Genomic DNA, 126,963 nt, shown 5'->3' with positions numbered 1-126,963 from the left:
AATCACGGGACCCCCACCCAGGAACAGACCATCCACAGGAAATTCCTGGCATTCCAACCACTGCACATAGAAACACCTACCAGCACACAGTCACCAGGAAACCCTATACAAATGTCAGCCAATCAGGGGTCTTAAAACCTCAAAAAAAGCTCACCCCCACCTTTATTACTATAAAACCCTATTCTAATTGAACTCGGGGCTCTCACATTATTCCAATAGGTTAGACATGCAGAGAGACCGAGTTTGCAAACTTGGATTAAAATAAAGGCTCTTTGCTTTTACATATGGGACTCTTGGTTTCCTTGTGGGCTTGCGGGGATTGAGGGAGTAAGGAGTCATAAAGAGGCATGGAATAGGATTAAGGGGGAAAGACTGAGTATATGAATAAAAATGGTGTGAACCAGTTTTTAAAAGAAATACTTGAAGCCAGGAGGTGGTGGCCTGCACCTTTAATCCCACCAGAGGCAGAGGCAGGTGGATTTCTGTGAGTTCGAGGCCAGCCTGGTCTACAGAGTGAGTTCCAGGACAGCCAAGGCTACATAGACAAACCTTGTCTAGAGAAACCAAAAATAAATGAATAAATATATAAAATATCTTTAAGCAAATGTCTACTAGATATAACTTACCTTGCTGTCCATCTTGCATAGTTACAATAAAGGGCTGGCCAATGCCTCCAGTAGGGAGTGAGGTTTGGATATTACCCAGAGGCCCTCCATCAGTCACTATGGTGATGACCCTCTGGCCGCCACTCCCCACCACTTGCTGGATTGATGAGTCAAGTGAATTTCCTTCTTCGATTTCCTCTAAATTAGCTAGGGATAACAAAAGTGAATTTAAATTTTATATATATATATATATATATATATATATATATATATATATATACATATATGAATACAAGTTTCATCATCCTCTTTTTGGAAAATAAAATTTTTGGTTGACTTTTTTTTTTTTAATAGGGTCTTCTGTACCCAAGCAACTCAGCCAGTCTCAGCCTTCTAAGTCCAGGACGACAGGACTGAGCACAAATAATCTTCCAGAAAAGCTTTCATGAGTAACAAGTCAGGAGAGAAGAACACAGGGACTTTGCTAGAACAGTATTTTCTAAAAACGTCCTCACCTAGATGTTAGCAGTGTTCAATAAAGAGGTCTTTGGTGCTGTTGGTAGCGTACACTGCAATCACAGCACTGAGGATCCTGAGGCAGGAGAACTGCCTTGACTTCCAGGCCAGCCTGGGCTATGTAGTGAGATTCCTTCTCAAGAAACAGAAAAACAAAATAACAAAAACAAACAAAGATCCAACTCCCAAATAAAAAGAGATCGGTGCTACGAATAAATACATTTTGAAAGGCTAGTTTAATGCACTTAAACGTTCCAGGTGTGACGGGGGCATGATAAATCCTATTTGGGAGACAAAGGCAGGAGGATGTCAAGTTCCAAGCTGCATATAGAGTCTGAGGCCAGCCTGGGCTACGTGAGACCCCTTGTTGAAGAAAACCAAGCTATATACTTACTTTTTAGGGTAGTGGGGTAGAGGACAGGGTCTCATTGTGTAGTCCTGCCTTACTTGGAACTGTGTAAACCTGACTGGCTTCAAAGAGATACACCAGACTCTGCCTCCTGAGTAATGGAATTTACCAAGAGCTTCAGCGTGAATGGCTGTTTATGGTCTTACCTTTCCAGTTTTCTGTTAGATAATTTAACAGTTTCAGAGCAAGATTGTTGAATCCCACCAGCCATTGAGGCTAAATCTTCGGGATGGACATGCTGAAGGCCAGCCTTGGTGGTAAAATAGGGACTCGAGAGTAGTGAAAACAGAGGCCCGGGAGATGGCTCCGAGGTTAGGAACACTGGCTGCTCTTCCAGAGGTCCAGAGTTTAAATCCCAACTAGTATCATGGGGGCATATGATGCTCTTCTTTAGTAAGAGACACGTAAACTAGATTAGGGACTTTAGGATGAGCAAATACTTAGTATAAATATTGTGGGGCGGTGGTGGTGCATACCTTTAATCCCCCCACTTGGGAGGCAGAGATAGTCAAATCTTTGAGTTCAAGGCCTACAGAGTGAGCTCCAGGACAGGACAGGCTCCAAAAATACAGAGGAAACACTATCTCAAAAAACCAAGGTAAATAAATATGCCTTTGTATGGCTGTTAGGGGTTCAGTTCATCAGAGCCTGGACCTTCCCTCTGCCATATAGGGCTTAAAATTCCATCTTGGAGTGCTTTCGCACCCTCACACCTTGTTCTCCTCCCACCCTCCTGCCAACTCCACACATCATCTTTCAGACCTGAACCCCTCCATTCCCCCCCAAGCAGGTCTTTGGCAGAAATCACTGGTATATGTGTGTGGGTGAGGGGTTTGTGCATGTCCCAGTCCACCTGTGGAAGTCAGAGGACAACTTGCAGCTTTTCTCTTTGTGGGGGCTAAACACATTATTGATTAACTCCAAGTTACCAATAATGTATTGGTTTTGCATTAAGAGATCAAAGCACTTCCCACTTGGGGTCATCTAACCAAGAGTAAGTCCAGATTTGAATCCTCTACTTCATGTTTCCTGTGTCTTCCATCCTGTCTGCCTGTTGAATGAGTCTGAATCTGTGGGCTGTTTTGTCACTCTGACTCTTGGCTTTGCTGTCTTTACTGAACAGCTTGAAAAGTGTCACATGGGGAAGGACTATCGGGTACTTACCAGAAACCTTTAACAGAGTTTAACGAGATGTCATTGACTGCAAAGACCCCAGCCAACCCAGAAAACATTACGATAAACATCACTGTTTTACCATTCAATGTCCAAATGTGTTACATTTATGATGGACATTCATTTTAGAAGATTGCTTTCAGCCTCCTTTTTTTTAAAATATTTATTTATTATTATGTATACAATATTCTGTCTGTGTATGTCTGCAGGCCAAAAGAGGGCACCAGACCTCATTACAGATGGTTGTGAGCCACCATGTGGTTGCCGGGAATTGAACTCAGGACCTTTGGAAGAGCAGGCAATGCTCTTAACCACTGAGCCATCTCTCCAGCCCCCCCTTTTTTTTTTTTGGTTTTTTGAGACAGGGTTTCTCTGTGGTTTTGGAGCCTGCCCTGGAACTAGCTCTTGTAGAACAGGTTGGTCTCGAACTCACAGAGATCCGCCTGCCTCTGCCTCCCGAGTGCTGGGATTAAAGGTGTGCGCCACCACTGCCCGGCTCAGCCTCCATTTTTGCTGCTTTCAGCAACTGATATACATGCACTATGGATGGTGACTTGGAAGAGCACCCAATTTGAGCTTCCAGCTGTATATTAGCTTAGGATGTAAAAGCTGGTCATGGCAAAAACCTAAGACAAGTAAGGTTGTGTGTTACATTCTCATAAAGGCACGTTAAGGAGTCTGAGTAGCTTATCGGTCTTAAGTGACCTCAAGGTGTATTATTAACTCTGGCTGTGAGGTCCAGCCATATTCCAGTCTCCTAGAATTAAGAGGTATTTTCATAACATTGCATCAGCATACTCTCCTTCTACCATGTGAGTCCTGGGAATTGAACTCAGACTATCAGGCTGGGCAGTAGCCCATTTTGTTCTCTTAAAAACAAAACAAGGCGGCGCTGGAGAGATGGCTCAGTGGTTAAGGGCATTGCCTGCTCTTCCAAAGGTCCTGAGTTCAGTTCCCAGCAACCACATGGTGGCTCACAACCATCACAAAGATCTGTAATGGGGTCTGGTGCTCTCTTCTGGCCTGCAGACATACAGACAGAACATTGTATACATAATAAATAAATAAAAAAAAAACAAGGCTAGGCAGTAGTGGCTAAAGCCTTTAATCCCAGCACTCAGGAGGCAGAGGCAAGAGGATCTTTGCAAGTTAAAGGCCTGCCTGGTCTACAGAGTGATGTCCAGGACAGTCAAAGTTACACAGAGAATATCCTGTCTCAGAAAACAAAACAAAACCAAATCCAGGGGCTCTATGTAACCCAGGTTGGGTTCAAACTCATGATCTTGTTGCTTCAGCCTAAAGTTAAGATTACAGATGTAGGGCCGGGCGGTGGTGGCGCACGCCTTTAATCCCAGCACTTGGGAGGCAGAGGCAGGCGGATCTCTGTGAGTTCGAGACCAGCCTGGTCTACAAGAGCTAGTTCCAGGACAGGCCCAAAGCCACAGAGAAACCCTGTCTCGAAAAACCAAAAAAAAAAAAAAAAAAAAGATTACAGATGTGTACCACCTTTTATGACTATTCTGTTTGGACAAATGTATTATATGTATCCTCTTAGCTCTTCACAATTATTAATCTTTGCAATTGTAATTTGTATTTTAGTTTATCATTCCACGTGCAACAGTGTTTGCCTACATATTTGTCGACTACCCACATTCAGTGCCCATGGAGGTCAGAAGAGGGCACTGGATCCCCTGGAAATGGAATTAAATATGGTTGTGATCCATGCTATGGGTATTGGGAATTGAATCCAGGTCCTCTGCAAGGGCAACAAGTGCTTAGTCACTGAGCCAACTTCTATTTTAGAGTCCATTCATTGTACAAAGCAGTGGGTTTCATTTAGATGCATTCCATGCTGTCCATGATGGTGTCCAGCTGTAGTCCTTGCTCTCAGGAGGCAGAAGCCCAGGCTGGTCTTGAACTCAAGACATCGACCTTATTCTGCTTCTCAAATCCTGGGTTCAAAGTTGTGTGCCACACCAGGCTTTTCCCCTTCTAGAGACAGAGTTCTCATACATCATAGGTTAGACTTGAATTACATAGCTCAAGGATCATTCTGAACTTCTGATGCACCTGTCTCCACCTTCAGTGTTGAGATTATAGGTGTTCACCACTTTTATGGGGTTCTAGACATAAGCCTGTACATTCAACATGAGTATTTGCTGACCTACATTCCAAGTCCACATATTATCTTTTAGAAAAGGATTTGGTTGGATTTAAGAATATGGCCACATCCACTATGGAGGAAAGATTTTGTACTAATAAGACGGGCAAAATTGGACTTTTTCGCCCTACACGGGGCCTTATCATGGACTTCAATTACCCTCAAATTCTGCCACTCTTGCCACTTGCTACCCAAGGGCTGGACATACAGAGGCTTGTGTGCATCACAATGCATGGCAAAAATGGGCTAAGGGTTTCTTCTGTTGTTTTGACTCAAATGAGAAATGTCTTCATGGGTTTATGTATTTGAACACTTGGCCCTTGGTGGTAGAGTACTATTTGGGAAGCTTCAGGGCTTGGAGGAAGAATATGACTGGGGTCCACAGCCTTGAGGGTTTTGCCAATTTCCCTGCTTCCTGTGTACAGGTGAAAAGTGATCAGCCAGTTTCCTGTTGCCTGGCTTTCCTCAATACTCCTTTGAAAGCATAAACCAAAATAACCATTGGTCATAGTGTTCCATCACAGCAACAAAAAGGAGCTAGTAGGGGGTGTTTGAGATAGGATCTCAGCCTGTAGCCCAGGCTGTTCTGGAATCACACACATCTCAGCTTGGCCTTGAATCTGCAGGGGTCCACTTGATGTAGCCTCCTTAGTGCAGATTATAGACCTAAGCAAGCCACTGTGCCTGGCTTTTTGTTTTCTTTTAAAAGACAAAATGTTAAGTTAGGGACTGTGGATGGAACTCAGCAGGTACAGTGCTTGCCTAGTACGCACAAAACCCTGAAATCGATATCCACAACAACATATAATCCTGGGCTTGGTAGTAAAGGCTGTAATCCCAGTATGTGGGAAGTGAAGTAGGGTAAGAAGTTCACGGTATCCTTGAACATAGCAAGTTTGAGGCTCGTCTAGGTTATATGAGATCCCTAACTTTTCTTGTCTTTTTGAGAGGGTTTTACTGTGTAGCCCTGGCTGTCCTGGAACTCACTCTGTGGACCAGGCTAGCCTTGAACTCACAGAGATCTGCCTGCCTCTGTCTCCTGAGGACTAGGATTTGCTAGGATTAAAGGCTTGCACCACCACTGCCTGGCTCAGCAAAAAAAATTTAAGGTTATATTGAGCATACCGCCAAAAAAGGAGTCACATGCATTCACAGATCCACCTGTGAGAACTGATCTAATTTCCTGAGTCATCAGTCATCTCATAACCGCTTACCATCACCTTCTGATTTACTTGCTCCGGAAAACTACTTATCATTTGTGCTTCCTGATGAGGTCAGGTATTTACAGACTTCAACTGCTGGGATCCTAGGTAAAAGATAAATCACACACAGAAGCAAACCCTAATACCTATGGCTACATGAAAAACATGACACTAAGTTTAAAAATAACTCTTTAATCATATGCACATACAGGATGAAGGGGAGCACCAGGCTGCCTGGCACAGTTCTGAGATCACACACGGTGGGGAAGGTGGGGAAGCAGAGTGAGAAGACGGAAGAGACGAAGGCAAAGGAGACACAGGGCTAGCAGTAGTCTCAGTCAGTGGACTCCAACACAGATTCACTCAGTGCAAGGTCCCAGTAGTGTTCGGCCCCATGCTTTTTGAAATGCTCACGAGCCATGTTCTCTGTCGGGCACTGTTTAAACTTCATCTCTCCAAAGCTCCGGTCTTTGGCTGTACCCTAGGTGAGCAGCAAAAATTTAATCTGTTTACTCATTTGAAGAGAATAACTTGCTATTAGTCTACACTACGCTTGAATTAGAAATCCTACCTCAGCATCCTAATATACCATCATGCCTAAGAGAGACAGGAATTTTAATAAGCTTTTTTAAAAAATTTATTATACATATACATGCCAGAAGAGGGCACCAGATCTCCTTACGGATGGGTGTGAGCAAACATGTGGTTGCTGGGAATTGAACTCAGGACCTCTGGAAAATGAACCAGTACTCTTAACCTCTGAGTCATCTCTCCAGCCCTTAAATAAGCTTTCTAATTTACCCCCTTCCCAGCGTGGGAATTGAGCTCAGAGCCATCTCTCCAGCCCCTGGAACTAGTTTTGTAGACCAGGCTGGCCTTGAACTCACAAAGACTGGCCTGCCTCGGCCTCCCCAGTACTGGGATTCAAGGCATATGTACCATGATCTGGCAAAAATAAAATTAAATTAAATTATGAGCTGGAGAGATGGCTCAGTCAGGAGTTAAGAGCAATTGCTATTCTCGCAGAGGATCCAGGTTCTGTTCCAAGCACCCATATTGTGGTCACAGCCATCTGTAACTCCAGTTTCAGGGGCTCTGACACCCTCTTCTGGCTTCTATGTGTATTAAGGCAAGCATGTGATGTAAATACATTCAAATATACATGTAGGCAAAGCACGCATAAACACACAAAAAAATCAAATTTGTTTTTTAAAAAAGAAAAATGTGTTTATGTGAGTGTAGATACCTTGTCAAGAACAAGGGGTCAGATCCCCCTAGGGCTGGAGTTACAGGAGGCTGTAAGCACACCCAATGTGAGTGAAGGGAGTTGAATTTGGGCCTGCTTTCCATTTATTCTCAACTACACCAACAAGTCAGGGAGATCAAATCACACTCGTATTTCATAGATAAGGCAATGAAATTGGACACTGAGACAGCTGAGTCAGATGCTGACTCTGCCAGCAACCTATTTGTTTTGCTGCAGAGCTGAGGATCAAACTCAGGATTCTAATAAAATGTTAGACAAGCACTCTGTCACTGGGCTACACTCCTAGGTCTCACCCATCTATCATTAGATTCTTAGATCTAGGGCATGTCTTTTTTTTGGGGGGGGGGGGTTCAAGACAGGGTTTGTCTGTGGTTTTGGAGCCTGTCCTGGAACTAGCTCTTGTAGACCAGGCTGGTCTCGAACTCACAGAGATCCGCCTGCCTCTGCCTCCCTCCCAAGTGCTGGGATTAAAGGTGAGCGCCACCACCGCCCGGCTAGTGCATGTTCTACTACACCCAGAGGGGGAAAACATAATTTACTCCCTTTACATTCAAGCTTAGAATTATCTAATTTCCAATTTGTATTCCTAATGCCAGCATTTCCCGTACACTTTTCAGTTGGCATATACTAAAGTTGCTCTACCAGTCCAGGTAACTCTCTACGTCAGCATTGACAAAGGCACCAACCTCCCACACCAGCACACATTTGTTGGTTTTCTTCACAGCTTCTTCATCAGACTCCTCATCATCTGGAAAAGATAAAAGGGCTCAATCTTTGTTCTGTTTGTTGAGACAAGGGTCTCACTATCTAGACCAGGCTGGCCTCCAAAGGACAGAGATCGTCTACCTCCCAAGTGCTGAGATTAAGGGACAGTGCCATCACCACCTGGCCTTTGCCTTTTTCTTTTCTTTCTTTTTTTTTTAATATTTATTTATTTATTATGTATACAGTATTCTGCCTGCATGTGTACCCCAGAAGAGAGCACCAGATCTCATTACAGATGGTTGTGAGCCACCATGTGGTTGCTGGAATTGAACTCAGGACCTCTGGAATAAGAGTCAGTGCACTTAACCACTGAGCTATCTCTCCAGCCCCCTCCTTTCTTTTTTTTTTAAGATAAGGTTTTACCCTGTAGCTTGAACTGGCCTTCAATTTGAGGCCATCCTCCTGACTCAGTCTTTTGAGTGCTGGGATTACAAGATTCAGCAACCAGGCCTCACTAAGTATCTTTCTTTCTTCATCCCTACCACCCCCACACAGCTCAATGTCCAGGGCTTTGAACAGGTAAACAAATGCTTCACCCCTGAACTCCAGGCCTAACTCCAGAGAATCTGTTCTGTGGCAGCGAATGACGGCCTATGCATTTAATCTTAGCACCTGGGAGGCAGAGGAAGATGGATCTCTGTTGGGTATGAGGCCAGCTAGGTCAATACACAAAGTTTCAGACCAGCCAGGGCTACACCATTGAGATCCTGTCTCAAAACAACAAAACACAGGGTATCTTTTCCTGACTAAAGTAGAAAGCTGTTCAACAACTTTCTGAAAATCTGTTTTTATATACCCAATACTTTAAATATTTTTTAGGGGTGGGGAAAACAGGGTCTCCGCATGTAGTCCTTATCTGCTTTAAACTGGGACGTGTCCTCAGTGGTTTCAAACCCAAGCTCTTCCTACCTCCATATTCTCAGTGCTGGGTTATGGGTATATACCACTAGGTCTAGAGCAATTAAAAACAAACACCAACTTTTTTTTTTTCCCTAGATGGGAACTCATGTAGCCTAGGCTGCTTTAAAATTGCCACATAGCTCAGGATGGCCTTAAGCTTCTAGGAGATCCTCTTAAATAGTGAGATTTCAGGTTGTGAACCACCATGCTATAGCTAACAAGAAATTTTTGACTAAATAATACAGGATAGACACTGTATATACGAACACATAGTTTGCTGACTTTAAATAGACTCTCACAACCAGAACTTACAACCAAAACAGAGAGGGAAGCCAGTTGGGAGAAAACCCTTAAAGGATATGCAAAAGAATAATTTTAAGGGGCTCAGTGGTTAAGAGCACCGGCTGCTCTTCCAGAGGACCTGGATTCAATTCCCAGCACCCACATGGCAGCTCACAACTGTTTATAACTCTAGTTTCAGGGGATCTGACAACCATGGCAAAATACCAATGTACATAAGACAGAAACAAATTTAAAAAAGAGTAATTTTAATAGCAGTTTATATGATAATGCAATAAATATTACATAACCATCTAGCAGTACTGTCTAAGTAAGTCAGCCTAGCTGGGCAGGGTGGCACACACCTTTAATCCCAGTGCTTAGAAAGCAGAGGCAGGTAGATCTTATGAGTTCAGGGCCAGTCAGAGCTATTCACTGAGATCCTGTCTCTCACACACAAAAAAATAGTAATAAAAAAAATAAATAAAATTGAGTAAGTCGGTCTGAACTTCTTGAACACTAAAGCATTTCAGGAAGGGTGAAAAGGAATAGAAAGAACTATTATTCCCACCTCCCCCTGCTCTCCCATCTAATCCCTTCTAACCCAATTCACCATCTCCCTTCGTGTTGGATGTCTGCTCATCCCACTTTATCCGATGTAGCATGAGACGCTTAAATTTCTTCTGGGCCTTGGGGCCTGGAACGAGAATTTTGAGAGAGTTGCAAAGACTAGATAGAAAGGTCCTCTGAGCTTGTCTAATGCTCAGACAGTACTGGTAGGAAAACAAACCCCAGAAACCAAAGTGCAGCCTTCTACTCCAGCACACACAGAGACAGACATACATCAGATCCACTGACATCTCAAAATACATTTCTCTCCCTTCTTCCCACAATGCCAATCACCTGAGGGTCAGGGCTGTACAGGGACAGTTTCTCTCAATTCTTTGCACACTCACCCCCTTCCACTACCACCACGTTGACATCCTTGTGCAGTACCACCACCCCTGTCAGGTACAGCTGCCCAGCATTGGCCTCAATCTTGAACTTCTTGGCTGGGTTGCTCAAATTTCGAACTCTAGAGGAGGGAAATTTTAGTTACGTCTCAAGTTTATCATCAAAGCTGCCTGAATGGAATGGCAAATAAAGAAGGATCTAAAATGTTCACCTTTCTAAAATCAACACCTTGAACACAGAATTGTATTTCTACTCTCTTCTAAGTACATTTCCTTCTTTTTCTTTTTTAAAGACAGGGTCTCATTATGTAGGTCTGGTTGGCCTGGAACTCACAATGTAGACCAAGCTAGTCTTGAACTCAAGAGATTTGCCTGCATCTGTTTCCCAAGTACTAGTCCTATATTTCCTCATAGTATGTAGTTAGAATTTACTCTATGAATGAAGAGGTACTTACTATCATCCAAAAGTTTTTATAAGTTCATTGTTCCAGAAGGTATAAAAAGCTTTAAATCCTGTCTCTTCTAGATGCTATAATGTAAATAACATATATGCATGAGATTTTTTTAAACAGAGACATCAAGAACTGTAAGCAGTAATTACCTATAGACAGTGGTCCAAAGAGAGAAGGGAAGGGGGGACAGAGGACTCTTTCATAAGTGCTCCTCTCTATTACTACAATTTGTTTTGTTGTTCTCCAGCCTGGGTTAGCCAAAAACTTGCTAGCACAGGTTAGCCTTAAGCTTAAAACTGTCCTGCTTCTCCTAAGTGCTAGAATTTATAGGTATGCTTCATCCTATCTGATAGAAAAATTTTAATCTGAATAAACATTAGTTTTGTAATAATGTACCACTTCTGATAAAGAACTAGTTAATAGAAATAAGCCCATCTACACTTGGGAAGCAGAGGCAGGCGGATCTCTGTGAGTTCGAGGCCAGCCTGGTCTACAAGAGTTTGTTCCAGGACAGACTCTAAAATTACAGAGAAACCCTGTCTCAAAAAAAAAAAAAAAAAAAAAAAAAAAAAACCCAAAAAACCAAAAAAAACAAAACAAAACGAAACAAAACAAAACAAAAAAACAACAAAAAGTCAAAATACATTTCCAGGCTACAAATATATTCTGGAGTGAGGATGAAAGGCTTACTACGGTACATCAGGAAAAAAACCAATATACTTAATAAAAAAAAAAGTTAAAGCTCAGGACAGCCAGAGTTGTTATACAGACAAACCCTGTCTTGAAGAACAAAAAACAACAAACCAAACCAAAGTTAATGTTTTCTAGAGAAATGAGGTATTTTAGATTTCACAAAGGATGAATAACCTGTAGATATGCTTTAAGGTCACAGTGATTCTGCCCTAAGCATTGGAAAGATATTGAGAATTCAGGGGCAAAGATGGTGTGATGGAGTACACCTTTAATATCAGGACAGGGGAGGCAGGGGCAGGTAGATCCCTGAGTTTTAGGCCAGCCTTGTCTACATAGTAGGTTCCAGGACACCTGGGACTATGTGCAGAGACCCTGTCTCAAAAAAGAAACAAAAAATGTATGGACAATTGCCTATGTGGACACCTACCTATACACAGATATGTGCACCCCCTGTGAAATGTCTTCTTTAAGCTTTTTAATTTTCTTGACCTTTCTCTGTTCTGCTGTAAGTTTTCTGGCAGCGTTGGCCTCTTCGTGCGCTCTGTCGTGACAGGAAGGACATCCACAAGTGAGAAAGGCATTGCAGGTCAGAGGCAGGGCTAAGGAAAGAGAGAGCAACAGAGGACTCTCCCCTCCCTCCAATGTGGACCCCAGGAGGGTCTGGAAAGGCAGTGTCCTGGGCCCCTCCCAACCCACCACACTTACTTCTGTCTCTTTGCCATCTGAGCTCTGACGTGGGCTTCTACCTTTGTAGGGTCTTGGACTGCTTCTGTTCCTAATACTCGCATTAAATTTGAGATTCTCACTACAATGGAAAGAGAACAGCAATCAATCTCCTAATCTCCTAAATTATTTCTCTAGTGAGGACAATCTGATTTGTTGTTGTTTGTTCTGCTCATAAACATGGCTTATTTCAAATCTCTACTCAAAATTCACTTTCTACAATATCTTGAAAATCCCACTCAGTTAACTCAGATTTTGTAGAAGACCAAGCTATCTTAAAAAATTCAGTTTTTTTTTAATCATAAAAAACATTTATTGGGGGCTGGAGAGATGGCTCAGAGGTTAAGAGCACTGACTGCTCTTCCAGAGGTCCTGAGTTCATTTCCCAGCAACCACATGGTGACTCACAACCATCTATAATAAGATCTGGTATCCTCTTTGGGCCAGCAAATATACAGACAGAACACTGTATACATAATAAATAATCTTTAAAAAAAAAAACAAAAAAAACCATTTATTTCACATTTGTCAGCACAAAAAAAAAATTTATAATCCAGGTAGTGGTGGCATATGCCTTTAATCCCAGCACTTGAGGAGGCAGAGGCAGGTGAGCTATCTCTCTACAGAGCAAGTTCAGGACATTTAGGGATACAAAGAAACCGTCTTCAACCCTCTTCCGCAAAGACTTAAGTTTTATTTCATGTACATGGATGTTTGCTTGTGTGCATATAAGTGCACCATGTGTGAACAGTGCTTATGGAGTCTAGACGGCTTCGGTTCCTCTGGAACTGGAGTTAGAGATGGTTCCAAGTTGCCATCTGGATGCTGGGAACTGACCCTAGGTTCTCTCTACGAGCAGTCAGTGCTCTTAACCACTGAGCCATCTCTCTGGCCTCTTTTTGTGTTCTTGAGACAGGGTCTCCCTGTACACCTTGGCTGGCATCAAGGACTCTCAAGTACTGGAAATATAGGTGTCATCATGCTCAGCTCTGTACTTTTGTTTTTGAGAGTCCATCTTTTTTTTGGGGGGGGGGGAATGACAGGATCTTTTCTATGACTGTCCCAGAACTCTCTATGTAGGCCAGGCCAGGCCAATCTCTGTCTGGGATTAAAAGTGTTTACAACCATGCCCACTTTTTTTTTTTTCTTTTTGAGATAGGGTCTCACTATGCAGGAACTTCCTGTGTAATCCAGGTTAGTCTGGATCATGAGATCCTCCTGACTCACCACCCCAAGACCTAGGATTAACAGCTAGTGCCATCATACCTGTCTATATACTAAAAATTATGTATAAAATTCCACAAATACTACAACCATTGTCTTCATGATTTTTTCTCTTTATTTTTTTCTAGACAAGAGTTTTTCTGTGGAGCCCTGGCTGTTCTAGAACTCACTCTATAGATCAGGCTGGTCCCAACCTCAGAGATCTGCCTGCCTCTGCCTATGCTAGGATTAAAGGCATATGTCACCACCACCTGAGTGTCTTCATGAATTTTAAGACTAGCATCCTTTTAGTAAATTCTGGGGAGTCAATTCAGCAAATAATGCTTTAAAAAAAAAAAAAGGCAAGGAGCTGGAGAGATGGCTCAGCAGCTAAGAGCACTGGCTGGTCTTCCAGAAGACCCAGGTTCAAATCCCAGCACCCACATGGCAGCTCACAACTGTCTGTAACTCCAGTTCCAGGGGGTCTAATACCTTCATACCAATGCACATAAAATAAAGTTAAATAAATTATACATATAAAAAAAAGGCAAGCCCTAAATGACTTCTATAATAGAATGTGCTGATCTGTTAGAAGGAAACACAGCATAGATTAAAATAAAATAAATAAGAAAAACCTGTAAATGATTCAGAGAAACAAACAAACAAAAACTCCCAAAACAGTTAAAATGCCTCTAGGTGAAAAAAAGTCAGACAGACTGATTGACTTTGTGGCAGCAGGGCCAGCTAGACACATACCTTTGGGTTCTGGAGGAGGCATCAGACCTAACCTGACTTTCTCCTGTAGCTCCTTCTGTGCTTCTCTCCTTGTTTGCCTCCGAAGTTTCTTCTGTTCCTTTTTTGTAAGATATACGCCAAGGGTAACTGGTGTATCATTGTCGACTGTGAGAAAGAGAAACGAGTTACCAAAGCCTGAGAGTACAGATTTAGGTGAGCACCCAAGACTTAGAAGAACCATTAACTGGAAACAGTGGAGGGAGGAGGTGGACACAGTCTTGCTGCGTAGCCCAGGCTGGCCTTGAACTCAAGAGTCTTACTGTTTCCATTCAAACTGCTGGAATGACAGGCATCCACTAGCTATTTCTACGTGGTGAGGGATAATATGGTTATGTTTTACTAAGTAAAAGTATTAATCTCAAACTGGACGGTGGTAGCGCAAGCCTTTAATCCCAACACTTGGGAGGCAGAGGCAGGCAGATCTTTGTGAGTTCGAAGCCAGCCTGCTCTACAAGAGCTAGTTCCAGGACAGGTTCCAAAGCTACAAAGAAACCCTGTCTCAAAAAAAAAAAAAAAAAAAAAGAAAGAAAGGAAAAAAAGTATTAATCTCTCAAAAATAATGTTTTAAGTTGTTTTTCTTCAAGAGGATGAACACTTTTATCCAATGTAATGTATAAACAGAGCTGGGTAAGACTTTGGAGGAGTATGTAGAATTCCACTCAAGTCCTACTTTCTGAACTTTGCTGTTTCCATGGAATACGATTTAAAAACCATTACCTACACAATAAGTTTGTTTGGGGAATGAAGCGATGCTAAGCACTATACAAACAACACCTTAATTTTAGCACTAGGAAATGGGGGAGGGGATGCTGTGGTAGGGGTTGCCTAGAGAGTGGTTAAGAGCATACACACACACACACCAACATGCCACCCCCATAGGCTCCACCATGCCTAAATAAAAATAAATTTCCTTTAAAAAAAAAAGTGTGCCATACTGGGCATGGTGGTGCACACCTTTAATCCCACCACTCTGTAGGCAGGGTAGATCTGAGTTAGAGGCCAGTCTGGTCTACAATGTGAGTACCAGGATAGCTAGGGCTGTTTAACATAGCAACCCTATCTTGAAAAACAAACAAAGCACATCTTTAATCCTAGCACTCAGGAGGCTGACGCAGGTGGATATGTGAATTTGATGCCAGCCTGGTCTACAGAGTGAGTTCCAGGACAGACAGGGCTACACAGGGAAACCCTGTCTCCAAAAACAAACAAACAAAAAAAGTGTATAATGCTCTTACAGAGGACCCAAGTTTGGTTTACAGACCTACAGTGGGTGGCTGACCCACCTCCAGACCATTCACTCTTAATGAAAGATAAATCTTTAACACCACAGTCTAACCAACTGAACCAATGGGCTCAATGGTAAAATGAATTTAAACTAAAATCCCACATTCCTCTGACACACACTCATGACAGTTAAATAAAACCTGAAGGAGCTGAGCCCTGATTTTAACTTGTATTAGAGGCTGAATGTCCCTAACCTAAACACTTAAAATTTTCAATACTCCAAAATCGAAAATGATTTTTTTGGACAGGGTTTTGTGTATCCTAGGCTGGCTTGAAATTCAGCACGTTTCTGAGGATGACCTTGAACTTTTTTGTTGTTGTTGTTTTGTTTGTTTGTTTTAGAGGTTTCTCTGTATAACAGTCCTGGCTGTCCTGGAACTTGCTCTGTAGACCGGGATGTGCTTGAACTCACTGATGTTCTCCTGTCTCAGTCTCCAAGTGTTGGTATTATAGGCGTGTGCCACCACCACCCAGCCGACCTCTCTCTACTCTGAGTGCTGGAATTAAAGTGTATTATGGCAACACACTTTATGCAGGGCTGGGGACCCAATCTACAGGTCCAATCTGCATGCAAAGCAAAAACTCCATCAACTGAGTTATATTTCCAGTTTCAGAAATCCAGGAAGCTTTACAAATTTAATTTCTGTGTACATGTGGTGTGCAGGCACACATGTGTATCCATGTGTATGCCTGTGTGTAAGTACATTGGTATCTTCTTTGATTGTTCTCTACTTTAAATACTGAGACTCTTTACCCCCTGGGGGACCATAGGCCACCACCCCCGCTGGGTATTATGCAGGCACTGAGGATGCAAACTCCATCTTCACACTTGTGCAGCAAATGCTTTATCTGATGAGCCACCTCCTGGCCCTTGAAATTAAGAACTTTTGACTATTACTGATATATTTCAAGTTTCCACATTAGAAAAGCTCAAAAGTTATGCAAATCCCAAAGTATGAAAAATTAGCATCTGAAACTTTTGTTCCAAGCATTTTAGACAAGGGATGTCTTACCTTTATCTTATTGTTTCAATGTATTTTTGTAAACTTATTGGAACTATCGCCAAGTGAATTTGCTACTATGGTGTTATCTAAATTCATCCTGACAGAAAGTATTAAAATCCTTTAGGATCTACAGAACTCTCTTTTGATTTTTTTCACTTGTTTGAGACAGGGTTTTTCTATGCACCCCAGGCTGGCCTCAAACTTTGAAGTGATTCAAATGAATCACATCAGCCTCCTGAATTAGGATTAGAAGAGTATGTGCCATTAGCCCCAGCTAGTAAAACACCACCAGTGCCAGGTGTTGATAGGCACATAACTTTTTTTTGTTTTTGTTTTTTTTTGTGACAGGGTTCACTGTAGTTTCAGAGCCTGTCCTGGAACTAGCTCTTGTAGACCAGGCTGGTCTTGAACTCAGAGATCTGTCTGCCTCTGTCACCCCAGTGCTGGGATTAAAGGCGTGCGCCACCATTGCCTGGCATGGCACATAACTTTTAAAGGAGGTTTACTAGTTGTTCTATGAGAAAATTCTCAATGCTCTAAGTGACTTAATGAACACATTCAACTATGGAAAACAGCCACAACTACAACCTCTTTTGTCTCTGTCGCAAAGTACACGTTACTCAAGTAAATGAAAAAAAAAATTCCCCCTTTTGAGATAGGATCTTCATATGTATGTATCCCTTGCTTGCATGGAGTCATTAAGTCTCCACAGTGGTAGGTTTACAGGCATATACTAACACACCCAGATAAACCGCCTATCCCTTTTGACTCAACTAATGAACATTTACTACCAAAACAAAACAAAAATGCAAAAAACAGACAAAAAGACTGAATAAAGCCAAAGATCACAAACGGGAACCAGGAACATGTAACTCACAAGTTGTGCACTGACTTCCACATGAGAGCTGTGGCACTTGTATGTCTATGTGTACACACACGTGGTGGTCATTGCTAGGAAAACTGTCCAAAGAAATCCCAGATGATGTAGGCAAGTGAGTGAATTAGCGTGCATCTCCCAGTTTCAGTTTCCCAGCCAAGAGACCTTTGGGTCTCCAGCAGACTTTTCACCACTCCGCCCAGGCACAGGAACAGACAAATAGGCTTACTACTTTTCTTGTTTTCTTTTTCTTTTCTTTCCTTTTTTTTTTTTGGCTTTTCGAGACAGAGTTTCTTTGTATAACAAACAGCCCTAACTATCATGGAACTAGCTCTGTAGACCAGGCTGGCCTCAAACTCATAGATCTGCCTCTGCCTCCTGAGGCTTACGTTTATTAACAAAAATGTAAGTAATGGAATGGCAGTTTGCTAACCATGCTAAAGGAAGCCGCCTATGAAAACAACCGAAATACACAGCAAGAAAAGAGTGTCGGCCTGGTGGTGCACACCTTTAATCCCAGCACTCCAGAAGCAGAGGCAAGAGAATCTCTACAATTACCAGGCCAGCATGGTCTACATAGTGAGCTCCAGGCCAGCAAGGCTACACAGTGAGGCCTTTCTTTCTTTCTTTCTTTCTTTCTTTCTCTCTTTCTTTCTTTTTTATTTTTTTATTTTTTTAGAGGCCTTTCTTTAAAAAAAATAAACTAACAAAACACCAAAATAATAAAAAATAATAAACACAAAATGACAACAGATGGACAGTTTTGAGTGGCTATGGAATTGCATAACGACAGAAGTCCAACTTGTGGTATCCATCAGCGAGGCCACCTGCAGATGGCACTGACTTGGTAACTGCGAGGCTCTGAGCGTCACCAATGCAATTCAGTCTTCAAGTGCACAATAATCACATGTGGGTAGAGGCTTTAGGTTGGAAAGCACAGCAGAGAACTCATTGACTCTGCGTAACTTCTATTGGCTAATGTTGTACTAAATCATAGTCCAAAATATTGGGTAATCACAATCTATTGGATAATATATACATTACCTGGAGGGTTAAGCTGGGCTGGATGTTCAACAAGATTTGTGATTCCAAAATAATCTTCTCTCTTGGGATTTTGCTCTGTACTAAAATTGGAGGAAGAAGAGAAAACAAGATATGTGGGTAGAGATGACATCAAGAGTAGCCTAGAGACACAATAAAAAAATATCTGTTCTCTGTGTTCTACTGTATTTATTACACACTACCTATACCAGGTTCTTAGGTTACACATTATTTTCAAACTGAGAAAAAAGGGTCTCAAAAAAGTTGGACATGTTCTCCATACTAGCCGTTCCTAATCTCAGTATCAACCCTAATATCCCTGATAGGCAGAATATTTGCCTTTTCTGATTTATTTTTATTTCATGTGCATTGGTATTTTGCCTGCATGTATGTCTGTGTATGTGCGCCAGACTCCTAAGAACTAGAGTTATAAACAAGTGTGAGCTACCATGCAGGTGCTGGGAATTGAATCTGGGTTCTCTGGAAGAGCAGACACTGCTATTAAACTAAAGAGCCATCTCTCCAGTCCCAAGTATATTTTCTTATTAGTAACAATGAGTCACTAAAAAGCAGGCTGACAAAAAAATGTTTGTATATGTACATGTTCATGTGTAAGTTGTGTGTGTGTACAGGAGTGGCTGACACTGAGGACCTTCTTCAGTTGTTCTAAGACTTTTTTTTTTTTGAGGCAATTCCATTCTCACTGAACCTAGACATTCCTTATCTGATTAGACAAGGATCCTCCTGTCCCTGTCCTCCCAAGTGCTGGGATTACATGCAAGCACTATTATACCACGCCTAGCACACGAGTGTGCACTCTCATGCTAGCTGTCCTGGAACTAGCGCTGTAGACCAGGCTGGCCTTGAACTGACAGAGATCCGCTCGCCTCTGCCTCCCAAGAGCTGGGATCAAAGGGGTGTGCCACCACACTGCCTGGCTTTTAGTTTTTACTTAATGTGTTTTGTGTTCTTCATGCATTTATGTATGTATACCACTATATGTGCTGGTACCTACAAAAGTCAGAAGAGAGAGTTGGATATTCTAGAGCTGAAATTGCAGGATGTTGTAAACCATCGTGGATGCTGGGAACTGAACCTAGATTCTCTGGGAGAGCAACAAGTGCTCTTAATTTCTGAGTCTCCATACCTGATTTTTTAACTATTGAATTCTGGTCCTGATGCCTGAACAGTAAGTAGTATTTTACCAATGGAGTAAGCTCCCCAGTCTATGCTAATAAGGCTTTATTATCGTTACTTCAATTAGGACTCTTGCCTTAGAGGTAGGGATATAGCTGTGATCGAGCACTTACTTAAACTACGTAAGTTTCTGGCTTCAATTACTAATACTTCAAAAAGAAGTCAACAGTGGTGGCACACACCTTTAATCCTAGCACCCAGGAGACAGAGGCAGGTTCAAGGCTAGCCATGGCTACATAGTGAGACCCTATCCCAAATCCCTTCACGAAGTGGAGGATGGGGAACCTGCAAAAAGAAAAGGAATAAAGCCAGGCATGGTGGTGCACTTCTTTAATTCCCACACTTGAGAGGCAGAGGCAGCTGAAGCTCTGTGAGTTCAAGGTCAGCATGGTCTATAAAGTGAGGTCCAGGATATCCAGAGCTGTTATACATTCTCACTGAAAAACCAAAATCAAACCAAACAACCAAACAAAAACAAAATCAACCAAACAAAAAAAGGAACGAAAAGAAATCAGCTGTAAAATAAAACGAGAGGACTAACAAGAGAAGGCTCAGAGGCTAAGAGCATTTCTGTTTCCAGAGGACCTGGCTTCACAGTTCCTAGCACTCACACAATGACTTGTAAACAGCAGTAACTCCAGGTCCAGGACACCTGACACTTTTCTGGCCTCTACTAGGCAAACATGAGGTGTATATACATACACCTGCAAGCTATTCAGGCAAAACACTCATATACATAGAATAAAGATAAATCTTAAACAACAAAAACTGGTTGATTGCGGTGGTACACACCTGAAATCCCAACACTGCTATGAGACGGGAAGTAGAAGAAAATGGGCTGGCAAAATCTTATGTGTGATACAATGGAAGTAACAAGAGAGAATCTCCTCAACAATGTGGAAGGAAAAACTGACTCCAAAAATTGTCCTCTGACCTCTACACATGTGCAGTGGAATGTGCACACCTGCACACAAATTTAAAAGAAAAAAGTCCATGATCTTTTTTTCCCCCTTCTTTTTCTTTTTTTGAAGTTCTGGGGAACAAACCCAAGTGCCTTCTACATACTAGCTGTATGTTCAACCACTATGAATCTTACAAACATGTAAAATATATAGAATACACAGTAAGAAGAAAATGTAAAACTCTAAAAGAAGTCAAAAGAAAACAGGTCCAGGGTTCATCTCCCAGCCCTGGAAAAATAAATAAGTAGACAGATGATCTACAGACTCACTCTTCTATTATTTGTCTGATTCTGGTACACTAACCATAAATGCTAAAAATAACAAGAAAGTTTGTGAATACATGTCTGTGCAGTTATCTATTGCCTTTGGACTTAAAGTGTGATCTGATGCATATGCACCATCTTTCCAGTATGAACTAACAAACTCACAGGTCAAAGCCATTGGGTATGATGTAGGAGTCCCACCACTCAATTTCAGGGATATCGCCTTCCTTTAGCTCCTTCTTAGGAGCAATAAGGGCAAGCCTAGTAGAAGTGTGAATGCCTGTTTTTCTAGCAGCCTGTGAAATCTCTGCTTGCAGCTTCTCCAATTGAGCCTAAAAGCAAGAAAAAACAAAACAGGAAAGTGAGTTGAAACAATAGAAGGTGATAGAGTCACAAATTTTAAAACACCCCTAGTTAAAATCTTTATACCTAATGCAAGGAATTCACAACTTCTGAAAGGTAAGAAAGGAATTATGTTTTATTTCTTTACTCATTTATTTACATGTTCACTCTCCCTCTCTCCCTTCACTCCATATGCATTAGTGGAATTCTATGGAAATCTCACTCTGAGAAGACAAAAAGGTCTATTTCGCTGTCTATACGGTCAATTCAACTTTCCTAATTACATGGATTTTCTGTAGTAAATTTTAATGCCAAGCTATCATTCATTAAAAGAGGTCAAGACAATGGTTCTGAATTGTCTTCCTTAACTGACAGTCTATGGGGAAAATTTCTACACAGGCAGAAAGTAGTCAGGAAGAGAAATATGCTAAACATCAAATGTTCTAGGAATACAGACTTAAACCATACACTTATTGCTTTAAACTATGTACCTAATTCCCAAAAATGTGGAAGCTAACAGCATCTTAACTTCTGAATTACCTTTGTCCGTAATCGTTGAGCAATCTTTTCAAATTTGCCCTTGTCATGGAATTTAAAAGTGCGTCTTTGGCGCTGGGAAGGGGCAATTGAAACTCGGGGGTCAAAAAAGGTATTAGATTCCATGTCCTCTGATGGCTTTTCTTTCAGCTGCTGCTTGAATTGTTCCCTTTTCACAGCTCGAATATTTGCCTTTAGGGTGGGCATCCGATGTGTCAGCTCGATCTCCTTGCCTGTCGCATCTACAGTGCGACCTTGCTCGTCTAGGATCAGCGGTGTGGGTTTAGTCTGATCTTTTAACTCTACTTTCCTGAAAAGTTCACAAAGAAATAAATTCTACGGGTTACAACATTAAAGCAAGCAAAATCCACTGGAAACAAAGGAAACAGCCTAACAAAGTCAACCGTGTAAAGTACTTTTAGGGAAGGCAGTCCCATTAGTGCTCAATAAAATCTGATTTAAAAACACCAAAGGAGGGGACTGAAGAGATGGCTCAGCGGTTCAGAGCACTTGCTGCTCTAGCAGTGGGCCTGAGGTTTTTTTCCAGCATCCTCTTGGGGCTCACAACTATCTGTAACTTAAGTTCCAGGGAATCTAATGCTCTCTTCTGACCCCTCAATGTACCAGGTACCCATGTACTACACAGATACACATGCAGGCAAAACACACACGTAAAATAAGTAAATCTCAAAACAAAACAATACAACAAAAACAAAGTAAATTAGTTCAGTTTTTTAGTTAAAACACAAACCAGGCTAGAGCTGTATTTCACTATTAGAGCACTTGCCCAGCACAAGTCCCTGGGCTCTAACCCCGGCACTGAAGGAAAAAGGCCACAAAAAATTTATCTGAGTATCTAAATACAGGGCATAATCAAATGACATCAATTCTAAAAACCATGGTGAGAAGAATTTGTTATCTAATCTTATTTTATTCCTAAATTCTTTTTAAAATTATTTTTAGATCCTCTGGAACTGGACTTACAGATGGCCGTTAGTCAACCTGTGGGTGCTGGGAACCAAACCCTGGTCCCCTGGAATAGCAGCAAGTACTCTTAACTACTAAGTCACTATCTGCCCACTCCACTCCTGATATTTATTTAATACACATTGGTGTTTTGCCTGCATGTATGTCTGTGTGAGGGGATCAAATCCACTGGGGTTGGAATTACAGACAATAGTGAGCTGCCAGGTAGATGCTGGGAATTGTACCTGGGTCCTCTGGAAGAGCAGCCAGTGCTTTTGATCACTGACTCATCTCTCCAGCCCCAGCCCCCTACTTTTTTGTGTGGTAGTAGTGGTGGTGGTACTGTGGATTGAGAACCCAGGGCCTCCTGCATACTAGCCAAATGTTCTACTACAGGGATACACCTCTTTACATCTATCTGCTCCTAAATTCTTGAAGCAGTCTTAGGATGCCAAACCAGTAACAAACGAGACAGGGTCTTGCTATGCAGTACTGGCTGGCCTAGAGCTTTTTATGTTAGACTAGGCTAGATTCATATTTACCTCACTCTTCTGGCCTCTACCCCCTGAGGAACAGAATTGCAGATATGTGCCACCACATCTCACCAAGTCTAACATCTGATCTCATTCACTACTGTTCAATGGCTAAAGCTCTTGAGTCCAGGTCCAGAAACCTGACTCTATTCTTACCTCCAATAATAGCTAAAAAATTATTTTTGTTCTACCAATTATAAACACACAACAAACTCTACAACAAAGCCAAAAACAAATGTAATTGGTATTTAGAACACATATTAAAAGTATGAAATGGTAAGAAATTATTAAATGCTCTTTGGGGGAGAAAAAAATCAGTAAGGTTCAAGAAAATTACCTTTAATTTCCTACTCCTAAAATTTCACAAGTGATAAGCGAGTCTGTGAAAGATACTCACGGTGGAGCTATGCCCATGGCATGGAGATTAGCCAGGCCCACCATGTTGGCATTGCCAATCAGCCCTGGTTTCAAAGCCAGCTGGGCTTGGATTCGTGCTTGCAGCTCAGCTGCTTTCCTTGCCTTCTCGATGGCATCATTCATAAACGTAGCGGCCTGGGAGGGCTGAATAGTGTTGCCAATCGGAAGTCGCTCTGGTTGGGAAGAAGAAGGTGTCTTTGGCTATAAGATAGAGATTAAAAGAAATCCAAGGGTTTGAGATAGATAGGCATACAGATACATACATACCATAGTAGTTATAGTAGGTGACTGTGGACTGTCTGGACTTCATGTGAATGAATGACAACAAATTCCAGAGTAATGTGGACACAATACCTGAGGTGTAGGGGGGCTAATGAAGCTCAGTTGTTTTTTCCGTTCCTCAATTTGCCGTGTTGCTGCCTCCATCATCTGTTTGATCTGTTCTCCAGAGGGAAAAATTGGAAAAGATTGGTTTCTTCCATAAATGCTCCCAAATGAAAAGCATTCAGTTCTAGAAACCTAAAAGCTCATGTCTCTACACAAATGTGTATGTGCACACAGACACACACACACACACACAAAACCTGCATCATAAACTAGAAACTTTAGTAAGCCTTTGCGATCAAGCACTAGAATTTTTCAATCTTCTCTCCCCCACGGTAGGACTGGTGTATTAGATAGTATACATTATGGTGACTGAGACTCCAACAATGAGTTTAGAGCTGTGCCACTTCCTGCTTGTATCACGTGGATAAGGCATGAACATCTTAACCTCCCAAGAATCTAAAAGGGGGAAAGTAGTGCATGCACACTTCTTACCAAATTATTACACTAAAGAGGGACAGGGTTGGCAAGATGGTTAAGAGCTAAAGCACCAGCTGCTCTTTACAGAAGACCCGTGTTCAGTTCCCAGTACCCACACGGTGGTTCACAACCATCTCTCACTAGTTCTAGGGGTGTGACACCTCTAATTTCCACAGGCTCCTGCATCCACATGGTGCACATATACATACTTAAGCACAGAGACATAAAATAAAATAACTATGTGTTATTTTTTTAAAATTATGCTTTGCCAACCAGGCATGTTGGCACAGACCTTTATCTTAGCATTTGGGAGGCAGAGGTAGGTATATCGATCTCTGAGTCTGAGGCCAGTCTGTTCTATACACAGTGAATCACAGGCCAGTCAGGGCTAAATAGTAAGACCTTGTCCCAAAAAATAATCATGCTATCAACCCCTGAATTTCTACTGTAGGAAACCCTGGGCAATAGTGCCGGCCTCTTTAGAGATGTTTCTATAAGCCCCCTAGCATGTCCTAATGAAGCTCAGAAAGAAGCTCTAAGGATATAGTCAAGCCTACTGCTATCATTTCATTTAATTTTCCCAATGATGATCAAGTAGACAATTGGTCAAACAATGACATAACATACTAGGTACTTAATAAATACAATTTCAATAATCCTTAGCTGGACTATTTCTGATTAAACTAAGGACTGCTAAAACATAAAGCAAAAAATGAAACTTTCCCCAATGGTTAATACCAAGTCAAATCAAGATCGCAGTAAATAGGGACCTGAGTGCCTTTTGTTTCAGCTCACAAAATTGCTTTGCTTCTTTTAACTAACCTGGAGCTTTGTCAGCATGCCAGGGCTTTCTGATGGAGGCCCAGGGATCACCTCTGGCTCCTCTTCTACTTCCTCAAAACGGGGTATTCGCCGCTTCTTTACCCCTGATGATTCTTTTGAGATCTCAGAGTCATCGCCAAACACCTCCTAAAGGAACCAAAGATGAAAGAAGAATTGTATCCCTCCCCAGGGGAAAAATGGAAGAACCATCCCAACCCTACCAGCATCCTGTGCTTTTCCCAGGGGAATGACACAATCTTTCAAACTACTTTGGAAGGGTCTTCTAGACTCTCCACCAAGTGGACCATTTCACCCAGCTTCATTATTCTTCTATCCCATTCAAGCAAATTTCATCCCCACATTCTCATAAATGTTCCCATCTCAAGATCTTCACCAATGCTACTGCCTACATTGTTCTCCTCCTCCACACTCTTTCCCACAAGTCCTGTCTCAAACTCACCTCCTCAGGAAGCTTTCCTCACCATCTCATCCCACTCTGATCAACTGTTCTTTCATTCTCTTGAGCACTTACAGCTTGGTTCATATTAGATAACATTAGATTGCTGACACTGTTTGCCGTGTTAGGTAGTACTTTCTCCCAATTAAAATCTAAGTTCTTCCAGAAAAGAGGCTTGTTCTTTTTAGTATTCCCCAATAACATTTTCTTCTTATCATACAATGGGAACTCAAATATGTCGACTAATTTGCAAAATGAATTTAATAGGACCAAGAGTGGCCAACTGGCAGGGACAATGGGAAAAAGCAAATGTACACACCGGTGGTAGGCTTTGGGTGACATCCCCTCTTCACTAGGAGGGCTCGTGTTTTGCAAGGACATATCCTCAGCCAGGGGCGAGCGCTTCCTGGAACTCCTACAGTTCAAGAAAAAGGACTCTCCCATAATATATTGTGTGGAGTGGGGACTTGAATGGACCAAAAATGGGACCCGTATTCCATGCTATCTAGATATCTCCCTCAAGAAACCATTTCTACTCTCCCACCCAATGTAGTCAATTCATTCAGAGTGTGAGCTTGGCACTTACAGTAGCATGTACTATCATAACATAATCTCCACTGTGGTCTGTACAGCATGTGGACTAGCCATCCCTCTTAAGTTTAACCAGAGTCTGAAATTCTATAATCATTTATACAAAACTGCTACTCAGATTTCATAACCTGTAGCTGATTTATTGCAACTCCTCACTTCTACATTGCAGACTGATTTAAGGAGAGACTATGTTTGATTTCTCTGATTACCCTATAATGCTATAAAAACAAAAAGGAAAGGAATTTCTATATTTCTTGGTCCTGTAACATGGTCCAGACCGCAGGCAGACACTGCTCATCTTTTTGTGTCTCAGAGCAAGAACTGATATCCAAGGCACCAAATGCACCTTCACGTGACTATCATGGCATGTGCTTAGAATCTTGGCACTTGGGAGGCTGGGCCAGAATCTCTGAGTTTGAGGTCGGTCTAGCCTTGGGGGCAAGATCTTGTCTCAAAAATCCAAAACAAGGGCTGGAGAGATGATTCAGAGGTTAAGAGTGAGTTTGTTCTTCCAGGGACTAGTTTGGTTCCTAGCACCTACATAGCGGCTCACAACCACCTGTAACTCAAGCCCCAAGGGATTTGACACCCTCTTCTGACATTTATGGGCACCTGTGTGCATACACATACATAAAAATTTTTAAATGAATCTTTAAAAAAAATCCATAAACAAAAGAAAACATTAAATATAAAGACAAGTGGATCATGGTGATACACCCCTGTAACCCTAGCACTCGGAGCATCACAGCTCCAGGGACAGGCTAATCTAGCTATACAGTAAGACAAAAACCCGAGAGAGGCAAAGGGAAGTCAGACAGAAATTGACTTCATTAGGGAACTGAGATAAGAGATCAGCTACTTGACAGTGCTCATATATAAAAGGGCCATAACTACAGAGCAACCATAGTATAAGCACTACGTAGAAAAGGGAGGAGTATTTCTAACTCTTACACATCCTACTCATGGAGCCAGTGACTCTCAATAGGGTACACACAAATGTGGGCTATATGGTAGTTGGTTTCAGGCCTTTTATCTACAAGCACATTAAACAGAAATCTCTTTATTGAGCAAGAATGAGGTTTACAGTCAGGGAGCAATGGAGACATGATGAAGCAACTCTTTAGACTTTAAGGAGTCCAAGATTCTTGGAGCAATCAATTTATAGGACGTAGTAAAGAGGTAACGGTGAAAATAAAATGATGTATAAAAAAGGACAAAGCTATCAATTACTTCTTGGGACTATTTTAATGAACTTTGCTCATAATCGAAAGATGGTGATAATACAAATCCTACCCCTCTACTTTACTGTCTGATGATCCCTCTTGAACACTGGGGGCTCTACTTTGTTGTGTTGTGTTTACTCTTTTTTTGTTGCAATACAGGACTGAGCCCAGGGCCTCATGCATGCCAGGCAAGCACTCTATTCCTGAGCTATAACCCTAGCCCCAACAATAGGCATTCTAATAGTAGATGTTAAAGTGTAAACAGGTAAGCTGAGCACGTTTCTTATTCCAAACACTCCTGGGCTTATTAGATAGTGACTGCAACCTACCTTTAACTCTCGCTTTCTGCTTCTGTCACTGCTAGACTTGGAATGTCTGGAGCTTCGGCCTTCCTCCACAGCCTCAAACAGCTTATCCACAAATCGGAGAGTAGAGTCATCAAGAAAAGGTTTCAGGTGATCTGACAGGAAAAACGAGGCCATAGTTTGAAAAGGTAAAAGTACACAGCCCAATACCAAACATGTAATAAACAGCAGACAAGTAGAGGAGAAAGAATGCTTTCAGCTTTTATTTCTTTAAGGTAATTTTATATTTTGACTGCACGTGTCACTACATGCTGCATCCCCAAGGAGGCCAGAAGACGTTCCCTAGGAACTGGAGTTAGACAATGTTAGCTGACATGTGGGTGCTGGGAACTGAACCTGGGTCTGACACAAGAGCAGCCAGCGCTTTTAACTGCCAAGCCATCTCTCCAGCTCAGGAAAAAAAACATTTTAAAAACTTCTTTGAGCTGGGCGGTGGTGGCGCACACCTTTAATCCTAGCACTCGGGAGGCAGAGGCAGGCGGATCTCTGTGAGTTCGATGCCAGCCTGGTCTACAAGAGCTAGTTCCAGGACAGGAACCAAAAGCTACGGAGAACCCCTGTCTCGAAAAATCAGAAAGCAAACAAACAAACAAACAACAAAAAAAAAACTTCTTTGTAGGGAACTAGAAAAATGGCTAAGAGCACATACTGCTCTTGTAGAGGACCCAAGTTTGGTACCCAGAATTCACAATGAGCTGCTGATAACTGCCTATGACCTAACCCCTCTGAGGGCATCTTCCCTCACATACCCATACCCACACACACAATTTATGCACATGTGCACACGTGCGCGCGCGCGCGCACACACACACACACATTTAAAACCATAAACAACAAGGGCTCAACAGGTGGCTTATCAGTTAAGAGCACTGGCTGCTTTTCCAGAGGACCTAGGTTTGATTCCCAGCACCCAAATAAAGGCTCACAACTGTCTGTTTAAACTCCAGTTTTAAGAGATCTGACTCTTTCTAGCTACCTTCATACTTCTGGGGTATATACAAAAATGTAAACAAATGTAAACACTCATACACATAAAAAATAAAATAAGAAATAAGAACAGCTTCAGGCATGAGAACATTGTAATCCCAGTACTCAGAAGACTAAGGGCTAAATAGTGAAATCTTGTCTTCATAGTAACTTAAGCAAACAACTTTCTTTTCAGAATTCCCAATTTCTGCTATACTTAATGACCCTTTTATATGAGATAAAAGGTTCTAATTTTTTTGAAGCAGAAAGTATAGCCAGAGAAATTTGCTTAAATTGAGCATCAAAGTTTCAGATGAGGGTTGGGAATGTAGCTCTGTGGAGGAGTACTTTGCTTGGCAGACACAGGGCTTGGGTCCAACTCTCAGCACCCAATAAACGGTTTAAGACAATTATCATCTTAAACTTCCTACACAACAAATCATGGAAGACTACCACCGAACCCACCACCCTGTACCTTTTCCTGTCTCTTACTAGACTTCCACACTCTGAGGTGTCAATCAGATCAGGCTCTTTGACTGCAGAGTATTTCCTAAGCAGACTTGACCTAGGTGACTTGGTATGGTGGCCAAAGACTGTGATTCATAATGTTCCATAAATAATAAAGAGAGAGAGAAAGATTGGTTGTTTAAGCTCTTCCCATTGTAAAAGAAGGGAAAATAAGGAGAGAGGGGTGGCTGAGGTGGTGGAGTGCTTGCCTAGATCTGGTTTCTTCCATCTCCAGTGCTGCATAAGTCAGGTGCAGTGCATGCATAATCCCAGAACTCAGGATGTAGAGCAGTGCTTCTCAAGCCTCCTAATGCTGCGACCCTTTAATACACGTCCCTCATGTTGTAGTGGCCGCACCATAAAATTATTTCATTGCTACTTCACAACTGTAATTTTGCTACTGTTATGAATTATAACATTAATATCTTATCAGAATAAGCAGGATATTCGATATGTGACTCTTGTAGGGTCAAAATCCACAGGCTGAGAACTGCTGATGTAGAGGACTGAGTACCATAAGTCTTAGGCCATCCTCAGCTACAACATAATGAGTTGGAAGCCAGGCTGGGCTCCATGAGACCCTGTCTTTAAAAAAAAAAAAAAAAGTGGGTGGGGGGAAGAGAATAGTATACACCTTTTTAATCCCAGCACTCAAGAGGCAAGGCAGGTGGATCTCTCTGAGTTCAAGGCCAGCCTGGTCTATATAGCAAGTTCCAGGCCAGACAAGGTTTCACAAAAGACCTTGTTCCCCAAAACAAACTAAAATAAAAGGGGTAGGATGGAGAAAGGCTCACGATTCTGACCTTTTCTTTGATTTGTTGCTAATAGAGACAGTCTGGGGAAGTTCAAATCAATGTTTGAGATGAAGTTACGCCTGGAGTCAGAAGAATCAGAATGGTACATACCTGCTGCCTTCTTCTTGTCCATGCCCTTCCCCACACAGTTCAGTGCCGCGGTGACCACCGTGGGCTCGGAGAAGCCCAGCACTCTCTTCACCGTCTTCTCTATCCATGGTTTCAGTTCGTCTAGCTCCCGCTTAGACAGCGCCATTTTGGGGGAAAGGAGATGAGATACTATACCTAAAACAAACCAAGCAAGAGTCAGAGAAGTCAGGATAACAGTAGACTAGGAAGAGTGCTCCCCCTCCTCCTCCCCACTCCGAGGCATGTACGTCCACTTCATATGAGCGGGAATGCTCGCCTCAAAGGAAGGAAGGGTCCCACTAGCTGTTCTGGTTTTTGAGACAGGAGCTCACTGTGTAGCTCAAGCAGAACTTAACATTGGCAATCCTCCTGCCTCCTCTTGCCCAGTCAGGGGTTCTGGGAGTACACCACCATGCCCCAGTCATTAGATGTTTTAATTCTAATTCAGTATCAGTCATCAATGCTATCTGAAAAATAAACAAACTGGGAATAACCCATCTGAGGAATGAGTGCTAACTTCTGACCCTGTCATGCAAAGGACAGACAGACAGAACATTAAAGAGTCAATCAAGAAGACAACTTTACTATCCCTTCTACTTCTGAAGGCGCTCTCTAACCCAGCTCTGACCTAAACCGAGGATTTATGGCAGTCAGTCCTCCTGTGGTAAAGTCTCATAATGCAATCCTTAAGAGCACAGTTACATTTCTCTGTAGTTCTATTCACAGCGGTGAACATGCTATACACCAGTAATCCAACACACACTCTATAGGACTTGTCAGCTGACTTACGCAAATAAACCTAAGCTCAGAAAAAGGCTATTCATGTTTTCAATTCTCTCCTTCTCACTTCTGTTATTAGCTCCAAACTCTCCACAACAAACTTCTATTATGTAAAGCAAGTTTTATAAAACTTCAACAGTACTCATGCTTACATATGTACATCTTAAATCTCAAACATCCTCACAAGCATAGTGAAAACCTCACTTCTGACTTTGTCCCAAATTGCTGGATAGCAATCAATGAACTGCTCTGATCCCAACTTCCCAGATGACCTCCCCAAGCACTGCCATGTATCATGGTATAATTTGGGAATTACTCTTCCAAAAAAAATGTTTTTAATGTGTACCCCAGGCTGGCCTCGAACTCGTAATCCTCCTGCCTCCACCTCCTTCAGCAAATCCTACTGGTGTGTGCCACAACAAACGGCTCAAAATGTTTTAAGACATCTAGATCATACAAGCCTGTAATTTCAGCACAAGGGAGGTAAAGACAGGAAAATCAGGAGTTCAGGTCTAGCCTTGACTACAGAGCTCAAAGTCACCCTTGGCTACATGGACCTTGTCTTAAAACACAAAGATGCACCCTGGGTAGTGGTGGCGCACGCCTTTAATCCCAGCACTGGGGAGGCAGAGGCAGGTGGATCTCTGTGAGTTCGGGGCTAGCCTGATCTACAAGAGTGAGTTCCAGGACAGGCTCCAAAGCTACAGAGAAACCTTGTCTCGAAAAACCAAAAAAGCAGAAAGATGCAATCTAATTAGCTCCTACAGTCTTGACAGATTCCCTTCTCATAGGATCTGCCACCAAGCAGTAGTAACTCTGATATGTCTGAATGAAGCTGGAAGGCTGTGCCTCAGTGACAAGTTGTATGAACTAACCCGGGGGAGCGATTTGTGCCATCACGAGATAGCAGTATACTTACAGTCTATCAAAAAGAAAGCAAACACAAGCACTAACAAGAGCGGAGCCAAGAGCTCACTGAACAGACGGTAAATATACTAAGCCGTTGGGCAAATAAGTTCATTCGCCAGAGCCTCAGTTTACTCATCTTAGAAAATGGGAACATTTGACACCGCACTCCATTCAATAACTATCGAGCAGAACACTTACTGCATGTTCAGACACACAGAGCAGTGACCAAGATAGTCAAGGACCCTCATGTTACTGGGGCTCACAACCCACTACAATCCTGTAATAGGCTAGAACGTGCAAGCAATTTCAAAATCCAAAGTATTAGGAGAAGCATATTAGCAGATTGGATGTGAGCCCAAGCACTATACCAACAAACGGATGTCTTCAAATTCGACCCGATTCTTCCTAAATGTGCAAACGAGACAGTCAACGGGTAACAAAGTTTCAGCTACCAGAGTTGCCACTAACCAAATGTTCACCCCTAACAGCGAGGAGGCGGCAGCGTCGGTGTGGGGACCGGAGGGAGCAGATGAAGGCGGAATCTCTCTTATGAATGAGCAGGAGCAGAAAATGCCAGCTTCCAAGGAATCCCTCGCTCTTCTTCGCTGCAAGCCCCTGGTCCCCGGTGCCCCCATCTTCAGTCTTTCCAGCCGGCGCCCGCCCTACGAGTCCCACCTAACTCCTCACCTCGGAGCAGGTCTGCCCACCCTGATCCTTCCCGCCCCCGCCCTGTTCCTCCAGTAAGCCCATTCTGACTCGTTCCCCCCAAAGAACCGGGCGCTCCTCTTCCCCGCTTCCCGCCGAGGACTCCAGCCCGGTCCTCCCGCCGGACTCAGCCCTGTCCGGCCGCTCGGACCGAAGGCTACCCTCTCGGGGCGCGGGGCCACTACTCACCTCACAAACTTCAGCCCCTGAGACGGAGCCCGAACGTTACACCGGAACCGGAAACCTCCCGGTCGCCCTACGGCCCGCCGTCGCTACCGCCACAGCCGCCGCCACGCTGCGGTCCCCACAGCACGTGACCAGGGAAGGCGGGGCCGCGGCCGCGCAGCCGCGGTAGCCTGGGGCCGGCGGCGAGGCGCATGCGCAGCGGAGTCCTAGAGGTTAAGCGGCTGACTGCCCGTGGAGCGAGTCCCACATTAGCTCTGTCATTCTTGCCCGGAGCAGAAACGGGTTGGCAGCAGTGTCCCTCGCGTCAAGGGTTAGTGCGCTAAGATTACTGCTAGAACTAAAGGCGGGGAGTTCGTGCTCAAAATGGCCTTTCTTATTAAAAAAAAATAGTGTTATAATCACTAACATTAGCCATCCCTCCTTAACTTTTTCTTCCTAATCTAACAGCGGTGCCAGAAACCACGCAACAGAAAAGAATACACACTCAGAGCTATCCCCTGGCTTTCCATTCTCCAGTGAAACACTGACAAGACCTGTCTCGCTTTCTAACCTGTGGGATCACACTTAGTGTTCCCATCGCTTACTCAGAATCTGGACCACTTCCTGGCATGGCGCTTTCCGCCTGGCGTTACTCTTTACTCAGAATTCTATAAGATTTGCACACTACTCTCCTTGGCGTTTCTGTTCATATTGGCCCCAGGGAAACCTTTCTGACACTCTTGATTGCTAGTTCCCTTTTCTTACTGTACGTGTGTAGCATCATCTATCATATTCATACAAGTTTACTTCAGCTTAGTACCTACCCTCTGACTCCGTAGTTCACTGATATATCTTAAATACGTAACACTCGCACAATTAAGTACTTAATAAAAATTTGTCTACCATGGCATGTCCCCCACTACACCCCCAAAAATGCAATAGGAAAACAATTTTTTTAAAGAATGGAAGTTCCTCTGGGAAAGGTGGGAGGAGTGGATATCAGATAAAAATGCAGTCAGGTGAATTACTTCTGGTCTACAGCACGTGCCACCACGCCCAGCTTCAACAGCAGTTTTATTCCTATGAATACCCAGTTTTCCAAATACCATTATTTGTCTTGTTTTGAGATGGTCTCGTGTCACCTAGGCTGACTCCAAACTCCACCTCCAGTGGAGGATGACCTTGAACTCCTTATGTTCCTACCTCCATTTCTTTTCTCGTTGTTTATTTCTTTCTTTCTTTGAGACAGGGTTTCTCTGTGTCACCCTGACTGTCCTGGAACACACTATGTAGACCAGGCTGGCCTCAAACTCAGATCTATTTGCCTTTACCTCCTAAGTGCTGGAACTAAAAGTGTATACCACCACCACCTGGGCCATCTTCATTTCTTAAAAACTGAGATTACAGGCCTGAACCACCAAACCCAGCTCTCAGGCTGTCCTTTCCCCCTTGGAATAGCTTTGATAGCCTTGTCAAAAATCAGATGAGGGCAGAGAGGGACAGAAAGAGGTGGGGTTTTTTTTTTTGCATACACACATGCACATATGTTCAAGCACGCACATAAATAAAAATAAAATTTTAAAAATATCAGCTGAAGGCCAGCTCTGTGAGCAGCGGTATCTGATAATGGCCTGACTTTCATTCCAGGATCCCAGGAGGCAGGAGAAAACAGACTCCTAGGAGTTGTCTTCACACCGCCACATGCACATATACACAGATTTTATTTTTCTTTCTTTTCTTAATATTTATTTATTATTATACAATGTTCTGTCTGTGTGTATGCCTGCAGGCCAGAAGAGGGCACCAGACCTCTTTACGGATGGTTGTGAGCCACCATGTGGTTGCTGGGAATTGAACTCAGGACCTTTGGAAGAGCAGGCAATGCTCTTAACCGCTGAGCCATCTCTCCAGGCCCCCATACCCAGATTTTAAAGGAAACATTTAAGTCAGCAAACCAGACTTGGGCTGCAGCTCAGTGGTCATTGCACTTGCCTAGCTTGGCTCAGACCCTGGGTGTGATGCCCACGCTACAATGATATCAACAATCTGACCATGTATGAGCTTATTCTGTACTCTGTTCTACTCATCCACACCTGTTCCTTATCCCAGGCCCCAGGCTAGTGTGTGTTAATACATTATTTAACCCGCCTGGTACCCTATTGAAGAGGGGATTCCTGTTTCCCCCTTCTCCATTTAAGGGCTGTTTTCTCCAGACTGGTGAGTTCCTGGGTGTAAGTGGTCCTCGTTCTTCAGTTTGAGTAGTTGGGACTATCTGTGTGTGTCACGGCGCCTGTCTCCTTTTGTGGTTTCCTAATGGAAGAAACAATTCAGAAAAACTATATGGAGGAATCACAGCCCGGAACTGAGAGACTAATATTTATTTTAAACTCACCTGATTAAATACAGAAAATAAAATCAGTTCTACTAAAAACATTCCCCATAGAAAATTGAACCCAGTTTGTTAAAAAGCATTGAAAGAAGGCAGGGCGTGTTGGCTCAGGCTTTTAATCCCAGCCCCTGAGTGGCAGAGGCAGTCAGATCTCTGTGAGGTGAAGACCACACAGTGAGACCCTGTTTCAAAACACTGCAAGAAATTTACAAATAACTGAAAAATTGGAATACATTAATCAAAACACATTTTGGCCGGAAAACCCACTTTATTCTTGAGAAATTTCCAGCACTGTTACCAAGTACTTTTTTTTTCTTTTTTTGGTTTTTCGAGACAGGGTTTTCTCTGTTGCTTTGGAGCCTATCCTGGAACTGCTCTGTAGAGCAGGCTGGTCTCGAACTCACAGAGATCCGCCTGCCTCTGCCTCCCAAGTGCTGGGATTAAAGGCGTGTGCCACCATTGCCCGGCCCCAAGTACTTTTTTTTTTTTAACTTAAATTAACCCATTTATTTAGTTGGCTGTTGAGTAGGCTTGGGTCTCTTCTGCTGGGCTTTCAGTTCCTTCAGTCTTCTGATGGCAGACTTCACTGTGACGGCAGAGTGTTGAGGTCCAGGCCCCACCAGCCACTGTTTTCATGCAGGAACCACAGCGCCAGATGCCGACAGTTGTCTCTTCATTTTGGTCTTGCCACAGAAGGAGCACGTGTAGTTGGAGTGCTGGCTGATTTCAATTTTCTTCACCATTTTCCGGAGGGAGGCAACATAGTGGGTCCCATATTTCCCAACAATCCCGACCTTCTGGATGCGTTTAGCTAGGTCACCGGAACCTCCCAAGGTCTTTTTTTTTGTCTGATTCTTGTGAGAACTAAGATTGGAAGCTAGCCAAGAACAGGTGTATTGTCTGAAAACTGCACGCTGCAGGCAGCAGCCTCACACTTGAAAACTTGCGCTCGGTCTCCCACTTTACTCACGTGCAGTGAACAACGGGCACAGACGCTGAGCTGAGGCCGAAGTGAGAAGGACCCCACCCACATAGTAAGCGGCTCCTTTGGGTTGGGCCGCATAGGGAGTAGTCTGTACAGCTAACCCGTGCTGATCGGCGTTCCCGAATGAAGTTGCTCTATCAACAGCCTGTGTTTTGTGATGTGCTGGGACTAGGAGCTGTAGATGGGAGGCTGTGCGGTGTGATCCTGCTCCCCCCACCATGTCACTCAAAAAGGCAGGTTTCCTTCTGTTCTGTCATGTTACCCTGGCAGGGAAAGTGTGTTTAAGTTTGTATTTTTCTTTCTTTTTTTTTAAATAAATATTTATTTATTTATTATGTATACAATATTCTGTCTGTCTGTATGCCTGAAGGCCAGAAGAGGGCACCAGACCTCATTATAGATGGTTGTGAGCCACCATGTGGTTGCTGGGAATTGAACTCAGGACCTTTGGAAGAGCAGGCAATGCTCTTAACCTCTGATTGTACCTAGCTTTTAGCTGGGCACGGTGCCCCGTGCCTGTACTAAGGGCTGGGATCTACTACACAGGAGACTGAGGTCGGCATATTACTTGAGCCCAGGAGTCTAGGCCAGCCTGAACAATACAGCAAGAACCTCCCTCTTTAGTCAGTCAACAAACTTTCCTTTAAATTTTATTTATATGCATTGGTGTTTTGACTGCATGAGAGTATAGGGCCCCCTGGAACTGGACTTACAGACAGGTGTGGGCTGTCATATGGGTGCTGGGAATTGAACCTGGGCCCTCTGGAAGAGCAGCTCATGCTCTAATTGCTGAACCAACTCTCCGGCCCCTAATAAACTTTTATATCGTGGAGGGGGTAGGAACTCCAAAAACACCTCATGCTACTGGAAAATTCTAATTCCCATCTTTCTAGGAAATCTCTGCATTTTCTGATGAGTTTACCACCAAGAAGAGAACTTGTAATTTTAGTTCATGTAGGGGTTGGTAAGATCACCACTAATTCTGGCAACCTGCATTTGATCCTCAGGACCCATAAGGTGGAAGGAGAGAACCAAGTCCTGAACCCTGTCCTTTGACTTCCGACTGTGTGCTGTACCATGATCGCACAGAGTAAATAAATAAATGTCACTTTTAAAAGTTAATTTTGGGGCAGGCGGTGGTGATATATGCCTTCAGTCTCGGCACTCACAGAAGCAGGCAGATTTCCAGGTTCCAGGCCAGTATGTTCTACAAAGTATGTTCCAGGGACAGCCAAGGCTTTACAATGAGGCCCTGTCTCAATTTTTTTTTTAAGTTTTTGTTTGCAAACATGGAGTTGGATGCAGGAAGATTAGGTATGTAAAACCAATCTCAATTACATATTGGGATTGAGGTCAGTCTGGGCTACAAGGGATATTGAAACCCAACACCCCACTAATGTAGTTAAATTCTCATTTATTTGAATGGCTCAAAGACCTACATTTTAAAAACTACACTAAAATTAAGAGCAGAAATTTATAAAACTCTTAGAAGACAGCAGGGTTAGTCTTCATTACACTCGACTTGGCAATGAATTCTTGGCTATGACATCAAAGGCAACAAAGCAAACTGTACTTCATGGATATGGAAAACTGTGCATTTGCCTGGGCATGGTAGCAGATGCCAGTAATCCCTGTCCTTGGGAGGCTGGGACAGGAGGATGGCAAGTTCCAAGCCAGTGGAGGCCATGTCACAACAAACATACAAGCATCAAAGGAAATGATCAACAGAATAAAAAGGCAGCCCACAGAGTGGGCGGCAACATCCGCATGCCAGGCATCTGATGAGAGACCTTCTCAAGAGAATGAAAGAAACTCCAACTCAGAGGCCAAAAATTACTTTTAGAGGTGGCTAAGGACTTGAACACTTCAAGGGAGGAATAAACTCATGAAAGGGCTCAGCAGCATCAGCCACTAGAGAAGGGACAAACCTGTAGCATCAGCTGGAGAGGAAAAGGCAGGCAGACTGCAAGTCTGGGGCCAGCTTGGGTTACCCTAAAACCCTAACTCAAAAATAAAGTGAAGGCTAGAAATCTAAAACAATGCCTTTCACCACAAGGGAGCAATGTCTACACACTAGTCCTGAATTCTATCCCTTAAGTCCATGCCGAGAAGGCAGTGTCCCGGGAGAGAGGCAGCTAGACTTCCCGCCTCTTCTTTGCCTTCTTCCAGAGGCTGGGGTCAACTCCCAGACCACTGAAGGTGCTCCAGTCAGGAGACGGCAGCAGAGGGAACAGAAGGCGTGCTGTGGGAAGGTGCTGACAGTGGGACCCTCCAACCAGAGGCCCAGTGCACACAGGACAAAGGTTCAGCTCTAGCAGGAATTAGAATTATCCACAAGCCCAGTAACAGTTTGCTGGACTTGACCTTCCAGTTCGGCCCTACACGCACTGCACACTCCGGTCCTGCCACTGCACCTCTCCCTGAGCACGTCTACTCTCTCCTTACTGTGCGTTACTGCACTATCACACTAGTGTGCACGCGCACACACACACACACACACACACACACGCCTGCGCGCGCGCACACACACACACACACACACACGCGCCTGCGCGCGCGCACACACACACTCACACCTCAGGAAAGCTCAAGGACAGAATCAGGAGTTAGCCTTCTTAGGTTTGTTCTTGGGATTCTTTCGCACTAGTTTAGTAGTTCTGTATTCTAGAATTTAGTGAGAATATCTACATACTTCTCCACTCAAAGGTGAAGGGTAGCTTACTAGGTAGTCTCTTCTGCATTCCCAGTGAGACTTGCTTTGGGCTCTTAAAAATTGGGTAGGAAATGCAGTATATTTTTTATAGCTGGAACTTTTCCTTGCCTCCCCTAGACGCTGAAAAGGGGCTTTAAAATTCTAAAAGCATACAAATGTAGCTGGGTGTGGTGGTGCACATCATCAATCCCAGCACTGAGGAGGCAGAGGCAGATGGATCTGTGAGTCTGAGGTCACTCTGGTCTACACAGTAAAATTCTGTGTCAAGAAGTCAAAAAACAACAAAACCAAAACCACAATTTAACCAAGTATACCACTTGGTAATATTAAGTACATTCACTTACTTAATCTGAAGAGTATTTGGCTTATGTATCTATCTATGTACTGTGGGGGTCAGAAAAGAAACTCCCCAGACTTTGTTGACTCCCCATGGGAGCCCTATGGTGGGTGAGAGGAGAGATGGGAGGGATAACTGTGGTTGGAATGTAAAATGAAATTTAAAAGAAAGAGAAACTCCCTTGGAACTGGCGTTACAGTTGTGAGCCATTAGGCAGGTGTCAGGCACTGAAGCCAGGGCCTCTGAAAGAGCAGCCAGTACTCTTAAAGAGCCAAGCCAGCTCTCCAGCCCCACAGCCACTAAAATTTTATTTATATTCCCTGTGTATAAAGTCTTTTACACAGAAACCCTGCCTTGAAAGACCAAAAAAAAAAAAAAAAAAGGTTCCAAGTATGTGTACTACATCCACATGGCCAGAAGGTGGCGAGAGAGCCCCTGGAACTGGAGGTGCAGTGAGAAGCACCCAGAGAAGGTATTGGAACCAAAACAAGGTCCTCTTTGAAAAAAGCAGCAAACTCTAAACTGCTGAGTCATCTTTCCAACCCTAATATACATTTTTTAAAACAAATCTTTATAAACAGAAACTGTACCCATTACCTATAACTCCTGATCGGCCCCTCTCCTAGACTAGCAACCAACATTACTGCACCTATTCCATTTTTTTATTAGCTTTTCTTCCTTTCAATAAAAGGGTCCATTGTGGACTAGTGAGATAGCTTCTATATGTTCGCCTTCTTGTTCACGTGTGATCGAGTTTATTGTAGAGAAAGGTAACAGAGATTGTGGTTGTGTAAGAACAGTCAGACACAGAACTAACGTGGGCTTAGCAGCCCAGCCATGGGTCTGCCCGGTTCTTCCGCATCAAGAAGTTAATCTTTCGAGCCATTTCCATGTTGTAGATCCTCCGGCATGTTTCATAGCTCTCCCGCTGGCGGCGGCGGCAGGGCTTCTCATAGAAACGCCGCTGCTTTATGACCTCAGTAAGCCCATCGGTAGTGAGGATTCTGTACAAAGACAGCAATGAAGTTAGTTAGATCTGAGGCTCATCACTGTCCTTTGCCAGTACACAGCCCAACAGAAGTCAACAGACAAGGAAAACTTGTGTGTGAAAAATTACAGTGGGAAGTGGTAACATAGTCCCGATGTCTTGCCAGAGGCTACAGTAAGCACATGCGAGATCAATTTAAAAAGTTCTTCCTCTTGGGAGCTTACAGTCCGTCATGCTCCCGGACTTTTGACTAGCACAACACCCCTGAGCTACCTGGCAGCGTCCCACGGGAACAGTGGCCCCCTCTGCACAGGGCCTTTCAGAAACTACACACAAAGCCGTGTATATGGAAGCAGAAGCAGGCAGATCTCTGTGAGCTGGAGGCCAATTAGGGCGACACAGGAAGGCCTGTCTCAAAAACCAAAACCAAAACATACCACAAATAGGTAAGTCATTCGTAATTAAAGAAGTGTTTGCTTTGGCAGGACATATACTATAACTGGAATGATACAGAGAAGATCAGCATGGCCCGGCGCAAGGATGACCCACAAAGTCGTGAGGCGTTCTAGATTAAAACAAAACATCAAAGTAACTCCTATCCATCTTAGTGAGAAATGCGGCTCCTTCCTCTCTGAATTAAGAATGTGGTGGTGGTGCATCTGTCAGCCCAGGACTTGGGAAGCTCATGCAAGAGGATCTCAAGTTTCATCAGCCTGGTCTACTTAGATCCTGCTTTAAAGTAAAAATCAGTAAATAAATAAAAGGCACATAGCTCAGTAGTTTAGAGCACTTGCTAAACAAGTACGAAATAAACCCAGGCAAAAAAAAATTTTTTTTTTTTGGTTTTTCGAGACAGGGTTTCTCTGTGGCTTTGGAGCCTGTCCTGGAACTAGCTCTGTAGACCAGGCTGGTCTTGAACTCACAGAGATCCGCCTGCCTCTGCCTCCCGAGTGCTGGGATTAAAGGCGTGCGCCACTGTCTGGGTGAGGCTTCTTAACCAGGGGAAAGAGAAAATGGAAGCCAAGAAGATGAGGTGCACAGAAGAAAGGAATCATCTCAGTATCCAGGCATTTCTCTTTGCCTTAGTGCTGGAGACGAAACCAAGAGTATGGTAGTATGGTGGCGTACACCTTAATCCCGCACACCTTAATCCTGCACAGCACTCGGGAGGCAAAGCAAGTGGATCGCTCTGAGTTCAAGGCCAGGCTGACTTATGCAGTGAGCTGAAAACTAGCCAGGACTACACAGTGAGACCTTGTCTCAAACAACCAAACAAAAAAGAAAAAAATTTAAAAGCACAGATTAGGCCGGGAAGATAGCTGAGTTGACACAGGACCTGAGTTCCATTCCCAGAATCCATGTAAAAAGAATGGGCACAGTGGTAACCACTTGTAGGTACCCACTTGTAATCCCCGCACTGAAGGAGGCAGACAGCTCAGCCTACTGAGACAGACCCAATTTCAAACGAGCAACAAGAGGTGAATGGGGCTGGAGGAAGGTCTCCGATCTGTCTTCTGGCCTCCAAACACACCTACATGAGACTCACAGGAACACACACATACGCACGCACGCACGCTATAGAAGCACTTATTCAACTTTTCTAATAGGCAAGGACGTAGACCAAGCTTTGTAGTAGAACTCAAGAAGTATGGGGCTTGCGATGTAGCTAGGTGGGTAGAATGCCTGCCTAGTGTGAAAGGAGCCCTGGGTTTGATCCCCAGTACCACGTAGCCCAGAGTGGTGTTGCACACCTGAAGGGCAGGTGTTCAAAGTTACACACAGCCAGCCTAGGATACATGAGACCTTGTCTCAAAAAACCCTAAAACCAACCACATAAAACAAAAACCCAAAGAATTCAAGTAATAGCAATAGGGCTGTTGGTGTAGTTTAGTGGTAGAGGGCCCCTGGCTCTAGTTCCCAGTTCAGAGGGCGAGGATGTAGCTCCATGGTAGCACTCTGGGGAAGGTGTTACTAGTGCCTCTTCTGTTTGCAAAGGCAGTTCAAGGGCTAGCACACCAAGAGCTTAGTGTAAACAGATCAGCTTGGAGTTCTGGTGCCTGGCAACCTTACATGAAGGGGAAACCAGCTGCCAGTTTTAGTAAAATTCAACTGATTATGTAAAGGAGCTGTGCTGCTCACAAGGGGAAGCTGGGGGTGGCGGATTCACATGTCAGTGTAACCAGCCTACGTCAACCGGCGTGTAGACAGGAGCCCAGAAGCGGGCCCATCAGGAGGAAAAGGGGTCAACCGGGCACGCTTCCAGTGTGCTTGTCTTTCCTAGTTTGGGGGCCAGCCAATCACACAAGGCTTCCTAGCAACCCCCACTCTCCATAGCCTCATCTCAGGGCTCTGATGAGCCCATTATATAACAGGCATTTTGCGGCAGTCTCCCAGGCCAGCCACGCTTTTCCTTTGTAAGGCTGGTTCCCTGTGCTCCCAACACAGCCTCTCTCCTCACTGGCGACTACTGTAATCAGATCACAGAATGAGTGACTTATTTTTAAACCACAACCGTCAGAAAGCTGAGAAGACTGGAGTGAGACAGGTGTATAGAACGGTGACCCAAAGGGAAGACAGCAGAGAAGAGCCGAGGAGAGGAAAGGAAGCGTGAAGGTAGCTGAGTCAGGAAACTGCACTGGGCTGGCAGGGAGGACCGGGCCCTCCAGGCCTCCACTCGCAGGTGTGAGCTCACAAGTTCTTGCCTAGAAAAGTTCACTAAGACCAAAGTATTTGCCCACTTTGCCCCCCAGACTAAAATACAACTTATAAGACATTTCTGTAACATTCCAAGACTTAAAAAAAAAAAATAGAAACGCAGCTTTCTTCCACTTTGCAAATATATTTTTATACTAAAAGTGCAGCTTTTTTGTTGTTTTTGAGACAGCGTCTTAAATACCTCAGGCTGGCCTCTGCTGTAACACACAGCCAAGGACAACCTTGAACTCCTTACTGTCCTGCCCGCTCTCTTGTGCAGGCTGGGATTACAAACAAGCACCACCCTAACCAGTCTTCTAACAGTCCCGGCTGGCCGAGAGCTCACTCAGTAGACCAGGCTGGCCTGAAACTCTGCCTCCCGAGTGCTGGGATTAAAGTCCTGTGTCACTTTGCCTGGCACCAGTGCAGCTTTCTGAAGTGATGGTGAACTGCCAATCCGTCCCTACACTGTTTCCCAAGTCACAGTTTTAAGTTTGTAAGGAAGCCTAAAGAGCTCAAACCGCAGGTTCTGAGTCCAGGGCCTGTATCTATTCTTCTGAACACCTCTATCTAACTCAAGTCTTCCTCCTTCCCTCAACTCTCTCCTTCTCTCCCTCCTTCCTTGGAGCCCAGCTCGGCCTCAGGCTTGCTGTGTCACTAAGGATAACCTGATCCTCCTGTTTCCACTCTGAATGCCAGGGTCACAGACACAGGCCACCATGCGGCATTTTCTACGTTATTGCTAGCCAAATGCCTTCGTACCAAGTAAGCTATATCCCTAGATACTTTATTTCTCTTCTTAGGTAATATAAATTGTCCCCCACCAACTTATAACTTCCTTTGGTTTTTAATAACTGAAGCAAAAAAACAGTATTTCATGTCCTTTTTATTTTATGAGACAGGGTTTGTGCAGCTCTCGCTTGAGATCCTCCTGCCTCCCGCTTTCCAGAGCTGGAACTGAGAGTATAAGTCCCACTCCCCTGCTCTGTACTTACTTATTTTCTAAAGGAAACAGGTTTTTAGGCTGGGAAAGTGGTTTAAAACCGGCAGCATGCTTTCCTGGCATGTACGGATGGAGCCCCGGGTTCCACTCCCAGAGCTGTAGAGGCAGAACGGGGAGAGCACACAGCTGTAATCCCAGACTTAGGAGACGGTGGCAAGAGGATCAGGAACTTAAGGTTATTCTTGGTTAAATGATAAATTTGAAAGCCAACCTTGGCTACATAAGAGTGCCCCCCAAAAAGAAAGAGAACAGAGTTCTCAGAACAAGATCTGAAATAACACCAGGCCAGATGGTAGAAGGTACCTACACATATATTTTATGTATGAGGGCTTTGCATGTACACCTGCAGGCCAGAAGAGGGCGCTATATCTCAATATAGATGATTGTGAGCCATCATGTTGTTGCTAGGTATTGACCTCTGAAACAGCAGCCAGTGCTCTTAACCACTGAGCCATCTCTCCAGCCCCCACAGCATCTACTTTAAGATGTTTATTTTATTATTTTATGTGTGTAAGGGTTTGCCTTCATTTATGTGTATGCAAGTGGTGTGTGCCCGGCACTGACAGAGGTTGAAAGGTGGGGTCAGATCCCTAGGAGCCACTAGATGGGTGCTGAGAATTGAACCTGGGTTCTCTAGGAGAGTACCCAGAACCAGGAAGGATGGCATTTTATCGTATTTATTTAGTGTGTGTTATGCACATGCTAGAGGATTAGTGGAGATTAGAAGGTAGCTTCCAAGATTCAGTTCTCCCGTTCCATTATCCACATAGTGGGGATCAAATTCATGTTCAGGTCATCCCAGGAAGGCCTCAAATTTGCAATACAGTAAGGCCAACCTTGAACTTCTGAGCCTTTCTAAGTGCTGGAATTCTCAGGGTGTGTCGACACACCCAGTTTAGAGAGTACCGAGGAGGAAACCTGGAGCCGCCAGCGTGCCAGGCAAGCGTCATGCCAACTCAGTAGTCCCAAGATTATAATCCAGCTCACGGGGAGTCCACACCTCCTCTGGGGGCACCCGAACACACATGGCATAGGTATACATACACATGATTAAAAATAAAATAAAATTGGTTTTTGTTTTATTTTTTGAGACACAGCCCTGGTTGTCCTGGAACTCACCACGCTGGTCTTGAACTCAGAGATCAAGTGCTGAGATTAAAGAAAAATAAATCTTAAACAAGCAAACCCCTAGTAATGATTAAATAAGGCTGTGACCTGATGCCAATGAAGAGATCATCACCTTCAGGCAGGGGATGATAAGAATTTTATTTCTCATGTTTGCTTTATAATTTGAAAGTAGAAACGAGGAACACACTCCATTACACAGAATGGACAGAGGCAGCAAATGCTGCTGGAAATGAGCAGCAGGTGAAACGGAGCAGGACTTGGTCGCAGGGTCCTGCCAGCTACACAAAACTCTCTTCAAAGCCATCTTCATGTTAAAACGAAGACAAGCATGGCGGCACCCACCCAGCACTGGAGGCAGAGTGGGTGGGTCCCGGGGAGCTCAAGGCCAGCCTGATCTACTTGGCAGTTCCAGACCAGGCAGAGACACAAAAAAAACCCCAACATTCCACTCACCCCCCCCCAAAATCAAACTATAACACAACAAAGAAACAGCTGGAAAGATGGCTCACTGGCACCTTTGTCGGTGCTCACGACTTCCTGATCTCTAGCTCCAGGGGGGACTAATGCTTCTGGCCTCCAACAATGCTGCACTCAAGTGCACATACCCACACACATACACACAATTAAGAATAAATAAAAACTGTAAATAAGGCATGCAGACGCGGGAAGCCTAAAAGAATAGAGCAGTATGGCACCATTAGGTGGCACATGACTTAATCCCAGCATCAGGGAGGCAGAGGCAGGTAGATCTCCGTTTGAGGCTAGCCTGGTCTACAGAGTAAGTTCCAGGACAGTCAGAGATACATAGAGAAACCCTGTCTCAAAAAACCAAAACAACAAAACTATCTATCTATCCAACAGTCTAGTGTTCAAATACATTTCCAGGGAGCCCTTCCTCTCCAGGTATGACTTTAAAAAAAAAAAAAAGATTTATTTATTTATTATATATAGTGTTCTGTCTGCATGTACGCCCGCGGGCCAGAAGAGGGCACCAGATCTTGTTATAGATGGTTATGTGCCACCATGTGGTTGCTGGGAGTTGAACTCAGGACCTCTGGAAGAGTAGTCAGTGCTCTTAACCTCTGAGTCATCTCTCCAGTCCCAGGAATGACATTTTTTTAAGTATAGGTATGTATATATTTTTGTTTATGTAATCTGTGTGGGTACCTGCAGAAGACAGAAGAGAGTATCAGATCTCTGACATCAGTTGTAGGTGCTAGGAACTGAACTTGGGCCCTCTCAAAGAACAACAAACACTCTCTGCCATGAGGCCATCTCCCAGCCCCTAGCAAGCACTCTCCGCCATGGAACCATCTCCCCAACCCCTAGCAAGCACTCCCTGCTATGGGGCCATCTCCCCAGCCCGTAGCAAGCACTCCCTGCCATGGGGCCATCTCCCCAGCCCGTAGCAAGCACTCCCTGCCATGGGGTCATCTCCCCAGCCCGTAGCAAGCACTCCCTGCCATGGGGTCATCTCCCCAGCCCGTAGCAAGCACTCCCTGCCATGGGGCCATCTCCCCAGCCCGTAGCAAGCACTCCCTGCCATGGGGCCATCTCCCCAGCCCCTACCTATGGATTTTCGCTTATGCTGTAACTCTCCCTTGAACCTGTGATGCCTTCTCATCTTGACTGGTTTCTCCAAGAACAAACCAGAATTCACCTTTTCTAGCCGGGTACATAAGTGGTATGGACAAGTCTCAGGACTTGGAAGATAAAGGCAGGAGGATCAGGAGTCAAGGTTTTCCTTAGCTATATTGCCTATTCTAGGCCAGCCTGAGCTACATGAGATGAACAAAATCACAAAGAAATTTATCTTTCCCAATAGCCATATTCCACAGAAACTGTCTCAGCTAGTTTTCATGCACTCTGCCTCTTCTTGTTCTTCATGTTCCTTCTAGGCTTCTTTTTTTGAGACGGGGAGAGGTCAGCTAAGACAGAGTCTAGTCGATGTAGCCAAAATTCTGCCTGCCTTCATCTCCCAGGGGATAAGATTACAGATGTGCACAAGCAGGCATAGACTTAGGGGCTCTTTCCAAAACCTCGGAGAGAATTCAGGTTCATCAAGGGATGATGACTGCTTGCTGGAAAAGCTCCACCAAGTTTGATTTGGGGAAGATTTTCATTTTTACAATAAGAAATTGCAGAGCTAACAGCATCCAAAGCCTCAACACTGGGCTGGGACCAGCCTGGGAACAGTTTATGAGAGGGTAAGCTGGGAAAAGGATAATCCTACATTTCCACAAGCAAAACTCTGATTCTTTTTTACCTGTTCAGGGTCCTGTATGCACCTTCCACGTTCCCCTCCTGAACCATCACAGTCCTGGCAATGAACTTCAGGTGTTTAGCCATGGCCTCGCTTTCAAATCTTCATTCTTCAGGACCTACAGGCTGGACAAGGAGCACGGAAACAGGAAAACAGGAAAATCAGTAAGAAAATGAAGCCCAACAGAGTCACACACTGCCATGCCATAGGCAGTTTTATTAGCTCTAGAGATAGAACCTTCTCAGGTACCTATTGGGGAAACGGGTAGGAGGAATTTTTCTCATCTTAGAAATCTGGTGTCCTATTTTGACGCATAGGCATACATGCAGACAGAATACTGTATACGTAATAAATAAATAAATCTTTAAAAAAAAACCCAACAACTAAGTATAAGTAGGTCTGGAGAGATGGCTCAGTGGTTAATAACCAGGTTTGATTCCTAGCACCCACATGGTAGCTCACAACCATCTGTAACTCCAGGCCAGAGGATCAAACGTCCTCTTCTGGCTTCTGTGGTGCACACACATACATTCGAGCAAAACACGCATATGCAAAAAGTATTTTTTTTTAAAAAAAAACTTTTTAAAAAAGAAAAAGTACAAGCGAATTGTTATCAATGTCCGTCTTCTCACTGAGCAGCGATATGGCTCAGCAAGTAAAGGCACTTGCAGCCAAGATTGACGACCTGAGTTCGAGCCCTGGACCTATATGGTGGAAGGAGAGGACCAGCTCCTGCAAGTTGTTCTGACTTTCTCACACCTCCCCCCCCCCCGCCGCACAAACAAATAAGTAAACAAATAAAGGTAATTTTAAAAGCGGGGAGGGGGTGAGGGTGGAGGTGCACACCTTTAATCCCAGCCTTCGGGAGGCAGAGGCAGGCGGATCTCCGTGAGTTCGAGGACAGTCTTGTCTACATAGTATATGCCAGGACTACATAAAGACTGTCTCAAAACTTGAAAAACGAGGTTTTCGCTGCACCTTGGAAAGGAGTCTTGGTCCGTGTCTAGTGACCAGGCCGCCACGCGAAATCCTGCCCTCCCGCCACACCCGCTTTGCTCGCAGTCCCCGCCGCGAGCTCCCTACCTGCGGCTGTAGCACTCGGACTCCAGGACGCTCCGAAGCGGAAGCGGAAGCTACGGAATCCTCGCGGCGGGAGGAAGCGGCGCCGAAGAACGCAGTCGGTTGCGGAAACCGTGCTTACGACCTGTCCTTGCAAAGGTTCGCGGCTTCTGAGCGCACGCGCAGGACCCGACGTCTGGCAAAGTCAAAAACTGCGTCCTTGCTCTCCTGCGGAGCTGAGGTCCTCGGGTCTGCGAGAAGGTCAGCCCGATCCGTAGCTCTAATCCCGCTAAACCTTTACTAGATCTGAGAGGTTTCGTTTCCTGGATGGGAAAGGGGATGCGTCCTCAGAATGTTTTCTATTTTAAAAGGACAGATCTGCTCTCCCGGTGAAGAACAGATTCACACCCTTCATCTGCCTAAAAGTTAAGACAGAGAAATTACGTACCGTGAGCTTCCAATTTCATCACCTACGTAAGCCACTTCACTAAATCAAGTGAAATCACGAAAGAAAGAAATGGGAAACGCCTGGAAGATTTAAAATCAAACTGTTTTGTTTGTTTGTTTTTTGTTTGCTTGTTTGTTTTTAAATGCCAATGTTGTCATTTGTTGCCTAATAAGACTTGGTAGAAATATCTCATTTCTTTCACACTGTCTTGACAACCTTGTGTGTATGCTCTCCCCACATATCCAGGTACGCTTATTTACATGAGTTCAGAAGTAATGAGTGCAGAAAGACTTCCCCGCAACACACACAGATGCATTCTCACCAGTGATTTGTTTAAAAGATTTGTTTTTATTTTATGTGTATATATGTGTACCTGAGTGTATGTACATGCACCGTGTGCCTTAGGAATCTGAAAGATAGGAGCGGTGTTGGATCTCTGGAGCTGGAGTTGTGAGCTGCCATGCGGATGTTGGGAACTGAATTCAGGTCCGCTGCAGGAGAAATAAATTCTCTTAACCCCTGGGCCGTCTATTCAGAGAGTCATCAGTTAGCAGATGCTCGCACCAATCTTCAGCCCAGTCCAGGGTACCAAAGTGAAGCTAGACTGGGATACTCTTGAGCTGGTCCACAAACTTCTACTGAAATATCTAGCCTCTGCCAGGCACTGTTGCTGCTATTCCAGTGTCTCTTGCACTACTGAAAGACAGTAAGTAGACACAAATTTAGACTGGGTAGCATATAATAAGGGCAAAATTAATTATATGGACAGCCACATAATACTGTGGACAGAGTTTTAGTTTCTGAGAGCCATCAGAACAAGTTACTCAACTAGGTGTCTGCACTTTTTAAAAAAATATGTATTTATTTATTTATTATGTATACAATATTCTGTCTGTGTGTATGCCTACAAGCCAGAGAAGGGCATCAGACCCCATTACAGATGGTTGTGAGCCACCATGTGGTTGCTGGAAATTGAACTCAGGACCTTTGGAAGAGCAGGCAATGCTCTTAACCTCTGAGCCATCTCTCCAGCCCTGCACTTTTTTGTATTAATAAAAATATTGGAATATTATCCTGTTTATTTGCTGATTGTGTATGACTAGTTTGGGCTACCGTGGTAGAGCTGGATAGACGAAATGGGGATATGTGACCTACAAATATTTACAATCTGGATCTGTGAGACACGAACTCTCAACCTGGTTCCTTATTTGTAAAACTCACAAAACTTGTCATGTGAATCAAATGGGATAAGATACAAAGGTACTTTGTGTTTTTTTGTTTTAAGGTTTATTTTATTATTACATGTGTACAAGTGTTTTGCCTACATGTATGTCTGTGTACTGCGTATGTGTCTGGTGCTCATGGAGGTCAGAGCAGGGCATTGCATCCCTTGGGTGTGAGTTACCATGTATGTGCAGGGAATTGAACCTGGGTTTTCTGCAAGAGCAGCAAGTGCTCTTAACTGCTGAGCCAACTTTCCCATCCCTTTGTTAATTTTTTCTTTTCTATTGGATTAAAAAAATTTTTAATGTGTATGGGTGTTTTGTCTGCATATATGCCTGGTGTCTAGGGAGGCCAGAAGAAGGCCTCAGATTCCCTGGACCTGGATTTACAGATATTATGAGCCACCGTATGGGTGCTGGGAATCTAACCTGGGTCCTCGGGAAGCACCGTCGGTACTGTTAACCTCTGAGCCTTCTGCCCAACCTTAGTGCTCCCGAGTTTTAAGCCTAGTTATCTAGAAAAGTGTTGATGACGTTAATCTTGTGTGCTCAGCCTCAAACACGGGCTTGAGTCACAGCACATGGAGGTCAGAGAACAACTTGCCAAAATCGTTCTCTCCTTCCACCAGGTGGGTCCCATGGCTTGAACTCAGGTCATCAGGCTTGGTGGTAACAGGGGCCTTTACTCACTGAGCTGTCTGACCAGGCCTTCTGTTTTAAAGACTGGTGTGCGGCCGGGCGGTGGTGGCGCACGCCTTTAATCCCAGCACTCGGGAGGCAGAGGCAGGCGGATCTCTGTGAGTTCGAGACCAGCCTGGTCTACAGAGCTAGTGCCAGGACAGGCTCCAAAGCCACAGAGAAACCCTGTCTCGAAAAACCAAAAAAAAAAAAAATAAAAATAAAAAAAAAAAAAATAAAGACTGGTGTGCGTGTGCTTGCATGCGCGTGTGTGAATGAACGTGCAGATGTATGTACAGGCGCATGTTCCTGTGCGTGTGATTCCAGAGGAGGCCCTTAGATTCCTCAGAGCTGTAGAGGTATTTGTGAGATGGCTGTGCTGGCTTATCATCTGGTTTCTGGGATGCCAATGGTTAGGTACCACTGCTCTTGGCAGCCTAGCCATCTCTCCAGGGTTCCACACTTGTTTTTAAAACAATCTAAGCTGGTCTGGGAGAAGTTGTGGACCTGAGGATGACCTTCAACTTTTGATCTTCCCGAGAGCTGAGCTCACATTGCCACCATACCCAGTTTTATGGGGTGCTAGGGAGTGTACCCATGGCTTTGTGCATACTTAGTAAGCACTTTATAGAGCTACCTCCCCAGCCATAAAGTGCTAAAATTTTAATCAAGTCTTTTGTTTGTTTTTTTCAAGACAGGGTTTCTCTATGTAGCCCTGGCTGTCCTAAAACTTATAATGTAGACCAGGCTGGCCTCAGATTCAGAGATATGCTGCCTGTGCCTCTAGCTCCTGAGTGCTGGGATTAAAGGCCTGTGCCACTGCCACTACCACCACACAGCTACAAATTTTCAGTTAATTAATAAATTTTAGATTTACTTTGTGTTTTGCCTGCACGTATGTTCTTCGTAGGTATGCCTTGTGCCAAAGGAGATCAGATGAGAGCATCAGATGCACTGCGACTGGAATTACAAAGGGTTGTGAGCCACCATGTGGGTGCTGGAAACTAAACACTGGTCTTCTGCAAGAGTGCTCTTAATTGCTGAGCCATTGCTCTGGCCCTCAATAGTTCAAAAAGAACAACAAAATATTCCTGTAATGTGTACATATGTGCCTACGTGGGTGGGTATGTGCTTATTCAGAGACCAGTGAACAACTTGTGGGAGTTGGTTCTCTCCTACCGTGTGGAATCCAAGTATCAAATTCAGTAAGGCTTGCGTACAAGGGTCTTCTTTTTAGTTTGTTTGTTTTTTATGTATACAGTGTTCTGTCTGCATCCAGAAGAGGGCACCAGATCCCATTATAGACAGTTGTGAACCACCATGTAGTTGCTGAAAATTAAACTCAGGACCTCTAGAAGAACAGTCAATGCCCTTAACCTCTGAGCCATCTCTCCAGCTCCTGCCTACAAGGGTCTTTAGATAAAGGCCATGAGCCATGTTACCGGTCCCTTCAGTAATTTTTGTATAAACAGTATATGAATAAAACTCCCCAGCAAAAACACATACCTTCAGTGTGCCTTCTTAGGACAAACATTAGAGCAGGAAATGAAGATTTAGCATTTGTGTGATTTGAGGAAACAATAAAAGTAATAAAAACCACAAAGTTAACATGTCTGGCTGTACGTAGAGAAGAGCCAAGACTGTCACCACAGAGAACACCCACACTCTGGGGTAGGTGGCACTGGAGCCGTTAAGAAACCCGGAAAGAGTGCCAGGTGGGTAAGAGGAGAGTGGGACTGTGTCTAAGATGGGAGGAGGAAGGGCTCAGAGCAGCTCTGTGTCAGGTGGCTGAGTGTGCAGCGTGCAGCCTTTGCCAAGGCGCCTGGGTTTCACTGCTGATCAGGGGAAGGTGAACGTAAAACCCCGGAGAGCTCATTTTGTGGGCTCCTTAGTTACTTTGGAAAGTGCAGCAAAATGAAAGTAGTGTAAACCGGACTGCTGGCAGTTAACTGCTGTGGTGAGGAGGAATTATGGAGTGTACTGGGGGGGGGGGGGGTTCTGTGGTAGAGCACTTGCCTAGAGTGCACAGGGTCCAAAGTTCAGTCCCAAATGCTGACTGGAAGTGGGTCTGGGGAAGGACTGGAGAGCAAAAAAGAGGAAGAGGATGGGTAGGCTCAAGCAGGCTTTTCAGTAAGGCTAAGGACCCATGACACCAGGAAGTAATTATTATGAATAGCAAATATAAATTACAAAAGTTTCACAAACAAAAGAAAATCCAAGGGGCTGGAAAGAGAGACGGCTCCGCAGTAAGAACACTTGCTGTTCTTGCAGAGAACCTGCGATCAGTCCTCAGCAACTACATGGTGACCCACAAACATCCAATTCCAGTTCTAGGGGATCCAATGCCTTCTTCTGACCTTCTTGGGCACCAGGCATGCACATGTATACATCATACATGCAGGCAAATAATCATACACATTAAATAAAAATAAATCTTAAAAAAATCAAACAAGGAGCCAGAATGCTGGCTCAACATTGAGAACATTGACTGCTCTTCCAGAGGACCCGAGTTCAATTCCAACACCCTCTTGACAGCTCAAAACTGTCTGTGGCTCTAGTTCTGGGGATCCAACACCCTCACACAAATATACATGCAGGAAAAACACCAATGCACATAAAATAAAAATAAGTAAATTTAAAATAAATAAAATGAGTCAGGCATGGTGGCTCATGCCTCCTTTAACCCCAGCACTCAGGAGGCAGAGGGAGAGGCAGGCCTGGTCTATGTAGCAAGTTTTAGGCCAATCAGGGCTACATAGTGAGACCCTGTCTCAAAATATATATATATATATATATATATAAAGCTAGGCAGTGGTGGCACACACCTTTAATCCCAGCACTCAGGAGGCAGAGGCAGGCGGATCTCTGTGAGTTCGAGGCCAGCCTGCTCTACAAGAGCTAGTTCTAGGACAGGCTCCAAAGCCACAGAGAAACCCTGTCTCAAAAAACATATATATTTCTAATATATATAATATTTTAATATATAATATAAACATACATATATAATTTCTCCATCAAAGTCACAAATGGAGCTAAGAGTGATATTTCACATCTCTAATTCCTGGGACACCAGGATAACTTTGATTTCTAGGCCAAACTGAGCTACACAAATAAGGTTTTGCTTAGAAGGAGGTCATATTTTCTGAAATAAAGGGAGGCGATTTATTTACCAGCAATGGGAAAAGCTGTGTGACTAGTGAGAAGCATGCTGAACAGCTGAGAAGCAGTGACTAAGATGACAGAATTATCCGATGCACTGGAAAGGCCGAGGATGAGAGAGGAAATGGTTTTGGTAGAAACTGGGACAAATCAGAACGAAAGAAAGACACGAGAAGGCTACCGCACCATCCATACATGGGCTTCACTCAGCAACACTGGGTAGCTTTCCTCGGCCTAGCATGCCTTTGGCAGATACAACTGTTTGAGTCTGCTATGTATGACCCAGTCTGAGTCCCCCTATCCTGACCTCAACAATTCTAGGGCACTATGCCCTCTTCAAAATCCTGGTGGGTGGGGGGGCTGGAGAGATGGCTCAGTGGTTAAGAGCACTGACTGCTCCTCCAGAGGTTCAATTCCCAGCACCCACATGGCAGCTCACAGCTGTCTGTAGCTCCAATACAAGAGAATCTGACATCATTATACCAATGTGCGTAAAATAAAGTTGTTGTTTTTTTTTTAAAAAAATCCTGGGGCTGGAGAGATGGCTCAGTGGTTAAGAGCATTGTGTGCTCTTCCAAAGGACCGGAGTTCGATTCCCAGCAACCACATGGTGGCTCACAACCATCTGTAATGAGGGCTGGTGTCCTCTTCTGGCCTACAGACATATATGCAAACAGAATAGTGTGTCCATAATAAATAAATAAATATTAAAAAAAATCCTAGTGGCTGTTTTGCAGGCAGCAGAAGGTTATATACATGCATTTACCCCCAAGCATCAACAGTTCCCATCAAAGCAGAGCTGCCCCAAAGCAGAAGAACCTGCTTGTCTAGCCAGCTGTAAGGTTCCACAGGGAGAGACAAAGAGAAAGGTACTAGCTCCTGAGTGTGAACAGAAAAAAGTAACAACAAACCCACCTCAACTCTGAACCTCTAAGTGTGCCAAGGGTGTTCCCGAGGGAAGCAGCAGCCACAGTGTCCCTCACAGGTTTGGTATTATCCCACCCAGACTCTACCTTTGGAGCCTGTATTCACAAACACTTCTATCTGCTTTTCAGAAGCCCAGTGGGTGAGATTTAAGGTATTCAAGGTTGAAAGTTTTCAATTTACCACAGTCAGCAAAGTGTTTAGGTAAAAAAATGTCTTTAATCAGAAAGGATTTATTTTTTCCTCACCACAAATACATTAAAAGTAAAAAAAAAAAAGAAATACACATAAACATAATATTTACACAAACGGGAACTCAGAGGACGTTGTAAAGCCTGAGCCAGGGGCTAAGGACCAGGGCCACCGGCAGGATGGCTGGTCGGCTGTGGCTCCAGGTGTCCTGCAGCCGTCTCTCTGACTGTGGCAGGGAGAGCAGGGGCACAGAGGGTGCAGCTCCGGTCTGAAGGCAGCGTTACTGGCAAACTGTGGCAACAAGGCCCCTCTCCAGATGGTTTCTTCAGATCACCAGGGCTGACAGGAGACAGTGCAGCTGGTGGGATCGGAGTGCCGGGGGCAGAGTGGGTGAAGGGTGTTCCTGTCTTCTGGAGCACAAGGATGACGCCAATGCTGGCTGCAGTGCCTTGGGAACTGTGGCTGGAGGTGGAGCCTTGGGGACTGAGGGGAGGGCTACAAATGGGAGGGCTGTGACTCCAGGTGAGGTTCATAGCTGGCCACTCTGCCAGATGCCAAGGCTGCTTTGGTTTCAACACTACATGTCCTAGCTGTGCTTGGCCCAGCTTCTCCATGAGAGGTGCAGGAGAGGAGGCGGCTGAGTCACTGTGGGGGCTTGGAAAGTCCTGGAGAGTAGGGACAGAAGAGAAACAACCAATGGTTAAGAAGGCTTACAGATTAGCTCCACTTAGCCTGGACCTTTGCTGTCCGTGAGAACGCATTGTGCAGTGCAAACACACATTGTTTTGTGCAACAGATGTGTTCTTGCCAGGTGATGATTAAGTAAAAATTTTAGCAATCACGTAATGCTTCCATTTCTCCAACCAACAGCTGATAGGCGACTGTGTAACACGAGAAACAGACAAGCTAAAACAATCCTACAGTTCTCACTATCTACACAGTGATTCCTGTTTAGTTTCTTTAAAGTCTTTTTTTTCCCCCTGTGGTGTTAAGAGAATCAAACCCAGGCCTGTTATGGCTGGAGAACACTCTAATAAATCACACCCCAGCCAGAGAAGAGTAAGTGAATTAACGTCCTGATTTCTGAGTTGAAGATCCTCATTTTCCATGTTTTAGTTCTCCATGAGGCATATCCTGTTACTTTTCAGTCAATTATTTTCACATCATTAAAAATTATAGTTGACTTAGTTGAACATGTTGGCAATTGCTTTTAATCCAAGCACTCGGGAGGCAAAGGCAAGTGGATTTCTGTGAGTTCCAGGACAGCCAGAGCTACACAGAGAAGTTTGACCTAGGATATTTTGACAGGAGTCAAAAGGTGGAGAGGGTAAGGGTTTGGAGGGCCGCAGGAAGGATTTGTAGAGGAAAACTGAGGCGTCTTCCTGTGAGAGTCATCTGTGTCTTCAGAAAGCAGATAAGCTGCAACCGGAGATCCCAGCAAAACAGAAACAACATCTAAGCTAAATATAAAAAGTACAGGAATGCACAAAGTTGGGCATTCCTTTCCCTGAAAAAACCAAAAAAATACCACCACCAACAAAAACCTTACGGGAAATGGGAAGAGGAACACATTTCTTCATACACAGTCCAGTTCTTGAATTTTCTCCCATCTCTTCCTTAGTTTTGAGGTTCTTACCTTGTTTATCTGATGCCTGCTCCCTCCTAACGATGACTTCTGGACAGCTATATGAGGAAACCAAGTCTTTAACATCCCTTCCACTTGCAGCAACGTTCCTAGGTAACGTTCTCTGTGGAAAAGGTAAAAGTCACTAAGTATGAAAAAAGAGACATGGAGAATTGTACAGGCCTCCCCCAATGAGATACTGAGGAGAGGAAGAGAGACACAGGGAGACTTACCCCATCTGAGGCTTCCGTAAAACACCCACTATCCGCTGGATCCGGTCCATGGCCACACTCTGCTGGAAGCTACTCAATCCTAAGGTGAAGGAGAAGGTGGTCAGAGGGGTGGAATGTAGCTCGGTGGCAGAGGGCTTGTCTAGTGCACACAGGGCACTAGGTTCATGCCCCAGCAGGAGAGAAAGCAGAGGTGAGGATTGAGGTAGGTGTAAAGACAGAGAAAGATGGGGGTTAAAATCGATTCACCCAAAGAAATCAAGTTGCAGATGCAAACAGGGAATAGCCCAGATCCCAAAGAAGAAGATTTATTTCACACAGAGAAGGGCATACTATCCCCCGAGCCCAGAAACATAATCAATCAGCTTATTACCTCTGTCGAAGCGGCCCATTTTCAGTCCGTTCAGTAGATCTGTGAGGGGCCGTATGAACCCTTGGAGTTCTTTACACTGTAGGAAAACAGCAAAAAGACAGCAGGGATTTTTCTGCTGTCACGTATCTGGCAGCCAGTACCATCCCCTCAGGGTCCTTACCAATTAGGTGCTTGACGCTGCACTACTGTCTCCTGCTTTCTCTTACCTTTTGAGCAAACAGCAGGTCTCCCTCTGTGATACATCCCTGGGTGTGTAGACTGGTCTCCAGTTCCCCGTCTCTTGATCTTTTGACCCTAGATCCTCGCTGTTCCAGATGAGATGCTGTATGCTGGTTACCAGAAACCCTGGGTCGATGTCTGCAGCGGATAGGACCCGGACTGGGCTGGGCACCTCCCCTTTGCCCAACAGCTTCTGGCCTGAGCCCATGGGCGCTCTTGCCTTCCCTCTCATTATCAGAGGAGAAGCTAAAGTCACTGTTCACAGGGGATGTGGAAAATGACGAGGAGAGTGAGGAGGAGGAACAAGAAGAAACGCTAGATGGAGATTCCATAGGTCCAGGAGCAGAGGCTGAAGAGCGAGCGGCTCCTGTAGTACCAGAGCTCAGAGCCTGCAACTGAAAAGCAAAGAGAGAGACTCTGAAATCAGAGTCAAAAGGATTAGGAAAGGGCCTGGGAGACTGGGGCGTTCTCAACAGAAACCAGAAAAAAAAAAAAAAAACAAAAAAAACTTGCTTTTCCACCCCCATTCAAAATCCAGACCACCGGCCCACGGCTCTTGACCCCACACAGCCTTTCTTCCTTTGGGTTCAGAGTGAATACCTGACTTTACACCTTGCCCTCCGTCTGCTGTTCTGGGCTGTTCCCTTCCAGACCTCATAGTGAGCTTATCGACCTAAAAAGCCACCCGCTAGTGGCTCGTCTGCGCACCAAAACCCACCTAAGGTCCCTATGGGGACCGTCCCCATGGACACCCGTCTCTGTAGCTTTCGCATCCCTCACCGTCAGGTGCCCTGCGGCCGGTCAGCCTATGGTCGCACCTTTCAGGTGATGCAATTGCTCCCAAAACCGAGATCTGCGGTCTCACAAGCCCATTCCCTCCGTCCGGGTCAGTCTTCCGGAGCGCTGCGCTCTGGTCCGCTCACCTGGGTCAGCCGGCTCAGCCCCGCTCGGGCTCAGTACCCCGCTCCTTCTTCCACCGTCTGCGCCGGTCTAGCCGACCCACCTCCGCCTCACTCTGTGGGTCCCGCCCCTTCCCCCTCCCAGACACGTGCGGCTCTGCACGTGCCTCCCCCTGCGTACACAGACCTCGTGCTCCCATTGGACAGCTTGCCGGCAACATGTGACTCTAGATACAGACACTCACAGCCCATTTGCTACCGCACGCGGGGGCTCGGCCAATAGAGAAGCAGCCAAGTGGTGATTGGCTGGAAGGGAAGCAGTCGATGCTCCACCCGTACATGCGGCTCCTCCGGTGATAAAAAGGAGGATGGAAAAAAGTGAAAATGAAGCAAGGGGCGGAAAAGGGTGGAGCTCATAGCCTTAAATAGGACGGTGCTGCGCGGGAGACTGCGCGGCTGGAGTGTGCAGAGCGAGACCATGCTACGGAGGCGGTGCCTCGGGACGTGGGCCCCTCCGAGCGCCTCCGCGCACGGGCGCAGCACGTGGGAGCCCTCAGCAACTCGTGTCCGCAACGTGTGTGACAACGGACGTGTGACGCCGGGCATCCGTTCCCGTGTCGGCGGCTCGCCCTCGTGACTCCCCACTCTTTCATCCTCCCCTCCTCGGCTGATAGTTGGGTGCCTCCTGCCCTGCTGGGCGAGGAGGGTGGGGACTGCAGCCGGAACAGCGCGTTCTCTCCCGGGGCTCCCGCCGAGCGGCTTCTCCAGCCGGTTCTTACATAACCCTCCACGCACGTTACCATCTCAGATGCCAGCCCGCCAAGACTCTGGGGTCAAAGCCGAACTCGTCCCTGACTTTTCTGCCCCGGGCCCTTGGGACCCTTCAACTCAATTCTCTGATTCTCAGCACAGGGAACAGAGTAGAGTAGTAGGTCCTTGATCCTCAAGGTTATGGTTTTATTTGGCGCCAGCTTATTTGTTCCCTTGAGAAGACTGGAAAGACGTTGAGGAAGGAAAAGAGCAAGTCCAGAGTCACCCATAGACGCTAACAGCCGTTTTATCAAGTCAGAGTTAAAGCAAACAATGAAGAAGAATAAGACCCTGTAATTTGAAGACAACAGAGGGATCGCAAGGGGGCACTCTAGTTCTGACTAGGGTCGGGAGGACAGAGACTCTAATTTTTTTAAATGCATATTCTTACTAAAAGAAAAAATCGAACAGGAATAAAGTCGGGGTTTGGAGAGTGCATGATTATTTTAAATATATTTGAATACTCTCTACTTATATTTAGCAATGTGGTTATTTTAGAAAAAGGAAAAGAGTTTCTAAATTAAACCTCAGCACTGTTTCCCCAAAGTTTCAAGACAATGTCATATAAAATATAATTAAGCTGGGTGTGATGTCTTATTCCTGCTGTAATCCTAGAGGTTGGATGTAGGAGATGGGTTCAAGACCAGCCTGAGCCACGGGAGACTGTTAGAAAAAAGAAAGATTAGAAGAAGAAAAAAATTAGAATTACAGGCTCAGAATAAACCTGTTATCTGTGAGTATTCTCTTTTCTACCCCAAACTAGGTTTATTTATGGGGTATGATTCCTTCTAATTAACTGATATCTAATTCAAGGGTTTTTTGTTTGTTGTTTTGGTTTGTGTCCCCCCCCCCCCCCCCACACACACACAGGGTTTCTCTATGTAGTCCTGGCTACCCTGGAGGAACTCTCTTTGCAGACCAGGCTGGCTTCGAACTCAAGAGATGTGCCTGCCTCTGCCTCCTGAATTCTAGGCATGCACCACTACACTCGTTTCTAATTCTCTTTCTATTCTGCCCTTCATGCTCCCCCAATTTTTGCTGTAATTGTTGACTTTAGAACCATCATTAAGAAGTAGACAAAACTATTTTATTTTTCAACCAGCTTCTTGCCAAACTCTAGTCCGAAGAGTCATAGCAGCCTTCTCTCACCTGGAGGGAAGGGAATAAAAACAGAATCAGGTGGCTGACTTGATGTTTAAGAGGACACACTTGGTTTTGTTTTGTTTTTCAAGACAGGATTTTTCTGTATAGTCTTGGCTGTCCTGGAACTCGCTCTGTAAACCAGGCTGGCTTTGGATTCTCAGAGATCTGCCCACCTCTGCCTCTCGAGTGCTGGGTTTAAAAGCCTGTGCCACCACTGCCCATTATTGACAACTGGCTGACTAAGTTCAGTTCCCAACACAAATGCCCGGCAGTTCCCAAGCCCCAGCAAACTCCCATTCCTGGAACTCTGGGGGCTCCGGCCTCCTAAGCTCCACACTCTCTATACATACACAGGAAAGCAGTAGATCCAAGAAACCAGAACAGGAGGCCAAGGGAGTCTCCCCTTGCTCCCATTGCTATGCAGACCCCACAGATTTCATGTTCTAAGATGGATTCTCCATTCGTTGTTGAGAAAGATGTGTCCCTTTCATGCCTCCTTCCTCCTGCTGAACTTTGCCTCTTGGCTCTACAGGGTTGTAGGACGCACCCATTTTGACCTCTGGCACCTGCCATAACTTCAAACCTGGGCAGACTCAGCCCTGATTTTCCCAGGCTTGTTGAGAGCTTGGAAAAAGGCTTCTCCATTCAGCCTGCCTCTCTTCTAGGAAGTCTTGAAAGTCCTCCCAGACCAGAATAAACGAATGGCATCACAAGTCTTTGTTTCAACTCATTCCAAATTTTAAGATTAGATAATTAGATATTTTCTAAATGGGATCCTGGTTCTTTCCTTAAGTATAGGAGAACTGAGCAGGTTGGTAAGAATTGTTTCATAGTACCCCACCAAAGCCTGTGGCTGCCCTCTTACCTTCTACATAAAGTGCAGCCCCCCTTGAAGGAGGGTCCATAAGAGAAGACAGGACACAGAACTCTGCAGACTGGACACGGCATCATTCTGATCTGTAATCTGCTAAAACATCCCCCCCCACACACACACAAGAGGTCATTGTCACTCTTCCTAACAATTCCCATTCCCCCTCCAGGAAGATAGCCACCTCCTTACACTAACCCCCTTTTCCCTTACCTCTGATCTCAAAGGAGATTCAGCCCTCCTCCCCATCGCTGTAAAGAATTCTTCCTACTTAGGAGGCCATGACTCTCAATGACATTCGGTGTTTTATCTTTTGTGTGCATGACTTTGTGCTAGACACTGTGGTAGGCGCTTTGGGGGTTATAAACAAGACATTATTACGTTCGTGCATGTACGAGGGGCTTACCACCTACAGAGAACCTACTGTGCATTTAAAACCTTTGGGAGATTTAGTGTCAGGCTTTGCTCGTCAGACCTGCAGGTTCCTCTCATTTGTATTCAACTGCTTGTAGGCTGGTTTTCAGTCCTGTTGCGTTGCCCTTAATAGCCATTGGTGTTTTGTTTTGTTTTTAATTTCGTATTTTTTAGATGGGTCTGTATTTTCTACATTTCCTCATAATGTTCATCATCACAATACCCCCATAGGGATGAAAACCAGAGTTTTACAAACGCTGTACCAGAGCGCTACCGCTGAGCTACCCCCAATCTCTTCTCTCCCTGCTCTCCTCCTTCTTTTATTGTTCTGTTTTTTCAGACAGGGCCTCTCTACATCGCTCTAGTTTTACTAGTACTCACTGTGTAGGACAGGCTAGACTCGAACTCAGAGAGATCTTCCTGCCTCTGCCTCCTGAATGCTGAGATTAAAAGCATGTACATGAGCCTTCCTTAGTTTGAGGTAGGTTTTGGGCTCTTGGTAGCTTTTGACTGATTATATCAAGTTTTCTCTTCTAGTCCCTATAATGCAAAAAAAAAAAAGTTGGCTGTCTGCCTGCCTCTTCCTTTTCCTTGATTGATTTCTCTTCCTCCACTGACTGAGTCACTGGCCTTCCTACTTTCACAACTGTAACTTTGCCCTTAGGTCTCTACTCCTGATCTACTTTGCTGCCTTCAGAACACCCACACAGGCTGTCAAAATTATCACTTCCAACCTAAGCCACACTGGCCTCCAAGAGTTCCCATCTTGGTCAACCATTTCCCAAACATGTTTATTAGATCCTATTTCTATTTCATATGTACATGTGTGTTTTGGTGTGTGTATGTGTGCATATGTGGAGAGGTCAGAGGACAACGTGAAGGTTCATTCTTTCATTCCATCACATGGGTCCTGGGGATCGAATTCAGATCATCCTGTGGCAGACATCTGTACCATCTGAGCCATTTCTCTGGTCCTCCCAAACATCGTTAAAGTCTGCAAGTTATTTTAACTCCCCTCCCTTTTTTCTTTTATAAGATTACTACTGAAGAGAAGCATTTTCTTCTAACTTTATTCTTCTGCTCTCAATTTACATGCCATTCCTCTAGTCCAGCCCTTTATCGGGTGTTTCTTGGACAGCATCAACTTTTCCACTATGCATCTTGCATTTAGTCAGATGAAGAGTTTTCCTAACTTTTGATTCCATTGTCTTCACCCCACTTGGAGGGTTTACCCCTTTGTGTATCAACCCAAAGTCCAGCCTGATACTTCAGACCATCTATTTATCCCTAACTTTAAGCATATTTACATTTATTTATTTAGGTAGGAGGGCATGGGATGTTACATGTGTGGAGGTCAAAGGACAACTCTTGGAATCTCTCCTATCCTACCAAGCAGGTCTCAGGGAGCAAACTTGACCCAGGTCCTCATGGTTCTTAGCAAGTGCCTTTATTTAATGAGCCATTGCACTGCCAAAAACAGTCTTCTAACCTGGGCAGTGGAGGCACATGCCTTTAATCCCAGCACTCCGGAGGCAGAGGCAGGTGAATCCCTGTGAGTTTGAGGCCAGCCTGGTCTATAAGAGCTAGTTCCAGGACAGCTAGGACTGTCACACAGGGAAACCCTGTCTCAAAAAAAAAAAAGTTTTCTAAGACAAGACAAAGTCTATTATTTATCTCTCTCTGCCCTGGAACTTGCTCTGCAGACCAAACTGACCTGGAACTCACAGAGATCCCCCTGCCTCTGGCTCTGAATGCTGGAGTTAAAAGCATGTGTCACCACGCCTGACCATTTTCCCCCAATAGAGTCTTGCTATGTCACTCAGGCTGGTCTTGCTTCCATCCAGTATCCCCCCACAAATGGCCTGTTTAGAGTTTTTCTCCGCATCACCCTGTCCTGCAAGGAAGACTCCTGTCCCCAACCCCACATGGCAAAAACTTAATTCTTGAATTTCCTTTGCAGCCCAACCCTTGTGCATATGTTTTGATTCATACTGTCCTGCTCTGTAAACTTTCCTTCTGTCATACCCTCATCACCAAGCCCAGCTATTCGCTCTGCTTCTCTTCCCTCTACAGCTTTCTCTCTCCTAATAACTAGTCTTCCTTTTTTTTTTCTTCCTTTCAGAACACCTAACAAGCAAAAGCTATCTTAGTCTTAAGTTGTATCTAAAACAAAATCTGGGCCGGCTTAGCAGGTAAAAGCATGTGCCACTCAATCCTGACACACTGACTCCCCAAAGTCCTCCGGCCTCCGCACGCACGTGTGGTGTGGCCCAAGTGTGATACCGGTTCTGCTGGTTAGTTGACACAACAGAGTCGCCTGGGAAGATGGAACCGCATCTGAGGAGTTGACCCCATCAGATTGGATTGTGGGGATGTCTTTGGGGGACTTTTCCTGATTAATGATTGATACGGAAAGGGCCAGCCCACTGTGGGCCAATGGTATAAAAGAGCAAGCTGAGAGAGTCATGGAAGCAAGCCAGTAAGCAGTGTGCCTCCCAAGTCTGTGCTGCAGCTCCTGGCTTGAGTTCCTGTCCTGGGTGTGTGACCTGGGCGTTGTAATAACCTTTTCCTCCCCAAGTCAGTGTTTCAGCACAGCGCAGGGAAACCAAATTGGAATACCTACGTGGAAGTATTAACCATTGGTTCTCTCCTCCACCAGAACCCACCCTCTGTTTATTCAAGGTCTCAGGCCTGGGATCTGTCAGGGTGAGAGTCAGCCACACTGCCCTCCTCCTTAATCCCCATTTGACTCACTGGCTCTGTAGTCACTGGCTTCGACGTCACTGGTCTCGTTGTCACAGGATTCTGAGGGTCCGCGAGTTCTGTGTGGAGACTAATAGTGGTCTCCACTGCCTCTGTGGTCGCCTCCTTCTCCAACCCGTTCTGACCTCGGTAGGGTTGGGAAACAGTCATCATCTCTTCCTTCCGTCTAACATCCCCCACAGACGTTCTCTTCCTTCCAGTAAGCCTCCTACCTCACCCCCAACCCCACATGACCAAAACTTAAGGTCAGGGATTGTCTGGGTCCAGTGCCAGCATAGATTATCTATGTATTCCATTCCACAAGTCCCTCGACTGCCCCTCTTTCACGTGTCCTTAAGCCACTGGGTTCTGGCTCCCTTCCAGTCACAGTTAAGTGGTTGTGTGAGACCCACTTCCTAGTTTCTATCTACCAGGTTTTCTTTTCTTACTTGTTTTCTGTTCTTGCTGAGACAGTCTTACTAAACAGTCCTGGCTGGCCTGGAACTTGCTACGTAGACCAGGCTGACCTTCCACCCATGGCAATTCTCCTGCCTCTGCCACCCAAGTGCTGGGATTATAGGAGTGGACAACCATACCCAGCCTTGATGTTCATTCTTGTCACCTAGCCACATTTCAGCTCTTCCCAGTTTCTGTTTGACTGTTATTTGTCCTGACCCTCTTAGACAGAGAAGTCACTCACCAACCTATCCTCCAACTCAAACACGGAGTAATCGACAGTGAAGTTTGGACTAAAGTCATCTGGAGAAGAGAAAAAAAGAAAAAAAAACAGAAATAAAAGGGGAAGAAACTGTTCAGAATACTCCACCTTTCCTAAGTTATAAGATGTGTAGGTACTGCCTACTTCTAGTTATTTTTAGTGTTAAAAATGTTTATGAGCCGGGCGGTGGTGGCACACGCCTTTAATCCCAGCACTCGGGAGGCAGAGGCAGGCAGATCTCTGTGAGTTCGAGGCCAGCCTTGTCTACAAGAGCTAGTTCCAGGATAGGATCCAAAGCTTCAGAGAAACCCTGTTTTGAAAAACCAAAAAAAAAAAAAAAAGTTTATGAATTGGAGCTGGCAAGATGGCTCAGCAGTTAAGAACACGAATTTCTCTTTCAGAGGGCCTGAGTCTAGTTTCCAGAATCCACCCTGAACAGCTGTCAATCTCTCCTAACTCCAGCTTCAGTGGGATTTCACATCATTGATCTCCATGGCAACTTCACTCATGTATAAGCACACACCCCTCCAATATACCAATTTTTTGTTTTGTTTTTTTGAGGCAGGGTTTCTCTGTTTAACAGCCTTAGCTGTCCTGAAAGTCACTTTGAGACCAGGCTGGCCTAGAACTCAAAGAGATCAGCCTGCCCCTGCTTCCCAAGTGCTGGGATTAAAGGTGCATCACCATGCCTGGCTAAATCTTTTTTTGTTTCTTTTGTTTGTCTGTTTGTTTGTTTGTTTTTTGTCTTTGCTTTTTGAGACAGGGTTTCTCTGTAGCTTTGGAGCCTATCCTGGAACTCACTCTGTAGACCAGGCTGGCCTCAAACTCACAGAGATCCACCTGTTTCTACTTCTCAAGTGCTGGGATTAAAGTCATGCCCTACCACTGCCCAGCTATAATAATTCTTTTTTTTTTTATATTTATTTATTATGTATACAATGTTCTGTCTGTGTGTATGTCTGCAGGCCAGAAGAGGGCACCAGATCTCATTACAGATGGTTGTGAGCCACCATGTGGTTGCTGGGAATTGAACTCAGGACCTTTGGAAGAGCAGACAATGCTCTTAACCTCTGAGCCATCTCTCCAGCCCCTATAATAATTCTTAATTTAAAAAAAATCATAAACTTGAGAAATATCAAGAATCTTGATAAGTTTTTCTTACAGCCAAAATTTTGTCTGATCCTCTTGTTCTGTTGCAACGTGAAGGGCAATCTTTGAATTAAGTATTCCCCAAATCTCTTCCGACCCCATCCTGAGCCAGAGCCTCTCATATACGCACCATAATTAGGGGTAATTGTGTAATAATAATATGCCACTTGATAGTATTCACTCTCGTCCAGCTCTTCTTCGTCCTCGTATTCCTGTCCTGCAGGGACAAGAGCTACAGGTCAAAAGCTTCTGGAGCTCCTTAGCAACAGCACACATGGAGTTGATCCCATCTCTCCCATTCTGCTTCCTTCTGCCGCCTCTCCAGAGGTCTCTTCTCCCTGCCTCTGTACCTCCAAACCCGCCCAGGTGGGGGAGGCCAGCAGTCTGCTTTCCGTGCAGAACTCCCAGGACAGAAAGCAGATCCCTTCACATGCACTAAGCCCCATAGGAGCTGTAAACCCTTTGTGAGTGGAAGACAGAGACCAGAAATTCAGAAAATCATATAGATCCCATATGCTCCCAAATTTCTTATACATCTCTCACAAAACCACTAACATCTCAGGCTTTTAGATTTGGGTTTACTTCCAACTTCACTGCTAACTAAGCAGATGTGTGAACAGTCCGTTCATTCCCCTCCCCCACATTTTTTTTTTTTGAGCCTACATACAGGGTTCCCTACATAGCCTTGGCTGTCCTGAAACTCACCGTATAGACCAGTTCAGCTTTGAAATCACAGAGATCTGCCTACTTTTGCCTCTGCTTCCTAAATGCTAGGACTAAAAGCGTGTACCACTACAGCAGGCCTCACATCCCTTTCCTTAAAATGAGTCAGCTGGACCAAATGACCCATCATAGCTCCTCTTCCCTTCCAAAACTAAAAATGGTGGTGTTGATAATTGAATCCCGAATTCTAGGCCTTCTGCTAAATACATCCCTCCAACCCCAAACTAAGGACAGGACACGGGAAAGGAAAACAATGAGACACACCTGGCAGACTGGAGAACAAAGAAGGGAAGGAGCCAAGCTCCTCCTGGGACCTGTCCCTAAAGACAGCCAGTTTTCTACTGTCCTATAGGCCAATCCATATTTATGTCTTTTTTTTTAAAGACAGAGTTCACTATGTATCCCCAACCAACCTAGAACTCAGAGATCCTCCTGTCTCCGCCTCTAGAGGGCTGAAATTAAAGAAGTGAGCTACCACACCCAACTTGGTTTTGTTTTTTGAAATAGGGGTTATTTATTTATTTGAGACAGGGTTTCTCCGTGTAACCCTGGCTGTTCTGGAACTTGTTTTGGAGAGAAGGCTGGCCCCAAACTCAGAGATTTGCCTGCCTCTGCCGCCCGAGTGCTGGGACTAAAGGCATGCACCACCAGGACTTGCTGGGTGGGAGGCGGGGTTATGCATGGGGCTAGTCTGGAACTCACTGTGTAGTCAAAGTTGCCCTTAAATTTCTGCCCCTTTTCCCAGAGCTGGGGCATGTGTCATGAAGCTTGGCTCCCATTCCTATGTCTTTGCTAATAGAAGTGGGGGGGTTTTGTTTTTTGTTTTCCTTCTACTTTGTAGGAAGGAGTTACTCTGGCCTCACTAGTTTCACCCCTGGCTTCCGAGCACCCACCTCCTTCCTGTCCGGCTCCTCACTCTTTTGTTCAGTTTAACAGAAATCTGAGCTCAGTCTTGCTGAAGGAACTCTCTTTGGGGCTCCATCCGCTACCAGCCTTCTCTTCTTTGACAGGACTTAACTTGGCTTTTCAGTTGATTTTTCTGGCTCCACTTTCCAGGTCTCTACTCCGCCCCCAACCCTGGAGAAAGCACCATCACCCCCTGCTGACATGCCCACTTACCTTGTCCTTCTAGCTCTTCTCTCATCCCGTTTATAAGAAAAGGACTGGCAGGCTCGGGCTCAGGAGTGGACTTACCCAGGATAAGTGGCACAGCAAGGGCGGCTAAGAAGAGGACATCCATTCTGGATTCTGCACTACCACTGTGAAAGTAAAGAGGAAATTGCTCTGTTTCCCACCACACTTACCCCGCCTCCCACCCCCCCCTGCTGTGAAGCTGGGAGGGAGCCGTGATTCTTCTCCCAGGGGACAGAAATCCCCGCCTACTTTCTCAGTAGATCTGTTACACTGCTGCTGGACTGAGGGGCAAGCCTCTTAGATGGATGGAAACTTGTTACTCCTGCAGAGTCCCTAGCTCTAGAGTTTATACTCTGCCCTCCTCCCCAAGGCTCACAGGTGTTCGCCCGCCTGGCAGCCCTTAACTTATCTTTGGTGTGCAGAGTTGCTCTTTACCCGTAATCTCTCCTCACAGGACGTTTTCTAGACGGTAAGTAAATGGTGCCTCTTCTCTGACTGCCTTGGCTATGGGGATGGAAGTGATGTTTTTTTGTTTTGTTTTTAAATTTTATTTATTTATTATGTATACAACATTCTACCTCCTTGTATGCCCACACGCCAGAGGAGGGCACCAGATCTCATTCCAGATGGTTGTGAGCCACCATGTGGTTGCTGGGAATTGAACTCAGGACCTCTGGAAGAGCAGCCAGTGTTCTTACCCTCTGAGCCATCTCTCCAGCCCCCGGAAGTGATGTTTATGAACCATTGTTTGACTCCCAAATCTCCTTAGCACTGCTGCTGATAAACATCTCATAGCTGTCAGGTCCAAAGGAAACTCCAATTTCCCAGCCTCCAAAAGGCTGTTCATACATCCAGAAGTGAGCTAGCTCATCCTGGACTATTGGAGTATTTCTGGAAGTTAGATAAAAGCCAGCATTCCACAGGAACTCGTGAAACTGGTTCCCATCTGACAAATGGAGTCATTTCCCTTTCCTCTGGCAGAAGGAACGTATGGATACCGGTGACACCTACCAGTTAACCAAATCCTATGCTGGCCCCCATGGTACCTCAGTATCAGAAGTACCTGTTACACATTTCAGAGTCCATACTAACATCCTAGCCTTTCTCACCTCCTTCTCTCCACTATACCCCTCCAGTTCATGGGCTTCCCACTCCCACAGCTGCTCGTTCTTTTTATAACCCAACCCTTCTCACTATGCTTGGCTTTTGCTATTCTCATTATTCTTGCTCCATTCTCTACCTCCCACGAGTCTCCCTCATCTTGCAGAGAGCCCTGTCCATGTCCAGTCTACTTTCTCTCTCTTCTCTGAACTCTTCCAGATGCCTCCGGCTGTTCCTCTTTCCAATAAAAACCTTAACCGCTGGCAGTTTCTGTACTGTATGCATGCATACTCTATGCATACAATAGCCAAGGCCAGTTATTTCTCGCCATTTTGTGTTGACTTCACCCCTTTCCCCCAACTTTTTGGACACAGGATGGAAGAAGAGAGAAAGCAAACACCATCTTCTCCTCTGGTCCCACTTTCAGACACACGGAACCTTCCTCATCATTCTGTCTGCTCCTGTATTTCCTATTTTCATTCAGTTCAATTCAGAAGCAGTAGTGTATTTATTCGGCACAGTGAACTATTAGTCTGTTAGGCAATTGAGACTTCACGGACAAGACACTGCCAGGCGTGGTGTCGTGGCCCTGTGATACCAGCATTTGGGAGGCAGAGCTCTGTGAGTTCGAGGCCAGCCTGGAATACAGAGTGAGTTCCTAGACAGTCAGAGCTGCATAGAGAGATCCTGTTTCAAGAAACCCAAACCAAACCAAACAAACAAAAGATCACACACACCAAACAACAATAAAATATAGAGAGAGTAGGAGAAGTAAGATGACATATGACTACAAAAACGTTCCAGATAAATGACTATTTTCCTTACATTTTGGCATAAATCTGTAAACTTTGTAAAACAAGATACAAGCCAAACACATAAAGAAAATAAAGTATATTTTAAAATCTCAGAAACAGTGGGCGTGGTGATGCACATCTTTAATCCCGCACTCGGGAGGCGGGGGCTGGTAGATAAGGCTAGCCTGGTCTACAAGTGAGTTTCAGGACAGTCAAGGCTGCACAGAGAAACCCTGTCTGGAAAAATCAAACCAAAGAAAAATCAAACTACTCAAACAAAACTCCACATACATAAGAAATACTTGCTCAGCCTCGAAAGTGAGTCCCTGGAGCACTCTGAGTCCCTGGAGCACTCCGAGTCCCTGGAGCACTATACAAGTGTCTGTGGAATCACCACTCACAAGACAAGTTTTCCAGGCTGCTCTCTACAGCCAGGCCATGTTCCATTGACAGCTCACAGAGAGAAAGAAAGACTATCTTGTCCGTATTTCCCCTAACTCAGCCTGCTGAACTCAGAAGCAGGGCACACTGACCAGGATGTTCCCATCCTCTCAACTATGTGACAAGATGCGCCTGGTGTCTTTTAACAAAAACCTGTTTCTCAGTTTCTTCCTGGAATTTATGAAAAAAAAAAAAGAAGTGTAAAACATCCTCCGTATGAGTGGCATACATGTATTAAATAAAAAATCACTTCCAGGAAGCCTGGTTTTCTTCAAACAACTTCTGTAGTTTGCTGCTGCTTTGATTACACTCTCAAAAACAACTCTCCAGATCTGATCTTGTCGTAGGATTCTTTTGCTCACGCATCCTCCTAAGGACAAATCTGTCCTTACACAAATGATGATTCGTTCTCGCACGACCCCCGCCCCCCACAAACACTCCCCAGCTTGAGGAAAAGACAGCACTCAAGTTTATGTTTCAGAATATAAATAGAGGAAGTGTGACATCAAGCGAACGAAGCGGCTCAGGGTGGGGGTGGGGGCTGTCGGCTGTCATTTCCCCTCCGTCTCTGTGCTCTCGGTGCTTTTTGACTCCTGGATTCTTTCTAAACATTTTTCTAATATTTCTCTCCTGGCTCCTCTTGCTTCTCTGACTCTGTCGTCACAGAATACTGGTGAAATCTTCATTTGAAACAGATTATACCATATAATTCCCTTACGAGGCTGCCCAAAGAGCTCCAATTTCTAAGACCAACTTTGATCCCTTAGTGTGCTTCTCTGGGTCATTTCCTCTAATTCAAGTAAGAACAATGCCCATCCCTATCTTCTTACAATCCCTATCCTGGGCTGTTTTTTTATATTTGTCTCTAGATTTAAACAGGATCTTTCCCCGCCAAAGCTCTTCTAGAAATAGGTATGGTTGTTATTACTCTTCTCCACAGAGTAATGAAAAGAAACCAGGCACAAGCGAACCCAGGAATCCTTGCCCTGATTGGGCCCAGTCCCGACCCACTCTTCTGGAGCCACTCCCAGTACCAAGTGGAGGGCTCAGAGGATTGACAGACTACAACTCCCAGAAGGCCGTGCTGCCACGACCCCGCCTCTGCAGTTCCTCCCCATCAAGTATTCATTGGCCTTCCGGGGGTGGGGATTAGATGGGAGGTGGCCATGGGGCAGCGACCGGGGGTTGTTCCCTCTTCGGCTTCCGTAGACGAGGTCGGGCGGACCTTCGTCAGGGGTTTCGGTGCCCCCCCTTCCCCTTCCCCGGGGTCCGGGGGTGACATTGCACCGCGCCCCTCGTGGGGTTGCGTCGCCGCCCCACGCGGACTCTCCCCCGGCGCGCTGCTCCCTTTCGCCTCCCTTGGCCGGGGCTCCCTCCCGCCCCCAGCTGCCCAGTCATGGGGGCTGCTGTGTTTTTCGGGTGCACCTTCGTCGCGTTCGGCCCAGCCTTCGCTCTTTTCCTGATCACTGTGGCTGGAGACCCTCTTCGGGTTATCATCCTGGTCGCGGGGTGAGTAGCGAGTGGTGGAGACGGGGCCAAGCGTAGAGAAAATGATGCGGAAGGAGCTGGAGGAACTGGGGCGAGCATGGGAGCCTGAGTTGGGGGACAGAAGTAGGAAAAGGTTGGACAGGGTCAAATCGTGGTCTAGGCGATTTTCCGCAGTCGACTTCCGCCTTCCAGGGATTTCATAGATTCCTCCTGTAGTCTTCTCGGCAGCGCCAGAGAAGGCCCAAGGCCGAGAGTAGTGAGGGGGCTGTGCTGACCTCGGCTAGCCAGGACCCAGGAATGGATACCCTGCCCGTCCGCCCATGCCGGCGTACACTTTCTCTCATTTCACTGAAGACTCTGACCAGATTTTTCCCCCTTCTGCTGCTTGCAGATTCCTACAGATGATTCTGTTGGTGGAGACACTTAACCTACCTGGTCCCTGTCTCTCTGACCATCCGGAAGTCTACCTTCCACTTTTCATGCCGCAGCCTTGGCTGGTTCCCTCCTTGATTTTTCTGGCTGCCCCTATACTTGCCTCTCATTGTCCTTGTGTTTCCTCAGAGCCTTTTTCTGGCTGGTCTCCCTGCTCTTGGCCTCTGTGGTCTGGTTCATCTTGGTCCATGTGACAGACCGGTCAGATGCCCGGCTCCAGTATGGCCTCCTGATTTTTGGTGCTGCTGTTTCTGTCCTTCTACAGGAAATGTTCCGCTTTGCCTACTACAAGCTCCTTAAGTAAGGACCGGGGTGGTCTGGAAGGGAGAGGGGACAGTGGTGTGCATTGTGGGAAGTGGGCCAGACCTTGGGTGGTAGTTGGAATAAGGGGCGTTCAAGGGAGGATCTTGGAGGGAAAAGAACATCCCTGCCCTCTCTTATATTTCCTCTCTCTTATCCCAGGAAGGCAGATGAGGGCTTAGCATCACTGAGTGAGGACGGAAGATCGCCCATCTCCATCCGTCAGATGGCTTATGGTGAGCCAAGGGAGAGGGACCAGAGGAGGGAGTTGATCGCCCCCTTCTCCCCTTCAGGGTAATGTGCTAAGTGTTTCTCTTCATCCTTGACATCCAAGGAGAGGCAGTGTGGAGTCTGGAGGGAGAGTAGGTATGGTGGTTCTCACTGGGCACGGGAGAGGTGCTGGTAGAAGTGCTGTGGTAGCCTTGGACGTTGATGAGCGCCTCCCTCCCCCCAGTTTCTGGTCTGTCCTTCGGTATCATCAGTGGTGTCTTCTCTGTTATCAATATTTTGGCCGATGCCCTTGGGCCAGGTGTGGTTGGGATCCATGGCGACTCACCCTATTACTTCCTGACTTCAGGTAAGGCTCGCCTCTAACCTCGCCTTTATGCCCTGTCCATCCCCAGCCCCATCTGACCTTCCCTGGGAAGCCCCTCTGGCTCAGCATCTCAGGAGGCTGGGAGAAGGTCAGGGATGCATCTCCTCCCCATCTCCCTCCTTGCAGCCTTTCTGACAGCAGCCATTATCCTGCTCCATACCTTTTGGGGAGTTGTATTCTTTGATGCCTGTGAGAGGAGACGGTACTGGGCTGTGGGCCTGGTAGTCGGGAGTCACCTGCTGACATCAGGACTGGTGAGTTGGAGCTAGGGGCCTGAGTCAGGGAGAAGCATTTCAGAGTGAGTGGGCTGGGTTATGTGTTCTCACTTCACGTCATTAACTTACGTTGGGTGGAGGCAGAAAGGTAAGCCTTAAAGGTCCTATCACCTCAGCATCAGTTAGGCCACCTGTTCTGGGGAGGAGCCTGCATGCTTAGTCAGACCAATGCAGATGACCTGAGGTGGCTAGGAGGAGCTGAAACCTTTGAGGAATCTAAAATCAAAAGCTCCCTTAGCTCCAGAATGTCTGGGGGAGGTTCGGTCAGAGGCACAAAATGAATGTTGGGGTTAGGTGCGGGGAGAATCTAATCTCTTTTCTATCCTCATTCTCAGACATTCCTGAACCCCTGGTATGAGGCCAGCCTGCTGCCCATCTACGCAGTCACTGTTTCCATGGGGCTCTGGGCGTTCATCACAGCTGGAGGCTCCCTCCGAAGTATCCAGCGCAGCCTTTCGTGTAAGGACTGACTACCTGGACTGATCGCCTGACAGCTCCCATCTGCCTGTCCACTGCCCATGACTGAACCCAGCCCCAGCCCGGGTCCATTGCCCACATCCTCCGTCTCCTCGCTGATGTGTCCCGCTACCTTCCGGGTGTGGTGTTGTCCATTCGTGACCTGTAGTCTCTAAGCTTTCTCAGGAGCAGCCTGGGTGCAGCCCGTCAGGGACTGGTGGGTTTGAATCTGCATTACTCCCCACCACCTGGGGAGCCCCTTGTCCAGGTCTCCCCATGTGTCAGTGCTCTGCTCTCACCCTGCCCATGACTCACCCCGCTTCCCCTCTGCAGGCCGACGGCAGGAGGACAGTCGGGTGATGGTGTATTCTGCCCTGCGCATCCCACCCGAGGACTGAGGGAACATGGGGGGGACCCCTGGGCCTGGGGTACCCTCCCGATCTCCTCGTCCTGTATTTCTCCATCTCCAGTTCTGGACAGTGCAGGTTGCCAAGAAAAGGGACCTAGGTTAGCTGTGGCCCTGGTGATGAAGTTACTAGAGGCTCAAGGGAGATGAGTTCAGGTCTCCAGTATCTACTGCCCAGACTGGACATCTTGGTCTTTTTCTCAGGTCTGAAAAGAACCATTTTTGGTATGATAAAGACCCCAGAAATGCCTTTTTTTTTAAAGTCGGGGGAGTGAGGAGGTCTATTGGGAGCCTCCTAACCTCCTTGGGCTGTATTTTTGCTCCTGAAACTGCTGATCATGGCTCATTTCTATCCCATTTCCCCCTTGGTCCCAGGCCCTGGGGAAAAGGAAGGAAGTGCATGTTTGGGAACTGGTACCACTGGAACTCATGTTTTAACGTCCGTGACCATCAGCACCCCTCCTCTCCCCAAGGTGAAGTGGAGGGTATTGTGGGGTTGGCCCACTCCATGGCAGTGCCTCTGGAGGAGTCAGACTACCATGGCATCGCAGGCCAAGCGGGCAGACATTTTTCTAGTTTTTAACTGGGCTGTGGGAGGGCTGGGAGGGTTTCTACCACTGTACCATTTTTCTGCCGAGGGTGGGATGTCCCATCCTTTTAATCAAGGTGATTGTGATTTTGACTAATAAAAAGGACTTTATAATTGTGGGGGAACTTGGCTTTTAAGAGAGGGGATAATGGATTGAGATTTCCAGCCCTTGGTGGCTTCTGTCCATCCTCCTGTCTAGCCTGACAACAGTGTTCACTGATGGCAGCTTAGGTGTGATATCAGAGGCACCGGTGGAACTGAGTTGGCTTTCCCAGAAGTAGAGTGCCCCTGTCCAGGAAGAGGGTACAAGGAGTTAATCCCCCAGTTTTCTTTTTCTCTATGTCTGTCTCGGCCACCCAGAGGACAGAGGAACTCTCCCACCCTTGAAAGGCACAAAAGACAACCAGAAGTAAGGTTTTCAAACATATATTGAGCAAAAAAAAAATAACTAAACTCCCAGCAGCAGCTTTTTCCTAGACATATATCTAGGTGTGTCTAGGGGAGGGGCCATGAAGGTGTGAGGTGAGGGACATCAGGGCACATTCAGCTTCTTCATAGCTGCCTGTTAAAGCAGGGATCTCCTGACCTATGTGCTTTGGAAGGCCAGAGACTCCGCTCTTCCTTGGAAGCCCTGGGTCCTTGCTTCTCTGGCGTATGTGTGCAGAGTTGGTATGGATTAGGACACGTGTCTGCCTGCTACTTCTAGTCCAGCCCCTGCACCCCCTTAGAGAGACCCCTGATGGGTATGAGGGGGTTTATGCCTCTGTGGTAGCCCGTGCCGAGGTGAAGGCCACACTCTTCCTGTTTCCTAGCCTCTTCTTCCTGGAAGGGGAAGCAGTGGTTCATGGAAGTGACTAGTGTTCTAAATGAAGGTTAGAGTAGGACAGGAAACACTTTTTAAAAACAACTCAATAAGTATCTGAATATGACCTTAAACCTTCTCCTTCCTCCACCTCCTGAGTATTGGGATTACAGGTATGTGCCAGCATGCCAGGTTTATGTGGTGCTAGGGATCAAACCCAGGACTGTGCATGCCAGGCAAGCACTCCACCAGCTGAGCTGCCTCCCCAGAGAATTTTTTTGAGGGGAGGTGTCTCTATGAAGCTCTGGCTGTCTAGAATCTCACTCTGTATAGACCAGGCTGGCCTTCAACTCAGAGATCTTCCTGCTTCTGCCTCCCAAGTGTTGGGATTAAAGGTGTATACCACCATGCTTGGCTGAGAATGCATTTTTTGTTTTCGTTTTTTTTTTCTTGGTTTGTTTTTTCGAGACGGGGTTTCTCTGTGTATTTCGGGCTTTCCTGGAACTCATTCTGTAGACCAGGCTGGCCTCAAACTCAGAGATCGGCCTGCCTCTGCCTCCGAAATGCTGGGATTAAAGGTGTGCACCACCACTGCCCAGTCTCTGAGAATACTCTTTTAATAGAAAATGAACTACTTCAGGGATAGAAAGTAGGATCTTACCTAATTTTTTGAGCAATGAAATAAACAGCCAGCAGAAGGCAGAGACATCCAGCCAAGATTCCCACACCTAGGCCCAGCATCTCTCCTGGGGGACACAAAGTTGTTAGTCCAGTCTAACAGGTGCTGGAATCCACACCCCCTTCACGGTTCCCTACAGGGCCATCTTACCTGTGGTATACAATGGTCCCGCTGTAGAGGAAGGAAACTTGGTTAGGGGAGTTTCAGAACATCTTCCTGTTTGGGAGCCCTGCTTCCACACCTGGAAAATGACCTCTGGGCATCCATGGCTAGGAGTGGTTCCCACCCTTGGCCTTTTCCTGCCCAGGGCTTGACTATTCCATGCCTCTTGAGTTCCTCAGTTTCCCACCTCTTCCGAGCCCTGCCAGTCACCTTGGACGAAGGAAGCAAAGATGGTCCGCTGGTTGAGAGGCTGGGGGATTCTGTAGTTCTGTATGAGGGGCGCAAGTGGCTCCTCTTCCGTAGAGAACAGCGTCCCCTGAAGCTTTTCTAACTGAGGAGCAGGAGTAGAAGTCACTCTGGGGCCTGGGCAAGGGTCTGAGTTAAAGCCACTCTTAGCTTCTCCAGCACTCACCTGTTCCACTGAAATCTGGGCCCTTCTGTGGAAGACTGTCCAGACGACACTCTGGTAGCAGGGTGGGGTCGTGAGTGAGCCGTTGTACCGGAAGAACTGCTCCAGCTGTTGGGGGAGCAGCTCTCTCACATTGAAGGGGGGCACTGAGGTTATCTGGTCTGCAGAGAGCAGAGCAGGTGTCAGCCGTTCTGCGCAGGGTTCCTCTGGGCAGAGTGCACAACTCCCTGCTCCTCCCCAAGCCTCTTAGGTCAGGTTTTCAGTTTCTCTGCCGTTGAATTGTTTTATGTTTTTTTGAGACAGGGTTTCTCTGTGTAACAGTCCTATCTGTCCTAGAACTAGCTCTCATAGACCAGGTTGTCCTCGAACTCACAGAGAGCTGCCTGCCTCTGTCTCCTGAGTGCTGGGATTTAAAGCATGTGCTACCACTCACTGCCTGACAAGGCTTCTCTGTGAAACAGTCCTGGCTGTCCTGTAGACCAGGCTGGCCACGAACTCACAGAGATAAGCCCACCTCTGCCCCTGGAGTGCTGGGATTGAAGGTGTGCACCACCAGCGCCCGGCTGCAGTTAAATTCTTACTAAGAGTTTTCGGGCTCACCTTTATGCCTTATTTCGTGCAGATGACTCAGAATGTGACCGTAAGCCTGGTTCTCAGTCTCGCCCACCTGTGGAGGAGTGTACGCTAGAGGTGCAGCAGAAGCATGTGTTTGGAGTAAGAGTGCAGCAACAGAACAGGCCTGAGGAATGTGAGCAGAGAGCTGAGAGGAGTTAGGGGTTACTGACCTCAATTAAGATGCCTAGGACAGCCAGGCCCTGAGGCTTCTGAGCAGCCTCTCTCAGACTGCCATAGGACTCCGAGTCATAATGGACCACGTGGAGCTGTGGGGAGGGAGACGGGCATGAGTTCCTTCACATGTCTTCATTCTGTCCAGGGCTTTGACCTTGGTCACCACCTCAGACCCCCAGTCTGAGTCTCTGCCCCCAAAGCTTTGCCTTGTCCCTTCAATACAACTTTTCAAGGGTTCACATCCATCCGTTCTCCAAGATCAACTGCATCCTGTATCCTAGTCGGTACCTCTGCCACCGTGGCTTCGCTGTTGATCTGGTGCTCAGAGCCCTCTTGGGATCCTTTCTGACCCCAGTGCAGGTGGAGCTGGGCTGCTGTGTATTTCCGGGGCAGTCCGCCCAGGTGCAGGGTAGAGGGCAGGGAGAGCTGCACTGTGAGGAAAGAGGTAGGGATTGGGGATTGGTTGGGGATTAGGGAGCAGTTCCCACCCCCGACTGGCCACCACCTGGGCTCTCCTCTTCCTTCTCCCTTCCAGAATCTCTCCTAGGCTGTGGCTTTTCTATCATAGTGGCCTCTCAGTGCTATAACACTAACCTACACATTGAACTTGACCATAGACATTCAATCCCCCCTTAGCTGCAAGAGCCCGAATCTCTGTTTGAGACAGGGTTTCTCTGTGTAGCCTTGGCTGTCCTGGAACTCGCTAGGTAGATCAGGCTGGCCTTGAACTCAGAGAGATCCGTCTGCCTTTGTCTTTACCTCCCAAGTGCTGGGATTAAAGGCCTGCACCACCATCGCCTAGCTCTGAACCTCATATGTCCACATTTATTAATGGAGTACTCTGAGATCTTGCGTGTTAGTTGTTTGTTTCCTCTGGCTCTTTTAAGGTCTGAACTGGAAGCTGCAGTTACTTGGAGCTTTTACCTGTATGGCCATTATTGTGTAGATCCAAAGGCTCAGTACCAGGCTGGTCATATCCATGGGGCTGTACAGCAGGCAGATCAGGGTCAAATATCACACTGTCTGTTTGAATGTTGATGGGGGACTGGGCATCGCCTCCACACTCAGGGTAAGAGGTTGGCCAGTGGTCCTGACCATGTGGGCCTGGGGGAGGGGTAAGTTACCATGAGTCCATGTCCAGCCCCACAGCCCCAACCTCCCTTTAGTAACCCCTGACCCCATACACATTACAGCGGAAGCAGAAATCCACTTCTCGCCACCCAGTTGGGTGGGGCAGGGTGAGGTGGGAGTGCCCACTGCCCTCTCGGCTGCAGCGCCCTTCGCCGCCCCAGAGGCAGGGGGTGATTCTCCAGCTACCCTAATCAGTGTGTGTGTGTGCGTGCGCGCGCGCGTGCAGGGGTAGCTTTCACTCACCTGTAGTTTGAGAACAGTGAAGCACAGTGAGGGGAAATAGACAGAAAGCCTCAACACCCGGTGAAGCAGAATCGGAGGGGACCACTGACCCTAAACAGATGAAGTATCTCTAGGGCTCCCTATCAAGTAGTCTTGGGGTTCAGATATCCTTTCTCTCCTTCACTCCTTACTCTCACATGGACCTTGCCTTGACTCCAGCTAGGTCATTAATCAGAAGTTCAAAGGGATTGAGTTCCCCTGTCACTAGTGTCACAGGATCCTGCCAGCTCTTCCTCCTGACCTCAGGCTCTGTCTGTCGGGTTTCAGAGACGGTTGGGGGTAGGACTGCTGGGGAGGAAGAGCCAGAAGAATGGCCGCTGAGCGCATCGTGCCTCTCCCCACCCACTCTTCTTCATTTCCACACAGATTTGCGGAGGACTCGTGGGCTTTTCTGCTGAATCAGCAGACGTGGGATTTTTAATGCCTAGTGCAGGGTCTAGCAGCCACATGTATAAACCCAGGGCGTGTGTCTGTGTGTGCAATGCAGAAGAAGAGGGGCTAGCGTCTGAAGCTCAAGGAAAGCTCTTCCTCCCCAGGAAGTCTTCGTGTCAGGTGAGGGGGGGGTGTCCCAGGGCGAAAGGATTGCCAGGCGGCCGGGAGTTCTGCTCTCACCTTCATACGTCCAGTGGTGACCTGTAAGAGAGTGATTTGGGCTGCGGCCAGCGCAGCCTGGAGCAGTGTCCTCTCCCTCCCGCGCCCCCCCTCTTCTGCTGCTTCCCCACACCCCCACTCCAGCAGTTCCCAAGGGAAGTCATGAAACTGAGCACGTTGGTGGAAAGGTCGGGGGTCCTGTTTAAAATAACTGGCCAGGCTGTGCCCGTGGTTAATGAGTAGAGAGGGAGGAGCCATGGAAAGAGATAAAGCCAGGAGACTAAAATTAACCTGGATCCAAACGTGCAGGCGGCCCAACCCTTAGCTTTTCTCCAGCTGGAGCCAAGTTAGTGTAACTCTTAGAAGATCGGGGTGGAGTAGGGTAAGGGTGTGGGCAGAGGGCTCGGAAGGGTAGAGAACAAAAGAGGACAGACGGAACAACGTCCAGCAGCGCTGCTGACGACAGGAGGGCTATCAGTCCTTTGCCTGGGTGCGCCACTGCATGAGCAAAAGCATAGAACTTTCGATGAAAATCTTAATTCTTCCTTTCTGGTCTGACTGGCTCTGCAGGAGAGTTGCCCACGGCCGTGCCCCTCAACTCCTGCACTCTCAGATGGCACAGAGAGGCAGGAGTCAGGGAAGGCTCTATTCTAGGTTGAGGGTGGTGGGTGGGCAAAGGCAGTCAGGCTGGCAAGGACAGGAAGAAAGTGAAGCATTGTGTGTAGAGAGGAGAGCTGCCAGGCTGGTCACATGTCGGGCTCTCATGCCATTCTGCCTCTAGCCAAGAAGCTGGGGGGGGTCTGTGGATCTAACTACCCACATGGCTAACCTGCTTTGAGGAGGAAAGGGAGTCTAATTGTAGATTGGCTTGTACTACTTAAATCTAGAAACTGGGGGGGAAATCCTAAATTCCCTTTTATTTTTATTAGTTCTTTATTTATCTTGTTTGTTTGGGGCAGGGTTTTGCTATGTGGTCCATACTGGCCCAGTATTCTTTTTGTGGTTCAGGCTGACCTCAAACTTGTGGCAACCCTGCTGCAGCCTCCTGAGCGCTAGGATCACAAGCATGTGGTCCAATGCCCAACGTTTCTATTATTCTTTTAACTGCTCAGACTCGGAAGAGGCTTTGGCTCTCACCCTTGGTCTGTCCAGCTGGCCCATTCCTCAGCTCAAGGGCCTCTGCAAAATAGCTCAAGGTGCATGCACGCCTTTAATCCCAGCACTTGGAAGCAGAGACAGGTGGATCTCTGGGAATTCCAGACCAGCCTGGTCTACCAAGTGAGTTCCAGGACAGTCAGGTCTACACAGAGAAACCCTGTCTTAAAAACAACACAAAAACAAAAATACCGCCCCCCATAAGCCCAAGTGGGGTTGGAGGCTTTCTCTCATTCTCTATCTCTGTGGGATACTACAAAGCTAGAGTTCTTGGTTTAGTGAAGATGTCCTGCTCTCCCTGTTAAAGGCTCTGGGCTGATTCTAATATCTGTTTCTCCTCTTCTCCTGTTTCTTCTCAGAAGGGATCTTTAGCTCTCCTTTTTCATTTGGTTCCCTTGGTCTCATCTGCTTCCTGCCTCCTCTTGCTTTCTAGATACTCTTCCCGCTTAGTTCTTCCAGCAAACCTTAATCCCTCTCCTACTATGTGCTGGATACTGAATGAGGCATGGGAAGTGCAGAAGCTGGTAGCGGCCACGCACAGTGCTGCAGACTGGAGGTAGAAGGGAGACTAACTCAGCTGCATAGTGAGTTGGAGACACGTCTGGCTGCATGAGACCTTGTCTCAAAAACAAAACAAACAAACAACAACATCAACACAAAAAGGTGTGGGAATCCCCGAGGCATCCCTTGACTCTAGGAACACCATTTCCAGTCTTTCCCTCTCTCTCCCATTCCTGAAAGTACACTGTAGAGGGCTAGTGACTAACTTGATCATTGTGTTTGAATGGACCAATTGGTTAGTTTCTCTGTACACCTTGGCAGGTGGTGGGATTATCATCTGATCAGCGGGGAATCAGACACCCTTGCGTGTGTGTGTGTGTGTGTGTGTGTGTGTGCGCGCGCATGTGTGCGTGAGTGTGTGTGTGTGCGTGCGTGTGTGTGCACACGCGCGCGCGTGTGTTCCCAGCCCTGCTCTTCCTAACCAGCAGAGTGCACGAACAAAGAGGACAGGAGGGCTGCCTGAGACTAGGGCAGTAGGGAAAGAGCTTCAGAGAGCTAGCTGTAGCGGCCTGGCACGGAGAGAGAGGTGCCCACACGTGTGAGCATTCACACACTGGCCCCGGCTAGTTCTCTCCTGCCACAGCAATAGCAGTCATAGCTGGGCTTGAGAGGAAAAGGCAAAGAATGGGAGGGATCTCCCCCACACTCTTACACTACACTCCCGCTCCCCAACCATCCTGCCTTTTGTCCCCAGCCCCCAAGTGTCCCTTTACACCTCTCCTCCCCCACTTAAGTACACATGGCATGGACATTAGCACAGTCGTACCTACCCCCGTCTGCAGCCAGGATCCAAGTCACCTTTACCAGGAGAGCGAAGAACAACATATTATCTCCACAAGGCCACACAGGGGACCAGGAATTTGGGAGCAAGGAGATTTAGGTGGTGAGGGAGAGACAGAGGAGTTTCTGGCGTCTGTATCTTTTCCTCTTGTCTCTGCGGGCTTCCAGGGATTTGACTTTCCTCAGGTTAGAACGAACTTCTGGATCAATTTCCTCTCTCTCTCTCTCTCTCTCTCTCTCTCTCTCTCTCTCTCTCTCTCTCTCTCTCTCTCTCTCTGTTTCTCTCTCTGCTGTCTCTGTATGTCCTCCGTAGTCTCTACACCACTTACTGGCCAGCAACTTCACAGTAGCCTCCCGCTTTTAAGGTGGCTCTAAACCGGTGTACGTGAGGAGGGGGGTGGCTCCCGGGCTGCAGGCGAGCAGCTCCTTAAATAGCGGATTAGGCGAGCAGGATGGTCCTGCGGAGCCCAGCGTCCTGGCCTTGGCTCAGGAACCCAGCTGGAGTGAGCTCTTCCTTGGCCATTTGCTCTGCCGAGATGGGTGTCCCCAGGAACTCTCGGGCAGAGAAGGGGGGTTTCGCACCTCTCTCTCCCCCGGGACACTGTGTTCTCTCTCATTCGCCTGCCTGAGGCGCACACCCCTGGGTGGTGTGGGCCAGCTGGTGGGGAACCTGTTTCCAACCAGAAGGGATTCATACTTGGGAGCTAGAAGAACAGAAGTTGGGGGCTCAGGACGCAGGTGGGAACTGGGAAGTCAAAGTTTAAAAAATCTGGATTGCGGAGATGAAGAAGTGGGGCGAGGAGAACCTTGCTGTCTTTCTCCGGTGCCTGTCGCCACCCCCCCCCCTTGGTGAGGCTTAGGTCCACGTGCCTGTGTAGCCTGGGGTGGGGGTGCAGTTTAGTTTGCCTTATAAAGCCCATTTGTGTGCACAGCGGGGGAGGGGTTGTCACAGCACCAGGGAGAGACAGCATTCTAAGTACCAGACCCAGCCACCTCCCTCCCCGGGGAGCCCAGATCTAGGGCGCCTTTTGTCACTGAAGAGGACACTGACCCCTAGCAGAGAGGCCTGGGCAGGAGGGGCGACGGGTGACTGGGGAAACAATTACTGTCACCATGAGAAAAAGGCGGACTTCAGAGAAAGAGAGGGGAGGGGCCAGAGAGGCCATGTGACCAGCGGGGTGAGGGTCCAGGGGCTTCCCGCCCACCCAACAAAGGGTCGCCGTAGGCCCAATGGGACAAGTGAAACCTGCCACCGTGGAGTTAGCCAGTGGAGCGCAGAGGCTGCGTGGCGTCTCAGGAATGTGCGCTGTTGCGCGCTCCCCCACGGGACTAGAAATCCCGATCGGAATGTACATCCTAAGTCCCTCATTAGAGAGTGTAAAAACCACAGATAGTTTGAAGCTGGGTGGTGAAATCTCTCCTCCGTACCTTTCACTCACTAGCCTAGGGCATGCACCTACTGAGGTCTTTCTGCCCTCCTTGCTCCCAACAAGTAGCAATAAATAGCCAAAACAAAGGGAGCAGAAGCCAAACAAGGGCACAGGATAAAAGCCAAGCGAACAGAATAATGCATGTGCTGGGTCATCACTCTTGCGGAGACAGGAGCTTCGAGCGCTTTTCTGTCCCGTGACTGAGCTTCAGAGCAAGGTTATGTTTTCTTTTGTTTTGAATGTAATTCTTTTTTTTTTTTATACTTCTACCGCTTTACAAATTCTTCACCCCCTGCAGAAAAGTTTCCGTCTTGAAGTACCTCCAAAGCTCCATCCATCCCATCTAGGAAGAATAAGAGATGTAAAATGTAAGTTAAGACTTCTTTGGAATCAGGGAAATTAATAGGAGGCGCGGGGGGTGGGGTGGGGGAGGGAGAACGGATGCATGTTTCACAAGGTAGGAAAGAAGAGCTTGGGATAGAATGACCCGGTCTGGCCAAAACTCCCCTGGAGCATCTGCGACTGAGATTTAGCGTCGCCGGCAGGAAGTGAGTCTCGCCTGGCGCCACCTCCTGGCTTCTCTATGAAATTTTAATTTTTAAAACGTGGGATTCCTTCTGGACAGCAGTAGGTGCTGGGCATTTGGGGACTTTGCCTACACGATTGAACATTGCTTCACGAAAGAAATCTCAGCCCCTAGTCAACACTTCGACTCCCCGAACAAGCAGCCTCTCCTGGAGTTCCGATTCCCCCAGATGAACAAAGGCTGGTTTCTAGGAGAGGGAGAAAGAACTGCCCTCCGCCGGCCTGACTTTTTGTTTGGGTCTTCGCCGTCGTTGCTGTCCACCTGTGTTGATTCGAAGTAAGGTGCAAAGGGACTGATATGTTAGAAGGGACAGGAAAAGAGAAGAAAGAAGAAAAGGTGGCTGAGTTGTACGACCTCCTCCGGGTGGTTTCTTCTCAAACTCCCGAGTCTTTGTTTAGGTTTTGCCCTTCTGGCTCCCAAGCCCTGTTCTCGCCCTGCACCTGGCCCAAAGCCCTCCAAGCCCGAGACATTCCACTGCCCTACGGCGCCATCTCCCGTCCTTGCAAAGCAGCGAAACGTGAATGTCAGATCAAAAGTGTTCCAACGTGGGGACTTTTTGTTTGTCCTTTCTTAAATATCTAAACTCACTGCTTTAGAAAGCTCCTATAGCAAACCCACTCTGGGCCCTAAGTTTGCCTGGTAGGGGGACAAGGAAGTTCAATAAAGGAGGGCGTTAAGACCATAATAGTCAAGGAGATGGATTAAATGGAATTAGATTTTTTAGAAAAGCTCAGAACAGAAACAAACAAAAAGAAACGCTAATAACGTTGGTGAGATGACGTAATGGAGGTACAAGCATTCTAATTTGATAGTCGTCACTTTAGTATTACACACTGCACTTGTCTTCTGACTGCTCAGGCCTGAAGCCCCTTCAGCAAGCACAAAAGTGTTCATAAATAAAAGTCACTGAGGAACAGGTGATCGGAGTCCTCTGGGCCATTCTCACAGTTTTCCAATCCAATAGATGTCCGATGAGAGAGTCTTGTGGACAGAGAGCTGGTCAGTTTGTCATCAGAAATATTGCAGGTTTATATGTGTGTGTAATATATATATATATATATATATATATATATATATATATATATATATATATATATATAAAAATCAGCCAGGCGGTGGTGGCGTACACCTTTAATCCCAGCACTTGGGAGGCAGAGGCAGGCAGATCTCTGTGAGTTCGAGGCCAGCCTAGTCTACAAGAGCTAGTTCCAGGACAGGCTCCAAAAGCTACAGAGAAACCCTGTCTCGAAAAACCATATATATATATATGTGTGTGTGTATACATATATGTATATATAATTTATTTGTATTTTATGTACATTGGTGTTTTGCCTGCATATGTCTGTGTGAGGGTGTAGAATTTCCTGGAAGGAGTTACAGACAGTTGTGAGCTGCCATGTGGTTACTGGAAATTGAACCCCAGGTCCTCTGGAAGAACAGCCAAGTGCTCTCAACCACGGAGCCACCTCTCCAGACCTTCAGGGTTTTGTTGTTGTTATTATTATTATTAAAAAGTAATTTTCTGTCATGAACTGATTGCATGCACAGAACACTGTATATGAACACTTGTGGATTAAGTGAATGGATCTAGTCAGTGGAACAAATTACTCGCTTTCGTTCTGCCTCTGGTATTTCATAGACTTTAGACCAGCAGGGCCCTTAGGCATCCGTCCAAACGCCTTGTTATACTCAGTGGAGAATGAATTTTGAGGGATTTAGGGATTCTGCTGTGGTTAGTGAGAAAGCTGCTGGGCTCCAGCAGAAAGAGAACCCAGGCCTCGTGAGCGTTCCTCTACAACACTGGCTCTCACGCGCTGCTGAGCATTGGAGGCCCCAGGAAAGCTTGTTAACACAGATTTCCAGCCTGCGACCTCACAGCTAAAGCTTTGCCTTCTCTTTTCTGTTCCTTTTACCTTTTTTCCCCCCCGAGACAGAATATCTCTACATAGCTCTGGCTGTCCTGAAACTCGCTGACTGTGTAGACTTGAACCCACAGAGATCCACCTGCTTCTGCCTCCCGAGTGCTGGGATTAAGGTGTGTGCCACCACACCTGGCCTACCATATCAGTTCTGTAAGTTCGGAGGTTTGCATTTCTTTTCACTTTGTTTGTTTGCGTGAGTGTGTGGGTGTGCAGGCTCATGCCATAGTATATGTCTGGAGATATGCTGCTATTTATTTTTATTTATTTATTTATTTTTGTGTACATATGCCTGTGGGCACATAGGTAGAGGTCGTGGGAATTGGTTCTCTCCTTCCAACATGTGCATTGCGGGGTTCGCGCATAGGTCTTTAGGCTTAACAGCCTTTGCCGCTGAGCGGTTTGCTGGTCCCCAGAGGTTTGCATCTGTAGCAGGTTGCATGTGCGATCAGGTTGCTGCTGGTCGTCTGCAGGACTCCCCTGAGAGCACCTGCTCCACACCTACTCCAGGAGCAGATGTGTGAGTTTGCTATGTTTGTGTGTTTTGTAGAGATTAAAACCACCAGTTCACTCTGTGGTCACCATGTTCTCTGAGAATTAAGTACTTCTAGGTCCCGGGTACCAGTCATGACTTAGAAATGAACAAATGAGTAAGACATGATCTTTGCCCTGAAACGCTCCCAAACCTCACAAGGAAGCGGATTTTATCCAGTGTCTGGACTAGACAGTGTGAGTATCCCTACAGCAGCGGGTGGAAGTGAGAGGGAGCTGTGACCCTGGAGGAATGATTAGCATCCCGACTTCTACCCTTACCAGTCTTTCTGTGGACGGCGATGTAAACATTGTGATTACCCAGGTCTGATCATCCATAATAACACAGCAGCGGCCACTCCATCCTCTATGAGAAGGACACCAAAGCATGGGCTGTCAAAGGAGGACCTTCCCCGATAGATGTAGCGAACTGCTTCCTGTGGGAAAAGGCTCTCAAGGGACCCTGGAGTGTAATGATTTCTCCCAGCTGTTCTGGTGGCTGCCTCATGCTGCCTGTCTTTTCTACTTCCTTCTTACTCTTTGCCTTCCGTCTAAGTCAAGCTTGTGCACCAACCCTAACAAAGTTCTTCTGACAAGGAGAAATCCAACCCCCTCTCTTCATGTGTCCTAGGCTAGACACCAACTCCCTGTGTAGTTGACGCTAACCTTGGAGTCTTGATCCTTCTGCTTGAGTTCCCAAATACCATCGGTGTGTAATCTGTGCCTGTTGAAAGATTTTTAAGTTTGTTTTTATTATTATTTTTTAATATTTATTTATTTATTATGTATACAGAGCATTCCTTCCATGTATGCCTGCAGGCCAGAAGAGGGCACCAGCCCCCATTACAACCCCATATGATTGCTGGGAATTGAATTCAGGACCTTTGGAAGAGCAGGCAATGCTCTTAACCTCTGAGCCATCTCTCCAGCCCCTGTTTTTATTATTTTAAACATTAATTTATGTTATGATTATGAGTATTTCCCCTGTAGGCACATAAGTGGACGATGGTTTAGGGAGTCTGTGGAGGCCAGAAGACGGTATGGATCCTCTGGAACTGAAGTTAGAAGTGGCAGGAACTGAACCCTCATCCTCTGCAGGAGCAGCCAGAACTCGTCCTCTTAACCACCGAGCATCTCTCCAGCTTAGTGTCTGTCTGTCTGTCTGTCTATCTGTCTATCTATCTATCTATCTATCTATCTATCTATCTATCTATCTATCATCTATCTTCGAGACAGGGTTTCTCTGTGCTGTCCTACCTGCCCTGGAATTCCCTTTGTAGACCAGGTAGGCCGCAAACTCACAGAGATCTACCTGCTGCCTCCTGAGGATGAACGGGGTACACCACCACCCCCCAGCTATTTTTTTTTTAAAGACTGGATCTCACTAAGTAACCCAGGTAGGCCTGGAACTTGAAGTAATCTTCTGGTCTCAACCCTTGAGTGTTGTGATCACAAGCATAAGAAGGGGGAGCTGACAAAGTCTCTGGAGTGAATGCATATTGTTGACACAAACTCGGCTGGATGCCTCAGGCCCCTGGGAATGGCAATGCCTCCCCCTGCTTCAGAGGGGTGGCAAGGTTTCTTTTGGGCAAGAGTACAGATGTTGACAGTGTTTGCAGAAAGTATCAACAGCTCCCTTCAGACTCCTGCTCCCCTACAGAGACCCCTCAGAGATGAGCCAAAGCCTGGCTTTCTCCTTTGTGGTGTGTGTTGCCTCTCCATCAAATGACACCTGTCTGTCATTGGTTGCCCCAGGCAGCTCAAACTCATGCATGAGAGACCCACGACCTCCACTAGAATTTGGGCTGGATTAATGCTGGCCTTTAATTCTGATCCTTCTGCTTCTACCTCTCAAGTGCTGGGGTCACCAATGTGCACTGCCATATTTGCTGAGAGACTTTTCCTTTCCTTTCCTTCTTTTTCTAAGACAGTGTCTCTCTGGATCTAGCCCTGGCTGTCCTGGAACTAGTTCTTGTAGACCAGGCTGGCCAAGAACTCACAGAGATCCGCCTGCCTCTGCCTCCCGGGTGCTGGGATTAAAGGCATGCGCACCACTGCCCGGCTTATTATTTCATTTGTCCACCTATCTGCATCTTGTATTGAATGCTGAAAGGAAGAGCATTAGAAAGAGTGACGTTTCACTCCTTATTTCTCTCCCCCTCTGCTGCACCTGCCCCCTCAGTGCCAGGAGCAGAAGTCAGGACCTTGTGCATGCTGGGCAAACACTCTGGCACTGAGCACACGCCACGCATCGACCCTAGCACTGAGCACACGCACGCGTCAACCCTAGCACTGAGCGCACGCACGCATCGACCCTAGCACTGAGCACACGCCACGCAGCGACTCTAGCACTGAGCACACGCCATGCAGCGACCCTGGCACTGAGCACACGCCACACATCGACCCTAGCACTGAGCGCACGCCACGCAGCGACTCTAGCACTGAGCACACGCCATGCAGCGACCCTGGCACTGAGCACACGCCACACATTGATCCTAGCACTGAGCACACGCACGCATCCACCCTAGCACTGAGCACACGCCACGCAGCGACCCTAGCACTGAGCACACGCACGCATCCACCCTAGCACTGAGCACACGCACGCATCCACCCTAGCACTGAGCACACGCACGCATCCACCCTAGCACTGAGCACACGCACGCATCCACCCTAGCACTGAGCACACGCCACGCAGCGACCCTAGCACTGAGCACACGCACGCATCCACCCTAGCACTGAGCACACGCACGCATCCACCCTAGCACTGAGCACACGCCTCGCATCGATCCCAAGTCCTCCTCTCACGGTTTGTTGTTGTGGCTGCTGTCTGTGTATATTATCCCCCTTTCTCAGATGAGGGTCTCGCAGCGTAGCTCAGATTGGCCTTGCACTCCAGATTCTTCTGCCCCCGCTTCCTGAGCGCTGAGGGTATTGGCTGTGTTTCAGCATGCCTGGTCCAAATGATTCCTTTTTCATTGAACCTAGGGCCTTGTGTGCGATAACCAAGGGCTTAAATACCGAGTTTCAGCCTCAGCTCTCTTGTTCCTTCTTGTTTTGAGACAGAGTCTCACCAGATTGCCCGGGCTAGCCTTGAATTTATGCTCTTCCTCTCAGTCTCTCCAGTGGCGGGAATAAGGGCTTTTTCAAAGACCAAAAAGAGAGTTTGGAGGATAGCTCAGCCGAGAAAGAGCTTCCTTTGTGAGCATGAGGAGAAGGGCTCAGATCTCTGCAGCCTATGTAAATATGGACAGGTTTGGTGGCTGGGAGAGGCCAAGGAAGACTTCGTAAACCTATGGTGAACTTCGGACACACACACACACACACACACACACACACACACACACACGCAAACATACACACCACACACCCCCCCAATAGAAAAAAGAAAACATAGTACTCGTAGTTGGCCTCAGGATAGTGGGGAACAACAGATTTCAGCAAAGGATAATTAGTTTTCCCCATCCTTTGTTATTCAAATTTTAAAAGGAAAAATATTCTCACTATAAAATATTGTTTAATAATTATTAACAATGTTATAAAATATATTTAAAACCTGGTTGGGACCAGGCGGTGGTGGCGCCCGCCTTTAATCCCAGCACTTGGGAAGCAGAGGCAAGTGAATCTCTGTGAGTTCAAGGCCAGCCTGTTCTACAGAGTGAGTTCCAGGACAGCCAGGACTGTTTCACAGAGAAACCCTGTCTTGAAAAAAAATAAAAACAAACAAAAAATTTGGTTGAAATAAAATTTATTTTATCTTTTTTTAAAAAAATATTTATTTATACCGGGCGGTGGTGGCACACGCCTTTAATCCCAGCACTCAGGAGGCAGAGGCAGGCGGATCTCTGTGAGTTCGAGGCCAGCCTGGTCTACAAGAGCTAGTTCCAGGACAGGAACCAAAAAAGCTACGGAGAAACCCTGTCTCGAAAATATATATATATATTATGTATACAATTTCTACGTGTATGCCTGTAGGCCAGAAGAGGGCACCAGACCTCATTACAGATGGTTGTGAGCCACCATATGGTTGCTGGGAATTGAACTCAGGACCTTTGGAAGAGCAGGCAATGCTCTTAACCTCTGAGCCATCTCTCTAGCCCCCAATTTATTTTATCTTTATGTGAATAAGATATTTAATAGTTTTGTTGTTGTTGTTTTTAAGATGAGGTCTTACCACATAGCCCTGGCCTGGACCTCACTATGTAGATCAGGCTGACCTGGAATTCACCAAGATCCAAGTGCCGTGATTAAAGGCATGCAGCCCCACGCCCGGCTAATTATGGCATTTTGAAAATGCACGTCAAATCAGGGGCTGACTAGATGGCTCAGGCCTTAAGAGCACTTGCTGCTCTTTCAGAGTCGAATTCACTTCTCAGCACCTATGCTGGGCTGCTCACAGCCACCTCTAACCTAACTCCTGCTTCAGGGACTCTGACCCCTTCTTCTGCCTCCACTGGCCCTACACAGATATGCATCCACACACAGACACATAATACAGTTCTCTTTTCTTTTTGTTTTATTTTTTGTTTTTGGCTTTAGTTTCTTGAGACAGGGTTTCTCTGTGTATCTCTGGCTATCCTGGAACCTGCTCTATAGACCAGGCTGACCTCAAACATGGTGATCCCTCTGCCTCTGCTCCCAAATCCTGGGATTAAAGGCATGCAGCACCACCACCAGGCCACGAATATATTGTTTAAAATGTGTTTCTCAGATGCAGAAATGTGCAGAGGAAGAAATGGACTAATTAGTAACAATCTTTGTTTTTTAAGATTTTGTGCATTATGTACAATATTCAAACAACAGAAGAAGCAAATACTAGAATGTCCCTAAAATAAAGCAATTCAAAAGGAAAAAAATCAATAGCTAAGAGTGGTGATATAGCTCTTTCATCCTAGGACCCAGGAGGCAGGAGGTTCCCTGGGTTTGAGGCCAGCCTGGTCTACATAGGGAGTTCCAGGATAGCCAGGGCTATGCAATAGAAAAACTCTGTCTGAAAAGAAAGAGAGAGGAAGGGAGAGACAGAGAGAGAGAGAGAGAGAGAGAGAGAGAGAGAGAGAGAGAGAGTCGTAGGGAGGTGGTTCCGTGTTAAGAGCATTTCCTGCTCTTGGAGAGGGCTAACTTTCAATTCTCAACTCCCATGACTGCTGACTGGCACACCTACACTCACACACATCCCCTCACACAGACACAATCAAATAAATCTTAAAAACTAAACCTTTGTAGGCTCCAAATCTGCAAAGAAACCCTGTCTTGAAAAATCAAAAGAGACGGGTGGTGGTGGCGCAGGCCTTTAATCCCAGCACTTGGGAGGCAGAGGCAGGTGAATCTCTGTGAGTTCAAAGCCAGCCTGGTCTCACAAGAGCTAGTTCCAAAGCTACAGAGAAACCCTGTCTCAAAAAACCAGAAGAAAAAAAAAGAAAAGAAAAGAAAAAGAAAAATCAGGGAGCTAGAGAAATGGCTCAGTGGTTAAGAGCATTGCCTGCTCTTCCAAAGGTCCTGAGTTCAATTTCCAGCAACCACATGGTGGCTCACAACCATCTGTAATGAGGTCTGGCACCCTCTTCTGGCCTGCAGGCATACAGACAGAACATTGTATAAATAAACATTTAAAAAAAGAAAGAAAAATCAAAAGAAAAAATAAAAAACAACAATAAAAAAACAAAACAAAACAAAAAACAAAACCTCATAAACCCTAAGCTTCAGACAAAGGTTGGTTCTGTGCAGAATATACTGGACATATTCCAGATGCTTTGGGGGGCAGTTCTCCCATTTACAGTTTTATTAGGGTACAGCTGGAGAGCAAAGAGAAGGATGGGGGATTCTGTAGTAATAGGAGCGGCGGGGCTGCGTCCCCAGCACTCCGGCTGCCTGCTAGCTTATGCCTCAAAATAATTACATGGACACTGTATTCTTTTAAACACTGCTTGGCCCATTAACTCTAGCCCTTACTGGCTAATTCTGATATCCCAATCAACCCATCTCTAATAATCTGTGTAGCATCAGTCTTACCGGGAAAGATTCTAGCCAACGTCCATCCTGGGTCAGAGCTTCATCGCCTGTGCCTCAGAGAGCAGAGCTCTCATGTCCACCGGGGAGAGGGGAGCATGAAGTCTCTCTGAGCTCACTTCCTCTTCCTCCCAGCATTCTGTTGTTTACTCCTCCCACCTATGTTTTAACCTATCAAGGCCAAGCAGTTTCTTTATTGCTTAACCAATAAAATCAACAGATTGATATATGTCACTCCCACATCACTTCCCTTTTTTCTGTTTAAACAAAAAAAAGGGAAGGTTTTAGCTTTTTAAAATGCCGGCTTTCTGGGCTGTCCTGCCAGGGCAAACTCTGACTGTTTGAGGCAGGAGGGCCGGCAACAGAGAGAGGACTTGAGTGTTGTCTGTTGCAGCTTGTTTGATGGCAAGGACCATGAAACACTGTAGACTTGTGGCACTGAATGCGGCTCTGGCCGGTACCTCAGCCACAAGGTTGGAATGGCAGAAAGCTAGGGAATGGGCTACATCTAGCCGGCAAAGCCACGGCTTTAGTCCTACTGATATTGCTTGGTACATTAAAGACTCATGTGGTCAGAAAAAGAGAGATATGCAATAAAGAGAGATTCAAAGACAAAGAAAATTTCTAAATGATTTACAGTGTGTTAAAAATATATGCAAGCTAAAAACTAAAGTTCTTAAAAGTAAAAAAGGGAAGAAAGAGTAGTTGGGTGTGGTAGGACACACCTTTAATCCCAACACTTGGGAGGCAGAGGGAGATTGACCTCTGTGACTTCAAGGTGTGCTAGCACATGCCTTTTATCCCAGTGCCTAGAAGGCAGAGACAAATAGATCTCTGTGAGTTCAAGGTGTAGTAGTGTACACCTTTAATCCCAATGCCTGAGAGGCAGAGACTGGCAGATCTCTCAGAGTTCAAGGACAGCCTGGTCCACAGAGTTATTCTAGGTCAAAGGTATACAGAGAAGGTGTCTCAAAAAGCAAAAAGATAAAAGTAAAAATAAACAAAATCGAGGTTAAAATAAAGCACACAAAGATGGAAAATACACAGAGAATTTTGATACTGTATGCTATTATGCTCTGTTAGAATTGTTTGAATGCTGAGGAAGGAGCAACAGCTGCTAAAAGATATTTGTTTATAAATGCTGCTGAATTAATCCAACATAGATATTTTGAAAATGCCTTGACTTTGAAATTTGGATCTAAGGACATGATGCTTTGGAAAGGAGTTTCTTGTTTTATTTTCACAGAGGATGAGACCCTGTTCATTTCTTCTATTCTGATATGGTATGATGGACCATGCCCTCCTGAAGGGTTGCTGTGAACATCTTCAGAAAATTGCTTCGCTCAACTGCCAACTGAGATGAAACTAGCACACAGGTTATACTATGAAAGACCTAATTAACGACACCCCCATTCAGCAGGAAGCAGTTTGGAGAGAAAAAACTGCGCCCATATTCCCAAATATGGTTTATAAACGTTCTTTAACATTTAAAGGGGGATATGATATAGATATGAATAATTTGTATTAGTATAGATTTTGCTTTATTGATAGAGATTTAAGGTCAATTTTGTTATATGTATATGCATATTTCTGCTATTGATTAAGATATTGTGATTGTGTAGTTCATTAAAAAATGTAATGTATAATTAAGAAATATAGGTTAATGGATAATCATCAGTAATAGTCAAGCTTGTAGTCATGTTAAATTTTCTAGATATATAGAGATACATTTCAGTTAGATAGACATTCTTCATATCTTTCAAAGACTGCAGAATATAGCATTTAATGTTTTAATAACTTAGGACTTTTCATGACAATGAGACACTCTGCTCCTGGCAGCACCAATCTACTTCAAGAAGAAGATGGGCATCAAAGAGGATCCTTATGGAGTTTGATAGCCATTTGGGCAAGAAACTCTTCTTGCCTGGACGATTGCATAAACTGGACACAGAGAACCCGCAGAGAGAGGACTGCTAAACTTGCCTAAAGGTGAGATGGTCTTTCGGGGTTCCTGATTCATGAAAGAGTCTGCAAGACATTCTTCGGGACAAGCAGATAGTGACTGCCTTTGAAATTTCCTGCTTTGTGGAAATGTCTGCTGGAAACTATGGGCCTGTAGGCCAAAGATGGATGCCCCAATGGTACAGAGGAACTTTGGGTGACTGTACAGGCAGCGAGATGTCTCTGTCATTTCTAGAGTTTTAAAAGTTGCTTACTTTTTGTTTGCTTAAGTAATATTGTATTCTTCTGGAGTCTTTGATGGAGTTGAAGAATAGATAGATAGTTATAGTTATAGTTTTCCATTGTTATGATAAAAGATAGAATAGATATAAATATTGTAACTGTAATTCTTGCTTGATAACTGTTTTGTTATATGTAATTTTGCTATGTTAAAGTTAAAGCCTTCCTTTTTTTGTTTAAACAGAAAAAGGGGAAGTGATGTGGGAGTGTCATATATCAATCTGTTGATTTCATTGGTTAAGCAACAAAGAAACTGCTTGGCCCTCATAGGTTAAAACATAGGTGGGTGGAGTAAACAGACCAGAATGCTGGGAGGAAGAGGAAGTGAGCTCAGAGACGCCATGCTCCTCTCTCCCGGGCAGACGCACGCAATGAAGCTCCAACCCAGGATGGACGTAGGCTAGAATCTTTCCCGGTAAGACTGATGCTACACAGATTATTAGAGATGGGTTAATCGGGATATGAGAATTAGCCTGTAAGGGCTAGATATAATGGGCCAAGCAGTGTTTAAATGAATACAATTTGTGTGTTGTTATTTCGGGGCATAAGCTAGCCAGGCGACTGGGGTGCTGGGGATGCAGCCCCGCTGCTCCTATTACAACAGGATTCCGTGCTGCTGTGTTCCTAGGGACCCATCTCATCGTCATGGCCACCGTGAGGCCATGGGAGGAAGTCCTGTTACAGTTGCTTTTTCCATGTCCTGGAGACACAAGAAAGGGTCTGCCCAAGGGCAGCCACTGAAGCCCCTAATAGCTCATTGACAGGAGGGAAATTAATCATGTTAAATAAGGCAGGCAGTAAAGTGAGTGGATGTAAACCAGACTCCTCATGTGCAAAGGGAGGGATGAGAAGGGAGGACAGTGAGTGTCCATGCCCTGCAAAGGGAGGGCCATGAGCACCCATGCCCTTTTCCCTTCAGGTTGTGCCCGAAAAAGGAGTACCAGCCAAGCAAGTGCTCACAGGGCTGAAAAGGCATGAATTACACTGGAGATTGTACAACTCCTACCTTGCATAATATGACTTATTTTTGCAATCAATGTCCCCTTAATTGCTAAGAAAAAGTGAAGCCACAATCTTCTCCCAGATTCAGTGTCATGTAACTCACAACTGGATTGTGATAGGATGCCAGATAAAGAAAGGCTGGTTATGTGCAGTGGGTAGCATACAGTGACCTTTTGGGCAAATAGGAATCCCGACACTAGAAAACAGGTAAGAGAGTTAGTTAGCTTCCGTCTATATAGTCTGGTGGCATCTTGATTGTCGTCGGTGGTGAAGACGCTAGCTGGGTAATGGGGAAGGCTGCTCACTCATGAGACCTTGTCACTCATGAAGGGAGTGACATGCTTTCTTGTTGAGTATGCCTTCGTGGACACTTTCCTTTCCTGTGGTCAGAGCTGAGCTGGCCCACAAGGAGAGGAAAGTGAACATGGTTATCTAAGGGGGGAGGTGGACAGCTCTTCTTACTGACATAGGTGTACAGACGCAGATTCGTAACTCACCACCAGGCATTGCTCAAAAATTTCCAGGTTCAGCCTGGCGTAGTGGCAGACGCCTTTAATCCCAGCACTCAGGAGGCAGAGGCAGATGGATCTCTGAATTCGAGGCCAGCCTGGTTTAAAAAGTGAGTTCCCAGACAGCCAGGACTGTTACACAAAGACACCTTGTCTGAAAAATCCAACCCCCTCCCAAAAAGAATCCAGATTCAGGACTTAAGCTCATGATTGGTAAAGTTTAAGAACATTTACCCAGGTTTGGAGAGATGACTCAGTGGTTAAGAGCATAGGCTACTCAAGTCCCAGTACCCTCATGGCAGCTCACAGTCTGTAACTCCAGTTCTAGAGGATCTGACACACTCACACAGACATACAAGTAGGCAAAATACCAATGCACATAAAATATAAATAAATAAATCTAAAAAAGAAAAGTTAAAAAAAAAAACCAACAGTTTACCCCTAATGCCTAACTGTTGGCCTGGCAGCTGGAATCCAGACTCTCTCGAGTACTTTGACATTGGGTATGTCTTCTTCCTTCTTTCCTTTCTCTCTCTGTTTTTCTTTCTGTCCTTCTTTCTTTTTTAAAGAACTTGTTTCTTTTATTTATTTATTTTTTGAGACAGGGTCTCACTATGTAGCTCTGGCTGTCCTGGAACTCACTACTCTGTAGCCCAGGCTGGCCTTGAACTCACAGAACCCCACCTCCCGCCTGCTGGGGTTAAAGTAATATACCACTGCATCTGGACCAGTATGCTTTCTTTTTCAGTCCATCTCTTCTGACCCAATTTTTCTGGGCCCAATTCCCTCCAGAGACCAAAACTCAACACGGGTGGTAGAATATGACTTTTAATCCTGGCACTCGGAAATCCTATCTCATTTCTGAGCGAAGTTGGTTTTTTTTTTTTTTTTTTTGGTTTTTCGAGACAGGGTTTCTCTGTAGCTTTGGTGCCTGTCCTGGCACTAGCTCTTGTAGACCAGGCTGGCCTCGAACTCGCAGAGATCCGCCTGCCTCTGCCTCCCGAGTGCTGGGATTAAAGGCGTGTGCGCGCGGCTCTTTTTTTTCGATTTTTAACATAGAGCGAGCTGTTCTCGGACTCAGGCTCTGGGGAACAGGGGTCGGCACTCTTAGCCTCTACACCACCTGTGTGGCTGCTTCGAGCCAGGGTTTCTCTGTAGCTTTGGAGCCTGTCCTGGAACTAGCTCTTGTAGACCAGGCTGGCCTCAAACTCACAGAGATCCGCCTGCCTCTGCCTCCTGAGTGCTGGGATTAAAGGTGTGCATCATCATTGCCCGACTTTGTTTTTGTGTTTTGAGACTGGGCTTCCCTGTGTAACAGTCCTGGCTATCCTGGAACTTGCTCTGTTGACTAGGCTGGCATTGAACTCACGGAGATCTGACTCTGTCTCCCGGGTGTTGGGATTAAAAGTGTACACCACCACTGCCTGGCATGAATAAGTAAATTCTTTAATAAAATAAAATAAAAATTTCAAGTAACACCCAATTAGGAAAAGTTGAAGACTTTAAGAATGAAAACTCAGGCATTGGGGTCCAGGTTTGGATTCCCAGCACTTGGGAGTTTGCAGCAAGAGGATCATGAGTTCAGGACCACCCTGGACTACCTAGCAAGACTACCAAATAGATAAGGAAGTAAGTAAACGAATAAATCAAATTTAAAAAGAAGCATTAACAGAAATAAAGATAACATCTCCCCAAATTCAGAATTCTCCTGGTAGAAACAACCACTGTTCACATTGTTATTTGTTAATTTGAGACAAAGCCGCACTGTGCAGCCCAGGTTAGCATGTAACCCTGGATCCTTCTCGCCCCAGGTCCTGGGATGGATGACTATGCCACCATGCCTGCTGACCTCTAATTTACCATCTTCCTGCCTCCGCTTTGGAGTTTATGTGCTCGGGGAGACCAAATCCAGGGCTTTCCCCAGACTACAGATACATGTTCACAGACACATTCTGATGTCTCTGGAACTGTTTTCTGTGATGCCACATATAAATGCATATGTTTTGGGTACATATACATTTTAGACTTTATAAAAACAGGACCTCCAAAGCTACAGGGAAACCCTGTGTCGAAAAACCAAAATAAATAAAATAAAAAGGGACCATATCATATGCATAATTTGTGAAAGTTATTCTGTATCAATAAATATAAGTCCTTGCCACAATGATGTCGTAGTATGGAAATAGCATTATTTTGCTAGGCATGCTCTGGCAGGTTTGGACTCAGCTGTTCTGGGTGGGTGAGGCAGGAGGATCGAAAGTTTAAGACCTGCCTGGGCAACTGTGCTCCTTACTTTTACGTCAGCTTGACTGACACAAGCTAAAGTCATTTTAGATGGAACCTCAATTAAGAAAATGCTTCCATAAGATTGGGCTATAGGCGCTGGGCGATGGTGGCGCACACCTCTAATCCCAGCACTCGGGAGGCAGAGGCAGGCGGATCTCTGTGAGTTCGAGGCCAGCCTGGTCTACAAGAGCTAGTTCCAGGACAGGCTCCAAAGCTACAGAGAAACCCTGTCTTAAAACTGTCTTTAAAAACAAAAACAAGCCGGGTGGTAGTGGCACATGCCTTTAATCCCAGTACTCGGGAGGCAAGAGGCAGGCGAATCTCTGTGAGTTCGAGGCCAGCCTGGTCTAGAAGAGTTAGTTCCAGGACAGGAACCAAAAGCTGCGGAGAAACACTGTCTCGAAAATAAAAAAAAAAACAAAACAAAACCAAAAAACCAAAAGCAAAACAAACAAACAAACAAACCCAAAAACAAAACAAAGCAAAAGAAAAGGGGGGGGGGCTACAGGCAAGCCTGTAGGGCATCTTCTTAATTAGTGGTTGACTGGGAGAGCCCAGTCCATTGTGGGTGGTCCTTCTCTGAGGGGGAGTTCTGTAAGAAAGCAGGTTGGGCAAGCTGGGAGGACCAAGCCAGTAAACAGCACTCCTCTGGGGCCTCTGCCTCAGCTCCCGCCTGAGGCTCTTGCCTTGTGTGAGGTCCATCGCAGCTTGTAGAAACCCTAAGACATCAACTTTGAGAGACCCTGTAAAGTGTAGAAACCCTGACTAAGACAGCAACTTTGAGAGACCCTGTAAAGTGTAGGTTTGAGGACAGAGTTCAGTGCTTGAGTGTTGCTTGTCACGTGAGGGGCTAAGGAAGAAAAAAGGTAACAACATGGGCCTATTGAGGTTTGGTGCTATGGATTGAATTCCAGGGCACGCTAAGTACATGCTCTTCCACCTAACTGCACCCCCAGCCCCAGGCTGATATCTCACCCCTCCTTTGTGTTAGGACTAAGGCATTTTCAGTTTGTACCCCGGACCAGCAACAGTTACTCTCACGCATATATATATTTATACACGTGTCCAGTTGTTGCCTGGAAGTGGACTCTCAGTGGGTACTGCAGTTTTCCCTTTAACATTGCACAGTGAAAAAAAGTTACCTCAGGCTTAAGGAGGTATAATTTATATGCCGTAAAATCACTCTTTTTTTGAGTACACGTCCATGAGTTTTGACAAATCCATTGGGCAACTACCCCATAATCAAGATACAGAACAGGCTCGTCACCACCGCCCCCGCAATAAATCCCCTGTGCCCTTTGTGGCTAACTCCTCTTCCCACACACATCTGACCCGGTAATTTTGGCTCTCTCAGCACATCTTTGGATCAAATTATACATCCTTTGGATGTGGCTTCTTAAACTTAGTGTTCATTCTTGTTGCTGGGCACCGGGAATTTGCTCTACTTTATCACTGAATGACTATCAGGTTTGCCATCCCCACCCGCTGTGTATGAGAGCTTTCGTGGCTCATTCTTGCTTCAGTACGTGTGCTGTGTGCATGCTATGATGCAAGCATGCGTGTGCACACGTGTGTGGAGGCCAGCAGCCACGCTTAAATGTCAGAGAGAGATGGATGCGGCTGTTAGCTGGCTTTCTCCCTTTCATTCGGTCAGGGATCCCAATACATATGACGATACCACTCAAGCCGGGGCCATGGGGGCGCACTTTAATCCCAGTATGCTGGAGGCAGAGGCAGGCAAATCTCTGTGAGTTTGAGGTCAGCCTGGTCTACAGAAAAGAAAAAAAGGAAAAAAAGATACTACGTATGACCAAGGCAACTTATAGAAGAAAGCATCTAACCGGGGCTTGCTTACAGTCTCAGAGGGTGAGCCTAAGAGCATCAGGGCAGAGTGTTGGCATTGGAAGGGCAGGCAGGCACGGGTCTGGAGCAGCCGAGAGTTTACATCCTGATCTGAAGTTCAGTAAGAAAATCAGTGGCTGAAGATGAGCTTAGGTTTTGAATGGTAAAGACTAAAGACGTGTGGACTTCAACTTTCTATTTTAACGTCTGTTTATTATTTATATGTGTGTGCACACGCGTGTGACTATGCATGTACCATCGCATGAACGTGGGAGTAAGAGAACAACTTTCGGGGTCAGTTCTTTCCTCCCACCGCAGGGTTTCCCAGGAACTTGGTGGCAAGTGTCTTTACCCTGAGGCATCTGCAGGCCCAGGAGTTTAATAATCTCCCAGGGCTCCTTCTCGCAGGTTGAAGGCATTGTCTGAACCCATCCACCCTTTCTTCTCCTTCACCTCTTCTTCTTCTTTTTTTGTTTTGGTTTTGGTTTTTCGAGACAGGGTTTCTCTGTGGCTTTGGAGCCTGTCCTGGAACAAGCTCTGTAGACCAGGCTGGTCTCGAACTCACAGAGATCCGCCTGCCTCTGCCTCCCGAGTGCTGGGATTAAAGGCGTGCGCCACCATCGCCTGGCTCCTCTTCTTCTTCTTGAGGCAGGGTCTACGCAGCCCTGGCTGGCCTAGAACTGTGCAGGCCAGGCCGACCTCAAGGTCACAGAGCTGCCTCTGCTTTCTCTTCTGTCTCTTGTTCAACTCCCACATACCACTCCTTCTGTTTCCCTTCCTGTTCCTTTAGTAGACAACTCCTTCCTCCCTCTCCCTCTCCTCCCTCAATCATGTTTTTCTCTCCTTTAAGGCATGTCCTCTTGGGCTGCTACCCTCCCCCATGCTCAGCTATCGGTGGGATCAGAATTCAGGATATAGTCCCAGGTTGGTGCCAAAATGTGTTCTCTCTCTCTTTTCTTTTTCTTTCTTTCTTTCTTTCTTTCTTTCTTTCTTTCTTTTCTTTCTTTTTTTTTTTTTTTGCGAGATACGGGCTCCCTCTAGCTTTGGCAGCTTCGGCTGACTTGGAAGTCCCTATGTAACCAGACTAGCCTTAAACTCATAAAGCCCTGCCTTCCCCTGCCTCGAGCGTGCTGGGATTAAAGGTGTGCGCCACCAGGCCGCCACTCTTCCCTTGCTGTGTATTTTGGTTGTTTTCTTAGTCGGCTTCCTTTAGCATTGTTGGCTTTGAAATCTAACTAACTTCGGATGTCCTTAGAGGCGAGGTGACATTTTACCACTTATGCTATTTGTTATTAAAAGTCAGCCTATTTGTCTGTTCCTGTGCCTGGGTGGGGGTAAGGGCGGAGTGGTGAAGAGTCTGCTGGAGACCCAAAGGTCTCTCGGCCGGGAAACTGAAACTGGGAGATGCACGCAAATTCACTCATTTGCCCACGTCATCTGGGTTTTAAAGAAATATGGCAGAATATAACCAGAACTAAGAACAGTTGAGAACTTTAAGAAAAAAAATAGCCAGGCGGTAGTGGCGCACGCCTTTAAACCCAGCACTTGGGAGGCAGAGGCAGGCGGATCTCTGTGAGTGAGTTCCAAGACAGCAAGGGCTACACAGAAAAACCCTATCTGGAATCCCCGTCCCCAAGAAGAGAAAAATAATCTTTTCAAGGGAGAAAGGATGTATTTTGGGTCACAGTTCTAGGCTCACTAGGCACAGGACATAATGGCAGGAACTGGAAGGAGTTGATCACATCATCCCAGGCAGGAAGCAGGGAAAAAGTAATCTTAAAAAAATAACCCTTAACCCTTTCATCCCCCGCCCCCCCCCCCCAGGGTTTCTTTTGTAGGCTTGACTGTGTAGATCAGGTTGGCCACCAACTCACTGAGATCTGCCAGCTGAACCCCCCCCCCCCCCCCCCCCCCCCCGCCGCCGCCGCCGTAGAATTAAAGGCGTGAGCCACTGCCAGGCACCCACTCATATTTTACTTAAGTCTTTAGTTTTTGCTTTGAGCCAGAGGCTGGCCTGGAACTCATGTATACCAGACAGACCTTCCTCTCCCTTCAGAGGTCTGTGGTTAAAGACATGGACTATATGCTGGATCTTACAGAGACATTAACTAGAATTATTTAAAAATGTATTTGAGTGTTTTGCCTGAATGTTTGTACACACACATCTGTGCCTGGAGCCTGTGGAGGTCAAGAGGCTACTGAATTCCCTAGAAATGTCGTTATGGACAATTGTGCGCTATCATGAAGGTACGGGACCAGGGTCTGCAAGAGGACATCGTCTCTCCAGCCCCTCACTTTATAAGAACATTTTAAGTACAAGATTTCTGTAGGCAGCTTACAAAGGAAGTTGGACAGAGAGGTCCTGCTGTGGGTTTTCTGGGAATCGTGTTTTCTTTAGGCCCGTGTTGCTTTTCCTCAACTTTTTGCCAGCGACAAATGACCTCGGTATCAACTCCTCCAGGGCAGTTTTATTTAAAGGTTCCTGAGTCAACGTGCTAAACTCAACTGATTTCAGAGTCGCTCCGCCTTTTAGAGTGGAAGTTAAAATACCTCCTTTATCAGGCTCTGGTTGTACAGCACGCAGGGGCGGTTGGAGACGGGGAGGTGTCCCTAGCTCACACCGCAGCGACACAGCCAAGCTTGTGATTTGGGACCACCACAAGCTCTGGAGTGCGGTGTGTTGAGCGACCCCCTAACAACCTGGGGGCGCCGGGGACGCCTTTTCCCTTCCCTTAACCCTGAAGCCAGAAACCCCCCCAAACAAACAAAAACAAACCCAACAGACACCCAAACCGTCCCACCGCCGAGGGAAAGCGCGCCAATCACACAAAGAAAAGGAGGGGGGCGACCGGGATTCAAAATCATTTCTCCGGGACGTACATCCTCCCGGGCCTATCGGAATTAACTGCGCGCTTGCTCAGAGCCAATAGACGCCGAGTTTCTGGTCCAGGGCCCCCCCAAAGACAGACGGGCAGTCCTCTAGCCCAATGGGGCCGCGCGACGCTGAAGCCTCGGCCAATGCCGTCGGGAGGTGGGCGGAGTGTAGGCCAGGGGGTTGGCGGTGCCGTGTCATGGAGGCTCAGTCTCGGAGCAGCCATTGAAGGGGAAGGAACTGCGGGCGCGCGCGTGTCTCTGTGTGTGAATGTGTGTGCGTGCCCGTGTGTGCGCGCGCGGGTGTGTGGACTAGAAGGTGGGGGCAGCCGAGTTCGTCCCAAGTCGTCGGACTCCATTTGCTATTCTTTTCTTTCTGCCTCACACCCGGGTGGTAGTGGGTGTCCGTCTTTGCGTCTCTTTTCATTCATCTCCAGACCTTTAGAGGTTTTTTAGGGTTGGGGGCAGTGGGGCGGGCGCGCGAGGGGAAAGGAGGAGGACATGGAGATGAAGAAGAAGATTAACCTGGAGTTGAAGAACAGAGCCCCGGAGGAGGTGAGATGACTCAGCCCCCACCTCCCCCTCCCGCCCTGTGTCGTGAGGGGTGGGCTTCGGGGGTCCGGGTGGCTGCGCGGGGCGGGCTGGGAAACGCGCCCCCACTCGGGGTGGGGGCGGGGTGTTTATTTTAAGTTTTAAATCACCAGGCTCTTGTGCTTAAAATGGCGAAGGGCTTAAGTTTCTAGGGGCATTTTCGTGAGCGCGCGGGGGCTCAGCCCCTTGGTGTCCCCGCAGTCTGGCGGCCCCGGCCTCGCGGGGGCGGGCGGCGTGGGCGCGACCCTCGGGCCTTCGCCACCTGCGAAGTTGGTGGAACTTTCCCGCGGTGCCGCCACTCGGCCGGCCGCGGCCCCGGGAGTGGGTCTCGGGCCGATCTGCACCCCGTTCTCCCTCCGGCGGTGACCACTCGCGGGCGGCAGGATCCCGGGACCCGACGGCGCCGGCCGCGATCCTCGTGGCGCGCGAACCTCTACGCAAGCCCGTGGCTCGTGCGAGCCGCGCAGTGCTGCGTGCGGCCGTCGGGAGGGGGCCCCGAGTGAGGGCCCCGGGTGGCGTCGCCGCCGAGCCCCTGGCCGTCGGATTCTCTTGCGCTTCCTTCCCGCCAGGTTCACGGGCCTGGAGCTTGGGCCGCGACGGGCGGGGACGGCGCCCGGGGCTCGCTGGTTCCCGGCCGCGTGAAGTCGAGGGACAAGGGATCCGCGCTACGGTGGTCCCATGACGCCCCAGCAAAGGCGCCGGTCTGCCCGGCCTTCGCGGTTATCTGGCCGAGCCACCCGTGCCGGAGCCCTGTTCTTTTCGGTGGCGGGTTTGCGGGTTGCTCCGACTTTAGCCGAGAGCGAGGTGGAGGAAACATTGTTGCTGTAAGGCTTATCTCTGGGCGAATAGAAGTTTTTTACAGCTTATTAGAAGATTCTAGAATAACTCAAAGTTGAAATGCTGTCATCAGCGGGACGTAGTGATTAATATCTGTAATTCTGTATATCATCTGTAATTCTCAGCCCTTGGAGGCCGAGGTGCGAGGATGGCTGCAAGTGGGACTCTGTCAGACAAGGCAAAACAAGTATTTTCTCAGAAGCTTTAGGGTACAAAAATGGGCCTTTCCCCCACGCTTTCACCTCCCAATTGGGAGGATTGCTGCACAATTCTGTGGTGTAGTAATGGGTTTATATAGATAACTTTATTTTCATTTACGGTTTTGGCTTTTTAAGACAGGGCTTCTCCATGTAGCTCTGGCTGTCCTGAAACTTGTTCTGTAGACCAGGCTGGCCTCTAAATTAGAAATACACCTGCCTCTGCCTCCTAAGTGCTGGGATTAACCACCGCCCACTGCGTAGACAGTTTATATAAAGCGTCCTGTTTGTTTACTTTCTCCTTGAGAAAACTTGTAAACTGGGTTGCATTGTTTTAGAATCCAGACTAGCAAATAGGAGCCTCAAGGCAGTGAACGGCTTATTCTGGTGAAAGAACTGGGTTCTGAGCCAGATCTACAAACTGTCTTGCTGAGCTCTTAATCCTGGCATGTAATCCTGGCACTTGGGAGGCAGAGGCAGATGGGTCTCTTGAGTTTGAGGCTTACCGGATCTACAAAGCAAGTTCCTAGCCAGCCAGGACTAAATAGTGAGACACTATCTCAAAAACAAACGAACTGGGTGGTGGTTGTGCGGCTCTTTGGTTCCAGCACTCACCATTAATCCCAGAGCTCAGAGGCACAGGCAGGCAGATCTTTGAGTTCAAGGCCAGCCTGGTCTATGAGTTCCTCTGACAGCCAGGGCTACACACACACACACACACACACACACACACACACACACACAGACTTAAGAGTCAGGACACCCCACCATACATTAATGGTGTGACCTAATTAATGCAAATCGTTTTTTATGTACCTTTGCTTCCTGGCCTTGAAACCAAAATAAGATTGATAGATAGAAAGATGATCGATAGATAGATAATAGATAGAGATGTCAAAGTTCCACTCAAGTAGAGACGGCTGGCATTTGCTGTTCCTGATTTAAGTAAAGACTTACTGGTGACAGAGAATGGGGTCTGGGATTAGATCTAGTCAGGCGCATCATTGGTTTGGGTACTGTATCTCAGATCTGGGGCAGGAGTGGCGGGCACTTGCTCTTGCCCGCGCTCACATGGTGGCACACAACTGTCATGGAGTCAGGTTCCTCTTCTGCCTTCGGAAGGCACCGGATACACATGTGGTACACATGCCCATGAAAAACACCTGTGTACATCAGATGGAAACAAATAAATGAGCTGGCCGCTCTTCCTACAACTCAGATCTAATGAGAAATCCAGTTCTGGGCTGGAGAGATGGCTCAGGGATTAAGAGAACTGGCTGGTATTTGGGGGACCAGGTTTGAATTCCCAGAACCCACACGGCAGCTGTCCCAGGGATCTAGGGGCTGTTTTCTGGCTTCTGTGGGTACTGCATGCCTAGGGTGTACAGATAGATATTCATGCAGGCAAAAACAACGTGTACATAAAACAAACTAAAAAAGGAAACCCAGCCCCCTCCCTCCCAGGAATGGGAACGTCCATAGAACTGCTTGAGCATCAAAGGGAGAAAGGACATTTTGTCGAGAAAATTGTTTTGTGTGATATCGTTTGTCTTCAGTTGACACCCCAAAGGTGGGCTGTTACAGGTGTCTGTCTGACATTACTTCCTAAAGGGTAACAAAGTTGGAATTCCACTGACATCTGTAGCCAAATATACAGAGGCTTAACCTGAAAGTGTTAGACGCTTCCTGCCGTAGCTCAGGAGTCCCCTCTTTGTGGAGGTGCAGGTCAGGGTGGTGAGGCTCTTGCTAACACACATTTCATCAGGCCCTTCTTCACTTGGTTTTCCGTCCCAGTGATTCGAAGCGGGCACTGCACTTGTTCAGCTGTGAAGGACTGCCTACAGTGATAACTAAATCATACATTTGTTATAGATACAGCGTGTGTGCCCACACACCAGAAGGGGGCATCGGATCTCCTTACAGATGGTTGAGAGCCACCGTGTGGTTGCTGGGAATTGAACTCAGGACCTATGGAAAAGCAGTCAGTGCTCTTAACCTCTGAGCCATCTCTCCAGTCCCATAAATTGAACATGCTAATTACATAGTGTTTCCTACTTTTCCTGTATGCATACAGTGTGCTGTAATCACGGTCACTCCTTACCTTTTTTTTTTTTAAGTGACTCAGTGAGTTGCGTTCGGGTTGCTTACAGGAACATGGGTTAGGAGAAGATGATATGTAAGGATTGATTGCTGTGTTCCCAGGCTGGTTATGGACTCCATGGCTCAAGTGGCCCTTCCTCCCTCCTAAGTAGCTGAGACTCCAGCCTCATGCAGTGCACCCAGTGTAGGGGCTGGTGTGTCGGTTTGGTGGTGTTTGTTTTAAACAGGGTCTTTCTCTGTTCTGTAGCTTTGGTTGTTATGGAACTCACTGTGTAGACCGGGTTGGCTTGGAATTCACGGAGATCCGCTTGAGTCGGCTCCGGAGTGCTGGGACTAAGATTTTAATATTCATGTGTTTAGAGTGCTCAGACACAGGTCTGTTGCTGTGCAAACTAATTATCAATCTGTTTCCTCTAACAGGTGACAGAGTTAGTCCTTGATAATTGCTTGTGTGTCAATGGGGAGATCGAAGGCCTCAATGACACCTTTAAAGAACTGGAGTTTCTTAGTATGGCCAACGTGGAATTGAGTTCCTTGGCCCGGCTTCCCAGCTTGAATAAACTTCGAAAGGTGAGTTGGGAGTAGTAGTTCGAGGACACCATGGTTTTTATGCTGGGGTGTATATCAAGGTCTCGCTCAAGCAAAATGAGTATTTTACCTGCAATAAGAAATCTTTAAGTTTCTAGGGATAAGAAAAGGGAAGGAGCCTGGAGACATGACCTGGGTTCAGTTCCCAGCACACGATTCCCAGTCACAGCTCTCTGTGACTCCAGTTCCAAGGCTTCCAGCACCATCACACACATGCAGGCAAAAACCACGGTGGAGCTGCTGCACAGGGTAGACGGGAACCGATGAGGGCAGAGAGAGTGACAGGGCCTCTTCAAACTGATGTGCTCTTAAAGGTCCTCAGGCTGCGTCCTTCTTTGTTTTCTCTCCGTGTGGAATATGTAGTTGGAACTCAGCGACAATATAATATCTGGAGGCTTGGAAGTCCTGGCAGAGAAATGTCCAAATCTTACCTACCTCAATCTGAGCGGAAACAAAATCAAAGATCTCAGTACAGTAGAAGCTCTGGTAAGTGAAATAATTGTCTCTGACTTGATTTTGGGATTAATTTTAGATTGATTAATCTGAGGTTTGTTCATACTCTATTTTATTGATCTCTGTTTAGGTCTGGAGTTTTCTGAGATACGTCTTAACAGATAGTTATTCTTTTTTCTTTTCTTGGTTTTTCGAGAGGGTTTCCCTGTGTAACAGCCCTAGCCCAGGCTGACCTCGGATTCACAGTGATCCACCTGCTTTCTGAATTAAGATGGCTCTCAGCACTGAGGCACAGGAAGGGTGACCCCGAGTTGGAGCCTGGGCTGCAGGTGCAGAGTTAAACTCATTCTTAAAAACAAAGGCCTCAAGCTAGGCAGTGGTTTTGCAGGCCTCTAATCCTAGTACTTGGGAGGCAGAGGCAGACTGACCTCTCTTGAGTTCAAGGCCAGCCTGGTCTACAGGGCGAGTTCCAGGACAGGTTCTAAAGCTACACAGAGAAACCCTGTCACGAGATCCGCCTGGCTGTCCTTAGGTTTTTCAGAGTGTTGGGCTTGATGTGGTGGTGTCTGCCTGGATCCCAGTCTTCGGAGGCTAAAGGGATTGAGAGCGCAGTGTCAGCTTAGGCTGCGGAGTGAGACCTGTCTTTAACAAAATAAGATGGTGTGAGGTTAAACTATTGGAAAGGAGCGTGGGTGCTGGTTAAGGTGACGGTCATGTGATTGTGCCACCTGTTGCTCTTTGGAGAGGCGTGGTCTTCGTAGACCCAGTTGGCCTTCAGCTCCTATCTGATCTCCTACCGGGCTGGGATGAGGCATGCTGCTGCCTCTTTGTGCACAGATTCTGTCAGCAAAAATGCCTTATAGACGCTGAAGAAACCAAGCTGTAAGAAAAGACGCTGGAGGTGTAGTGGTGACAGACCACAAGAGCTGGCTGTGCGTGGTAGAATGACCCTTACAGAGCATTAAAAATGCAAAAAACATTCTTTAACTTCGTGTGTGTTTTTCAGATCTTTCATTAAAATTGAAGAACATAGTGTTTAAAATCTTGATTGTAACCTTTAACTTTACTTTTTCAGCAAAATCTTAAGAATTTGAAAAGTCTCGACTTGTTTAACTGTGAGATCACAAACCTGGAGGACTACCGAGAAAGCATTTTCGAGCTGCTGCAGCAGATCACCTACTTAGATGGATTCGACCAGGAGGACAACGAGGCCCCCGACTCGGAAGAGGAGGACGAGGAGGGTAAATGGTTTCTTCTCTTTGAGACCTAACTCCTGCTGTTCTGGAACTCACTGTGTTGATCAGATTGGCCTTAAACTCAGAGATCCACCTGCATCTACCTCTTGGTGCTGGGATTAAAGGTGTGCGCCACCTTGCTTGGCAACAAGCAATCTTTGAAGTGGCTACAAAGTAAAACCAACTTCAGTGCCATATAGTGTATGAAAATCTATCTCAGTAATTACCTGGGTTAAGGAAGATGCTTATCTTTTGTGGTGCTGGGGGTGGAGTCACATGACAGGTACACACTGGACCGTGTCCCCAGTCCTAGAAAAGGTACTTCTTAGATGATTAGTAACAGTGCTATGAAACAGAAGGTTTGGGGAGGTTTGTTTGTTTGTTTTGTTTTCAGACAGGGTTTCTCTGTGTTGTCCTGGAACTCACTGTATAGACCAGGCTGGCCTTGAACTCAGAGATCCACTTACCTCTGCCTCCTGAGTACTGGGACTAAAGGCGTGCGCCACCATTGCCTGGCCAGAATGTGTTTCTTTAAAAAAGGAGTGGGAACACCTTGAAATCCTCTCCCCATTGGCTGATGGTGTTGAGATAATTGGGCAGAGTGAGGAGGGCCTGCATGCCAGGCAGAAGCATTTGACCAGCCATCTGTTTATCTTTCCAAATGTCTCTTAAAGATGGAGATGAAGATGAGGAAGATGAGGAGGAAGATGAAGCTGGTCCACCTGAAGGATATGAAGAGGAGGAGGAAGAGGAGGATGAAGATGAGGATGAAGCAGGTTCAGAAGCGGGAGAGGGAGAAGAGGAGGTGGGCCTCTCATACTTAATGAAAGAAGAAATTCAGGTGATTGGAAACTTGGTGTTTGCACTGATGATGGTTTGGGGACAGGCAGAGGGCTGAAGGGTGAGTCGTGAGTTGGTTCCTAACCTGTGGGTAAGGTCTGTCCGTCTTCTCTCTCGGCTTCCTGCTGGGTGCTCCATAGTGTATGACAACCATGGACACTTGTTAGTTTTGATTTTGCTTTTTAGCTCAAAATTCCCAGAGTAGGAAAACAGTAAGTCTCAGCAGCTGCCAGAGGATAGTGGACGGGAGAAGAAAACCAAACCAAACCACCATGGTGTAAAAACTGGTGCAGAGGTCAGACACATGTTGGACAAGCAGTCACGTGGCAGGAAAGGTGTCTTAAGAGAAGGAGTATGGAAACCCGAATTATCAGAAAAAGCTTATTTGTTCTGATCAGCATCCAAAGAGAGAAAAGGAAAAGGCAAAGTTGCCTTTTTGACTTGGGCCTCAGAAAGGTGTAAACTTAGCTGAATCTCATAGTGGTTCTACAAGGACTCCATTGCTTGTTGCTGTTTATATCCCAGGTGTCCTTCAAATTGATTCTGCCCTCTGTGGCGTGGGGTGGTGGAAACATTTGTGAGTGTCTGAGTCTGTACCCTGGTTGACACGTAACAGACACTCCAGAGCCCCGAGATGTCTTCCTGCATAGCTTGGTGCCCCTGCATCCTGCAGCTGCTTTTCTCCTCATCCTTTTTTATTTTAAAGACCGGGTTTCTGTGTGTGTCCCTGGCTGTCCTGGAACTTGCTGTGTAGACCAGGCTGGCCTCAGTGACATCTCAGTGCCCCTTTATATTATGCGTATATGGCCATTACTTGCCCTCTTGAGTGCTATAATGTCCCTGTTGCCACCAAAGCATGCTTCATTAGCTGTAGGGTTTTTTGTTTGTTTTTTTTAATGTAATGATGGTTATGTAGACAATATCTGGTGAATGGTTCTTGTTTTTTTCCTGATACTATTTTTAAATTTGAAAATTTAAGGCCTTAAACTTGTTTGGCGCTTTGTAAGTCAGAAACTACACAGACATGAAGAACAAAACTCGTTTAAGCATCTTAATTTATAGGGGAACCTTTGTAGTTTCCTCCAGCAGACAGATAGCTTGGCTGTTTCTCATGTCTGTTTGGTAAAATAAGAGTCTCCTGGTTTCGTTTTATTTGCATTTGGCCTTGTATGTTCTCTGTCAGTAATAGATATACTCTAAAGTATAAGTAGGAAGTACTTTAAAAGTTACATTTTGAGCTGGATGGTGGTGGCGCATGGCTTTAATCCTAGCACTCAGGAGGCAGAGGCAGGCAAATCTCTGAGTTCGAGGCCAGCCTGGTCTACAGAGCTAGTTCCAAGACAGCCAAAGATACACAATGATGTTTCGAAAGACACCCCCCCCCCCCCCGAAAAAAAAAGTACATTTTGTAGTGTGTGTGTGTGGGGGGGGGTGTTGTTTTTATTCTGCACCCCAGGCTGCCATGCAGTCCCCTTACCTCTGCCTCTGGGGTCACACAGACATTCACTCCTGCCTTAAAAGTTACTTTCAGCCAGCTGTGGGATGACTACACTGAATGTTGGGGAATGTTAACTCAAAATGATATAGCCAAACATAGATTAGAAATTTTGGAAATATACATAGCATTAAGTTAGTGCAAGGCCAGGAACATTTTCATTCTGGATGGGATTGTTTAGGCGCTCAAAAATGAAGTTTTGGCTTAGCTAGGTGTGTGGTAGCTCATGAGCATCACTCTGGGAGGGTGAGGCAGCAGGGCTGCAGGAGTTTAATGATATCATAGGCTTACCTAGTGTGCCCCAGGATAGCCCAGGCTACAGAGGAACCTTGTCTCAGAACAAACGAGCCCACAAACCAGAGTTCTTGTTTTTAGGAGCACCAGAGGCCACTGGTGCTCAAAATAAATGAGAAGGGAATGGTGTGTTTGATTATGCATTGTGTTTTTTCCTTTAAAACGTATTATTATTTATGTATGAGTATTTTGTGTGCATGTATGTCTGTGTGAATGGTAACCATAGAGGCCAAAGAGGGCCTCGAATCCCTTGGAGCTGGATACAGATATTTGTGAGCCACGATGTAAGTGCTAGGAGCAGCACCCAGGCCCTCTTTCCAGGTGGTTATTTTTGCCTTTTAAGATGGGGTCTTGCTATGTGACTTAGACTGTCTTTGAACTACTGATCATCCTGCTAAGCTTCGCAAGGGCTGGGACTATAGGCCAACACCTGGCACATTCCATTACACCTTTATTTATTTATGTTAGTTTGTTTTTGAGACAGGGTTTCTCTGCATTGTCCTGGAACTCAGGGATGCTCCTGTCTCTGCCTCCCGAGTCCTGGCCTGACCATGACTGGGTTTATGTGGTCCCGGGGATCTAACCAAAGGCTTCTTGCATGCTAGGCAAACATCCTCCCGATCGAGTTACAATCCCGAGACCCCTGGTTAGCTGTTTTTTATTTGAGCCTTGTATTTCTTCCCATTTTGGCTGTTCTTCAGAGGAAAGGGATTAATATGTATCAAGGACTTTTTGTCCTTTAGGAATATTGGGATGTACGTCATACTGTTCATATGTGAGTCAGGAAGCAGTTCCCACTAACAAGGCAAAGGTCATCACAGCAGTGAGTGACTTTCTGCTGAATGCTGAAGCTTTATTGAGACATCAAAGGATGACTTTTAAAATGCCTTAAAACTTCAGTCCGAAAAAACACAAGCAAAAAACAAAACAGCAACAAAACATCAGACCAAGTAAATTTTGTTTAAACAGAATTCAGATAGTGCTTTATGTCTGTGCTTCCTGAAGCATCAATGTGGCTAGTCTGTCAAGTGTTTTTTTTTTAAATTACAAATGGCTATTATTTTTGCATCTTTAAGATGTTTAAAATGCCTCTACTTCCTTTCCTCTTTCCCTTTTCTGCTCTATTTTTCCTTACCCTTCCTCTCCCTCCCCTCCCTTTTCTTGTCCCCTCTACCCCCCCCACTTGCTTTTTTTCTCTTTTTCTCCTGCTCTTCCTTTCCCTTTCTGTCCCTCTCCTCCATACTTCCTTCCCCTTTTCATTTCCTTTAGTTTAAGAGAACAGAGTCCCTGGTTTTTCTTAAGGTCTGCTTCGTGGAGTTTCCTGCCCCACTGTCCCTTTGGTCCTGTAGGGGACTGGGTCCCTGGAGGTGATGCTGTGCACTGTTACTCGGGAAATGAACCGAGGAGAAGACGTGCAGGCTCATTCTCTGTTGTGTTGCAAGGCGTAAATCAGTCTAAGGTGCAGGACCCTGTCTCACTGCCTTTCTGTCTTCTTTTTTGTTTGTTTGACTTTTTAAGACAGGGTTTCTCTGTGTAACAGCCCTGACTGTCCTGGAACTCTCCCTGTAGACCAAGCTGGCCTCAGACTCAGAGTTCCTTCTGCTTCTGCTGGAGTTAAATGTGTGTGCCTTGACTATTGATTTGTTTTTTAAAGATTTTTTTTTCTTTTATGTATTATGTACAGTGTTTTGCCTGCATGTCTGCCTGCAGGCCAGAAGAGGACGCCAGAGCTCATTACAGATGGCTGTGAGCCACCATGTGGTTGCTGGGAATTGAACTCAGGACGTCTGGAAGAAGAGCAGCCAGTGCTCTTAACTTTAAGCCATCTCTTCAGCCCCCCCCCTTTTTAAAGTGTGTGTGTGTGTGTTTTGTATGCACGTTTCTGTTTTTGTGAGTGTTCACAGGTGTATGGGCAATGACATGCATGCAGAGGTCACAGGACAACTTTTGTTGTCCATCCTCAGCTTCCGTGTTTGCCATGCTTGCTGACCCACACACTTGGGGGTTCTCTCTGCCATCTTTTATCTCTCCAGTAGGAAAACCAGGACTGTAGCTGGACACTGCTGCCCCCAGCTCTATGTGGGTCTGGGAATCTAACCTCTGCTCCAGGTCACCCAGCTCTATGTAGGTCTGGGAATCTAACCTCTGCTCCAGGTCACCCAGCTCTATGTGGTCTGGGAATCTAACCTCTGCTCCAGGTCACCCAGCTCTATGTAGGTCTGGGAATCTAACCTCTGCTCCAGGTCACCCAGCTCTATGTGGTCTGGGAATATAACCTCTGCTCTGGGAATCTAACCTCTGCTCCAGGTCGGGTTTGCTTGTTTGTTTTTTGAGGTACGGTTTCTCTCTGTAACCCTGGGTGTCCTAGAATTCTTTAGGTAGACTGGACTGTCCTTGAACTCACCTCTGAGGTGTCCTTGAACTCTAAGGTGAGTTCAAGGCCTACCTCTGCCTCCCCTGACCCGCTGGGATTAAAGACCTGCACTGTGCCCAGCCTTCAAGCACTGTTAACTACTAACATTCGCTGCTTACATTTTGTGCTGAACTTGGAACTTAGTAAGACTGGCTGGCTAGCAGGCCCGGGATCTGACTGCTTATGTTTCCCCTGCGTCACGGATGTAGGCATTCACCACTATGTCACCTTTTATGTGGCACTTGGCAATCTGAGCTCACTCAGGTCTTCATAGTGTGCGGGCATCTCCCCAGCCCGTGCCTCAAATGGGTTTGAGATAGTCTAGCTCTGTAGCCCAGGCTGGCCTTGAACTTACAGTCATCCCATCCCACCTATAGAGCTGCATGTATGCACCACCACACATGGCTCTGTTGTAGATAATAAAATATATTGTATATAATATATATACACCTGAAGAGCAGTAAGCTTGTGTAGTCGTAAGATGGAGAGAGGCTTGGCTGGTTGTTTTTTAGATACTTAGTACCAAATCTGTCTGATGCTTAGATATTTGTAGCATAGCTAAGATCACAACAGTAAGTGCAAAAGGCTCTGAGCAGTCAAAATATAAGTAATGAAAGTCTTCCGAGCCTGTTTGTGTCGGAGAGTATTCATTTCGTGTTGGAATTAGACGTTGTGTCCTGCGTGTTCACGTCTGATGCTCTGTTCTGAGTCTGTGGCAGCATAAAATTACAAGAGTAACTGACGGTAGAAGAGAGGGTGTAAAACTAGAAGAAGAGACCCAGTTGGAGGCTGGAATTATTTTAAAAAGTAGAGAACGGGCCAGTGATGGCTTCACTGGTAAAGGCACTTGCTGTGCAGGCCTGGGGGCCTGAGTTCAATCCCTGGAACCTACGGAGAGGTGGAAGGAGAGGACTGACTCCGAGTTGTCTGCTCATTTCCACACGTATTCCGTGGCACGTTCCCACACGGCATGTACAACAGTAGTATGTACACACAACAATAATATGTGTTGTAGAAAGGAGAAAACCATCTTACATATATTAAGAAGTCTGAGGAAATTAGCATATACTAATAATTAGAATGTTCATGGTCAAACAGTCTTTTACTAAAAAAATTGGGCTGGAGAGATGGCTCTGTGGTTAAAAGCACTGGCTATTCTTCCAGAGGACCTGAGTTCAGTTCCCAGGAACCACATGGTGGCTCATAACTGTCCATAACTCCAGTTCCAGGGGATCTGACACCTTCACACCAATGCACATAAAATAAAGTTAAATAAAATTTTAAAAAGATCAAGGGGATGGGCAGATGACTCAGTTGGTAAAGTGGGTACCTTATAAATATAAGGACCTAAGTTCAATTTCAAGAATCCCTTTAAGAAAACAAACAAATAAAAAACAGCTAGATAGTGATGGTACACAGAGAAACAGTAAACAGTCTTTCCTTCTTTTTTTTTTTTTTTTGACAGGGTTTCTCTGGAACTTGCTCTTGTGGACCAGGCTGGCCTCGAACTCACAGAGATCTGCCTGCCTCCGCCTCCTGAGTGCTGGGATTAATGCGCTACCACTGCCTGGCTGAAACAGTGTTTCTAAAGCCAAAACAAAACTGCATGGTGGCAGCCTAGGAGAAGTGGAGACAGGTGAATCTCTGGGCCAGTACAGGCCACGTGGCAGGTTTAGGCCGATGAGGGGCCCCGTATCAAAAAACAGTAGATTATAAGTGTAAGGAACAATACCAGGGCTATCCTCTGGCCTCATAATGCCTAAGTGCATACATATGAACCCACATATATGTGAGCATGTACATGCAAGCATGAATGCATAACACAGGATGATTATGATGGTCATGTTTTTAACCATGTCAGGCTGACCTGGAACTTTCTCTGCCTGCCTCTGCCTCAAGGCATGCACCATTCTGTCTGGTGTTATGCCGTGTCTTTATTATACTTGTAGTTTGACTGAAGGTCCAGGTGAGATCACCTGGCATTTTCTATATTTCGTTGATGCTCAAAATTTCAGAGTTTTGGAACATTTTGGATTTCAGATATTTGGTTCATTTTGCTTTTTTTAATTTGAAAACAGGTCTAGCGAAATACATTTATTTATTTAACGTATGATGGTATTTGGTGTCGGGGTTCATATCATCTGTGGCTCAATCTGTAGAGTACCTTGTTTTTAAAATAGTCAAGACCTGCTTCTGTTATGGTGGGCAGATGTGGCTGTTTAAAAGTAAGCTGGGGGGCTGGAGAGATGGCTCAGAGGTTAAGACCACTGGCTTCACTTCCAAAGGTCCTGAGTTCAATTTCCAGCAACCACACGGTGGCTCACAACCATCTGTAATGAAATATGCTGCCCTCTTCTGGCCTGCAGGGACATATGCAGGCAGACCACTATATACTTAATAAATAAATAAATCTTAAAAAAAAGAAAGTTAAAAGTAAGCTGGACAGTGATGAGTGCTTGTAATCCCCATACTCGAGAGGCAGAGCCAGTACTGGAACGTAACCACGCGTCAAGATAGAGGTTAGCCTGGGCTACATCCTGAGACCCTGTCTCAAGCAAACAAGCAGTTTAAATCACACAGCTCAGGTGCATCTCCCACGTCGTGCTGTCACAGTTTGAGCGCTCACCAGCGCATGTGCGGTGGTGCACAGCACAACACAGGACATTTGCGTTGTTGGAGAAAGTTTCCTTAAACAGTGTTCGTCTAAAGCACTGTGTTTTTAAAAATGTAGATGCTTGGGTCTGGAGAGATGGCTCAGAGGTTAAGAGCATTGCCTGCTCCTCCAACCCTCTGTAATGAGGTCTGGTGCCCTCTCCTGGCCTGCAGGCATACACACAGACAGAATATTGTATACATAATAAATAAATATTAAAAAAAATGTAGGCGCTTAGTTAGGTTCAAAAGCAAAACTGACAGAAACTGTCCTTTCTAGAACACAGTGGACTATAATTTTTTATTTTTTTTTTTGGTTTTTCTAGACAGGGTTTCTCTGTGGCTTTGGAGCCTGTCCTGGAACTAGCTCTGTAGACCAGGCTGGTCTCGAACTCACAGAGATCCGCCTGCCTCTGCCTCCCGAGGGCTGGGATTAAAGGCGTGCGCCACCATCGCCCGGCCTATAATTTTTTTAAAATATTTTTTTATTTATTATGTATACAATACTCTGTCTGCATGTATGCCTGCGGGACAGAAGAAGAAGTCACCAGAATTCATTACAGATGGTTGTGAGCCACCATGTGGTTGCTGGAAATTGAACTCAGGACCTCTGGAAGAGCAGTCAATGCTCTTAATCTCTGAGCCATCTCTCCAGCCCCATACATGGAACAAGATTTATTCATACGTGCTCCAGCCCCTGGACTATAATTTCTTTGCTCCAGTTGGGATTTGTTAAACAGTAAATGCCCAAGTCATGGTTCATTTCTTCTCACACTGAATATTTGAATTTGAAGGATGAAGAAGATGATGATGATTATGTTGATGAAGGGGAAGAAGAGGAAGAAGAGGGTAAGTTGCATCAGTCTTAAGCAATTCTGAATCTAAAGATAACACATGGGATGGATTATTGAGGACTGAGTCTTATGGGGATCTCTTCTGGTCCCTTTGGTTTTGTTGTTTATCATAAGGTGCCTTGAGAAGTAGAGAAGTGTTTGGAAAGAATTTTAATTCCAGTAAAACAAAACAAAAAAGCCAGCTTGTTACTTGTACTTAAAAAACGGAAATGAAAGCAAGGCACAGTGTGTCCCAGCACTTGGGAAGCAGAGGCAGGTGGATCTCAGTGTGAGGACAACCAGGACAGCCAAGGATACACAGAGAAACAAAAACAAAAGCTTTGTTCACTTTATTGCACTCTGGAATCTCATTTTGTAGAGCCTGGTACCTCAGTCCAGAGAGGAATGGCTGACCCCAGATGTCCCTTTAGTTTCGTCTTTACCTCGCCCTTCACACTGGTGTTTGCATAGAGTCACACTGATGTCAAGCACTTAGAGTCTTCACCTGCCTTTGCCCATGAGGTTTGTCAGGTTCTCTCAAGTTCGCTTATACTCTGAAATTGGACGACATTTTAGAGTGAAACAATCGATAATTTTCTCTTGCCATTTATTTTTTTTCTTTCTGAGATTGAAAGCTTTGTAACTTAACAAAAATTCCTTTGCTGAAATGATCCTATATACTTCCGTTTTAGAAGAAGAGGGTGTGCGGGGAGAGAAAAGGAAGCGAGATGCTGAAGATGATGGAGAGGAAGACGATGACTAGCCCCTCCAGGAAGAGGTTGCTCCTGGGTGTGCAGTAGAGCAGCCATGTCTTGTTTCTTCATGTATGATAGCTGTCCCTAGAGGTGATGTGCAGCTTTTATAGGAAAGTGTGGTTTTACTATTTGGCCTTACCATTCCGACTGAGATCTGCTTGTCTGTTAATCATAATGTATGTAGAAAAAAATTTTCATTCATCTTCCCGTTGTGAAATTCTCTAGCACTGTATTTAGATTCTGGATTTTTATAATTCATGCTTAATGTATTAGACATTTTAGCTCATAATTAAAACATGGTTGCTTTTACACAGGCCTAGTCTGGTGCATTTCATTCATAGTGTTTTAAAGTTATTTATAAATTAACAATACACTCAGCTGTAATATGAAATGGCAAGTCTCTTGAGTGATAAAGCTGATTTTTTTTTTCTTTAAGAGATGATCCAGAAATCAATAGCTTGAAGGCAGTTTTGGGGGCTGGGTGGTATGTGAGAGCTTTCCTGTCACGGTTTGGGAAGTAGACGCAGAGTGAGAGGGTTCTTTTCAGCACCATGGCCGCAGATACAGTTAAGGCTGCTAGGGAGACTCGCAGGGGAGCCCTGCTGTGCCAGCAGGTTGCTGGTTCAGGTGTGCGCTGTCTCCAGCTGCTGTCTACCCTCACCCTCCATTGCTTCATTCCTCTCCATAGCCAAAAGAGAGCTGGCAGAGTTGTGGACACCCAGGAAAGTGTTTGGGTTTCAGACACGTGGCGTGGAAGAAATTCTGTATCAGTTGAGCAGTGTTGAGCGCTAGGCATGTGAGGAGACAGGCTTTGCTTACTGTCAAACACGCGAGCCGTGCCAGGCTAAAGCCTTCTCCTTTCTCAGAGGCTAGACCTGAGCTAGACCTGCTGATAACTAATAATGCCTTCAAGTCTAATTACTAAGTTGTTTTCCTGGCTGATTCGGATACCAACGCTGTGAAGTATTTATTATATTTCTGAGTAGAACCTTTAATTATTCTTCCTATAGTTTCAGAGTGTGATCAAATACAGCATTTGATTGGAATATAATGGCAGTTGGAGGACTGTATGAAAATCAGTATTGAAGTTGGGCTTTATTTCAAGTGGTTGCCTATTAACAATAGAACATTGGAGTAAGTGTATGTGCCCCTCCATGGCCACTACGTAAACGGAGTTGACAGCTCCCTTTTCTTGTCCCAGAGGCCCCAAGTTCAAGGCAATTTGTTCTTAACTCTTGGCCACTGATTTTTCTTTTCCTTTTGTATATCTTTTTTTTTTTTAAAGTTACTATCAGCAAATTAATTAATTCTTTGCCTCTACTGGGACACAGAAATTGTTCATAATAGTGGACTGTTGCTTTTTAAATTTAAGATGTTTGACACGATATTTTAAAATAACAAGTATAAAAATATTTGCAGAGAAGCTAACAAAGTTGCATATCTGAAATAAACATGTTCTAGATTCTGTGCCGGTACTGGGATCTCCAAGAACTACCGTTTTCCTCATTTCAGTCACTGGAACGCCTGCTTCTAGTCCCTAAGAACTCTCTCGGCACACGGTGCCAGGTTCAAAAATAAATGCTTATTTTTAAAAAGGAAATCTATATATTGACTTTTTTAAAATCAATCATCTATTGTGCAATCAAAATTAGAGTTCTTGGGTTTAAAAACAATGACTAGGGCCTCCAAATAACCATTAAGACTTACTTAGCTTTGTGGGTGGTGTTTTCATGCAAATGAGCAAGGGTGGGCTCTGTTGTGTAGTTCTGAGTTCGGTTTTAAGGCTCTGTACCGCCTGTGTACACAGTATGTTAGTCCTTAGAGACTGGAATTACTGCTTTTGTGCAACTGTATTTTGAATAAAGCCACCTCAGTGTTAAACACAAGGACAGGCAAACTGATTGTGTGTTCTTTTTTTCCTGACTGCTGTAATTTGAAACTGAATTGCTTTGAATAAATCGAAGAGTTGTTAATAATGATTAGCTTCAGTGTTTGATGTTCACGCTCCAGTAATACCATAAACTCTTTCAAAGTCTTTTTTTTTTTTTTTTTTTTTTTGGTTTTTCGAGACAGGGTTTCTCTGTGGCTTTGGTTCCTGTCCTGGAACTAGCTCTTGTAGACCAGGCTGGCCTCGAACTCACAGAGATCCGCCTGCCTCTGCCGAGTGCTGGAATTCACCACCGCCCAGCTCTAGTCTTTAAAAACAGAAGTGGCGGGAAGGTTACTCAGACTTAGTTGTGACAACAGGTACTAGGAAACTCATCTTCCCAAGGAGGGTAGTGGTGAGTCACGCCTTTAATCCCAGCCCTTGGGAGGCAGAGGTAGCCAGTTTGAGACCAGCCTGTTGTCCAGAGTTCAAAGATAGCGAAGAATCCACAGAGACACTCTTGTCGCATTAACTAAAACAAAAGCTCATCTTCCTCATTAATCTTTTCAGAATCAAAAAAAAAAAAAAGATCTGAATTGGCTCTAATTTACCTTTTGAGTTGCAGGTTGAGTTCAGAGTTTTTGAACTATGGCATGGACATGGGTTTTTCTAGAATGAGAGCCCAAGCATTTTCCCATAATATCTTAATTCTTACGTAGGTTTTTTTTTTTTAAATCCCTAGTTTTGGGTTTCCCCTAAGTAATCTTTTTTTAATTTATTTATTATTATGTATACAATATTCTGTCTGTGTATGTCTGCAGGCCAGAAGAGGGCACCAGACCCCATTACAGATGGTTGTGAGCCACCGTGTGGTTGCTGGGAATTGAACTCAGGACCTTTGGAAGAGCAGGCAATGCTCTTAACCTCTGAGCCATCTTGCTAGCCCTCCCCTAAGTAATCTTTTAATTTGTTTTGTTTGTGGATGATTCTGAAATGTATTTTTGTCCAGTTAGATATAGTGCTAAGTAATGATTCCATGCTTATGGTTATATATTGAGAAAATTTTAATGATTTAATTCTGCTTCTGGAGAGATGGAAAATACTGGAGTGTTTTTAACTACAGGTAACTGAAATTTGTGGTTTTGTCTTTTTTTTTGAGGGGAGGGGATAGTGAGTGTCACTTTAAGTAGAGCAGACTAACCTTGAACTCAGATTTGTCTGCCTCTGCCTCCCAAATTCTCAGATAAATGCAACACCAGTATGGACACTGGCTTTGTCTTACGCTTCTGAGACACCAACAACTTGGTGTGTGCCTCCTGCCTGTAGTCCCAGCATTTAGGAGGTCAAGGGAGCTGAAGAATTGCCACAGTTTAAGGCCAGCCTGGGTTCCAGAGTGAGACTGTCTGAAAACAAACATTACTTCCTTTAAGGAAAATAATAGAACCATAGAAGTTTTCGGTAAAATTATTAAGTAATAAATCAATTTGTTGTGATTCAAAACTTCCTATTTTGAGACAGGGTTTTTCTGTGTAACAGAGCCCTCTGTTCTGGAACTCTTAGTAGTCCAGACTGGTTTTGAACTCAGAGATCCTCCTGCCTCTGTCTTCCTACTGTTGGGATTAAAGGCTTATACCATCATATCTACCTGAAAACACTGTTTTTCTTTTTTCTTTTTTTTTTCTTTTCTTTTTTCTTTTTGTTTTTGAGACAGGGTTTCTCTGTAGCTTTGGAGCCTGTCCTGGAACTAGCTCTGTAGAACAGGCTGGTCTCGAACTCACAAAGATCTACCACCAAGACAGTTTTTCTTTAGATCAAGTTGGCCTCAAACTCAGAGATCTGCCCGCTCTGCATCCCTAGTGTTGGAAAACAACAACAAGGTCTCACCAAAAAAAAAAAAGCTTGGTGGTGGCACAAGCCTTTAATCGCAGTGCTCAGGAGGCAGAGGTGGATGTCTGTGAGCTCGAGGACAGCCAGGGCTACACAGTGAAACCATGTGTGTGTGTGTGTGGGGGGGACGCTGTCTTGCTAAAAACATTCTTAAGTACTGTTTATTCCCTGCTTTGTTAATGAGAGGCTTTGAATTACGTTTCTATCTACTTGCTCGAGACTTCTGTTTCTAGCGCTGGATTCAGCGATGCCCTACGGCTGTCCCTCAACAGAAACTGCAGCCTTTCCACGGTCCATCAGCCTGGGACCTGAGAGCCTGTGCCCTGTGGCTGGACATCCACTGGAGTTTCTGTTCTGTCCACTAGCCTAACTTAACACAGACCACATCACAAAGTGGTAATTGCAAGGTGAGCTTTTATCTTGGAAGAATCTTTAAAACCACCAAGGTGCTGGTAAAATACTTACGTAGACTTAGGTTCTCACTATCGCTCTGGCTGGCCTAGAACTCACAGATCCACTTGTTTCTGTCTCCTACACTTCAGTAAGGTGTGTGCTTCCACGCCCAGCACTGGTAAAATACTTTAAAAAGATTTAGTGATTGATTTTTAATTCATGAGTATGTGTGTGAGCCGTCAGATCCCTTGGAACTAGTCTTACAGGCTATGTGAGCTGGTAAGTGACCTAGTCTCTTTGCAAGAGAAGCATGTGCTCTTAACTGCTTAAGTACTTTTACTTTGTACAAGTCTTCCTTGGTAAGACCCTAAAGTAGAAACCCCAGGTAAGAAAGACAGGTATGTATTTCAATTAATTTCCATGAATATTTCCTTTTTTTTTTTTTTTGTGGAGTCATTTGGACTTGGCTAGAACTAGAAACATTGGCTGACATAGGCCGCCAAACAGGCTCTGGCGTAAGGACCTGCTGTTCCGCCTTCGGTGTTGCTTGTTTTCTGATTACTATATTAAATACTTAGACTGTAAGAGCAGCCATGATCTCCGTCCTCTGCATTGCCTGTGACTTTGGCCTGGGTAGTCTCCGCCCACATTCACAGCTCAGGGAGGCCATTGGGGGGGGGTTCTCCACCCAGAGAGAAGGGCAAGCACATGGCCTTTTGACATCAACGTTCATCAACAAAGTTCACACTTGAAAATATGAAATCGAGGTTGTTGGGTTTTTTTTTTTGTGTGTGTTTATTTTTTTTTTTTTTCGAGACAGGGTTTCTCGGTGGCTTTGGAGCCTGTTCTGGAACTAGCTCTTGTAGACCAGGCTGGCCTCGAACTCACAGATATCCGCCTGCCTCTGCCTCCCGAGTGCTGGAAATAAAGGCGTGCCCCACCACCGTCCGGCAAGTTTTTTGTTATAAGCAAAAGCAACCCCAAGTGTTTTGAGTAAGTTTGGAATTTTATATTAGGGCCACAGCACAGGGCCAATGTAGAGAACTATCAGAATCGTTAGAAAAATTAATAAAGACCTGCAGATGAAGCTGCTTTAAAAGCTTTTAGTTTTGTGAGGCAGGATCTCAGTCTAGCCTAGGCTGGTTTCTAATAGTTCTGCTTCACCCAGAGTACTGGGATCACATGGCTTGAGCAGCTCCAGTGGACACGGCCACTTGCAGGCCAGCAGCTAGTGGAGCAGGGGCAACAATAGGCTTCTGCACCCTGCCTCCCTTTTCTGAGAATATTGAATTAAACCCATTTTTGCTGTGCTGAGAATTATTTGTAATTAGTAGTTTTACTGGATAGGATTAACGATAAGGATTTTTTAAAATTCAAATTTGGTAACTTTTGTTTTGTTTTTTCGAGACAGGGTTTCTCTGTGTACAGCCCTAACTGTACTGGAACTCGCTAAGTAGACCAGGCTGGCCTTGAAATTAGAGATCGCCTACCTCAGCCTCGGGAGTGCTGGGATTAAAGGCGTGCGCCTCCAAAGCCAGGCATATTTTTTTTTTTTTAAACAAAGCCTTGCATATCGGAATGTGGCGGGGTTCTCGGGATGCGCTGGACGCCAACCTTTAAGGAGACTCCTGTAAGGCGGCATTTCCCACCGCGATCCTCGGGGCGAACCAGCGTGCGGCTCCTAACGGGTCTGGATCGGTTCTGGATCTGGTAGAACAGGTGGTGACATTGATCTAAAAGATCTGGCGACTCAGTCCCCTGCCGCAGTCCCTGGGCACCTCGACCGATCCCACGGTATTTATTTTCCGTTTTCTAGGTGCTGCTTCTACTGCAGAGCGTCCTGTAGACCTAAGATCTCCGCCGAGAATGCCGGCCGGCCGGCCGAACTCCCGTCCCGAGCTGGCGAGGGCGGGTGGCGTCACGGAGCTCCTGGCAGACAGGATCCTCCCCGGGACGAACGGGAGTGGAGCGCAGACCCGACCCCGACGGCCCGAATCCGTCACACGGGCGCCTTTCTAAGTTCGATTGGGCCACCAACGCCGCAGCGCTGATCATGTGATAAGGCCCCCCCTTCACGTGGCTAACCGCCTGCGCATGCGGAGTCGCGCCGGAAGCACGGCTCTCTAGCTTCCGCATCCTGGATTCCGCGCATTCCCGAGAAGGTTCTTTGTTGTTCGTGTTTTACTTTACGATTCCTAATTTCAAAGTCTAACGTTGGAATATATCGCCCAATCCTGGTTAGCCAGTAATGGGAAACAGCAGCGTTATGTGTCTTTTCAAGAAACGAGAGCTAGTTTTATTTTTAATATTTTAAAAGTTTATATTGATGTGCACTAGTGTTTTGCCTGCATGTGGATATATATGTGCGCCACGCCTATGCCTGGTGCCCACGGAGGTCAGGATCGGGTGTCGGATCTTGTGAAACAGATGCCTGTGAGCCGCTGTGGGGTGCAGGGGATTGAATCCGGATCTGGAAGAGCACCCTGTGCTCTTAATCAAGAGACATCTCTCTACCCCTAACTAGTTTTTAAATTTAGTCATTTTGAATGTATTTATTTGTGTACGTGTCTCGCAGGAGTGGTCAGGATAACTCGGGGAGCCCGTTCTTCCCCCTGTTGAATTCTGACGAGCTAACACAATCTGGGAAGCAAGCGACTTTATGGACTGAACCATCTCAGCTGGCCTTCAGTTTTGTTTAAATTCTGTTTGGAACTGAGGCCACTTTTGCTTTGCCATCTTGTTTTAAAGGGTCTCTTCCAATCGACCCTTAGGTACACGCTTTCACTGGCCTTGACTTCTCGTCCTATCTATCCCCCTTTCCCAGTCCTGGAAGCTAGAACTGTCGCCTGGGGGTGGTGATGGTGGTGGGGGTCTTTAACCCTCTGAGTTGGAGGTCAGCCTGGTCCGCATGGAGAGTTCCAGGATAGCCAGGGGTACACAGTGAAACCCTGTCTCAAAAAAACCTAAAAACTAGATCAGTCAAGTTGTGTACAGTTACTGGGGGAAAAGCACTGAAAAATGACACCCAAGCCGCACAAATCAAGTCTTAACCCACGCTAGCTTACATTGCGGGAACAAGCGATTTCCACTGGGGAGACTCTGTAAAGGCCAGTGGAATTCGGATTTAATTTTTTCCCCTTTAGTCATCGCAGATGAATGTAGTTGTCAGAAGTACCAAATGAAGAAAAACTGCTGTTAGATTATTTTTATTATGATCAATAAGCTACTTTAGAATATTTGCATCAGTTTCTTTTGTGTGGTAGAAGTTTCTTTGGAGTTACGGGAAATGTGGAAAAGGTAGGAGGGTCTTGAGGTGGAGGCCAGCCTGGGCTACATTGTCCTACCTTCAAATAACCCAGGAGAGGGACAGTGGGTTAGAGTGCAGCACAAAGCTTATCCTTTGGTCCCTAACCAAATGGTAACACACTTGGATTTTTTTTCCTCCTTCAGAGACAGGGCATCTCTATGTAGCCCAGGCTGGCCTGAAACTCACTATGTAGACCTGGCTGGCTTCGAGCTCACAGAAGTCTTCCCTCTGTTGCCTCCCAAGTGCTGACATACTTAGACCTAACAGGACAAGACATTGTTTTGATTTTATATCCTTATCCAGAAACATTTTAATCTAAAAACAAACAAATGCCCCAAACTATTTTGCCCCTTTTCACAATGGTGCATGCTGCAAGTATAGCTTAGTTAACAGTTGCTATATTTATATATACATGTATATATATAAAATAGTGAATCTTGCCTACACTATTTAAAAAAAATTGCCTTTCTAGTTTTCAATTGGCAAAAATATATCCACCCTAAAAAACCAAACAAAGCTATTGTATTCAAACTGTCCCCCCCCCCCAAAAAAAAAGGAGAAACTGAGAAAACAAACAAGGGCAGAATACCTTTTTACTGGTGTCGTATGGATTGATCTGACCAACGCCATGTGCTTTCCAATCCCCTTTCTAGTGTGAGACAATTAGGATGGTTGCTTTGAAGGCCTCAGATTACACTCAATGTCTTCCTCTTCAAAAAAAAATAGTACAATGAAATATTTTAAAGAATTTAGTTATTTAAAAGATGGAGGAAAGGAGCTGGAGAGATGGCTCAGTGGTTAAGAGCATTGCCTGCTCTTCCAA

At 46.0% G+C, this 126,963-nt stretch overlaps 7 protein-coding genes and 1 non-coding gene across 31 annotated transcripts; 3 read left to right on the top strand and 5 right to left on the bottom strand.

Annotated features, from left to right (window-relative positions):
• Positions 1 to 6,238: 6,238 nt before the first annotated feature.
• Positions 6,239 to 32,879, bottom strand: Prpf3 (pre-mRNA processing factor 3). Of its 5 annotated transcripts, none has more exons than XM_075978136.1 (17): positions 32,761 to 32,879; positions 30,160 to 30,333; positions 27,746 to 27,876; positions 25,922 to 26,017; positions 25,146 to 25,292; positions 23,874 to 23,957; positions 23,500 to 23,720; positions 21,607 to 21,913; positions 20,890 to 21,056; positions 18,306 to 18,385; positions 14,058 to 14,201; positions 12,081 to 12,180; positions 11,803 to 11,916; positions 10,234 to 10,352; positions 9,891 to 9,974; positions 8,020 to 8,081; positions 6,239 to 6,547 (listed from the first exon to the last, which is right to left on the bottom strand). In XM_075978136.1, exons 5-17 carry the CDS (start codon positions 25,161 to 25,163, stop codon positions 6,401 to 6,403), a joined length of 1,647 nt encoding a protein of 548 aa, XP_075834251.1. In that variant the 5' UTR covers positions 25,164 to 25,292; positions 25,922 to 26,017; positions 27,746 to 27,876; positions 30,160 to 30,333; positions 32,761 to 32,879; the 3' UTR covers positions 6,239 to 6,400. The 5 variants fall into 5 exon arrangements, with proteins under 5 accessions (XP_075834251.1, XP_075834250.1, XP_075834248.1 ...); XM_075978135.1 differs by having other exon boundaries at positions 9,882 to 9,974; positions 32,761 to 32,784; XM_075978133.1 differs by lacking the exon at positions 25,922 to 26,017 and having other exon boundaries at positions 9,882 to 9,974; positions 32,761 to 32,877.
• Positions 32,880 to 39,808: 6,929 nt separating this feature from the next.
• On the bottom strand, positions 39,809 to 48,477 carry Mrps21 (mitochondrial ribosomal protein S21). 3 transcript variants are annotated; one of them, XM_075978129.1, is made up of 3 exons: positions 48,320 to 48,477; positions 47,240 to 47,361; positions 39,809 to 40,164 (listed from the first exon to the last, which is right to left on the bottom strand). In XM_075978129.1, the coding sequence occupies exons 2-3, from the start codon at positions 47,320 to 47,322 to the stop codon at positions 39,984 to 39,986; spliced, it is 264 nt and encodes an 87-aa protein (XP_075834244.1). In that variant the 5' UTR covers positions 47,323 to 47,361; positions 48,320 to 48,477; the 3' UTR covers positions 39,809 to 39,983. The 3 variants fall into 3 exon arrangements, with proteins under 3 accessions (XP_075834244.1, XP_075834245.1, XP_075834246.1); XM_075978130.1 differs by lacking the exon at positions 48,320 to 48,477 and adding an exon at positions 48,215 to 48,302; XM_075978131.1 differs by lacking the exon at positions 48,320 to 48,477 and adding an exon at positions 48,083 to 48,199.
• LOC142855241 (U6 spliceosomal RNA) lies at positions 40,620 to 40,723 on the top strand. Its single transcript, XR_012911496.1, has one exon. It is a non-coding gene; the product is annotated as a U6 spliceosomal RNA (small nuclear RNA).
• A 6,449-nt stretch (positions 48,478 to 54,926) lies between the features above and the next one.
• On the bottom strand, positions 54,927 to 59,221 carry Ciart (circadian associated repressor of transcription). 4 transcript variants are annotated; one of them, XM_075978120.1, is made up of 6 exons: positions 58,452 to 59,221; positions 57,353 to 57,782; positions 57,147 to 57,222; positions 56,777 to 56,855; positions 56,556 to 56,667; positions 54,927 to 55,584 (listed from the first exon to the last, which is right to left on the bottom strand). In XM_075978120.1, exons 1-6 carry the CDS (start codon positions 58,514 to 58,516, stop codon positions 55,075 to 55,077), a joined length of 1,272 nt encoding a protein of 423 aa, XP_075834235.1. In that variant the 5' UTR covers positions 58,517 to 59,221; the 3' UTR covers positions 54,927 to 55,074. The 4 variants fall into 4 exon arrangements, with proteins under 4 accessions (XP_075834235.1, XP_075834236.1, XP_075834237.1 ...); XM_075978121.1 differs by lacking the exon at positions 58,452 to 59,221 and adding an exon at positions 58,289 to 58,411 and having other exon boundaries at positions 57,353 to 57,760; XM_075978122.1 differs by lacking the exon at positions 58,452 to 59,221 and adding an exon at positions 58,289 to 58,410.
• An 84-nt stretch (positions 59,222 to 59,305) lies between these two features.
• Positions 59,306 to 68,294, bottom strand: C7H1orf54 (chromosome 7 C1orf54 homolog). 5 transcript variants are annotated; one of them, XM_075978128.1, is made up of 7 exons: positions 68,215 to 68,294; positions 68,026 to 68,090; positions 66,239 to 66,325; positions 64,942 to 65,000; positions 64,254 to 64,382; positions 61,083 to 61,184; positions 59,306 to 60,223 (listed from the first exon to the last, which is right to left on the bottom strand). In XM_075978128.1, the coding sequence occupies exons 2-6, from the start codon at positions 68,069 to 68,071 to the stop codon at positions 61,086 to 61,088; spliced, it is 420 nt and encodes a 139-aa protein (XP_075834243.1). In that variant the 5' UTR covers positions 68,072 to 68,090; positions 68,215 to 68,294; the 3' UTR covers positions 59,306 to 60,223; positions 61,083 to 61,085. The 5 variants fall into 5 exon arrangements, with proteins under 5 accessions (XP_075834243.1, XP_075834240.1, XP_075834239.1 ...); XM_075978125.1 differs by having other exon boundaries at positions 59,306 to 59,737; positions 67,951 to 68,090; positions 68,215 to 68,292; XM_075978124.1 differs by having other exon boundaries at positions 67,951 to 68,090; positions 68,215 to 68,290.
• Positions 68,295 to 71,488: 3,194 nt separating this feature from the next.
• On the top strand, positions 71,489 to 74,956 carry Aph1a (aph-1A gamma-secretase subunit). 2 transcript variants are annotated; one of them, XM_075978118.1, is made up of 7 exons: positions 71,489 to 71,810; positions 72,351 to 72,521; positions 72,684 to 72,757; positions 72,976 to 73,098; positions 73,243 to 73,370; positions 73,727 to 73,850; positions 74,181 to 74,956. In XM_075978118.1, the coding sequence occupies exons 1-7, from the start codon at positions 71,698 to 71,700 to the stop codon at positions 74,243 to 74,245; spliced, it is 798 nt and encodes a 265-aa protein (XP_075834233.1). In that variant the 5' UTR covers positions 71,489 to 71,697; the 3' UTR covers positions 74,246 to 74,956. The 2 variants fall into 2 exon arrangements, with proteins under 2 accessions (XP_075834233.1, XP_075834234.1); XM_075978119.1 differs by lacking the exon at positions 72,684 to 72,757 and having other exon boundaries at positions 71,556 to 71,810; positions 72,487 to 72,521; positions 74,181 to 74,387.
• A 296-nt stretch (positions 74,957 to 75,252) lies between these two features.
• Positions 75,253 to 82,721, bottom strand: Ca14 (carbonic anhydrase 14). 4 transcript variants are annotated; one of them, XM_075978106.1, is made up of 12 exons: positions 82,513 to 82,721; positions 82,174 to 82,344; positions 79,709 to 79,729; positions 78,608 to 78,787; positions 77,972 to 78,114; positions 77,680 to 77,775; positions 77,495 to 77,561; positions 76,898 to 77,055; positions 76,696 to 76,816; positions 76,474 to 76,494; positions 76,306 to 76,390; positions 75,253 to 75,664 (listed from the first exon to the last, which is right to left on the bottom strand). In XM_075978106.1, the coding sequence occupies exons 2-12, from the start codon at positions 82,226 to 82,228 to the stop codon at positions 75,598 to 75,600; spliced, it is 1,014 nt and encodes a 337-aa protein (XP_075834221.1). In that variant the 5' UTR covers positions 82,229 to 82,344; positions 82,513 to 82,721; the 3' UTR covers positions 75,253 to 75,597. The 4 variants fall into 4 exon arrangements, with proteins under 4 accessions (XP_075834221.1, XP_075834220.1, XP_075834223.1 ...); XM_075978105.1 differs by lacking the exon at positions 82,513 to 82,721 and having other exon boundaries at positions 82,174 to 82,375; XM_075978108.1 differs by lacking the exons at positions 76,474 to 76,494; positions 82,513 to 82,721 and having other exon boundaries at positions 76,306 to 76,407; positions 76,692 to 76,816; positions 82,174 to 82,375.
• Positions 82,722 to 83,744: 1,023 nt separating this feature from the next.
• On the top strand, positions 83,745 to 120,662 carry Anp32e (acidic nuclear phosphoprotein 32 family member E). Of its 7 annotated transcripts, none has more exons than XM_075978115.1 (7): positions 83,745 to 83,981; positions 107,549 to 107,698; positions 108,080 to 108,202; positions 109,245 to 109,410; positions 110,079 to 110,245; positions 117,893 to 117,947; positions 118,624 to 120,662. In XM_075978115.1, exons 2-7 carry the CDS (start codon positions 107,639 to 107,641, stop codon positions 118,692 to 118,694), a joined length of 642 nt encoding a protein of 213 aa, XP_075834230.1. In that variant the 5' UTR covers positions 83,745 to 83,981; positions 107,549 to 107,638; the 3' UTR covers positions 118,695 to 120,662. The 7 variants fall into 7 exon arrangements, with proteins under 7 accessions (XP_075834230.1, XP_075834229.1, XP_075834228.1 ...); XM_075978114.1 differs by lacking the exon at positions 118,624 to 120,662 and adding an exon at positions 118,311 to 118,417 and having other exon boundaries at positions 83,963 to 83,981; XM_075978113.1 differs by lacking the exon at positions 83,745 to 83,981 and adding an exon at positions 103,570 to 103,958 and having other exon boundaries at positions 110,079 to 110,209.
• The last annotated feature ends 6,301 nt before the right edge of the window (positions 120,663 to 126,963 follow it).

The sequence above is a fragment of the Microtus pennsylvanicus genome, chromosome 7 (assembly GCF_037038515.1).
Source record: "Microtus pennsylvanicus isolate mMicPen1 chromosome 7, mMicPen1.hap1, whole genome shotgun sequence".
NCBI lineage: Eukaryota > Metazoa > Chordata > Mammalia > Rodentia > Cricetidae > Microtus > Microtus pennsylvanicus.
The sequence above is the reverse complement of the archived record's forward strand: the minus strand, read 5'-3'. Positions and strand labels throughout refer to the sequence as shown.

Excerpts from the sequence above, each read along its gene's own strand:
- Prpf3 (XM_075978133.1), bottom strand. The coding sequence starts at position 30,304 with ATGGCGCTGTCTAAGCGGGAGCTAGACGAACTGAAACCATGGATAGAG. Across the intron at positions 25,293-27,745 it reads GCAGAAAGCGAGAGTTAAAG|GAGGTGTTTGGCGATGACTC; the intron begins GTAGGTTGCAGT and ends TGGTTCCTTTAG. Across the intron at positions 23,958-25,145 it reads GCATGCTGACAAAGCTCCAG|ATCAAACAGATGATGGAGGC; the intron begins GTTAGTTAAAAG and ends TCTGGAGAACAG.
- Mrps21 (XM_075978129.1), bottom strand. The coding sequence starts at position 47,322 with ATGGCTAAACACCTGAAGTTCATTGCCAGGACTGTGATGGTTCAGGAG. Across the intron at positions 40,165-47,239 it reads GCATACAGGACCCTGAACAG|AATCCTCACTACCGATGGGC; the intron begins GTAAAAAAGAAT and ends GTCTTTGTACAG.
- Ciart (XM_075978120.1), bottom strand. The coding sequence starts at position 58,516 with ATGGGCTGTGAGTGTCTGTATCTAGAGTCACATGTTGCCGGCAAGCTG. Across the intron at positions 57,783-58,451 it reads CTGTCCAATGGGAGCACGAG|AGTCTCTCTCTTTGCTTTTC; the intron begins GTCTGTGTACGC and ends CTCTGATTTCAG. Across the intron at positions 57,223-57,352 it reads ACCTGCTGTTTGCTCAAAAG|TGTAAAGAACTCCAAGGGTT; the intron begins GTAAGAGAAAGC and ends GTTTTCCTACAG.
- C7H1orf54 (XM_075978125.1), bottom strand. The coding sequence starts at position 68,071 with ATGGATGTCCTCTTCTTAGCCGCCCTTGCTGTGCCACTTATCCTGGGT. Across the intron at positions 65,001-66,238 it reads CACAATTACCCCTAATTATG|ATGACTTTAGTCCAAACTTC; the intron begins GTGCGTATATGA and ends TCTCTTCTCCAG. Across the intron at positions 64,383-64,941 it reads TTGAGTTGGAGGATAGGTTG|AACGGGTTGGAGAAGGAGGC; the intron begins GTGAGTGACTTC and ends TACCGAGGTCAG.
- Aph1a (XM_075978118.1), top strand. The coding sequence starts at position 71,698 with ATGGGGGCTGCTGTGTTTTTCGGGTGCACCTTCGTCGCGTTCGGCCCA. Across the intron at positions 71,811-72,350 it reads GTTATCATCCTGGTCGCGGG|AGCCTTTTTCTGGCTGGTCT; the intron begins GTGAGTAGCGAG and ends GTGTTTCCTCAG. Across the intron at positions 73,851-74,180 it reads TATCCAGCGCAGCCTTTCGT|GCCGACGGCAGGAGGACAGT; the intron begins GTAAGGACTGAC and ends TCCCCTCTGCAG.
- Ca14 (XM_075978106.1), bottom strand. The coding sequence starts at position 82,228 with ATGTTGTTCTTCGCTCTCCTGGTAAAGGTGACTTGGATCCTGGCTGCA. Across the intron at positions 78,115-78,607 it reads ACACAATAATGGCCATACAG|TGCAGCTCTCCCTGCCCTCT; the intron begins GTAAAAGCTCCA and ends CTTTCCTCACAG. Across the intron at positions 76,817-76,897 it reads CCCAGATTTCAGTGGAACAG|TTAGAAAAGCTTCAGGGGAC; the intron begins GTGAGTGCTGGA and ends CCTGCTCCTCAG.
- Anp32e (XM_075978110.1), top strand. The coding sequence starts at position 103,905 with ATGGAGATGAAGAAGAAGATTAACCTGGAGTTGAAGAACAGAGCCCCG. Across the intron at positions 107,699-108,079 it reads GCTTGAATAAACTTCGAAAG|TTGGAACTCAGCGACAATAT; the intron begins GTGAGTTGGGAG and ends TGGAATATGTAG. Across the intron at positions 108,203-109,244 it reads TCAGTACAGTAGAAGCTCTG|CAAAATCTTAAGAATTTGAA; the intron begins GTAAGTGAAATA and ends TTACTTTTTCAG.